General features: G+C 36.5%; 5 protein-coding genes and 1 long non-coding RNA gene across 17 annotated transcripts; 3 read left to right on the top strand and 3 right to left on the bottom strand.

Moving 5' to 3' along the window:
• Window positions 1-63,271: 63,271 nt before the first annotated feature.
• On the bottom strand, window positions 63,272-65,084 carry LOC126610143 (uncharacterized). The gene is made up of 2 exons (XM_050278128.1): window positions 64,670-65,084; window positions 63,272-63,976 (listed from the first exon to the last, which is right to left on the bottom strand). The coding sequence occupies exon 2, from the start codon at window positions 63,963-63,965 to the stop codon at window positions 63,471-63,473; it is 495 nt and encodes a 164-aa protein (XP_050134085.1). The 5' UTR covers window positions 63,966-63,976; window positions 64,670-65,084; the 3' UTR covers window positions 63,272-63,470.
• An 8,112-nt stretch (window positions 65,085-73,196) lies between these two features.
• On the top strand, window positions 73,197-80,958 carry LOC126610144 (uncharacterized). 10 transcript variants are annotated; one of them, XR_007618394.1, is made up of 10 exons: window positions 73,198-73,587; window positions 73,774-74,091; window positions 74,401-74,469; window positions 74,623-74,709; window positions 75,145-75,218; window positions 75,447-75,633; window positions 75,744-76,736; window positions 77,229-77,254; window positions 77,691-77,829; window positions 78,868-79,059. It is a non-coding gene; the product is annotated as an uncharacterized LOC126610144 (long non-coding RNA). The 10 variants fall into 10 exon arrangements; XR_007618392.1 differs by having other exon boundaries at window positions 73,706-74,091; XR_007618393.1 differs by having other exon boundaries at window positions 73,198-73,602.
• A 4,870-nt stretch (window positions 80,959-85,828) lies between these two features.
• Window positions 85,829-95,688, bottom strand: LOC126610140 (uncharacterized). 2 transcript variants are annotated; one of them, XR_007618384.1, is made up of 9 exons: window positions 95,510-95,688; window positions 94,846-95,161; window positions 94,018-94,215; window positions 93,604-93,876; window positions 93,004-93,106; window positions 88,311-88,429; window positions 87,481-87,657; window positions 86,199-87,252; window positions 85,829-86,065 (listed from the first exon to the last, which is right to left on the bottom strand). XR_007618384.1 is itself a non-coding variant. In XM_050278126.1 (8 exons), exons 2-8 carry the CDS (start codon window positions 95,146-95,148, stop codon window positions 86,428-86,430), a joined length of 1,998 nt encoding a protein of 665 aa, XP_050134083.1. In that variant the 5' UTR covers window positions 95,149-95,161; window positions 95,510-95,688; the 3' UTR covers window positions 85,829-86,427. The 2 variants fall into 2 exon arrangements, 1 of the variants encoding a protein (XP_050134083.1); XM_050278126.1 differs by having other exon boundaries at window positions 85,829-87,252.
• A 9,053-nt stretch (window positions 95,689-104,741) lies between these two features.
• On the bottom strand, window positions 104,742-108,871 carry LOC126610142 (proteasome subunit alpha type-6-like). Its single transcript, XM_050278127.1, has 9 exons — window positions 108,649-108,871; window positions 108,142-108,236; window positions 107,969-108,050; window positions 107,743-107,839; window positions 106,746-106,804; window positions 106,487-106,569; window positions 106,003-106,098; window positions 105,730-105,789; window positions 104,742-105,064 (listed from the first exon to the last, which is right to left on the bottom strand). Exons 1-9 carry the CDS (start codon window positions 108,722-108,724, stop codon window positions 104,972-104,974), a joined length of 741 nt encoding a protein of 246 aa, XP_050134084.1. The 5' UTR covers window positions 108,725-108,871; the 3' UTR covers window positions 104,742-104,971.
• A 6,730-nt stretch (window positions 108,872-115,601) lies between these two features.
• On the top strand, window positions 115,602-120,474 carry LOC126612621 (uncharacterized). The gene is made up of 12 exons (XM_050281086.1): window positions 115,602-116,141; window positions 116,504-116,863; window positions 116,949-117,038; window positions 117,179-117,295; window positions 117,490-117,759; window positions 117,905-118,058; window positions 118,199-118,276; window positions 118,547-118,647; window positions 118,830-119,000; window positions 119,157-119,231; window positions 119,510-119,617; window positions 120,032-120,474. Exons 1-12 carry the CDS (start codon window positions 115,764-115,766, stop codon window positions 120,365-120,367), a joined length of 2,238 nt encoding a protein of 745 aa, XP_050137043.1. The 5' UTR covers window positions 115,602-115,763; the 3' UTR covers window positions 120,368-120,474.
• Window positions 120,475-121,061: 587 nt separating this feature from the next.
• Window positions 121,062-123,851, top strand: LOC126612603 (probable nucleoside diphosphate kinase 5). Of its 2 annotated transcripts, none has more exons than XM_050281066.1 (5): window positions 121,062-121,410; window positions 121,650-121,856; window positions 122,622-122,729; window positions 122,854-122,963; window positions 123,190-123,851. In XM_050281066.1, the coding sequence occupies exons 1-5, from the start codon at window positions 121,334-121,336 to the stop codon at window positions 123,219-123,221; spliced, it is 534 nt and encodes a 177-aa protein (XP_050137023.1). In that variant the 5' UTR covers window positions 121,062-121,333; the 3' UTR covers window positions 123,222-123,851. The 2 variants fall into 2 exon arrangements, with proteins under 2 accessions (XP_050137023.1, XP_050137022.1); XM_050281065.1 differs by having other exon boundaries at window positions 121,076-121,410; window positions 121,650-121,868.
• The last annotated feature ends 3,014 nt before the right edge of the window (window positions 123,852-126,865 follow it).

Here is a 126,865-nt window from a genome sequence, read left to right as displayed (position 1 = left end):
CGGTACGATTCATCTCTTCCGGTCGTTTGCACTCAGGCAGGTCAATCATATTTTTGTCCAACAGGTCGTCCAGCATGGCAACCACATCAGAGTCTGGGAATGGATAAGTCTTATCCTCAAGCTTTTTCAAAGTGCGTCTATGCCTCTCTTAATCATGAAAAGCTTCGGTTTGAATCGCCTTGCCTCGTGTAGAGACTTTGACGGGAGCTGTGTTGACCGTCATTGTTTCCTTGGTGGGTTTCCACGTAGTCTTCTCCACCTTTGGCCCAACAACTTTGTCAGTCTTGTAGTCAAAGATCGGTTCCTTCTTCCTATGATGAGCGATGCTTAACTCCATGTTATGGGCGCGGGTGGCTAGCTCTTCGAAGGTCTGTGGTTTGATGCCTTGAAGGATGTATTGCAAACCCCATTGCATGCCTTGGACGCACATCTCGATTGAAGAGGTCTCCGAGAGCCTGTCTTTGCGGTGGAGGCTTAGAGTGCACCATCTATTGATGTAGTCAATGACTAGCTCGTCCCTCCATTGCTTTGTGCTCATTAGCTCTAGCATGCTCACAGTGCGGTGGGTGTTGTAGAAGCGATTGAGGAATTCCCGCTCCAATTACTCCCAGCTGTTGATGGATTCGAGCTCGAGGTCGGTGTACCAGTCGAAGGTGTTTCCTTTCAATGAGCGCACAAACTGCTTGGCGAGGTAGTCCCTTTCGGTCCCTGCATTGTTGCAAGTTTCAACGAAATGGGTAACATGCTGCTTCGAGTTTCCCTTTCCATCAAACTGCATGAATTTTGGTGGTTGATATCCCCTCGGCATCTTCAGGGCATCAATCTTCTTTGAATAAGGCTTCAAGTACAACCCGGAGGTATTTGACCGCCCTTCGTACTGTGCCTTGACGGTGCTAGCGATCATCTCTTGCAACTGCTTGATGGAGAGAGATCCCATAAGCGTCGCTGCTTGGTCTGGTTCTGGCCTTTCTTCAACCTTCTCTACTAGAGGCTCTTCTTCTTCATCGCCACCTTTCTTGGAGTCAGAACCGAATCCTTCATCGTGCCGTGCCCCTAACTTGTTGACGAGTGCGGCAATTTGCAAGTCTTTCTCTTCCGCGGTCTTTGTGAGCTTTGTAATTGCTTCACTCATTTGAGCCAGCTGTTCTTCAAGGTAACGCCGATGGTCATGACTTGTGCAACCATCATACGCGACTCTTCAGGCATCCATGGTGCTGATGAAGGACCCCATTGGCCGCTTTGGAATGTCATCTGATGTGCCTCAACGGCATGCTTCGATGCCCCCAACCAGGTTAGGTTGATGACGGGCTTGCGTCTTTGATGCTCCACTTGCTCCCTCAGCGGCACCGACTTTGAAGTGGTTTGTTGAAGAGTAGTTGTGGCGCCAATGGATGCTCCGTTCATGGCGGAAGTGCTCAGGCTTCTTCCCTTTGTGAGAACGGCTTGTCCTTTGCTTGATGCCATTGATTTTGGAGGTGTGCTTGAATTTCTTGAACGGAGAACGAGATGAGAGGTAAAGATGGTCCCACTGGGCATGCCAAATTTGTAAACACGAAATTTTCCTGAAACAAATGAGACAAGAACACGTGTACAAAATAATATTTTGTATTAATGATTTAGGGGTTACAATCTCTCTCAAATTTGATCCTCTGATTCGATCTCTGTAAGGTGTTGATTTGTGGATTGTGATGCTAATCCAAGGGCCATCAAGGCTTGATCTCGGATGAATGGTTGGAAGTTTCTTTAAGAGGGCCTTTTGGGCTTGATCTTGAAAGTTGATGGATGAACGGATCTTCAAGGGCTTTTGGGCTTGATCTTGAAGAACTGTTGATGAACGGATCTTCAGAGGGCCCTTTGAGGCTTGATCTTGATGAACAGTTGATGGATGGATCTTTAAGGGCTTTTGGGCTTGATCTTGAAGAACTGTTGATGAACGGATCTTCAAGGGCCTTTGGGGCTTGATCTTGATGAACAGTTGATGAATGGATCTTCAAGGGCTTTTAGGCTTTATCTTGAAGAACGGTTGGATGTGTGGATTTGTTGATGCTGATGATCCAAAGGGCCGTTGGGGCTTGATCTTAGGATGAACGGATGATGAACGGATGAACACTTTCTTCAAGGGCCGTCGGGGCTTGATCTTGAATTGGTGGAAGTTCCTTCAAAGGGCCGTTGGGGCTTGATCTTGAAGGTTGGGTTGATGAAGAATGAAGAGAGCTTTCTTGATCCTTCGAGATTTGTTTGGGAGCTTTGGAGTTTCAAAGCTTCAAGGTTTTAGTGTGAGGTGAATTGGTTATGAATCGGTTCCCTCAAATGAATGCCTTGGCTTCCTATTTATAGAATTCCAAAACTTGATTTTTGGGTTTAAATAATCAGATGAAATAAATCATTTATGCCAATCGTTGACACGTGTCATGTTTGATGACTTTTCTGATGATTCTCGATTTTTTGTTGAGTCACATGCTATGTGTAAAATTTATGTAACACGTGAACGTTGAAATTCTAATTATTGATCAACATTCATTTCACCGAAATTTCGATGTCTACAATCCCCTGCCTTCACATCCAGAACCCAAACCCGAGCTCGACAAGCCCACTTACAAGCAACCTACCGTGCTGTCGACTCTACTCAAGCTGCCATCGCTGCCTCTCTCGACCCATCATTCAGTATCACTATCGAATCCAAAAAAGTACTGATCTTCCCTCCTTAATTGACCCAAATAAGCTTTCTTTTTACTATTTAATTTCTGGGTTTTTTGAATTTTTGTTGAAATTTGGGGTTTTGCCGCGGCTGCAGGTGCTTTCGGCGACGGACCCACTTGCCTAATGGTGGAAGGGAGTCGGAGCTGGTGCTGAAAATAGAGATTCTGGTGCTGGGTTGTTGGCAAGTTCGATCACCGCTGCCACCAGTTCACGCAGACCTCATATCTAAGCTTTGTGATATGTAGAATGCTACAACTGCAGAGGTAAGCTCTGTGATAAATCTTCTAATTCAGTCTATTTTTTTTCATCTGGGCAATTAACTAATTTCAAGCCAGGTACAAACGCCGAAGCGGCCTCGCGCCGTTTTCTAAAATTCTCTTCACTTAGGTAAGCAATTCAGACTTTTGTTTCCGTTTTCATAATGCCCAATTTTGTATTTAAACCTATTTTTTTTTTTTTAAACTGATTTGGGGTTATTGAAATAGGCATGCTCGATGAGTGCTGCAGCACTGCCATCCCTGAATCAGAAGATACTCGGAAGGAGGAAGAAGATGAATAAGACAGTTGAGGAATATCAAAAGCTTTTAGCTTTGCGAAGGTATGCTTTTTCCAACTCACATAGATTACAATTTCACATATGGAATTATTAATGACAATTATATGATAGAAGAATTGGGATTGGAAGAAGAAATTGAGTTGTTGATTTGAGGGGATTAGAAAATGATTATCATACGAGTGTGAAAGTTTTGAGCTTTAAAGAAGCAGAGGGGGAGAGTTGTTAACCAAGCAGCATTATCCGTATATTAGGATGTTGACGGTACGCAGGAAAAATCCTTTTTTGACGCGATAGCCAGAGGAGCATAACGACAGGCCTGTATTTTTTCAGCAAGGACCAAAACAACTAGAAGTGAAGGCTTAACTGTTTGGGTATTTATCCTAAACCTAATTATTCTTATTTAAATGGAGTTTACTTTAACAGATATGAATTTGTATTCTGTTATTCAACTGTCTGTGGAAGTCTTTTAATGCAAGCAATTAGATTTTCTTTTTCAATCACTAAGTTCTTTTATTGTCATGTAAACATATTGCTGTAACATGTCCTTCAAATTATTCCCCATTTCTTCATCATAAACCCTAATTTCCAAATTATTCTCTGATTTCAAATTTTTAATTATGTACATGCGACTTATATCTCTATAAGGTCGTCAAGGTGTACGCGCAGCTATGGAAATTTCAACACGGTACTGATATCTTAGGTCTTTCTTACTCTTGAGGTACCTACCGTTGGATTCCGTTAGTTGTCTGAATTTTTTTATTTTTTATTTGAGTTTGTTGGGATTTATTTGATTCAATTGGATCAGGTTTTTTAGTTGTTTGGATTTTCACTTGGTCTTTTCTTTTTATTAATTTGTGGACCAATTTTTTGTAAAGGTTAATTTGCCAGTTTGCTTTGTTGTCAAATAGAGAACAAAATGGGATGCTTGGGTTTTTGCTGCTTCTTCCCTCACTCCTCTCGACTCATCTGTAGAAGTTCATCCCACCTTTTCTTTTGTTTCACGCTCACCGCTTCATCTTGCATATCCCTTATGTCGCTCGCAATCACCGCTTCATTGTTTTGCCCACATTATCATACTCCCCGTCTTCCCTTCTCGACTCATCTCTGCCAAAATCTCTTCAATTTCAACATCAGCGATCACCACTCTTCCCCAAACGTAAATTTCTCTTCTCTTTCTTGCATTCAGAATCTTCAAAACCCTCATCTACATCGTTTGATTTCTGCAATTTTGATTCAACAACATGGACTTGCTTTGTTCTCTCTGCAGCACTCCCCATTTTCCACCAAAATCACATCTCAAACTCTTCCAATTTCGAACCCGACATGCCTGGCGAAGTTCAGTACCCTCACTCATACCCAATTTACCCAAAGATAATTTTAATATCAGTGATGGGTTTTTAACAGGGGCTTCAATTGAGTTAGGGTTTTGTTCAGTTAAATTTCATTAGTTTGTTTCTAATTCAATAAATTGGAGTTAGGGTTTTGTTAATTCAATTTCATTAGTTTGATTCTAATTCGGTGAATAAATTTTCTTTCATAGTTCAGTCAATTTGTTTTATTTTCTTATTTGGATTTTGAAAGTGAGTAAATTTTGTATTTGTTTGCTCGCTACAATTATTCAACTTATGCCTCTACAATATTTGTTTCCTTCTGTTTTGTCTTTTGCATTATGTCTATGTAGGACTACCAATTGGATCCTGTGAATGACAACTTTCATGTATGTTTTTGTAGCATCTACACATGATTAGGACGTCTTCAGCTTCTATGAGGACAAGCAGCATAGTAATGGTTTCGAGGAAGTATTGACTTGCAGTTGCTGCTGCCTCTAGCCATTATAAGGGTTAATTTGTATCTTTTTTGTTCCTTATTGTAGGACCTACATCTTTGCACCAACTATTGAGATGACCATGACAATAGGCGAGCTAAAAAAAGGAACGAGATGATCAAAAGCAAAAATCTGCTGCACCTTACTTTGTTAAAAATATTGAACTGATCCTAGGTGAGAAGAAGCATTGTTACGTGATAATTTAGTTCCTGAGAAAGTAGTGTTGAATTTCCTCTTAATATATTTTCAATTCATAATCTAATCTTAATTTGTCTTCAATTTCTTTTAGAAATAAGAATTTCATTTCAATTTTATTTTGAGAATTCACATACTTACCTTTCTTTTACAGATTCATGAAGCTCATGATAAGCCTTCCTCTTTAGATATGGATATATCTTCATTTAATGCACTTAGATGCTTTAATTTTTTATGAACAATTTGTATGTGCAGAGTAATGAACTCTATCATTGGCATCAATGGCATTCAAATACATCTATCTAATGAATGACTGAAAGCATGGATATAATATGCATTTTCTTTGTCATTTCAATGCAGTGATAAGCTAGGTTTAAGTGTTGAATTGAGTTACTTTAATTATGTCATCTACTGATCTCATAATATTCTCACCTACAATGAAGCAACGAAGAAATATCATGTACGAGTATTTTGTTGTATTTTTTACCAATATGCATGTTTAGCAAAAGTCCCAGCACAGTAATGAGTATATCTAATCATTTATTTTTAAATACAACTGTCTTATCTTAAAGTGCCAATTGCTAAAATATAGGAATCCAATCCATTTTTAAAATAATTGCAAAGCATGCTCTAAGACAATTTGGTTCTTCACTTCACCATCTTCTAGGACATCGTAGACCCTAACGGATGCATCTTTGAATCAATGCTTCATCTTTTGGATTCTCTTTTTTTGTTTGTTTTGTTCGATACTTTTCCTCTTAGTTGGGCTGACTATTTTCTTTTGGGTTTTTATTTGTGGATTATTGTCGCCTCTTCAACTATCGAGGCCACCATTTTTGAGGTATTTTTCTACTCTCATTTGTTTATCCAATTCTACTTTTGGATTTGAATCTTGACTGACAGGATGTTGTGATGATGTGTAATAATGTTTAGTATTCTGTAATTTTTTTTTTTAATTTAGGAAATCAAATTATCCAATGGAAATAAACTGTTACTTTACAGTATGCCATCAAGTTTAGAACGATAACTATGAATGCCCAAGTCATGATTAATGCCTCTATTAGTTCACTCGCATTTGATGTTCTCTCATATGGTCAAGAAGTATATACAATTGTCTTTATACTTAAGAGAAATTAAGTACGTTGGACAACATCATTCGCCCTCTTTGTATTTGATAGAGCAGATGAAAAACGGATTATATATGCTCCTTCATTATTATAAAAAAAAAAAACTCCATCTTACCTTTGGTTGTGTGTCCCCTATTTGTTTACTTATATGTTCTACTGTTTCTTCGGCAAATTAATCACAGCAGATTATTACATCATCGTCGTAACGATTATATACCTTCTTTACTATTTTAATTTCTACATATACATTTGTTTTTTACTATTTTTGTTGCTATAAGTGATTTATTTGAACTTCCCGGCTCTGTCTAATTAGTATCGCTAAGATTTATTTGATATATGACTGAAGTTCGAAAATGGGTTTGTTTGAATGCACTCATTTTAGTTTTATTGCATCTGATAGAACATATGAAAATAGAGGGAAACAAAAATTTCATTTGCATCTTCAGGATCACAAATGAACTTTATCTTAGTTTTACTTATATGTCCCCTTTTTGTTTTCTTATATGTCCACCCTAACGGCTCTTTTTTTTTTTTTGGTCAAAATTTGCAGGAACTAGCTGAAACCGTAAACCACAACATCATGAAGGTGAAGATGAGTCGGAAACAGTGAAGTAGGAAAATCTAGATTCTGCAACATGTTCATAGTCTATCTAAATATTTCGGATAATGAGCATTTTATCTTTTGATCACTGTAATGTGTTGCTCATTTAACTTCTCAAACATCATACATGTAAATATTGATTTATAAAACTTATTTATATATTAATAGTACTGTATTAAATGGTATTCTTAAAACCCCCAGCAAAGCGCGTGTAAAAAATGTTTGTTCTATTCTAAATGAAGAACGGTAATACGCATGATAAAAAAAAAAAAAAATTCTATTCTAAATGTTGGAAAAAGGGAACGAGAAGGTTACATTTGGCTGGATTCATAATTGCCTTATAAGGGGAGTTGGTATCATGAGACATTATCTGATAATTGAAAATTTTCAAGAAATTGACAGATGTAATCATGAACTTACAGTTTTAAAAATGTAATAGTAACATTCAAGGCTTGAAAATAAAAAGGAATTACTCTAAGTTGAATAGAGAGGAATCAACATTTAGAGATATGAAAAGGTTGAGTTTTTTTACCTGCTAGTCTAGTAATATCAAGCAAGGCTACAACTTCTATTCAAGGGTCAATTCTTTTTCTAATAGAAAACTGTATATTGCACAAATTCAGTGAAATAGAATCAAACTAATGAGAATAAAGTGAAAATTTAAAACTAATGCACAAAATGGATTTGTGACGTCCCATTCCGAATTTAATATTATTTTATTTCTTAACCTTGGTAAAATTATGAATATGTCATTGACAAGTGGGCAAGTTGACATGTCCCAACCCAGATATTATGACACGTGCTAATCGACACTTGAGAGTCGATGACTTATTTGTTGGGTTCGTTAAACAGGTGGGCAAGTTGACATGCCCCAACCCAGATATGATAGCACGTGCTAGTCGACACTCGAGAGTGACGAAAGCCATAAATATGTGGATATACAAGAACATAAGGAAAAATGTAATCCAAAAGTCACACGACAAACAACATCATAAGGAATATACAAAAGCTAAAGAAATAATAATAATAATCCGAGTTAATCATAAATTAAACAGGATGTCCAACAGTCACAAATCTGAAAGAAAAGATGCACGAATATGTCTAGAGCATACCACTAAGCAGAAGTACTAGTGAAATGAAAGACATTGAGTTACAATTATTCATAAAGAAGCCATACGCTAGTGGAAGAACGCAAGTTCACTGGTAAGGAAATGACTTGAAGCTCTGGTCGTATTCCTCATCACTAGGTCCTGAAGGGGGCTCAAAAACAAAAGGTGAGTAGACCATAGTTTATTTGAATTGTAACAATATGAAAACCGATTTCTTTCTGAACATACTAACCCCTTATTTTAAAAGCACATATAATACTATATCATAGGTTTTTCTAAAGACTCTAACATGCCAAAAATGTTCATAAACCATAAAATCATCTCTAAGTGATAGCGAAGTGACTGAAGGAAAAATTCAAAGAGTCTTGGAAATCAAAATAATGAGGTATCATAGTCGCCTGAAGGCATAACCATCACCCAAAGGTGAAGCTGTACAACACTGGGTTACGCCAGTGAAGAAATAAGGTAGGTCCAATCACTCGAAGGTGAAGTTGTATGACTCTGGGTTACGCCAGAGAAGAAATATATCTACATAACACACCAACACTAGCCGTGGCTAGTAAAGCTGTCCGACACTGGTTTCGCCAGCGAAGCTGGGAGTGTGTCATGATACCTTATCGCTCCCTCTATTGTGTCCTATGGCCATAGACGTATACATACTCAGGTTGTATGTATGTGTTGTATGAATACCCACTAATTAAGTACAAAAAACGTAACCCAAAATCTCATGCCAAGTTTAGAATACCAAAACCTCATCATTTGAAATCATAAGAAATTCCATAAACATGATTTCTATAAACATGACATTTTATAAACCTTAAATAGATAAATAAAAAATATTTCATAAAGCAAATTAAATAAATCATGAATTCTCCGAAATTAAAAATATAGAAATATGTAAAACATAATATAAAACATAATCAATTCATGAAATATGAAATGCATGCAAGCCTAATATTTTATAAAAACATGCAATTTGAGAAGAGATCTACTCACAAATATTCCGTTACTAGGGAGCCGATCGAACTAGGGTGGACAGAATCACTTCCAACCAATGCACCCAAACACAAATAAGGACTATTTATTAAAACTCTACTAAAATGATTGAATTTGGAAAAATGGACGGCGGATTTGGACTCAGCATGTCGAAAAACCTAAGGAAGGACCTCGGGTTCCCCCACGCGCCGCCATGGGGCTGTGGCCCAGGTCACCACACGCCGAGATAGGTCGCAGGAAAAGTCGCTGGAAAATTTGCCGACGCCCCAATGGACGGTGGCAGAGCACAATGCCTTAGGCAGAGGCACGTGCGCTTCATGCGCCCAGCTATGACAGCCTCCCACTTGTGTACAAAAGTACTTGCCTTCTTCGAAATTCTAAAATTTTTCCAGATTTTTCCACCAACTTCAAGAGCTCATTCTGAGCTCGATACAAGTCCAACTCGAGTGATTCAAAAGCCAACATGTATTTAGGAATGTGGAGAAGAGATTCATGCCCTTAGAAAGCCAACAGAGATCAGATTTGTCTGGAAAAATGGCTGGAAGGTGGCCAAACGACCACGGTTTCGAGTTTTCTAGAAATGAACAGTGATTTCTCTTACGTTTTCTGAGTTCCTACACCATCAAAACCACCCAAAAACTTACTAATCATGAACCTAGACACGATCTACAATGATATGGACCAATGTCAAGGCTTACTTTTGCTGGAAATGGCGAGAATTCGCCAAAGAAGTTCCTTGCATAGTAACCGCACTGTGCAGCTCGAGGAGGGAGTTTTCAACAGGTTTTCCTCCCAAATTTTGGTTCAAGGCCTCACCATAGTGGAAAAGAAGGGTGGAAGGTTGGTGTTGTTGATTGTTTGTTGGTGTAGGTTGGTGGTGTTGTTTGTTTGTTAGTGTGTGTGTGTGTGTGTGTGTGGCCAAGAGAGGGAGAGAAGGAGTGAGAGGAAGAAGAAAATGGAGAAAAATAAAAGAGACAAAGGACTTGTGACAAAAAGGAACACCCCAGAAAATAGGGGTAATTTACCACGTGTCAGCCAATGTGAAGTTACAAAAATACCCTTGACGTTAAAAGATTTGTAGAAACTTTGTTTTAGCTCCAAAATCAAATCCACTGGCACCTACATGTTCGTATTGACGAGTGCTACGTGAATAAATTAAAAGAAAAATTCCTGCATTCATAAAACGAGAGTCAACATAAGTTAACTCTTTCGTCGTTAAGGGTATTTTCATAAATTTAAATAATTAAAACGTAAAATTTAAGACGGGTTGTTACACAAGTAGGGTTGTTTACGTGAGTATTTTATTAATTAAGTCTTGTACCTAATTAATTATTATTAGGGCTTGACCCAAAGTCACACACACACACATATTCTCAGAGTACTCGACGATATAAACGCGTGGGCAAGCAGAACTGAATTCAGAGTTACGATGAAGATTTTACGAATTTTGGAGTGTGAAGGGTGTTTTGGTAATTTCACATTTACGAGAGATATTTTTCTGCTTCGTCTTTTTATGGATTGGGTTGAGTGCTAAGTGGGGTTTACACCCCACTTCTCTCCCTTTTTCCTGTGTCTCCCATTTTCTGTGCTCTCACTCTCTTAACTTTCTCATTTCACACTATCCCTCTATTTCCTCAAACTCTCTCAAACTCTCTCTTCCTCTGTGCTAACCAAGACACCGCTAACTATGTACAACCATCACCACTCCGACGAGTCCGCATGCCACCACACCACCATGCCTCTTTCTCGCTTTTATGTTTTCTCTAGCTACCTTGAGAACCCAACTGCTGCCGTCGAGCCAAGAAGCTCCTACCAGTAGCTATGGTTTCCCGATGAGGATCTCGTCGATTCCAGTGAAGGTAAGGTTTAAATGGTGTTTTAATTAGGAATTGTCTTGTCATTTAGTAACAGTCGTTTACTGTGCTATATTGGGCTAGCAACTTGTGTTTGTAGTTCTTATGGTTGCTGGCTAAGCTCCCTAAATACTCGAACTATCTAGTCCGAAAGGAATACCAAAAGAACTGAAGGAAAAAGAAGAAAACAAGAAGGTAGAAACAAAAAAGGCAATCTTGTTTATTGATTCTTAAAATTATAGTGAGAAAAAAGTCTAGGGATGTTACATACCAGATGCCGCGAGTAGTCACCGAGTAGGATGGTGTAGAAAGATTGTTTCTTTTATGAATGCTTCACTAGTTTCCTTGCCATTCCGACTTTTGGTATTCCTTTTGGACTAGATGGTTCGAGTATTTAGAGAGCCTAGCCAACAACCATAAGAACTACAAACACAAGTTGTTGGCTCAATATAGCACAGTAAACGACAATTACTAAATGACAACACAATTCCTAATTAAATGACTATCACCTAGTCGTCAGTTGAAGATGGCGAAGGTTACTCGCGTGACCAACATATGTATCATGATCGAGATACGAAGACCGGCATCGGGCTGAACCAACACCAAAGCAGCATAGCACATTGGCCCACGACATTGGTGACGTCGTTCAGACCTATTACCCTATGCAATGGAAGTCTTGGAAGATGATGCCAGACAAGGTGAGGACGAATGTGTGCGCTTATTTGTTGGTAAGTATTCTACCTTTTTATTGCTTTTCCTTTAAATTTTATATATTTATATTACTTAATGTATGTAATTAATTTGTTACATTGCAGACGAGCTACAATTTCGACGACATCAACGATAATATGTTGGAGTACATCAACAGGCTCTTCCCTGAATGATACAAGCAGTGGAAAAGTGACCTACACCAATATTTTTAGACATTTGATGATCCGCAGGTCGATCTTGAGGAGGGTTGCCCGAAAGAGTTTGAGGACAGGGAAGAAAATTAGGTATGGCTCTGCAGTCATTTTCAGGAGCCCGTCTATGTGGTACGTTTTTTATATTAAGTCTAAAAGTATTATACGTTTCTTACTAATATTTATTGATTTTTTTGTATTTCATTTAAATTAGAACTAATACGTTTATTTTTTGTATAATAGAAGGCGGCGAAAGCCAACAAGATCAATCGGGAGAAGAACATTCAAGTTTGAGGCCCTTCTTATATAGGATGGAGGCGCGGAGGTAGGTAATAATAAAGCTTTTCATATTCAATTTTTAATATGTTAGTAATATTAATTTTTTTTTCATACTAACATTTTTCTTGTTCTATTCAGGGGGGTTCAAAATTCCCGGAGATCGATGTCTTTGCGGACGTTTATGTTCGACCTGGGAATGAGTTGGCCAAGTCCCTTCATGTAAGTATTCTTCAATTGTAATTACTATTTTACTCATTCAAGTATCATGTTTATTATTTGAATGTTATTATTAATATTTCATGTTATATTACACAGGCGGTGATGATGGAGAAAAGGCAGTTGGTTCTTCAGGAGTTCACCTCCCAGCTTCTACCCGAGACACTGCTCGAGTATGTGGATCCCCTTGAGGATGCGGGGTTTTAGATCCTTACAGACACCTTGGATCAAACTCTCGGGTGGAGGCTAGGGACGTATTGTAAGGGGATGGGGAATGCCTGCGGCGGGAACCTAGAGCCTCTTCATCCTTGCAGTCGAAGGGCGAGGTGACAGCTCTGACAATAGTCGCCGACCTTAGGACTGAGTTCGCCTCGTATAATAGCCATATGTCATTTACTGTACAAGCCTTCAATCGGTCCGGCTTTCGTCTCCCGGATATTTGTCCTCTATCGACATCAGAGCTCTTCCAACTCGAGCATGCCCAAAACTTTGCCCATTCGACCTCTGAGCTTGTCCTCAACCTGAGCCTTTCTTGCCCCAATCTTTCTAGCCGCATGCAAACGACGACCCCATAGATTATTCCACCTTTTTTTTCTTAGTTGTTTAGTCCCTTACTTTTAAAACTTTTTCCTTGTACATACATTTTATTTTTATTTTAAATAAATTATTTTTCTCTTCATTACATTTTTTATTTCAATTTTATTTTATTATTTTATTACAAAATTAAACCCAAAAAAAAATATAATTTAAAAAATTTTTTTTTTTTTTTTTTGCGCAACGAATAACTTCATCGTGCATACTTTTTTGCAATAACTCACTTTCATTGCACAAGAACAACATGTTGTCGCGCAAAGTCTTTAGAGACGAATATAAGTCGTCTCAGGTTTGTATCCTGACATTTTTTTGCGACAAACATATTTGTTCCTATAAATTTGGTGCGACGAATGAAGAACCGTCACACCTTACTTTCCATGACCAATGCTTTTGTTTGTCATGCAAAGTCTTTCTTCACGATCTTTGCGCGACGAAGTTTTAGTCGCACATACGTTTGTGCAACGCTAGTAAGCTTTGCGCGACCGATTTTTGTTTATCGCGCTAAAATGTGGTAGTGATCTCTTTTTTTCACCGATATCACCATTCCCTTTTTTCCTTTGCTTAGCCACAATTTCTATCCAAATATGCAGATTGAACAACTTGCACACACCCGAGCCTTCCAGAACACGGTGGGCATGTCGACTTATCAATCGAAGGCACCTCCGATGTTTGTAACGGCGCGGCGAGACGAAGATAGGGGTTTGGGCGGTCAAAGGAGAATCGTACGGAATGGGTGGACGGGGTGACATTGAGGCGTCGGGAGGGGGAGCGACGATGGAATCCAGCCGCTTAAGCTGTTCGTGGCGAAGTTTGAAGATTGAAGGCGTGATTTGATATCGAATTGATCACCTGCAAAAAAAATTTCTGGTTTTTTTTTCTTTGAAAATTTTTGTTAGGGAGAAAGGAGGATAGTGGAGCACTACTCGTGTGGGGGAGTGGTTGTACTTTTGGTGGTGAAGGGAGTGGGGACGGCCGGAGGGCTGAAGGAGGGTGAGGATGAATCGACCCTAAGAACTCACTGTCGCCTTTTTTATTATGGTTTTTTTTTTCTTTCAAAGTTTTTTTTTCCTGGGGAGAGAGTAGGAGAATGGAGAACTAGGGGAAGTAGGTTGTAGTTTTGGTGGTGAAGGGAGGGGAGGACAAACGAAGGGCGGAATGAGGGAGAGGATGAATGGCAGAAATTGCTCAAGAACACAGATGAAGTCCTGCGTTTTAGTTTTTTTTTTTTTTATAAGTTCTAAAATAAAATTATTTTTAATGACACTTTTTTTAATGGAATTTTTTACAACTTTTTTTTTTACTTTTATCTACGTGGCACATTAATTATGGGGCCTGTAACTGCCATGTCAACATTTAACAGAAAAACTAACAGAAAAGTTGATGGAGATTTGACGTTGCAAATTAACTATAAGTTGATGCATGACATCGCAATGTTTAAAAAATGAGGTATGAAATTATGGTGCGATCCATAATTGAGGTAGTTTTCTATAATTTACCGAAAAAATAATAACACCATTTTCTCACCCACCATAATACTAAAAATAGATGTAACTCAATTTTTAATTCTTTACCCAGCCGCACAACCGTGAAACACTCCTCAAAACTCAATCGCCAAAAGAGGATCCCCAATGAGGGGTTCTATATGAAGCTGGAAAAATAATGGATATAGCTTATTTTAGAGCTCCAAGAAATCTTTGAGGCTTTATAAAATAATATCTCTCAATGAGAGACTATTTCTTTCGGGCTCTATATGGGGTTATATATATTTATTTATGTAAGAATTTGATTATACAATAATTTTTTTTGTGTTAACTTTTTTTAAGTTCACTTTTAGACGTGTTATCTTTATTTTTTTATTTTTTTTATGAAGCTTTAAACCTAAAAAAGTTAAAATTTTGACTAAGTTAGATTTCATCACTTATGAATTGTTTGTTGAATTAGATTCTCTTATCTCAATCTCATCTGTTGAAAGATAAAAACGCCCAATCTGCCTTTGAAATAATTCAATTTTCACGTACAACACAACAATTTACCTAGCACCAATTTGTAAATTAGTATCATAAGATTTTGAAAAAAAAAAATTATTTGAAAATTTCACCCAGCAATGCCCATGAACATTAAATCAATTTGAAATTTCAATGCTTATGGAATTTTTTTTTTTTTAGAATGCTTATGGAATTTAAAACAATCATTAATTAGCCAAATTGCAATAATTACCAACAAACAGAACCAAATGTTTCCTCACATAATAAGGGGCATTTTAGGATTATAAAATTTTATCGGAGTTATAAAGCAAATTTAATGAAACTTTTTCTGTTCAAACCCGATAAACGGGTTTAAGTCGGGGAAAAATATATATGATGTGTTAAAGGCAAAGAAATATGAGTCTTAAGGGGGAAATCTAAATTTTTAGATTAATAAACGTGATCCTTTTTAGTAGAATAGCTTATATCATTTTATGTCTTAAGCATTAAACGTACAAACAAAATGTAGGAGGATATTTGGAACAAAAATATGTAAGGAAAAAAAATATATAAAAAAAGAATTAAAGGAGAGTATAAGTGTATTCGCAAGTGGAGGAAGAGTGATAGAATTTGACTCACATGAGTTTCTACTTTTCTCGTAGGACCCAATGTTTTTTGGGGCTATGTGTAGCCCAATTTTATACTTCCCAGGAAAGGAAGTTGCTAGCCCAAATAGTGGATCTAGCCAAATTTTTTGGCTCATTGGTGATGAAATTTCTCACTGTGGGTTAAAGGTGAAAGTAGAAGCTAAGAGAAAGAGAGAGGGATGGAGAGAAGAGAAGAGACTAAAAGAGAGTGACAGAGGAGGTGGAGCCACCAGTATCAAGGTTGGCATGAGGGATGCGTGTGGATTGTCGGGATTCTAATGCTCTTATTTTTTTGGATTAATCTCAGTTTACTATCCTGAAGTTTCTTGGTTTTCAACATTTCATACACAATGTTTTTTTTTTTTTTTTTTTTTTTTGTCTTAGTTTGGTTCCTAAAGTCATAGTTTTGGCACATTTTCATACATTCGTTAAGTTTTTCGTTAGAACCTCCGTTAACTGATAACGTGGTGCCCACGTGAACAATGGTTGGGCGGCACCCACATGGTGTTAGAAAATTAAAAAATTTTAAAAAAGTAAAAAAATCAAAATCAAAATCAAAATAAAACCTGTCTCATCCCCTCCTCTTCTCTTCCTCGATCCCTCCCACTCCTCCCTCTCCTCCACCCTCTTCACCTCCCTAACCCACCTCATCCCTCTCATCCACCTTCTTCACCTCCCTTCTGATAGGATTAAAAGCACACCACAAAGTAGCACACAAATGTCCTACTGATTTTCCTTATTAACACTAGGATTTGTCAATTGTAGCATATGAAAATAAGGGTCTTTCCCACAAAAGATTGTTTTATCTAACTACTTAAAATATCACAAAAACTAGGTTGCTGCTCCTATTAACCAGCCATCAAAAAATAATTATTAGACTGACTTACACTTATCTAAATTCAACGAAATTTTATATGCAGACACTAGATGCACAGAGATACACTCACACAAATTTTTGGGAGTTTTGCAGTCAATTTTCTATTTTAATTAAATTCAACAAAAACATGACAGAAACAAAAATGTAATAATAAAAAAAGATTATAGCTCACAATTTACCAAAACAAGTTAGGGGAATTGTTATCCACCACCAAATAATCATTCAAATATGTTATGTTTCATTAAAATTCCTTTTATTTTTGGATGAAGATACTTAAGTCGGCTCACTATTAGAACTCAACTTATTACTCTTACGTAGTGTGTTAAGAGAATGATGTTTTCAACTTAACTTAGTCCCTAGCATGCAATCTAAAATGGCGTGTTCATAGATTTAACAAGTAGAAATCATTAAGAACAAAAAGAGTTTGAGTCATCACAAGGCATCGTAAGTACTAGCATTGTCTTACTTATCCTAGAAATTGGTTCACATGTTAATCGCAGTTAACAAGTACTACGCTAGAACACATGTAGATTCTCATTCGATAAGGCTAGGCACACACATATTCATAGCATTAGAATCCTAAATATGCTTACAAAGTATGCATCCATAGAAAACACATAAAGAATTCATCACTGACATAGGTAGTGAACCAATTTTCATACTCTCATAAAAGAAATTGAAACAGAATGTCATAATAAACTTGCAATCATTATTGGGGCTTCCAAATAGTTCGTTACTTCTGGAAATTTAGCTACACATAATCCTTAAATTAAACCAAAAGAAAGATAGGAGTTTGAGAAGAAAAAACCAAAAGAATAGAATGCTATCCATGTTGCCTTTTTCCTTCATCTCCCAACGCTGCTTGCTGCCTATCCTTTCCTCCACACATTGCCAGTCATCTTTCTCCCATTTTCATAACCTTCAAAAGGTGTTATGGTTTCCACATAATGAAAATTCAATCCCAATTAAAGCCAATTAGTAGTGAGACTTGTGGTTTTCTTGGCTGCATCAGTCTTGGCTGCATCAGTCTTGGCTGCTATGATTTATTTTGTTTATTGCTTTCATTTGCTTTCTTGTCAATTACAAACTGCTCATCATTTTGGGAACCTTTTAGTGTGAAAACAGGCATAACTTCTTCTAGAAAATTGATATTAATAAGCCGCAATATGCTCCAGAAAATAGACATTCGTAGCTGTCATGATAATGACTGTATGTGCTTAAAAATATGGACTGAGATTCTGAGCTGCAACAAGCAGCCATAAAATTAGCTTTTTCAATCCTCGGGTATCTTGTTTCCGTATTTAGAAGAGCTTTAGAATTGTAGAATACTGGTAGTTGGGCCCCTAACTCTTCTAGTATGATAGTAGAGCTTATGGCTACTTCTGAGACTTCCAAGTAGATGTATAAGTCCTCAGTTACTTTCAGCTTGGATAGTAGCAGAGGTGATGTCAGGTATCTCTTCAAGTCTTGAAATACTTCTTCACACTCTTCATTCCACTTGTCTTTATGTGCCTTCTTAATGGCCTTGAAAAAAAGGCTTGCATCGGTCAGTTGAGCACGGATAGGCTCAGTTGTGAGTCGATTCTAGCCATCTTCTCTAGCTGCTTAGAATCAAGAATGATGTATTTGATGTTTTCTTCTTGCTTCCATCATTTTTCTTTTGTCGGCATGTCGTCTTGAACGCCATCATCTTGATCCACCAGCTGTGGTTGCTAGTTGGTAGCTGGCTTATTCTTCTGAACCTTAATAGCCTCCATGGGGGTGAAGGACTTCTTCTTTGACTCCTTCAACATTTGCATTGTGCATTGTCGGGATGCATAATCAAATTTTCTAGTACTCAACGGAGGTTATGGTATCCAGTTTCACTAGCTAAGGCCTTCCCAAAATACCATTATAGGGAGACGGGTCGCTAGCTATTATGAACGTCTTATTTGAGATTACTGATGCTATTCTTACATCAAGTGTTATATTGCCAATAGCAGTTTAGGTGTGTTCGTTGAATCCGGTGAGTACCTCTGTTCGATACATTATAGTGCTTTCCAGGCCCATCTACTGAATGATAGATAGCTAAAGTAGATTTATTGTACTGTCGTTGTCCACCATCACTATATTGATTATAACGTGTGTATGTTGAATGGACACTACCAGAGCATTGTGGTGCAGGAAATCAACTCCCTCAGCATCTTACTCGGTGAAACCAACAATGGGCCCAAGTTTGGCATCAACTGCCTGAACCTAGAAGATCGTTATAACCTAATATTCCTCTTTTTGGAGTTATTTATGGCCCCCAAGTATTCAGACTCGGCGATGATGCCGTTGATTCTAATGGTCTTGTCCAAGTATCTGTCGCGTTTGTTGTCCTTCACAAGCTTCTCTAGGTAGCCCTCAAGGTATAGTAATTGTCGATCGTGTGATCGAGACCTCGGTGGAATGCGTAATACTTGGTGTAAGCTGTCTCGAACTCTACGGTTAGTCCCCTACCTGCTTTTGTCGTTAGACTTCTTCTTGTCCATCTTATTTTGAGATGTCTCAAACTCCTTATAAGGCTTCTCAAGGGCCTTGTTTGCTTGTCGGGCCTCATCCCAAAGTGCATGCTTCTCTGCTTACCGCTGCTGGCATAACCATAGTACCTCGTGGAGGCAAATAAGCGGTCCTTGCCGTGGTAAGCCTTAAAAAGCAACGATGTAGAGCCATGTCATGGTCTTCATCATTTGGTCCATGTCTTTCAACATAGGGGTTCCCATTGGTTGTAATTTCTAAATTCGTTGCCATTGTAGTTGTGAATCTACGAGCGAAATAAGTTGAAAGCGAGAGTCTTCTTCAAGTCTTTGAATCAAAGCTCCCAATGAAAACACTAATTTATTGACGCAAAATTTTGCCTTCCTTTGATTGACTAATCTCACCTGCAAAACAATTAAGACCTTTGGTCAAAGACCAAAAGCCTCATGCACTCACGATGAGTTGAAGGGGGGTTTTGGTCAAATGACCTCCAATGCTTAAGTCAAAAACTTTGAGAGAATAAGTGTTTGGCTTTTCTATATGGTAAAAGGCTTACTAAATTTTGGAGATAAAGTGTGTATTTATAGGAAAGGAGGAGGAAGAGGGTTGGCCCTGTAGGTTTTGGGGGTGGCGGGCCTTACGGTGGTATTTTAGTGGAAATATTCCATGATATTTGTGTAAATAAATATCTTGGATTAAATAGGTAAATATCCTAAATAAATAGAATTAGTATTAATTACTTGAAAGAAGTCTTCTCTAATTAAGAATGTATTTATGATAAAAATAAGGAATTATGGGGTACCTTGAGCAGTCGTTGATCTCTGCCTGCTCTACCTCAGCTATGCGTGGTGAATGAGAATGTTCCCTGCTCATTTAATAGGGGCAATCTTTCTTGGAAAATAATCCACATGTCAGCTCCATGATTTTTAGGATTAGTTTTGGCTCCTTAAAAAGCTTGTCTCTGTGGGAGAAGGAATGGAAGGTGATAAGCTTATATATATATACACACATCAAATTTACTTGTCTTTTCTTAGTTAGTTCCTTATATTTTTGAACTATTTATCTTATAAGCAAAGAAGAGAAAATAGCACAAGTGGGTATCCCTTACAATCTATCCTACATGGTCTAGATGCTTCTCAACGAGTGATAAAGTAGGCATTGGAACTCTGCCAATACGACTTGGTTTACCTACCCCGCACGGTGATAAAATCTTAGGCCTTGGCATACTTCATAGCAGAGTTCATTCCTAACCTATAAGACGCAACAACACAGCCTAAAGGCGCTTCCGAAGCAGTCGAGCACCTAGCTGCACTAACCCTTCCTTACAAGGACTTTTGGAGTTTGCATGTCGACAGTTCATCTAACTACAAAGGTTCTGGAGCAGGCTTGGTTCTTACCACGCCATATGGCTCGATGCTTAAGCAAGCAATCACTCTAGGCTTTAAGGCATCAAACAACGAAGCAGAGTATGAAAGTCACTGATCTCCTGGTTAGTGGTCTCAAGCCACAGAGCAGTAGGAGGCAGAGACATTAGATTCTTTCAAAAAGGCAAGTTCAGACTCCAACTTTTTAACACCTGAGTAAGTTTCTGCTACCATGGCTGCCGTTATCTCCCAAGCAGCCTTGGCATCATCTGTTCCACACGCGTGTACTTGACTGTCAGGGATCACATATTTCTGCATCATAACGAGTAAGTAACCCTTCCATGAATAAGCATGACGCCTAATGAAGAAATTGGAGTCGATAACCTTACTTACGCCATCAACAAACATGGCACATGCTTTCATGTCCTCAAGCATACCAGGCTTCAACAACGTATGGATCTCGGAGAACTCCTCTAAAGCTGGCTTGGTAGGCTATTCACGGCTGCTCATGCTAGTAGGCGCTTCATTCTCAACAAAAGAGGTCGAACCTAGTGCCGCCTTGGAAATGGAATCACCATCCTCGCCCTTTGTCACTACACGCTTTTCTAGAATCAAATCAGACTTAGACATTGAAGACTGTCTCGAAATAAACCCAAGCATAGGGGCACAACATAACTCCTCTACTGCGTAATCCTATCAGCAACTATTCTAGTAACCCTCGGAGCAACAGGCTTCACAAGCTCAGATCCAACAGCCTATTTCTTCCCCTTAGAAGAAGTTAGTAAATCACGACCCTCCCAGTAGTGGACGGACCTTCGCAAGCAATAGAGAAAGTCTTCGGCTTCTTCTTCACTGATAACTTTCAAGCAAGCGACGAATAGACTCCACGATAACAATCGAATGAGAAAACTCATCACCCTTAATCGTCCTAATATCCTCATTTGGGGGCAGCCCACCTTTCTTCCAATGAAAAGGACTGAGCAACTAGCACCACTTGCGATATTCAATAGAGATCCCCAAGGCGATATTCATCATCTTTATGTCTGAAGAAGTCTTGCTAATTAAGCCAAATTCCAAATCTACTTAAACAAATGAGTATAAATCAGAAAGCAGCTCAATGAAAAAGTATAGAGCAGCTTAAAGACTAAGCAGCCCACTTACCTATGATGAAAACAATCAGAACGCACAACTTAGGCGAGGTGTCAAATTCCCACTATCCACTGATTTCTAGGGTCTCTCTAGCCCAGTCATGATCCCCTTTTCTCGAGTAATCGAAAAGCCTATAGCAGGTCCTTAGCTGCCAAACACCACTAATGTGGCCTAGGTCAAAGAAGTACCAAAAAGTCATTGGCAGTCAAGTTCAATTCAAAGAACCTGCTCAAGTTGTGGAACCACACCATCACGCGGACCATGTTCGGAGAGCATTGAGCAAGAGCATACTTCATGGAACAAATCACTTCCAGGAAAGGTATAGAAAAGGTGAACCCCAACCCAAAATAGTAAGGATAAAACTTGATAGTTTTCCTAGACTCACATGGTTCACGACCGCTACCCTTCTTGGCCCGTTTCACGCGAACCCCAGACTAAATTGTGTGCTTAAACATCTCGAGAAAGTCTCTGAACTACTCATTGAAACCTATCTTTACATGAACAGCCCTGAAGTAGTCTAGCTTACTTGAGGATTTGCCCTAGCGATATAACGGCTTCATCATTCTTGTGGCTCGAGGAAGACATGTTCGAAAAAATCCTACAACATCGTAAAGAAAAATTGTCAGAAGGCTGCTCAAAGAAGAAACAAAAAAATAAAATAAAAAAAGGTCGTAGAACCCAGCGCCAAGCCATACGGACCAGCCCACACGGTGCAGCAGTAGGGAGCCTAGCCCGTGCTAGCTCTCCCTGTTCTCTCTCGGCCCACCAGCCCCTTGCAGCTTAAATTAACTGGAGCGGTTAAACGCCCTCGCGCCTCCATTTCTCTATCGCGTCTTTCCCTTGCTGCACGAGCCCGAGCCCAACAGCCCAAGACCCCGGTCCATGTGCCCTAACGCTGACCACCTCGGCCCAAGCAGCCGAGCCGTGCCACGCGACAGCCAAGCTGCCAAGACAGCAACAGTACAGTAGCCCATGGCTTCCCTTTTTTTTTTGTCACGTCTTTGATCCTCATCGAGCCAAAAATTCAAGCCCCGAGGCTCCGAAAAATCAAGAAGAAAGAGAAAATTAATTTTTTTTTACCTTACAGAAGAAGAATCAAGCGGAACACAATTCTTTGCACGAGCAAGCAAAGAAGATTGCTAGGGGAAAGGGAACAAATATCCTATGGCTTTTTTTCTTTCTTGTAGGAATTTTAATTTTATCTCCAAGTTTATTTAATACCCAGCTAAAGGCAAACTTAAATAGATTTTGGTGGTGATTAAAATCCCTTTCCTAGAAGAATTTAAATTCCAAGTCAAAGTGGGAATCTACATCAAATTGGGACACAAACTCCATGTCTCCTTATACAACTTTGGATTCTTACACCTTATGCCCTTTCCTGCGAGCAGCCCAGCAAGCGTGGGGGCATTTATGGAGCCAAAAATAATCCCAAAAATCATGGACCTAACACGTGGATCATTTCCCAAGAAGGACAAGACTGCCTTTATGAAATGAGCAGGGAGCATTCTCATTCACCATACGCAGCTAAGGTAGAGCAGGCATAGATCAATGACTGCTCAAGGCACCCCTGCCAAGGTATTTATGAAAGAATAATTCCTTATTCTTATCATAAATACATTCCTAATCAGAAAAGACTTCTTTCAAATAAGTAATCTTAATTACTCCAAGACATTTATTCACACAAATATCTTGGAATATTCCCACAAAAATACCACCATAGGGCCGGCCACCCCTAAACCCTAGAGGGTCGGCCCACTTCCTCCTCCTCTCCTATAAATACACATTTTATCTCCAAAATTCAGTAAACCTTTCGCCATATAGAAAAGCCAAACACTCATTCTCTAAAAGTTTCTGACTTAAGCATCAGAGGTCATTTGACCAACCCCCCAACTCATCTTAGGCGTGTGAGGCTTTGGCCTTTGACCAAAGGTGTTAATTGTTTTGCAAGTGCAGATTCATCAATTAAAGGAAGGAGGAAATTTGCATCGATACTTCTAGTTCTTTCTCCTCCTCTATCTCTCATATTTGGGTTTTCTGGGGTTGCTTACAATTGGGAATTAGGGATTTTCTTTTATAATGTGGTGCTCCCCAGCTCTTACTCTTATAAATCTTCTGCTTTGTGTTTTTAGCACAGAAGCCTCAGTCACAAGTGCACCCTAGACAGATTCGCCACCAAAGGTAACGCCTTTGTCATATAGTGGCAGTGAGGGAATCTGTGTTTTTTAGCACGGAAGCCTCAGTCTGTGAGTATGCCATAGAGAGATTTGCTATCAAAGGCAGCGACATCGTCTTCCACGACTGTAGCGAGGGAATCTGCACATTTACAAAGGTCGAAATAGTTAGGTTTGGGTGCGACAATAGATAGTGGGGGTTGGGTGCACTACAGAAGGAGTAGTGGGAGGGATTGTGAAAAAGAAGAGGGAGGGGAAGAGAAAAGTTCTATTTATTTTTTTAAAAAAAAATATTTTTAATTTTTTAGTAACCACGCGGCCTCTATTGACATGTGGCGCCTAGTCATTGTCCATGTGAGTGCCACATCATCAGTTAACGAAGATTTTGACGGAAAATTTAACAGATTTATGAAACTTTCCTACAATTATGACTTTATGTATCAGATGAGGATGAAAAAAACTTCATGTATGAAATGTTGAAAACCAAGAAACTTCATAGTAGTAAGCTGAGATTAACCATAAAGTCATAACATCTTGACATTTAGAAAGAACTTGTCGCTTGAGTTAGTAAAACCATATGTTGGATTCAAATTTGCGTACCTCCGTGAGCGATGGTTAAGCACAAATCCGAGTAACATGCAAAACAGTGAAACAACCGTGAACAAGCCCAAAGCCAGATGTGGTTTGCCAGCCTGAGCAAAGGCTAGTCACCCATGAGAGGGCATTCATAAGGGCATTTTCGTAAATGTATGTTGCTTTAGTTGATACTTTTTACTCATAGGCGCTACGCGCCTTTAAGAGTTTTTTTAATGGGAATTGTTATTAGCACTCCAAAAATCTCATTCTACACTCCTTTCAAGTGTCTTTTTCTTTCTAATAATGGAGTGCCAAATGAAATTTGTTGAGTGCTAATAACAATTCCATTTTTAATTTGTAATACTTGATAATAAACTGTGATACATACCAAACTTTTATTTTTATTTTTTATGGATACTAAACTTCTTGATTATCAATGTTTTTGTAACATGTCTTCTAAATAAAAGAAAGTGGATGATGATAAAAGTTATGAATTTGTCACCTTATTTGCTTGGGATATATTGTTCAATATTATCTAATTGTAATGCAAGCTTGTATAAACATGATTTTAATAACAAATTCAAGCTACAATGAATAATTTTAATCATTAAACAGTCTAGAAATATAAATTTATTTTCAAAAGAAGATAATGAAATATAAGATTCACTCTTTTCCTAGGAATACATTGAAGAGATACATAAATTTAAACATACTTTCAATGGACTCATGAATTTGCATCTTCATACAAACTACAAAGCCTTTTTTAAAAATAAAAAAAAGATATTAAAATTTCTTGTATTGGCTTTCTCTTGTCCACGAACCAATGAAGTAAAACATTGTTTTTATCTATTTTGAAATTTATTGATCTGCAATTGCAATATATGAAGAACCAATTTCATCAAAATCATGTTATTGCATAACTTAATAGAAAAACCAACACAAAGTACAGGGATTCCAAGGGGAAAAAGAATGTATCAACCAAGCTAAGTTGGAGCATGTCGTTACAGCCACAATCATCTAACTCGTCGATCAGAAAGCATATATCAGTACTCTCGCATCCCAAACCCAATTAAATAAGCCATAAAAAGCAAACCTAATACTCTCCCATAAAAATTGAAATGAGAAGACAAACAGAAATGAAAAAATAAGAGACGTTGGGACTGAACCCCACACACACCTTGTGCAACTATTACAGATAAAGGACTATGATTTGAAGAAGTATGGTTCTTTCTCAAATTGTTCAAGAGCCTCATGTGATCCTTCATCGCCTCAATCCTTCTTTGTAAATATGGGAAGAAAAAAAAGAATAAGCCGCATAACCATATTATTGAACACTAATTGCACTGTATGGGTCTAAAATGGTGTTCTTTGCTATATTTACAAATTGAATGAACTCACGCAGGTTCTGCACCAACAAAGGAGAGAGAAATCAGAACCTTATAATTATATTGTGACTTTTATTGTGATGGAAGGGATCATCACAATAGCAAATCCGTTGGGATTATATATATAGATGGTATTAACATAGAAAGGAAAATATCGCAGTTCCTACCAAATTAAAGAAAAGAACTAAACTAATGATAATAAAAATCGATTAAAACATAAATCGGAAACAACTTTTTCGTTCAATGTGATAGTATTGATGCAATACAAAAAGGTTGGAAATTAAATGATTAAGGTTGTCAAAATAAATAACACAAATAAGTAGAGTGAAATGAAGCCAATGAACAACGTTATGAAGAAGGGGCATTTTAAAGGTTGATTGGCTAATTAGGGTTGTTTTAACTCTCTTCAAGAGGTTTCAACCTGAACTTGCTTTGCGAAGGCGAGATGCATGATCCATTAATCCACACAGAGATTGGCAATTAAATGTGGCTTTATTATTTGGTCATTGTGAACACGGAAAATTCCTGAAAGGAAAGAGACAAGAACAACGTGTACAAAGAAAGATTTTGGTGTTAATGGGTTTGTAGGGTTACAATCTTTTTATCTTGATCCTCTGATTCGATCTCCGTAAGATGTTGATTTGTGGATGTTTCGTTGATCCAAGGGCCGTTGAGGCTTGATCTTGGATGAACTGTTGGAAGTTTCTTCAAGGGGCCGTGGGCTTGATCTTTGAAGGTAGATTTGAGCGGATCTTCAAGGAGCCATTGGGGCTTGATCTTGAGGATGAATGTTTCTTCAAGGGCCGTTAAAGCTTGATCTTGAATAACGGTGATGAAGGGATCTTCAAGGGCTTTTAGGCTTGATCTTGAAGAACAGTGATGAACGGATCTTCAAGGGCTTTTGGGCTTAATCTTGAAGAACGGTTGGATGTGTGGATTTGTCAACGTTGTTGATCCAAAGGGCCGTTGGGGCTTGATCTTGAGTTGGTGATTGTTGATCCAAAGGGCCGTCGGGGCTTGATCTTGGAAGAACGATGAACGAGGAACGAAGAACACTTTCTTCAAGGGCCGTCGGGGCTTGATCTTGGAAGAACGATGAACGAAGAACGAAGAAGACTTTCTTGATTCTTCGGGAACCTGGATACTTGAGAGCTTCGGAGTTTCAGAGCTTCAGAGCTTGAAGGTGTAATATGAATTGGTTCCCCCCCAAATGAATGAAATTGGCTTCTATTTATAGAATTTTCCAAGGCCTAATTTTGAATATAATATTCCAGATGAAATAAGTCGTTTCTGCCAGGTGTTGACATGTGTCCTGTTTGATGACTTTCCAACTTATTTCGATTTTTTGTTTAGACACACGCTACGTGTAAAATTTATGTAATACATGTGCGTTGAAACTTTGATTTATCGATCAACATTTATTTACCGAAATTTCGATGTCTACAGTCATCATCTCCACTTTTTCTTGAGGACTGCTTTTGCTACTTCTTTAACTCCTGTCAACAAAATTAAAGCAGAACTTATAGAAGTTGGGAAGAGAATACTTACACGGTTAAAGCAGAACTTATAGAACTTTAAGAACTATCGGGAGGAAAGTCTGAGACATACCTGTAGGAATTACCCACCCATAGAAGGATTGCAATTCGTTTAGTTTCATTTTCCCTCGCGAACTGCTCGTTTCTTTTATGATGTTGTGTTTGAGAATAGCATGAATGGGAAGAGTAACAATTTTTCAGTTCTCCATTGAAAATGTGTTTCATATTTCTGACAGTGGGAGAGTGGGAGAGTGAGAATGTACGTGGATAATTGCCCTGCGGTCTCATACTCCTGTAAACTGCACCTAGTTGTGTTAATTTTTTTCTTTCTATTTTTAATTGATTTGTTTTTATTAAAGTGCTGATTTTTGTTTTTATTAAAATGTTTTATTTTAGGGCCTTAAAAGAAAATGAGGAATTGGACGCACATTTTTCTATGTTTTACTTTTTAAATCGCAAAATTGCTAAATTTTAGAGGATAACGATAATGCTTTTGTTTTTTTAAGAGTAATGTTATTCTTACCATATTTTTATACCACATTTTTTTACCATCTTAGGTGGCAGATGAGTTGGACAAGCTACATCATTTAATTTCAATTTTCTTATTAATTAAAACACTTAAATAAGGAAAATTGCAAACTTCAAGATCTCCCTCTAGTGTTAGTAACTTAATTGGGTATGAACCCTAATCCGATAGACAAATTTGATTTTGGCTCCTAATTCGCATGAAAATTAATAGGCATTACTTAATGAAATAATTAGATGAAATCCTTTATTTAAACCATAAAAAAATAAAATCACGAGGTGCACAACCATGGAATACCAATGAAGATTGGAGACAGAAATACTTGAAGGGGAATGACAATTAAGGCTACGGGGCATGAGTCTTGAGATAGAAATCAATGGTGATTGCAGTATACAAGTCAATTCTATAAAGTTTGACCATAATCATGAAAATCAACAGAAATCAATAAAAAAAATTGGCATGAAAAAAGAAAGGGGAAGGAAGAAGAAGCAAAATGGAAAGGAGAAGGAAGAAGGAGACTCCTCATATACCACAATCATCATTTAATTAACAATATTTTTACTAATTATTGATTAACATTTTGAAATTAAATGCTAATTAATTTAGATGATTTGGTTGTCCACATCAGATGCCACCTAATGTGGTATACAATTGTGGTACAAAAACATGGTTAGAATAGCATCATTATTTTTTAAAATTTATTCTTTTCCAATACAGTTTTTTTTTTTTCGGTTATGGGTTTTTTTTTTACCAATTTGTCCTAGTTTTTTGAACTTTTGAAGGTTTGATTGTGTAGAAAACAAGGGGACTTTCTTCGTATTTTGAAATGCTTCAGTTATTTAGTCTTCTCCCTATATATATATATATTCTATTAAGAAAACCCTCATTGTCAATTTTTTACCCTTTTTTCCATTTTTGCCCTCATTTTTTAATACACAATGTTGACATGAGGAGGACAAAATAATAATTTTGTACCTTTTGACAAAATGACAATCATATCCCCTATTTTTCCTATTTTACCCTCACTTTTGATACACAATATTTACATAAGGAGGGCAAAATGGTAATTTTGTATCAAAATATTTACATAAGATAAAAATATGCACTTATTAAGAGAAATTGTCCCACCATCATTTTTTCATCCAGGTAAGTGAAATTATGTTGTTTTTTGGATAGTTTGAATTAACTGAAACGGTTGCAATTGAGGAAAACGTGAAAGGAGGTGAAGCGGTTACATAAGATAAAAATATTCACACTCAAAGTGTGATCTCTGCTAGTATATATAGATAATAACATAAAACACTAAAAAAAAAATAAAAAGTGGCGTCAAAACTGAAGCCATGCAACACAAAAAAACTGAAATCTACCGCATGAGAGGGGAGGATGAAAACGCACGACGCGATCGTGCATTTCCATAGCAAAAAATAATAATTGATCGTGCTGCTCCAGACCTACAATCCACATACTGGTATTTAAAAGATCGGTTTGCTGTACATGCCCCGTTTTGAAGATAGTAACTAATTACTCCATCAATTTTCTTGGTATTTCTTCATTCAATTTTTTTTTGCCACTTAACTAATCACCCCATCAAAATCATATTTTATTACTGTATGTAAGTGTTTGTATATTTATTTAATTTTTATGTAATTTAATTTTGATCTTAGCATAAAAAAGAGGCTGTGACAAAAGGACTCATAAAATCTCTCCGTTGAATTTGCTATTGTATCTTACACAATCAAGCTCCAAAATCATGATTAATTAACTCTTTAATCATGTACACCAAATTAAACAACGCATTGTTAGTATTTCATTCAATTTAATTTTCTTGATAATTCTCAATACTTATAATATAGTGGTGTTTTTGGTTGAAAGCTTGCGAGTATCTCTAAAACTGATTCAGTTGGTTTCTCTTGGACCGCAATGCAAGACTTCTCTTCACCTTTTTTCATGTAGAATTTCGTTTCTCATCAAATCAACGTTTGATTTGATAGCAGGTGGGATCTTAGATAGGATAAATGTCAAAGCAGTGTGGACGAAGATGACACATTAATTCAAAAGTTTTTTGTATCTCTTTAAATTAATAAGAGGTATTCTTTACTATGTAAATGTAACATCCCACATCAACCAACGGAGTATGGGTGATGTGCCTTATATGTACATGCCTACCTTCATTAGCACGAGGTCTTTTGGGAGCTCACTGGCTTCGGGTTTTGTCAGAACTCTGAAGTTAAGCGAGTTTGCGCGAGAGCAATCCCATGATGGGTGACCCACTAGAAAGTTCTCGTGTGATTTCTCAAAAATAAAACCGTGAAGCGTGGTTGAGGCCCAAAGCGGACAATATCGTGCTACAGTTGAGTGGAGCCCGGGATGTGATGGATTGTAAGATCCCACATCACCTAGAGGTGAGGATCCTATAAGCCTTATATATATATTCCCATCGCTACCTAGCACGAGGCCTTTTGGGAGCTCACTGGCTTCAAGTTCCATCGAAACTCCGAAGTTAAGCGAGTTTGTGCGAGAGCAATCCCATGATGGGTGACCCACTGGGAAGTTCTCGTGTGAGTTCTCAGAAACAAAACTATGATGGCGTGGTTAGGGCCCAAAGCGGACAATATCATGCTATGGCGAAGTCGAGTCCAGGATGTGGTGGGGGCCCGGGTCGGGATATGACAATTTGGTATCAGAGCCAATCCCTGGCCAGAAGTGTGCCAACGAGGACAACATGCCCTTAAGGAAGGGTAGATTGTAAGATCCCACATCGTCCAGGAATGAGGATCATGTAAGCCTTATATGTATATTCTCATCTCTACCTAGCACGAGCCCTTTTGGGAGCTCACTGCTTCGAGATCCATCGGAACTCCGAAGTTAAGTGAGTTCGCGAGAGAGCAATCCCATAATGGGTGACCCACTGGGAAGTTCTTATGTGAGTTCCCAGAAACAAAACTGTAAAGGCATGGTCAGGGCCCAAAGCGGACAAATATCGTGCTACGACGAAGTAGAGCCCAGGATATAATGGGGGCCTGGGCCGGGATGTGACTGCAACAATGGCTTCCTGGGCTTGGATTTCCATCTGGGCCACTGCGGCAGCAGCCGTTATGGTCCATAGTGGTGGCAAGGGTACTCCAGTCACCGTGTTGAACCGCAAGTAGCAGTGGCAGAGAGTCACATCGTGGTCTCCATCCTTTGGTCTGTATCCTTGAACGTTGGGTGTTCAGTTTGTCATGGTTCTCGAATTTTTCACCATCGTATCATTTCTCTAGGACTAATCAAAGAACTTTAAAAACGTTCAATGGCTAGGAACGTGTGAGAAATTTTACGTAACAGAAAATTCTGAAAGTAATTACAATAACCTTCTTTGAGAATTAAACCGGGCTCTAAATCAAAGCACCAATTTTTGCTAGCAAATTTTTGCCTTCTTCAATCTTGAATAAATTGTACCTACAAAACAAATAAACACATTTGATCAACGACAAAAGCCACACACGCCCACAAAGTCAAGGGTTGGTGTGGCCAATAGTTCTCCGATGCTTAAGTCAGTTTCTCTAAGAATAGAGAGTTTAGGTCTTACTAGTGGAGCAAAAGCTTACCAAAATTTGGTGGAGAATGAGGTATTTATAGGAGTTAGGCTGGCCACATGTGTGGGGTTCTCCTTGACATGTGTTGGCTTTTGATTGGTCAAGGTGTGTCATCTATAGGATGAACAAGGAAAGAATTATCTCAAATATATTATTTAATGAATAGTATCCTACGATTATCTTGTCATATCCTTGACGTAATATTATTGTCATTCCTTGCATGATAGAGTTGACATTCAATTAGAAAGTATAAAGATAAGATTTAGTAATTAATCATATATTTAATATCTTTGACTTTTCTCCTTGCCATGGGCATGAGAGCTTGATGAGGTTGTAGTTAGCTGCTCAGACCTTTAAGGATGCTGAACTGCATATGGATTAGAGTGTTTATGGATTTTTCAAATTATTTTGAGCTCCATAATTAGCACTTTAAAATCTACACTCCTCCTTCTTCTTGTTTTTTTTTTTTCTTTTTTAATCTTCAATATATACTATTATTTGTATAATGGAGCTCCCAAAATATATATTTTTTACGACAATATAGAGAGAAATAGAAGATTACGCGGGTAGAACTACACGCTAACCAATTCACTCAATTACGAAAACATCATATCATTGTTTTACTCAAAACGATGTGGGTGAACGTAGTCCTCAACATAAACTAGCATGTCTCTCGATGGCACCCCACGAAAATTTTATCAATCTTGGTGGCGTTCATTTTTGGTGGTCCATGGAGGATGTTGCGGCCTATTTCATCCTCAATTTTGGGATTCTAGATGGTGTGATGACAGGCGCTAGTGGTGGGCGACGGCTTGTGAACTTCGATACGGGGAGTCTCGGCAGCGGGGGAGTAGCTACAATTGTCATAGATGCTTAAGGTTTTTTTTCCTATTTTGTGTTTTGTGTGGGCCAGGGCCCAAAGTTGTTTTGTGTGTTTTTGGGGTCTATGTTGTCCTTTGCACTTAGTGACTTAGTGTGTTTCTGAGCCTCTTTATTTGTACCATTCTTTTGTTGACAATAGACTTTACCCTTTCACCCAAAAGAAAAGTAGGATGAAAGAGCCATGAAGCCGAACCTCATGAAAGAGAGATTTTTAGCTGTGACTGTCACACAGATGGTACACCACATGTTTTTATGTAAGTGATGGAAAATTTTAATTTTTAAGTTATTAACCTTTTAACACACATAACTGATCATTTATATAAGGACACGTGGTGTACCACCTTGTGTGACAGTCACACTAAAAAATCTCTCCTCATGAAAAGAGTTTCTTGGACCTACAAATAGTTGTCTTTTGGATTAAAATAGCTAAGCAATTGCATACGAACAGTCTTTTAGAGATGCACTTAATAACTGGGCTTCACTCAAGTTCTGTATGGGCTGGCCCTATTAGTCTTGCTAGAGGGCCTTTTTATTCCGTAAATTTTTCAATTAAATGTTACTCTAAGTTCGAATCTGACCTCCATTAGATTTGAAAATGAGTCGTGTTCATTTTGTTTTTCTGTCATAGTCGTTATCTTAAAGGGTCAAACTTGTTTTCTTAACAGATTCTAAATAGGTGAGCAGATAACGGTCATATTCGTTAACAGTCGTGTTGTTCCTGTCAAGTTAACTAGCTATGCAAGAAATTGTCATAGTTAATGTCTTATCTAGCAAACGATATCTTATCGGGTTATTAATAAGTGACCCGATAATGATCTGACTTGTTAACAAATTGACTTGAAATCTAGTATTTTCGTATCGTTTCGTGTCAGATTAACGGATTATTCAAAAGATTGCCAGGCCTATCCTCTATTAGTGATTAAAAAAAAACTAATTATCGTCCGTCTTATCCAAAGAAACAACTAAATATTGTAGGCTTAGCGCATAGTCTTGCAATGCTTTCGGAGCAAAACATTCTTTCACTTTCTGCTCAAGTCATATTAATTTCCAGGCAAGAGGGGCATGGCCTGTGGAGCAAGGCACAAGAAATAAATAACATAATGGTGAACATTAATCTTTTTGACGTGCTTCCCAGAAAACTAATTATTTTTATTGATACGCAGACAAGAAAGAATGAATCATGTGAGCATTAATTATAATGCCATATAAATTTAGAGGTCAATGATTAAGTGAAATGTATTATCTTATTGTTAGATTAGGTAAGTGAGATTAAAATAATTGAGGAATAATTGATTAAGAGTAAGAGATCAAAAGTGTAGATATCCCAGCCCACTCGGAGTATAGGACTAGGGTGGTCTCCACTGTTGGTGTTCTTTCTAAGAAGTTAGTCACCATTGCAAAGGAAAAAGACACTTAAATTTCCCCTTATTATATGTTTTTGTCAGTCTAGTTGGTAAGTTTATCTAATTTTGACCTCTTAAATTCAAATTTAATGAGTAATTTGGATATGCTAATTTTGACCTCTAAAATTCAAATTTGATGTTATTATGTTGGTGAACGTGAATGACTGCTAGTTATTGATGAATGTAAGTCTATTTCAATCAACGGCTGATATTCAATTATGCAAATGAGTTCCTATCCATTCCTAACGACCCATAAACTTTTAGAATGGCCAAAGCCTAGGAAACAAAAATTCTTGAGTATTGTCTTTTGACCCCCTGAACTATTATTCTAGTTGAAACTGACCTCCTAAACTATTTTTTTTGGTAAATTAACCCCATGAACTATTTGAAATAAGCCAATTAACCCATTGTCGTTAGATACCATCCACAATTCTATCAAATTCAAGGGCAAATTAGTCTTTTCATCATCAATTCTTACATGTCACTTATAACCACCAATAAATTATGACATGTGGGCACATAATAATGTGTAATAACAATGTAAAATGGTCTGTTATGCAAACATTTGGTTTCTTTATGTTTCTTATTATTCTATAAGTTTTTGAATTATTCCGTGTCCACGTACTATCATTTTAGTGGTGGTTATAACTGACAAGTAAAAATTGATGATAAAAAAATTAATTTGCCCTTGAATTTGACAGAATAGTGGACGAAATCTAACGACAAGGGGTTAATTGGCTTATTTTAAATATTTCAAGGGGTTAATTTACCAAAAAAATAGTTCAAAAGGTCAATTTCAATTAGGATAATAGTTTAGGGGGTCAAACCGTAGTTTACCTGTATACCAAGTTGCAATATTGCATTGCATGTTTGAATCAAATTTACAAACTAAATGATATGATCATTCATGATTGGATTATTACTTAAGCATTGATTGAAGTACTTATTTTCTATTGATGACACATCATTTGGTTTGCAAATTTGGTTTAAAATTTTGGTCTTCCTAACATTACCCAATAAGTAAAAATCTGCTGGTAATGAATGAATTTGAGTTAGAGATACTGAAGAATATATCAACAGCCATAAAACGTGGTGTGGGTCCAAATCTGATGAGCAAACTAGTAGATACTAGTTAGTAGTGCCCACACGATGCTGCGGGTTTGAAATTGTATGAAACGCTGTGTTCAAAACATGTAGAGATGGTGGTTTAAAGCATGAACATTGTTTATAACACAGATTTTAAAAATAAAAATAAAAATTGCAGCCTAAAGATTTAGCTGTTGCAATGTATAATCAAAAGAGAGGCATTGTTGTTTATCCACATGTAAAATAGAACATAGTCATGCATTCTATTGTAACAGTTATACATAATTTTTCATCAGCAGTAACATATGTACATAAAAGGTTATCAAATGTCAGTACATCTGCAGACCAAAAATATTACAGCCATCCATTATATTCTAGGAGTTCTATGTAATTCTTGGTGAGCAGCAGTGCTTAAAAAGCTTTACAAAATGCTGGTGTATGCACATGCAAAAAATAACATACAGCCTTCATCTCCAAGTACTATTTACATCCCAAAAAAATATTAGAAGCATTGTCTGATGTGAATTAGGAGTTAGAAATTTTTTCACCTAGAGTAGTCAGAGTTGTGGCAGGGCATTCTTCGCGACGGGCAAGCCAACCTAGACAAAAGGAAAAGAAGCCGAAACATTTAGATAGGCATTAAATTTATGCTTCAATAAATTTAGATTAGAAGAAAAAGTGATGGTAAAGTATTGACACCTATAATTTTTTTGGAGGTGTCAAATCTACATTTGGAGGAGTCGGGGTGATTTTTTTTTAACAGCTTGATGGGAACTTGAACAAAGTCTTTTTCACCTAGTCCTGATATTTCTTTTACATCACTGTTTTAAATAAATGAAAAATGTTAGAAAAAATGAGTAGACAACAGTTTAAAACCTGTACAAGGGAAAGATAGGAAACAAACCTTTGTTCATTGCCAATAAACCTTTGTTCGCTTGTGTGATTCTGTAATTGTGTCTGGTGTTGACATAGAAGATGAAACCACAGTTAAGGACATACTAATTTCCCTTACTAATGTCTGTGGAGTTGTTGGCTCAATACTTGTAGCATCAGAGGCATCGTAAATAAGAACATCACTTGAATTAAAGTTGTTTCTTCTATTGCCAAAACATAGATGATAATTTTTTTTTTTTTTGCCCTATCAATCTGAGAAACTCATTGCGTAATTGTTATTGATCCACCAATCTTTGATTTAGGACCAAATCTTTGCAAGGCGTTACAAAAAGCTTTTCGCCAGATTTACCAATTACTAAGCGATGATTTCATTGGTGTGGTACTCAAGAATCAAATTTACTTTGTACCTATATTAAAAAACTGGGGTGATATACATTTGACACAATCAATCATTCAAATAAGAAATAATTTGTTTTTTGTACCAATGCATTAAATGTGAAATAGTATTTATGTTAAGTGAGGAAGAGCATAAATGATTAATTATATATAAATCGTAGGAAAAACGGTGATAGGTTGTATTTAATTTTGCTAGACAGAAAATTGAAACACAGAATGTTACATATTACCAATGCATTGGAATTTGATTGGGGTGTTTGTGGCAAACCAGATGTCCACTCGCTGGATCGTTATGCATCTACTTTACACAATTTGAGCAAGCACTGTACCACTAGTCAAATTGTGTGTCAAAACACTTGACAGATGTTTTGCACAAAAATGTGTCGTCCTGTAAAATGGTTTTACAAATATTTGTATAAGGAGGAGTCAGCGTGTATATAATTTTGAGTAGATTTGTAAAAATTTTAGTTATCAAATTTATATAAAAAAAATTAAAAAAAAAGTTTTATTGAAGTTTTATTACCTTATATAAATCTAGATCGAGGAAAGCTAATTCATCGATCGTCACTCTCTTGGCAGTTTGTAAAATTTGAGCTTCATTTGCCTGCTGTGAAGGGGTGGCAGTGTTTTCACAACCTCTATGCAATCAGAAAACCTGGAGGTTTTAAAAGATGATGTGACTTGAGTAAGTTTGTAAAAATAACATATATTTTGTTGTAAAAATAATAGGTATATTTTTATTCTCTCTGAAGAAGCATAAATTCGTAAATAAAAATGACAAAAGCCTATTTCATTATTGATAATTAATTACATAAAAAAAAATGAGAGACAATAAATGTTTTGAAGTTGTGTTCTACGAGATGATCAACACAATTTACAGCATATGATATTTAAAAACAGGACAATAAAGATATGTAATAGGCTTAATCGAATTAAATACCTCGGTATAACTTTATTTTCAAACTCGTGAAAACTATAACAATTGGTACAGACAATGCTCCCATTGATAATGAACAAAAACTCTCTGCAACATCTCCCCATAACGTAATGCTCAGTTCTTCTTTTCTGTTGCAGAAGCAAATTGAAAATTGATTTTCATACAGCAAGAAAGAAGGCATTTAATTATTAGAGTAAATTGTACAAATGGTCCCTCAACTTTAATCAAATTGGAGCAATGGTCCCTCAACTAAAAATCCATTACCATTGGTCCCTCAACTTATCAAAATGTGTAGCTATAGTCCTTTTCATCAATTTTGTCAAAATTTTGTCAAAATAAGCTATGTTGGAATGACTATTTATATAATTAGGGTCCCTTAACTCATCAAAGTGTATAATTATGGTTCTTTTCGTCAACTATGTCAAAAAATTTGTTAAAACGAGTTATATTGGAAGGACCATTGCTACAATTGGGTTAAAGTTACAGGACCATTTCTCCACTTGAATTAAAGTTCAGGGACCAATGGTAATGGATTTTTAGTTGAGGGACCATAGCTGCACGTTTTGATAAGTTGAGGGACCAAAGGTAATGGATTTTTAGTTGAGGGACCATTGCTCCAATTTGATTAAAGTTGAGGGACCATTTGTACAATTTACTCTAATTATTATATCAAAAAAGTAGACAGTCAATATCATAAGTATTATATAATTGCCTAACAACATACAATTTGGTAGATAAAATTTTAAAACTGTTGTAACACAAATGTAATAGATATAAAAAATAATTTAAAATTACAGTAAGTAGAGGGAAAAAAAACCTAATATTTTGAATAACCACACCACATTTTTGAGCAACTCTGATTAATTTGTTTTGGCTACAAATGTTGTACACTTTTTACTAATTGTATCACTTTTTACTAATCAGGTGGTCAAAAGGAACAAATTGGTATGTACATTATCATAAGAAATCATGATTATCACACCAAATCATAAATGTATCACTTTTTACTAATGAGGTGGTCAAAAGGAACAAAATTGCACCCCTAACTGACAAAGAAAATTATAAAGATAAGGAAATCACAGAACGTCAAATGACAGCTGATTGAGTTAGAGACAAAGCAAGAGGATCCAATATCGACAAAGTGTAGTATATAATCATTTGTGTAAACGTATATACATGTATGTGTATATATATACACACACATACATAATGCAGCAGAAAAGTCAAGGCAAAAAATATAGGGAGTTTTAACGAAAAGTGTTTAACACTATTCATTCTTAATCAAAATGACATTTTGTGTATGAAAAATCCATAATGGATCAAAGTGTTTTCTTTATTTACTTTTATGCCATTGTTATTATTATAGCGGGGTTCATAATGATGTTAACATTTCTGTCTAGAAATACATTATTTTACATGATGTTATTTAACTTATGCTATTTTGCTACCAGCTCCTCATGCTTCAATCATGTTGTCAATGTTATGCAACTCTTCTTCTGTCAAATTGTTCCAGTACTGTTCGTCTCATTCTACCAGCTCTGCATCTCTTTCTCATCTTCTTTCACTTTATAATACATTTCTGCTGTTTCTTCTTTGAAATTTTGAGACTTCCAATAGGGCTGATGGTTAATAATATCGTATCATATCTAAAGTCTTCAAACTCATCTAAGACAAACATTTGGATCCCTCAAAATTTTTGAATATTTTTGTATGGAGTCCACTTGTGTGGAGAGATAGTGGATAGTCTAAATGACTCTTCATTAATCATGGCTATATGCCTAGCTTTCTCCCTATGTATATGTACATACCAATATGGAGGACTACTAATTAAACTTATGCAAATTTCTTTCCACTTTTCTAGATAATCTTCTGGGAAATGATTCTAATTGGAAAATATGGTTAATGAATATTTTATCAAGATAGCCAAACTCTAATAGTAAGGCAGGGGTAACTTCTACCACATTATGCTTTTTCTGATGCTCATAACTAAAATGTCATAGTCTAAAATCTCTCATGTTAATCCTAGCCACATCTATGTTAACATCTGATTTACAAATACAATTCTATATACTATCACAAAAACATGGTGGATACATCTTTGTAATAATATCCATCCCTGGTTTTGGATCAAAGATGGACTAATACAAAGCACATTGCAATTGTAATTGTAACTCTTTCATGGACTGTGATGCTCTGCTCAGGATCTCATTTTGCATATCTGGTGGCATTATTCTCAATTTTGCTTTTGAAATTTCTTCTAATAAAATATCATCTAATATTAAGTCTGAAGATATATTCCTAAGAACACTTTCATATTTTTCTTGTTTTTCTTTGTCACTCAGAATCTGATGCTGCTCATTATTTTGATGTTGCTTCATTTCAATGTCATCTTGTAAGAGCTCAATCTTAATTCTTCTATGGGCTTATTAGCCTCTTGTTCTATGGGTTCAATAACCTCTTTTCCTTTATTTTTATGCTGATCAATTTCTAAACCTATCTTCAATTTTCTTTTTAAGGGGTCACTTGCCTTTTGCTGCATTCTAAGAGATTGGAGTTCTTGCTTTATTTTGGTAAATTAACCAAGTAATGACTCATGGTCCCTAGGGATGACTTGAATTGTGCTCAAGAGAATGAATATGCTGCTTGTTTTGGTGGAAATTAAAATTAAAGTTATCAAACTCTTGTTGCAATGCTCTAATTAATTTTTCATGGCCTAACCTTATACTTGATTGATTGATTTGCATATTCCAAAAATTATCTAAGAGAACATACTGCCTATCAGAAAGCCCTGATACCCTTGACCTATATTTCAGAGTTGGATTTCTGATTCCTTCAACAATATTGCCATTAAAGTTGAAAGTAGTTACTAGTGGTGATGCTGGTCTACTTATGTTATTTTGGAATCCAATGAATGGCAGACGTTTATGGTGCATCATTATGCTACTGAAAGGCGCTCTTCTGCCTTGTAGTCTTGTGCTATTTAAGGATGATGGTCCACGATGTTTCATACCTATTCAACAAATTAATCTTGATAAGATATCGGTTAATGTATGTATTGTCATTACCTTTTATATGTTCAAAAATTGGTTTAAAACCATTTATTGTAATTGAATCAACAAAATTAACCCATCTTCGGGCTGCCTGTTTATTAGCATGTATCTTGTTATAATGATAAACTATATTTTGACAATCTGTTCTAATCGTAAATACTTCATTATGTAAAAATAAAGAAAATGCTTCAAGTGAATTAATTATCCCTAAAATTTCTAAATCTGTTGATGGTAATCTTGACTGTACATCACTACATTTTCCTAATGAATATCTACAAACTTGTTCGTCAGATTTTGGAGACTCCTTATGCTTTTTCTGGTATTGTATACATGTCCATCATAATGATGAAACATCTGTTTCAACTATCTTGTAACTATCATCTAATGGTAATGTTAATGACTTAAGTTTAGTAATTTCTTCTTTTATATTTTGAACCAATTTAATATCTTCACTATTAAAATATTTTTGTCCTGTTTTGCTAGTTTTACTATGTAATACTGCTATTTTTCTTCCTATATCAGAGATAATTTTTTTTGCATAATTTAACAATCCTAAAAATGCTTGTAGTTGTTTTTTATCTTCTAATTTATCTAGAAATTCTAAAACCTTTTTAGCTATATGATCTTGTAATTGTATTGTACCTGACTTGATATACATTCCTAAAAAATCTATATCTTACTTTTCTAATACTATTTTATTTTTGCTACTGACAATTCCATTATTGATAAATTCTTGTAAAACTATCTCTAAGTGCTTCCTATGTTCATTTCTATTTTTACTATGTACTAAAATATTATCTACATAAACACTACAAAAATTATCATATTTCTTGAAAAATTGATCCATCTTTCTTTGAAAGATCGAAAGAGCATTTTTAAGTTCAAATGGCATAACAAGCTACTCAAAATGTCCTTCTGGACAAGTAAAAGATATCCACTCAATTGATACTTCTGCTAATCGTATTTCCCAAAATCCCGATTTACAATTAAATTTGCTAAAATATTTACTCTTTTGAATTTTATTTATAAGTTCATCCTTATTTAGTAACTTATAACTATTTAATCTTTTGTAATTATAAACTATTTTAGCCTTACCTCTCTTTAATTCTGAATGTTTTCTCCCAATAAATGTTGCTGATCTATGTCTAGACTTAGAGGGTCTAATTACTTTTAAATTTAACAACTCTTTTATTTGCTGCTCAAACTCTTGTTTATCTATTAAACTACAATGCATATCAGCCGTCTTAATGGTTAAATATGGATTAATTATATCTAATTTTGCTAGTATTTTATTTTTACTCCAATGTAATTGTGGGTCTTCTCCTATAATTCTAGTTTGTTTTGCTAATTGTAATAATTCTTCTAAACTCATTGGTTTACTTAACTGTAATATTTCTATACAATTTCCTTCTTCTAAAATCGGATATTCATGTTCAAATATGTCTTCATCAAACTCTTCTACGTTATTATGCTCATCATTTTCTTTCGAGTTTTCTAAATGATAACTATCTTGGCCACTAGACTCTTCTATACTTATGTTTTTGTATGCTTCTACAGCATTACTTTGGTTAGTTATTGTAATGCCTCTTTTAAAAAATGTTATGTTAGGGTTCATAGATAAAAAACCTTGTAAACTTTTCAAAAAGTTTAAACCTAAAATGAATCGATATGATCCTACTGGTGAAACAAATGTTAATGGTAAATTAAATTGTTATTTTTCTACTTTAATAAACTCATTATTTATACAATGTGTTAAGTAAACTGGTCTCTCATCAAATTGTGTTATTTTCACTGGTTTTGCTAATTTTTGTCTATATTTTTCTGGTACTAACTCTTCTCTTATAATACTCTTTATACTCCATGTATCTATCATAGCTGTTGTTTGTATCTTATGTTCTTTTGCTAATTCTATTTCACAATTTATGGTAATTAAAGAACTATTTTTTGGTTTTCTATACTATGAACCTAATATTTCAGTATTTTCTTGTGATTCTGCTGAATTAACTTCTAATAACCTATTATAATAACACTTTTCAAATAATATTGAATACTTATTATAATATTTATTTGCAACTAATTTACTACACTTACGACATTTTTCTGGTCAACCTAAATTAATGTATTTATATTCTTCTTCATGTTGTTCTTCTATGAATGCACACATATACTCTTCTAGATCACTATTTATGCTACTGGAATCTTCCGAGTCTGAATCTATCATGTTAATACTCTATACTATAAATACTTTCATTATCAGTTAAATCATCTAAACTGTATATTGACTGAATATCATCATCTTCTTCTAACTTATACAACTCCATCAATTGTACTTTTTCTTTCGACTGTTTACCTAATTTTGGACATTTAAGTCTAATATGTCTAGCTTCTCCACATGAATAATATTTACAACTACTCTTATCTTTTGGCGCTTTATATTTTCTAATCCAAGGTCTGCAACTTCTTTTTCTAAATTGTTTTGGAATATGTTCTCTCTTCCTATGTTTTTTAAGGTCTTATACTAAAATTCGTATGTTTGTAGGGTTTATATGACCTATATTTCTTTTTGTATATTTTCTTATGCTTATTTTTCTTATGGCAACCATACTGTTGTGGTAAATCTATATTTTTACAATTCATGTAAAATTGTTTCCTAATTTGTCTCTTAGCTTTTATTTGACTACACTCTTATCTAAGTGTATCATATACATGTTGAATTTCAGGTCCTATTGCAAAATCATTCTTCTTTGGATGTTTTTGTCATTCATTACAAATCTTTTCACCTATTGGTCCTTTTATTTTTGTCATATAAGTATTTAATAAATTAATATCACTAATTCTACATGTTCTTTCTAAATATTTAAAGAAATATGTAGTATACTCAGTTATATACTGTAAATCACAAATTTGTAATTGTTCTAAATTTCTAATTGCTCTTATTTGTTCTTGTTCGTTTCTGTCATCTAACCTATTATGATCTAAAAACTCTTGTTTAATCAAAGTACCAAAACCATCAATATTAAAATGTGTTTTACCTGCCTGATGCTGTTCTGGATTTTAGACTTTCCATGACTGGAAATAATTAAAAACTAAACCATCCAAAAGTATGCTCAAAGTAATCTAACATATTTTATGAGTTACTAAAATCTAACATTAATACTACATGTACGCAGCCTTTTTCCCATATTTCAATCTTTTTTTCCCAATCTTGTGGATCTACATTATCTAAATTTAATATATTACCAGCTATATTAATTTGTTCCAACCCTCTCAAATATGGAATCCTATTTTTTCTAGGTTTTATCATACTTTCTTCTATATAATCTACTTATGCGTTTTCATTATATTGTTTATTTGTTGGTCTTAAAAATTGTTGATCAGTTCTACTTGTGTGTCCTGGATTTTCTACTCCTGATGTACTACTTTCTTCTGCTGGATTACATTCTTCTTTCAATTCTAATAAATTATTATATTCTTTTTATCCTAAAATATGTTCTACTCCTATTTCTAAGATTAATTTTTTCATCTCTTCGTCTGAAATTCTATGTAGTCCTAAATCATATATCTTATATTTTTCCAAATATTGTTCTTCATCTAAATGATCAATATCTTCTATAAGCTTATCTTCAACATAATCAAAGTTTTTCTCAACTAAATTAATATCTAGATTATCAAAAGCCATATGTATACTCACATTTTCGATTTCACTTTTGTCTTCTTCTATTTTTTCTAGTTGCTTATAATTATTAAACCTAATTGTTGCTTGACTTGTACTAGTTTTATATATTTGTACTTTATCTGGTTGTCTATTTGTTGCTCCTTGCAAATTAGGTAATGTCCACTGAGTTCCTTCTAAAAAACTATTATCTACGGATTTTGCTTCTATCATATTTACATGTTTACTACCAAATGTTTGAACTAAATTTTGAAACTCTAGATTAAAGTTATGATTATATCTATCAGACACTTTACCTATATAAATTAAGCTAATACACAAATTTTTATACTCTTCTTTCATATTATAATTTTTTGTTCTTATGCTTACTTTAATATATTTACTAAATTCATTAATCATCATAACATAATTTGGAATATAACCTATGACTGCTAAGTTTGAACTTAAGTCTATTTTAGTTGTTATTGCTGCTTGTTGGTGATTATCTCATCTATCATCATATATGTATACTAATGTTTTTGTGCCTACTTGTGCTCTGGTTAATCCTGCTATTCTAATTAATATTGTTCCTATATGAATCTGACTAAAATGTGATTTTCTCAAATGAGTAACTGCTTCTTTACTAATTAGATTAAGTGTGACTTCTTTATCAATACAGCTAACTTCATGTTGATTGATGCTACTTACAATTCTACTTCTGTTTTCAAATAAACCTAATTGATACAAGTTATATTTATTTTTCTGTGTTCTCTCAAAACCTCTTCGAATAAATTCTTGTGCTTCTTCTTCATTTGGATCAATATCTTCAGCTCTAACTACTTCTTTTCCTTTTTTCCTAAAGAGTTTCATTTTCTATTATTAAAAAGATTTAGCTTAGGTCTTCTAATATTATTATTTTCACTTAAAGTTAAATTTTCTAATTTATCTAGCAAAGTGTGTCACAACCTGTCCCGGAAATGTACATTATTTTATTATCATGGATGTGAAAAGACAAAAATGCCCTTGAGCGTTGTGACATTGTGGGGCTATGTGTGGTTAAGGGCCAATGTGTTAAGCCCCTATTATTTTGGACCCAATTGGAAGTAAGAAAATTATTAGTTGTGATGGGTGACTTTAGGACCACACACACACCCATAACCTTCTCTCTCTCTATCTCTCAAACTCCCTCTCTCTCTTATCTCCCGTACGGACTCAAACCCAAAACCCGTTGAATCATGACGGATCGAGGATTCCAAGACCACCATTGTGTTCGTGAGGAGCATACGAGTCTTGGGCTACACATTTCAGGTGACAACTCCATCGTTTTCATGTCGAAACCATAACCCCGATTTGAGATACTATTCATGCTCACGTAAAATGTTGATTTTTATGGAATTTCAAAACCATAGGAAGCTTAAGGAGGTTCTAAGGAGGCTCGGAGTGCTTCTTTGGAAGGATTTAGACGTCAGGATCGTGTGGACGAAGTTTGGCCGATTTTCTTGGAATTCTCCAGTGACATTCCATGACTTTAAAACTTTAAATTAGTGTATTCGTGTTCTTCATGTTGTTAGCTTTCCAATGGTTCAAATTTCACGAAAAATGGTGCAAAAATGAGTAAGAAATAGGCAGTTGCAGGTCTGCCTAGAATTCGGCGCCGGTGACACAGTTTCGACGTCTGGAGGTTGAAGGTGATGCGCGTGTGGGCACGTGAGGCCGTGCCCTCACCGGCGCGTGGGGGTGCGTGAGCCAATGAAAAATTTATCTAAAAATATCACAATGTTTGTGAGGTTGTGTAGATCACGTTGGTATATTCAAATATCAAAATTGAGCAATGTATGAAAAGTTATTAGCTAGTTTTGTCTATGTGCTTTAAAATAACATTTTTTATAGTTAATTCGCATATAGGTGAGACTTATCCCGATGACGAGCGTATCCACGGGCAACTCGGGGGCTACGACCCTTCGACATACCAGTGAGTGGGCTTTTGTTTTCAGTATATATTTATATACTTGATCTATTTTCCAGAAATGCATTTTAAAGAAAGTATGCTTTGAAATAATATGCCAAATGCTTTTATATTTTGAATATGCATTTCATAGTAGCATATATATATGTATATATGTATATATAGATATATCTATAGATATCTATATATAGATATATATATATCTATATATATAGATATATCTATATATAGATATCTATATATATATCTATATATATATATAGTGTTGTGGAGACACAGGTAAGTTCAGGTAAATTACGTTTGGTTATGTGAATCATCGATGATGTGATATGTGATTGGGTAATGTTGAGCTCATAAAACTACACCTAGGGTGATTGTGATTTAGCCAGAAATATGAAGTACATGCCTATTTATTTACGTCACCTCTCGCACTATATGCTTATATTGGATCCAACTTAAGTGCATAGTCTTGTCGTACAGACCTTATTTATGGTTCCGACTCGTATGTAACTAGCGATTTATAGCCCGGCTATTATGAGATAATAGAGTTGAGCATGATTATATTTCACCCAATCTTGTCGTACAGACCCTTTTTAGTGGTTCCGACTTATGTGCACTATATTGCCGTATAGGTCATTGTAGTGACTCCGGCTAGTTTAACCTTTAAGCTATGAATTCAGCCGTACAGACTACCGTAGGAGTTCCGGCTAACATATCATATTTTTATGAAATCATTCTTACTTTGATTGTTTACTTTGTTATATTTTGGCATGGCATACATATGAATATGATTGTGTGAAGCATGAATTGAATTGTGATGATTTTAGATATATATATATATATATGCTTACATCCTGATTCTGGGAAAACTATACATGTTTTATAGCGAGGGGTTAGTTATGTTGATAAATAAAATGATTTTGTAAAACATTTGTTTTTGCCCACTCACGTTTTCTGTTTTGCGCCTCTCCAGGTTCTAAGTAAGCTTGTTGTTGGTGGCTCAGGATCGTCGGCAGTTCTGACCTATTTGATTAATAGTAGGACATTCCTGGTACTGTGCAACTAGTATTTGTCTTACTGGACTAAACCTAGACTTATTATGCTCTGATTATGAGTGTTTAAGATTGTAACTAACTCCTATCACTTCCTGTTAGTAGTGCACTCAAGTAATGTAATTTTTAATTATTCGTATATTTGCTATCTTTATTGCTTCCGCACTGTGCACATGGCTACGTCACTCTCACGTGACGGCCAGCATGCCTTGACCTTGGTCAGGGTGTGTCAGTTTGGTATCAAAGCCTAGGTTTAGCAGTCCTATATAATTCTTGAATGTTCTAATCCTTGTGATGTCTTATGTCAGAACTATGCCGCCTCGTAGAGAGTCCCGTTAACCAGCTAAATCTAGTTTCCCTGATATTGCTCAATTAGGGGAAGCTATAGTTTCTGCCATTTAGACAGCATTTCGTACTCCTTAGATGACACCTCTTGAGACAGTTCATAATCTGAAGTTGACTCACTTCATGGGAAATGAAGGTCATGAGGGGGCAGAAAAATGGCTGAATCATGTGGAAAAGACCTTCCAGGTGATGCAGAGTCAAGGGAATCTTCCTCTTGATAGGTGGGTCGAGACGACTACCTGGTTTTTGGGAGAACAACTTGCATCCTAGTGGAGACAAGAGTCTTACGAGATGACCCCAGAAGAGATTGTGGACTTGGGAGTGTTTAAGAAGCGGTTTCGGAAAATGTTCATTCCTCCTACGTATATCGATCTTAAGAAACAGAAGTTTACTCATCTGAGGCAAGGAAAGATGTCCGCTAATAAGTATTAGAGGATGTTTACTGATCTGTCGAGATATGATCCGGAGATTGCTGCTAATCCGGTAGAGATGCTTCGCCGTTTCAATTTGGGTACTAAGAAGAAATGACGTTCTATAGCGACATCTACTCATTGTGCCTCTTACCACGAGTTCTATAAGGTTCTACTGAGGATTGAGGCCTCAGAGAACATGCCTAGTGAAAGTGAGGATGAGAGAGGAAAGAATGGGGGCCAGAGACAAGATGACAAAGGAAAAGGGCAAGCATTTCAAGGACCCCACAAGACCTAGAACTTTAAGAGGAGTGGTGGCAGTTTCAGCTCTTCTAGTGGAGGATTGAGTACTAATATGCAGATGAGATGTGGTAGATTCACTGTTGGTCTGAGGTTCCAGAGACAGAGATTTTGGTGATTCAGGTGGATCTGGTGCTCCCTTATGCCGCAGGTGTAATAATCGGCATTGTGGGGAGTGTAGGAAAGGCAGCAATTGATGTTTTACTTGTGGACAGATGGTTCATAAGGCTGCCCAATGCCCTCAAAATCAGCATAGACCCCAGCAACCTTCCTTCCCACCACCTGCACCGACCCAACAAGCTTCAGGATTTGGTGGTTACACTCAGACTGGACGAGGAGGTGCCTACCACTATCAGGGCGACGCCGCTCCCTACACCTCAGGATAGCAGCAATACTCTCAGGACCCGCAGTATCAAAATGGGTATCCTCAGTATCAGGGAGAATCTATGTCTTATCAGCCACATTCAGCCGGTGGATCTTAGTGGTACCAAGAGGGATAGCCCCAACAAGGAGAGATTGCTGCTAGTACTGCAGGATCTTCGAGGCAGTCGGGTCAGCAGAGGCAGAGACGTGGTATTCATACCAACAGAGGTCGCGGTGGACGACAGCAGAATCAGAGTCGTATCCACAACATGTCACTGCAAGATGCCCAAAATAATCCAGATTTAAACATGAGTACATTAAATATTCTTGCTCACTTTGCTAGAGTGTTGATTGATTGTGGTGCTACACATTCTACTATTTCTCATACATTTGCTCAAGTGACACAACCTCATCCTACACCTCTAGGATATAATTTAGAATTTTCCATACCTATAGGGGATAGCTGTTTTGTGGATCGGGTATATCCAGGATGTCCAGTGATAGTAGAGGATATTATTATGCCGGCTAATCTTATGCCGTTGGATATTATGAATTTTGATGTGATTTTGGGCACTGATTGGTTGCACTATAATCGTGCCAAGATAGATTGTGGGAAGACAGTCACATTTGATTGTCCTGGATTACCTGAAGTTATGTTTGTAAGAGAGCCTAGTGGGGTGAGGCATGGTATTATTTCAGCCATGAAAGCAAAGAGATTGTTGTCAAAAGGTTGTCAAGGATATTTGGCTCATGTGGTGTTGAATGATGATGCTCCTAGTAGTATGGAGGATGTTCGTGTGGTCAGACATTTTCCAGATGTATTTCCTGAGGATTTGCCTGGATTGCCGCCAGATAGAGAGGTGGAGTTTGTTATTGATCTGCTTCCAGGTACAAATCTTATATCTTTGACTCTTTACAAAATGGCTCCTGCTGAATTAAGAGAATTGAAAGTCCAATTGCAAGAGTTAGTGGATAAAGGTTTTATTCAGCCGAGTAATTCACCTTGTGGAGCTCCAATGTTATTTGTAAGGAAGAAAGATAGAACTTTGAGGTTATGCATTGATTACAGGCAATTGAATCGGGTAACCATTAAAAATCGTTATCCATTGCCTCGTATAGATGATTTATTTGATCAACTCAGAGGTGCCTATGTATTTTCTAAAATTGACTTGAGGTCGGGCTACTACCAGTTGAAGATTAAAAATGAAGATGTCCTTAAAACCGCATTCAGGACTCGATATGGTCATTATAAGTTTTTTGTGATGTCATTCGGGTTAACTAATGCACCAGTAGCTTTTATGGATTTGATGAATCGAGTATTCCAGCCATATTTGGACAGGTTCATTATTGTTTTCATTGACAATATCCTAGTATACTCTAAGTCTAAGGCTGAGCATGCTAAACATCTGAAGTTGGTATTGAGCAGTTTGAGGGAACACCAACTATATGCTAAGTTTAGCAAATGTGAATTCTGGTTGAATCAAGTGGCATTTTTGGGACATGTCATTTCTGCTCAAGGCATTCAAATGGATTCTCAGAAAGTAGCAGCCGTGGAGAATTGGGAGCAACCTCGAACCGTCACCGAGGTACGGAGTTTTCTTGGCTTAGCAGGCTATTATAGACGGTTCGTTAAGGATTTTTCAATGATTGCTTTGTCATTGACGAGGTTGACGCGAAAGGATGTTAAGTTTGAGTGGGATAATAAATGTGAGCAAATTTTTCAGCAATTAAAGTATTATCTCACTCATGAACCTATTCTAGCACTTCCAGATGATGGCGGTAATTATGAGGTTTCTAGTGATGCTTCTCTGAATGGTTTGGGTTGTGTATCGATACAACATGGTAGGGTAATTGCTTATACTTCGAGACAGTTGAAACCTCATGAGAAGAATTACCTTACACATGATTTGGAGTTAGCAGCTATCATCTTTGCTTTGAAGATTTAGAGACATTATCTTTATGGTGAAAAATGTAAGATCTTCACAGATCATAAGAGTCTTCAATATCTGTTTAGTCAGAGAGATCTTAATCTTCGATAGCGGATGTGGATTGAGTTACTTAGTGACTATGATTGCACGATTGAGTATCACCCTAGTCGTGCAAATGAAGTTGCGAACGCACTTAGTAGAAAGACTCCAGCCATACTTAATGCCATCTATGATTGTCATGTTCCTTTCTTAGTAGATTTGAGATCCACTGAAGTGGAGCTAGGAGTGAAAGATCAAGAAGAAGCCCTGCTTGCTAATTTTCAGGGTAGGCTAGTTTTAATTGATCGTGTGCTTGAGGCTCAAATGATTGATGAGGAGACCCAGGAAATAATTCAAGCAAGGAACCGAGGCAAAAAGAAAGATTTTGAGATTCAAGAAATTGATGGCATTCTTATGCAGGAAAACAGGATGTATGTGCCGAATAATGCAGAGTTAAAGAAAGAAATTTTGGATGAAGCACATATTTCGGCATATGCAATGCATCCAAGCGGCACTAAGATGTATCATACCATTAGACCATTTTATTGTTAGCCAGGTATGAAAAGAGAAATTGCCGAATATGTGAGTAGGTGTGCCATTTGCCAACAGGTTAAAGCTGAAAGAAAGAAGCTGTTTGGGTTGATGCAACCACTTCCCGTTCCACAGTGGAAATGGGAAAATAGTACTATGGATTTTGTGTACAAACTTCCTCGCACACAGAATGGTTATGACAGCATTTGGGTGGTAGTTGATCGGCTTACGAAGTCAGCGCATTTTATTCCAGTGAGGGAGAAGTATTCGTTAAGCCGATTAGCTAAGTTATTTATATCACCGATTGTGAAGTATCATGGTGTGCCAGTTAATATTATCTCAGATTGGGATCCCAGATTTACTTCCAAGTTCTGGATAGCATTCCATGAAGCTCTTGGTACGAGATTGCTTTATAGTACGGCATATCATCCTCAAACAGATGGACAATATGAGAGGACCATTCAGACATTAAAGGATATGTTGAGATCTTATGGCACCATTTGAGGCACTTTATGGGAAATCTTGTTGTACGTTTCTATGTTGGTCAGAGGTTGGTTAAAAAGTTTTAGTGGGGTCTTGAGATTATGGATGTGACTACTCAAAATGTTCAGGTAATTAAGTCTAACCTGAAAACGGCCCAAGATCGACAAAAAAGCTTAGCAGACAAACATGCCACTAATCGGAAGTATGATGTAAGCGATTGGGTATTTCTAAAGCTATCACCTTGAAAAGGTGTTGTATGATTTGGAAAGAAAGGAAAGTTGAGTCCTAGGTACATTGGACCATATATGATCACCGAGCGAGTCGATGAGATGGCTTACAGGCTTGAGTTGCCTCCAGAGTTATCCAAAATGCATGATGTATTCCATGTTTCGATGCTTCGACATTATGTTTCAGATCATTCACATGTGATTCCTCATCAACCTTTGGAAATTAATTCGGATTTAACTTATGATGAGGAACCAATGACTCTATTGGATTGGAAAGATAAGGAACTGAGGAACAAGATCGTGCGCCTGGTGAAAGTATTATGGAGAAATCATTCAATGGAAAAAGCTACTTGGAAGACAGCATCGAATGAGAGAGATGAATCCACGCTTGTTTTATGATTATTAGTGGATGTATGGTTGTATGTAATTTCGAGGACGAAATTTTATAAGTTGGGGAGATTGTCACAGCACGTCCCGGAAATATACATTATTTTGTTATTATGGGTGTGAAAAGACAAAAATACCCTTGAGCGTTGTGACATCGTGGGGCTATGTGTGGTTGATGGCCAATGTGTTAAGCCCTTATTATTTTGGACCCAATTGGAAGTAATAAAATTATTAGTTGTGATGGGTGACTTTAGGACCACACACACACCCATAACCTTCTCTCTCTTCCCTCCCGTGTTCTCTCTCTATCTCTCAGACTCCCTCTTTCTCTTATCTCCCGTACGGACTCAAACCCAAAACCTGTTGAATTGTGACGGATCGAGGATTCTAAGATCACCATTTTGTTCGTGAGGAGCATACGAGTCTTGGGCTACACATTTCAGGTGACAACTCCATCGTTTTCACGTCGAAACCATAACCCTGATTTGAGGTACTATTCATGCTCACGTAAAATGTTGATTTTTAAGGAATTTCAAGACCATAGTAAGCTTAAAGAGGTTCTAAGGAGGCTCGGAGTGCTTCATTGGAAGGATTTAGACGTCGGGATCGTGTGGACGAAGTTTGGCCGGTTTTCTTAGAATTCTCCGGTGAGATTCCGTGACTTTTAGAATTTTAAATTAGTATGTTCGTGTTCTTCATGTTGTTAGCTTTCTGATGGTTCAAATTTCATGAAAATTGGTGCAAAAATGAGCGAGAAATAGACAGTTGCAGGTTTGCCCAGAATCCGGCGCCGGTGACACAGTTTCAACGTCTGGAGGTTGAAGGTGATGCGCATGTGGGCGCGTGAGGCCGTGCCCTCCCAGGCGCGTAGGGGTGCGTGAGCCACAAAAAAATTTATCTAAAAATATCACAATGTTCGTGAGGTTATGTAGATCACGTTGGTATATTCAAATACCAAAATTGAGCAATGTATGAGAAGTTATTAGCTAGTTTTGTCTATGTGTTTTAAAATAACGTTTTTATAGTTAATTCGCATATAGGTGAGACTTATCCCGAGGACGAGCGTATCCACGGGCGACTCGGGGGCTACGACCCTTCGACATAAATGTGGTGCTGTGGAGGCACAGGTAAGTTCAGGTAAGTTACGTTTGGTTATGTGAATCATCGATGATATGATATATGATTGGGTAATGTTGAGCTCATAAAACTACACCTAGGGTGATTGTGATTTAGCCAGAGATATGAAGTACATGCCTGTTTATTTACGTCACTTCTCACACTATATGCTCATATTGGATCCAAGTTAAGTGCACAGTCGTGTCGTACATACCTTATTTATGGTTCCGACTCGTATGTAACTACCGATTTATCGCCCGGCTATTATGAGATAATAGAGTTGAGCATGATTATATTTCACCCAATCTTGTTGTACAGACCCTTTTTAGTGGTTCCGACTTATGTGCACTATATTGCTGTATAGGTCATTGTAGTGACTCCGGCTAGTTTGACCTTTAAGCTATGAATTCAGCCGTACAGACTACCGCAGGGGTTCCGGCTAACATATCATATTTTTATGAAATCATTCTTACTTTGATTGTTTACTTTGTTATATTTTGGCATGGCATACATATGAATATGATTGTGTGAAGCATGAATTGAATTGTGATGATTTCAGATATATATATATATATATGTATGTATGTATGTATATGCTTACATCCTGATTCTGGGAAGACTATACATGTTTTACAGCGAGGGATTAGTTATGTTGATAAATGAAATGATTTTGTAAAACATTTGTTTTTGCCCACTCACATTTTCTATTTTGTGCCCCTCCAGGTTCTAAGTAAGCTTGATGTTGGTGGCTTGGGATCGTCGGCAGTTCTGACATATTTGATTAATAGTAGGACATTCCTAGTACTGTGTAACTAGTACTTATCCTACTAGACTGAACCTAGACTTATTATGCTCTGATTAGGAGTGTTTACGGTTGTAACTAACTCCTATCACTTCCTGTTAGTATTGCACTCTAGTAATGTGGTTTTTAATTATTCGTATATTTGCTATCTTTATCGCTTCCGCACTATGCACATGGCTACGTCACTCTCACGTGACGGGCAACATGCCTTAACCTCGGTTGAGGTGTGTCATGGTAGAAGTGATGAAGATGCATTATGTAAAACTTAGTTTATTTCTGCTATTTGTTCTTCAACTTGATTTAATTTTTCAGCCAAACTTAAAACTAATTAAATAATCAAATTATTTTGCCTAATGGGAATATTACTACTGGATACTTGTGTTGAGAAATCTGTTAAACCTACTGGTTCTTTATCTAACTTACTAATTTCTTTCAAAGCTTGGATATATTTTCTGCTAGTTCTAGAATCAGTCATTAAACTAATAATTTATCTATTTTATTATGTAAGTTATCTACTTGTTCACTTAACTCTTTTTGTACTAATTGAATTTTTTGAACTTCTAATTTTAGCTACTCAACTATTTCTAATGATCTAATATCTACTTGCTTCGGCTTATTATCTATAAGATCAACAAGCTATTTTATCTCTCTTTTGCTATGAAACATTTGAATATTTTTATTATTATCTTCTAACTAAGATGTAATATAGTCTAAATTTTGTCTAATTGTTTTTAAGGAATTTTTCTGAAAATGCTCTAACAACTGGTTTGACAAATGATTATGCTTATTATTTTCTAATTTTATATTTTCTGCTTGACTAATAATAAGATCTACAATACTATTGGCTTGTGGATTTTCTTCACTATACGAAATATGATTATGCTTTTTTAATGGAAAATAACAAACTAAACTATTTTGGTCTAAGGTTATTTTTCTTTTTTGTGGTTCACTAATTTCTAAATTAAAACTATCTTTCTCTAAAGTTACAGCTAATTGGTTTCTTAGAAACTCTCAGAGTCTCTAAAACTTGATCTGTTACTCTTTTTGCTTCTAAAACTTTATGTTGAACTTTTGTATTATTATATTTACGAATAAATGAAGGATATTCAAGATAGCCAAGATAAAACTTCTGCTTCTTCAAAGTACTGGTAATTCTTTCGGATATATATACTAATCTTCTCTTTATGTTTTTTATAGTTGGATGTCTGGAATAATAAATATCTGGTGGTTGTGGCTAACAAGGTCTACAAGGACAATAATATATGTTCATACAAAATAAGCAAGTGTGATATCAGTTGTGTTAATGATTTACGTCCTCAATGTACTTTACTATTATAATTATACTATTAAAATGCTAAACATGGCTCTGATACCAAATTCGCAATACAGGCCCGATTAAATAGTCGGATGGCCATTATAACAACTAGACATAAAACCTTGCACATGGAACTCGACATGTTTCAACATAACGGTCACTCACAGTATAGGTATAAGACCTTAAAGGATGAACTCAGAGGTACAAAGAACTCAGAGGTACCCTGGTTAATGTCCAGTTATTTGTATGGAAAACATTCAACTATAATAAAGTGCTAGAACAAAGTATGATCGTAGTTTAGCAGGTTAATAATAAAACTACAATAATGTTTCCCTGTTTTGGACTAGAAGTCTAATTTAACAAACACACTAAAGAAAGTAAAGAAAGCTTACTTAAGACTTGGAGATTGCTTGAATATGTACACTTGAACTTTTTTTGATATATGGAATGTTTACAAAGATAGTTGTTTACAAGAAAGTGTTTACATGGATGCTATAAAGACTACGGATGCTTTAAAGTATGAAGATGGTGTGAGTATGAGAGTAGGGTATTCAAATGTTGAGTGGTTGAGCTAGTGGTGTGTTGTGTGTTGTGATGTTGAGGTGTTTTTTTACAATGAATGGAACTCCACTTATATATACTGAATGAGGATACAACGGTATAAAATTTTCAAATGGGTGGTATGGACATCTCCTTGGTACTTGTCACTTTGCTTCTACCATTGCTGAAAATATCAGCACTGTTTCATAAACGTGTCTGACTCTTGTTTTGTTTGATAAATGCATGTGAATTTGCTTGTCTTCTTTTGCTTTGCATGTGAACCTGCTGCATAGTTTTTTCTCCTGAAGTTTTTATATTTGCTTTGATGAAGAACATGTGACTTCTGATGGATGTTGGAGATTGGGATACTTTTGGTTTTTTCTGTCAAAAGGTTTTCAAGAGCAACATTGCCATTTTTGAAATTATTTGTACTTAAGGTTAAATGAAAGTTTTCTAGGGTGTTTCCATTAGTTTTCCCTATTATATTCTTAAATACACAAAAACAGACGGATAAAAAGTAAATAAATCCGAGCACATTCAACTTTCACACAAAAAAAACAAAAAGCAGCAAACTAATATACATACATATGTCCGTTAAAATATCATCATAAACTATGTCCAGTTAAGCTAAAAAAAGAACCCCAAACTATATACCTGAAACAGAAGCAGATTGAAAACAACAACACGGTAGCCTGGAAAAACCAACAGGGTCGTTTCCTGAAAATAGACAAGGCACCAAATCATATACCCATAAACACCACTTAATTATATCGACCCACATTAACACAGACACATTAAAAAACACAGCATGATAATACATATTTTCAAATTGATTCATCTGTTGGCCACAATTTTTTTTTTTGGCAAACCATCTGTTGACCACAATTTCCATGGACATTTGATACATGATGAACCAAATCCAATTTTTCAATGTATTTGATATTGTATAAAATTTTATTTGGCAACTATTATCACCAAGAAGGTCAGATTCAAACTATTGTTTGAATCTTTTTATTCTTCTTTCCAAAATCCATAATTTAATCAGTATATTTTGCATTTGAATTCCATTTGAATTGCAGCCGTATGGATTGCCATTAACTATGAAGACCTGTCTATTTGTTACATCGTCTAAACTTTGTATTTACATGCGATTAATTTGAACAAACATTTAACATACTATTGTTAATCAATCCGCTGCTAATCAATTTTGTACTAACACATGAACTGTAAGAAACCCTTCTCTTTAGTTCTTTATTTATTATTCCCTAATTTATCCACTCTAATTTAAACACCAGATTCATCCAAGAACAAATTTTTTTTTAATCATTATTCCTTATTTTCTGCACTCTAAGTTAAACACCAAATTCATCCCAGAACAGAAAATAAATAAAAATAAGTGGAAAAAAAAAAAGAAACACCCAAGAAAATACACAACCAACCACAAAACGGGAAGACTTAAGAGGCGAAGAAGTCGGCGGCCGAAAGAGAAGTTGAAGACAGAAAACTGAAAACGAAGGAGTGAAGTGGGAAAGAAAGAAGCAAAAAAAGCGAAGGAAGAAGTGAAGAAACAAATAGTTGAAAATGAAAGGAAAAGGGAGAAACCCCCCCCCCCCGGGGGTCCGATGATCAACTAGTGGAAGACAAAAAGTAGAGGCAAACCAAAAAATAAAATAATCAGAGTCAAGGCAATGGGAGACATGTTGGGCACAAAGGTCAAAATGGCCATTTCACTGGCGAAACAGAGAGAAAAAAAAAAGAATACCATTTTGGTTCACACACTGCTCGTGAACAGTGCATCCGAGTTTGAGTTTTAGTATAGGTATAATGTATTATGGAAATTCATGCAGTGCACCAGATCTGATTTCCATATCATAATTCCCTTCTTGTATCCAGCAAAGAGTCACTGAAATAATGTCTGTCGGCTCTAATTCTGATGTTATTTTCTTAGTTGTCACTGCATTTCCGTATTGTGTTTGTGCGAGGCATTATGATTTAGAGCAACTCAACCGGGACAATTAGCCTGATGGATTGGCGACTAAACCAACCCAATAGCTAAAGCTGCAAGCTCCAGCCCAAAGGGTGATTGGGCAGGCCGGGGGGGACCAAGTGAGAGGCTTGGCGCGTGCGAATTGGTGGCCCGAGAGTCCGAGGGCCAGCTGACACAACGCTGACGTCAGGGCAACGTCAACCACTATTTAATTATTTTTACGTTAGGCGCGTGCATAACACGCGCACGTGGGGGCTTGTCCCTAACAACATTTCAGGCGCTGGGGCCCGTGGTGCAAACGGCAGAAATGTTACCGTTTGTGGCCACATGGCTTTGTCTCATCCGTTAGATTTCAACGGTTACTTTTTCTAGATCGTTGGATTTCCAACGGTCAAAAAAAAAATTGAAACCTTTTGTATATCAACCGTTGGATTTGAGATCAACAGTCCACATTATTCGCCTTTATAAATTAAAAAAAAATTCACATTAATAAATTCTGAAATGTTACTGTTGTACCATGTGGCACAATTTGGAATGTTGGATTTCAAATTTTTTTTAATCCAACGGCAGAGATTAATTAAGTTAATAAAAATGTTAAAAATTAATAAAAAAATCTGAAAAAAAAATTAAAAAATTAAAAAAAAAATTGATTTTACTTTTCTATAAATACATTTTCATTATCTTCTACCTTACACCACAATTTCATATTTTGTCAAATACTTTCAACCACATTTCAATCTTTCTCTCAAAGTTTCAATCCAATTGGTTTCCAACAAAATAACTAATGATGCAGGTATGAATTGGACACTTATTGAAGATGTTACGTTGTGTTCTAACTGGGTTGAAGTTACTCATGATCCAATTATGGGTAATGAGATGCAGTTGCGAGAAATGTGGAGTTTTATTCATACCAATTATCTTGAGAAAATTGGTGGGAAAAGAACCAAAGAATCGATGTCCAGTCGTTGGAGAATACTCAACCAATTGTTTAGTCTTTGGAGAGACGCCTTGGCACAAGCTAGTGTTAATCTTCGAAGTGGGCAAAATTTAGAGGATCAGGTAACAATATATTATTTATTTGCTTGTACTATACACAAATTTACATTATAATTATTTGTTTGTATTATTTATTTGTTAGCTACTTTGATTATAATTATTTCTTCTCCCGCATTGTGTAGATACTTCAAGCACAAGCTTGGTATAATGCCAAAATTAAAAAAAATTAAAAAAATTAAAAAATCATTCACCCAATGGGAATGTTGGAATATTGTCAAAGTTTGTCCTAAATTCAGAATTGTGCCAGTCGGTCCAGAAGTTGTCATGAACAACACCCCTCTACACTCTACGCCCGTTCATGACTCACATATTCATGACTCGCATGTTCATGAAACCAAAACAGAAGAAGTGCCAGAAACGCCCCCTAAACAAGTGTCGGGGTCAACCCGATATCCAATTAGGCCTCCAGGTAAGAAGGCTTCAAAGAGAAAAGGAAGTGTTTCCAAGAATGATTATGGAACATGTATGGAAGAACTTGCTCGCCAAGGTAAATTGACTTTGGTGCAGGAAATAGTTAAATTTGAGGCTGATAAGGCTAGAGATGAGGCAAAAGCTGCAGCTGCTGAGAGATTATTTCAAGCTAATGAGAGAGAAAGATAGCTACTTAGGCAAGAAAGGGAAGAGTTTAAAGAAGAAAGAATGGCTCAACAAGACATTATGAAGGAGCCTGTAGAGGGGAAGTCACCGAATTCTAAATATTTTTGGAATTCGGAGAAAGTGGATGTGGTGCGAAGAAGACGTGCAAGGGAAGCGAGAGCAAAAGGAGATGGTCCTAGCACCACAAGAGGAGATGATTCTAGCACCACAAATTGGTTAAGTGATGATTTTCCATTCATGAGGGATTAGGAAATTTGTTTTTAATCTGAGCCCATAATTTTCCAATCACGTTGGGTTGTAATTTCTTATTTATTGAATAGAGTACTTTATGTTGTTTCCAATTTATTGAATTTAGTACTTTATTTAAACTTATATTTATTTAATTTGGTAATTTATTTAAACTAAGAGAATCTTTATTCAAAAGACATAAACACACCAAATAAAATTACATAAATATACCAAATAAAATTACAAACATACCAAATAAAAAAAACTCACTAAATGAACTTCAAAAACACACCAAATAAAATTAAATAAACACACCAAATAAAAACAAACACACTAAATGAACTTAAGTTTCTTGAGCTTGTTTCAATTCCCATTGGTGCTCTATCAAGTCAATTTGTTGGGCATTGTGCATATATGGGTCCTGAAATGTAGTATATCGTTGAAAGAGCCTTTCATTATAACGTCCATCCCTTTGTAATGGCTCGTGTTGCACGGGTTCTTCGGTGGCATCATGAGCACAATATATTTGTGTTCTAGAATTGTTCATCGTGTCTGGCTCATATTCATCAATGGCATCATAATCGTATTCATTTTCCACAATCATATTGTGAAGAATGATGCACATCATCATGATGGATCGAAGCGACTCTAAATCAAACATTCTAGCAGCACCCCTGACAATCCCCAAACGAGCTTGGAGGATACCAAAACAACGCTCCACATCCTTCTTATACCCCTCTTAACAGCTTGCAAAGTGTTTTTCCTTTGCACTTCGTGGACGTGGCACTCTTTTGACAAACGATGACCACCTTGGGTAAATGCCGTATGCTAGGTAGTATGGCCCGTTGTACTTATGTCCGTTGACCTAGTTAGAGACTCTTGGGGCTTTTCCTTGCAGGACATCATTAAACACTAGGAATTGGGCAAAGACATTGAGGTCATTTTGAGCCCCCGGAACACCCAAAAAGCGTGCCAAATTCATGTATCAAATGATGCCACCGCCTCCAAAATGATACTTTTTGCTCATTTTTTGTCCACATAAGCTCCTTGCCATGCACTTAGATAGTTTTTCCAGATCCAGTGCATACAGTCAATGCTTCCAATCATCCCAGGAAAACCTCGCATCTCGCCCTTCTTCAGAAGCCTTTGCAAGTCCATCTCAGTAGGTCTCTGGAGGTACTATGTGGTGTAAATAGATTCGATTGTGGAGCAAAACCTCATCAGGGACTCAAGAATGGTTCATTTCTCCATCCTCGCTATCTCATCCACTTGGTTTGCAGATGCTCCATATGCAAGCATCGGTAAGGCGGCAATAATTTTTTGCTCAGGAAGGAGACCCATAACACCAAAAGCATCATTCTTTTGCCCAAAGTAAGAATCATTGTTGCAAACAACAATCATGATTTTGTTGAACAAATGTCGTTCCATTCTAAAATGACGTCTAAAGTACGTATAAGGAAATGCACTGTTACGAACAAAATAGTTGTCCAACAGATTCATACCTCGTCGTTGCCTGCTTCTTTCAATGTTTACGGAACGGCTGGGCCTGGAGATTTGAGCCACAACTTGTATGACTCGACAGGAATGTGAGGCTCTTTGGCTTCTTGCTTCATCATTTCTCCTTCTACTCTCCTCATCATCTTCCTCTTCCATCTCATTTTCGCCCACCTGGAGATTGAACATTTCTTCCCCTTACTTAAACAATTATTTCTCTTGCTCATCGATTTCCCAAAACATCATTAAAGAAGATATTGTAAGAATGAAGCAGAAACTATGAATAATTATAGAGATTTTGATTTTGGTGTGTGATTTCTTAAGATGGATGGTGGGTTATATGGAGGAAAAAGAAAGGATTAGGTTGTAGATAATGCCACGTGGCATGTCGTCATTTGTTAAAAATCTGATCAAAATCTATCCTCAAAGATTGTAAACAGATTGTGACACGTGGTGCGATGTGATTGGTTAAAAATCTTATCGGAAATCTATCCTCAATGATTCTGAAAAGGTAACGACACGTGACACGACGGCATTGGATAAACATCTTATCGAAATCTATCACCAAAAAATTATCTTTTTAGATAATGACACATGACGCAATGAAAACGATTAAAAATCTTATTCGAAATTACAAATAAAATTATTGTATTATTTTATAAAATAAAAAATACTAATATTTTATTGCCTATTGCCATGACTATTTAGTTTAGGGGTGGAGATGCAAAATGCAGTTACTGTTCATTAAAGACAGTTACTATTCACTGGAGGCTATTCAATAGTGAGTTTCCCTAGGGGGCTTTGCAACGCTGGAGTTGCTCTTATGGGAATATTTTTGCCAAGCATTCTTAAGTAATGGAGATATTCACAACTTTATTAATTTGAAAACCGTTATTAGCATTTTAAAAATTACATCATACACTCGTCGAAAGTATATAAATATAGAATATTTGTAATGCAAAATGAGAATTTTAGAGTACCAATAAAATTCCTTTTAACGTTCCTAGTTATCTTGTGTTTCAATTCTTCCCATTTTAGGGAGAATTGATAGAACTTTCATTGTCACTTAGTCACATAAAAATCAACATTATGCTTGTTTGTTTTAAACAATTTTAGTAACATCTTTACAATCAAATAGAGCATGCAAATTGTACTTGAACCTAACTCATTATAATTATTGGCATGCTTGTTATGTGTTTTTTTACCACTGGATGACACAATACCCAAACGTTAGAATGATGTGTTTAAGTTTGTGGTTTTGGATGCAATTCTTGAACCTAACTCGTTAAAGGGAAGGAATCTAAAGGTTCTTTTTAGCTAAACTGGTCTCTGTGATTGTCATAACTTTTTACTTTGATCTCTGTGATTTAAAATCGATGGAAATGGTTCCTGAGATTGTCCACCGTCATTCATTTTAGTCATTCTGTGAAAAATCTCCTTAAATTGAAGTCACCAATTTAAGTGGAGTGGTTGATTTGACAAAGATACCCTCAATTTAATGGAGATTTTTCACAAAATGATCAAAATGATTTACGGTGGACAATCTCATAAACCACTTCTATCGATTTTAAATCTCAATGATCAAAATGAGAAGTTATGACAATCTCAGAAACTATTTTGGTTAAAAAGCCGAATCTAAGGTGCTTATTAAATGTCAAAAATAAACATAGGCCACCAACCTTAAGTGATGATGTAAATACCGTTAATTGATAATGTCCTTAATGTTGACGTGGACAAATATTGAAACTTAATTTCAGTAGCACATCATTTTTGGAGTTTTGAAACCCCAACGGATCCCTATTAGCCAAGACAAATACTAACTCGTCTAGTTAAAAGGGGTTGGTTTAGGGATCTAGAGTTCTATAGATGACATAAGAATGAAATTGGCTTCAATACTTGTCCAGGTCATCACTTAATGTTGGAGACCTAATGGATGTTCAATTTGCAAAAGGTTAGGTGGTTATGTGGAATGTTTTAAAAGGTTGAGACCAATTGAATTACTCCTTAAGATTTGGTAGTTATGCGTACTTAACCCATAAAAATAAGACGGACAATTTAAGTTCAAATTTCATAAACAACTTTTAAATAAATTAAAAGCTGAAAGAAGAATGGGGTTTCAGTCGTGAAAAGAAAAAGAAAACAAGAAACTTGTTTCTTTTAAATCCAATCGAATGTTACTTTCCATGCAATAGAAAAAAAGTTGTAGATCAGTGGGAATGATTCTCATCACAAATCCTTATTAGAAATTCGATTCCTGATCTTACTTGCAGGCCATGTATAGGTTTCACATTTCTCTTGATTCCTTTGCAGAATAATCCTTCCATTCTCATAAACTCCTGTTTTTATATCATGTAGAGAAGTTCATGCCAAACAAGTTCACCTTCAAGTTTTATGAATATTTACCATGTTCGGTGGGATTCCTAAACTGGGACTGGTCACAATCTGGGCCTTGGCAGCTATGACCTGTACAACTTTAATTTTTCAATCAGAATGCATTACATTATATGATTCATGACAGATATAAAAACTTAATGAACGAAAGAGAAATTAAAATTCTAGCAACATAACAAAAAAAGTAAGAAAATGAAAGAAAAAAAGGTTCTGTATTAGTTCGATACTAATTAAATTACATCTAAATTAAACATCTAAACCCTTAACAATTAAACTCCTTGCTTTTCCTTTCTGTGTTTTTCTTTTCAGCAAATAAAATTGCAAATTTGCCGAACTTTTTCCCAACTTTTGATCATTATTCCCAATATATATTCTCCATTAATCAAATATCCTCAACCAGTCAGAGTTGGAAAGCAACTCTCAGACCTCTTGAGCCCTTTCCCTGCATTAATTTTTGTAGGACTACTTGGAGTTGATCTCAAACCCCCCCTCGGAGAATCCAAACTGCGCCGGAGAATCTGCCTCATGGCGGATATCAAGTGAATGGTAGGGTTTGGAGGAGGCCCTGAGGCCTTGAACTTTTTGCAGAAGTTCATGTGTGTGGTCATGGCTTCTTCCGTGCTCATCAGCCTCTTCTGTGACCTAACAATCTCATCTTTTACAGCTTCTGCACACAACCCGCAAATCCAATGGCCCTGATATCTCTCCCTCACGTGCTCAATGTACGCCGGCGTGCACTCTTCTGTTAATCCACAGCAGTCACATTTTACGAACTCGATTTCGATTTGGGAAACGAGTTTTGTTGTGGCTTGTGTTGGCTGAGTTTCGGTGGCGGCCGCCGGTAGAACAATCGGGTCGCTGCTGATGATAGTTGCAGACATTGCCATTATTAGTAACCCTGCAAACAATGCAAGCAATGCAAATATGATTTCTAAATTCATGAGCAACATGAAACGTGTGATGGGAGTTATGGGAAATTATGTGCTTTTTTATGCATGTTTTGTTGGGTGAGGAAAAACAGAAGCTTATATACTTGCCTGTCACAAAACTGAATTTCCAAAATTATTTATGTTTCTTAATGTTGGCAACGACAAAGGAAGGATGAAAGGGTTTTTTATTTTTGCACTTTCCGAAAAGAAAAACAGAATTTGGCTTTGGATAACAAAAGGTTGAGCTTCTTAGAAAAACAGAAACAAGGTGTGAGCTGGAAGTCCCAACTATGCTCTTGAAATAGCTTTGTTAGTTTCTTTATTCCTCAAAAGATTGAAAAATAAAGTCATGGGTTTTGCAGATTAATTCCAATCCTATAAGAATCAAAAGAAAAGAAGAAATCTTGCTCCATTTTTGTTCTAAAAATAAAAATCATATTTGCAAATGGCTTGTAAATTGGTTAATATCGTTTCCTTTGAACTCAACGTAGCACGAGTTCAGTTCCCCTTCCAATATCGCTTGTATATTATATATAAAAAAAAAATTGAAAAACATGTTTTTGGAAATGAGTTTCTTAGAGAAAAGTGAAAACAACAAAAAATATATAGTTGCAACTCAAATGAAAAAAAACACATGAAGTTAAAAATAAGTAAATAATTACCGGCGGAAACTGCAGAGGCAGATCAAAAACTAAACCAAATATTTCCTTTTTTGGTTATTTTCTTTTTCTGAACTTCTGCGCTAATTTGGGTTTGTTTGTTGTATTTATCCTCTATCGCTCCTTCTCCCAAGCTCCTTCTTCAACCTTCTCTTCCGCAGCAAAGAAAATGTCAAACATGAAAACCATTTCCTTCAAACCTCAACTATCCAATCCAAACAGGGCCTTAATTTTCAGTTTTCTAAAACTTTGCTAGCTGAATTATCTCTTCCTCTTCCTGATGTTCGAGACTCAAACCTTCATCTTTTTTCTGTGTTTTTGGAAGGAAAAAAAAACCCAACTCTTAATATTATGAGCAAACAAGGAGATTGCTTTTTGTTTCTCCTCCACAAAATCTTCTACTCAACAATATATGAATAGTAGAGAAGTAGACATATAAAGAGGAAAATACAACACACTTTCTAGAGAGAGAGAGAGAGAAGACCCAATGATTGAAGGCTTAAGGGCTGGACCACTTCTACAAGTATATTCCACATCAGCAACTTTTGCTGTCAGGGAACTCTGACCGTTGATTTATTTCATTGCCAGCTCAGCATTATCATGTTTTCAGACTTTACTTACCCAACATGTGCTGTTTGGGGAGGTTTTTCCAAATTTTTTTGTTATTTTAATCCAATGAGTGGCGTCCACGTGTAGATCAAAAACGTGTAAGCTACAGGTTTGATTGTTTGCTTTCCTTCCACGGGTCTTTTCTTTTACTAGACTTCCAGAGAAAACAAAAAACCAAGAGATTTCCAGAAGTCTTTATTTGTCCCAATAAAATTACTCCCAGACAAGCCTAATTAGGTCTTCCCCAAACTCGTTATATATGGTAATCTATCTCCATTACTTTTTGCCATTTCACATCGGAGCTGTCAAACAATTTCAGAGCCACAAAATCAGTTCTGTTTGCATTACATGGCAGTGTGCACTGTAGAGGCTCTTTCAAAATGGAATTTTTCATAGACTTTTCGTCATATTATTTTTGACAGAATGATTTATAATAGGTGTGTGATATTAACACACCCCTTTTTACTTCTCACACATTCTTTTAATTCTCGACCGTCAGATCGGATGAATTAAAGAAGATCAAATGACAGAAATCAAAAGGAATGTGTGAAAAAGTAAAAAATGATGTATGAATATCATTTATCTTATGGAAATAGAATGATAATTAATGCAATTTAGTTGGAGTTTATGTCAACGTATGATCTGAATTATCATTTCCTATAGTTGGAGTTTGTATCACATGCAACAGTGGTATACATTCCCTAGTCCCTTCTCTTTCTCTTTCCTGCGAGCAGATTGGTGTCAAGCTGTTAGCTTCTCTGATATTAATTACCATACAGATTGGTGAAGTCATGAGATGATACTAGTTGTATACAACTTAAAATATTCTTCTCGTTATTTAAAAAAGAAGGATGGTAATCTAACTCTTGATATTTACGGGTGATCAATAAAATTGCTTTGCTTGAAGCATAAAATCCTTCAAATTTTGTTTCAAATTAATTATGTATATAGTAACAAGTAGTATTATAATATTAGATGTCTACAAAAAATCCTATATAAAATTAGAGAGTAAATATAAAATCGATTGTTTAGTTTTATTAAAAGGAAAAACCTTCAACTAGAGTATGATATTTACTTTGTGAACTATAATTTATAATTTAGTGTGTTGAAATGAAAAAATTTAGGGTTCATTCTATTTCTTTTTTAGTATTTAGCTCTCTTTTTTTTTTTTTTTTTTTTTTTTTTTGAGCTGGCTAGAGAGTAATGATTTAAGATAAATGGGTAATGAAGAATGATGGGAGGAAAGACGGTGGAAAAAAAAATTACATAAAAGAATGGAGAAGCACACGAATGAAAATTAAAAATCAAAACCTAAATAGTTTTAATTTATTTTCACTACCTCTCTTCATATACATTACTCGTTTCTGACATTTACTCGTTTCTGACATGCATGTTCTCCTCTATCTCTAGCTAGCACAAAAATAACTTGAATAAAAATGAAATTTATCAAACAAACTAGCTAACTAGCTCTTATATTTTATTCTACGTTGATGGCCTTTTGATCTAATGAGCATAAAATAATAAGGAAATACTAAGATCATGGTGATTCCTCTTTGTATCATTGATCAACTTCAAAGCAATGCAAAAAGGAAATGTATATGCAATGTTGAACCGTAGAGATTTGTTTGGGGTGGACTGCAATGATTGTTCATTGTTCAACCATAAGAATTACCGTGTGATTTAGATACATTTTTAATTGACAATCGTTCAAGTGCGCATCTATTTATTAATCCATTCACTCGCGCGCAAGCATTCACATGTGTAAACGGTTAATGAATAAAGAATTAAAAGGGTGGGACTTCTGAATATGATATGTGCATACAGTGATTTGATAACGCCTTTAATAATTGAAGTTTCACATAAGACCACAAGTGCATCTTACGCAACCCTCTTTAGTCCCCACTACATTAATTTTTGAGGCACGAGGAGATGCCAATTACCTGGTTGGCCATTAATCCTCATGATCAATTCCACAATTTGGTTGTTTTGGTAATCAATACCTAACCAATCGCAATCAAAATTTCATAAATATATACTTTTGCTTTAACTAAAAATGAATGGAACAAGCTTCGCCAAACCCTAAAATAAATTAAACAAGGCTGAAATTATTGCTGATATCGATCAAGAAAATGACCTTTTTTTCTTCTTCTATTTTTTCATATGATTATTACGAAAGAGACTAGCACTAGGACACACAGCTTGCGAAAATAGATAGGCAACCCCCCTAAGCAATTGTTCCTATCACAAAAACAAGGACCAAATTTGTTGCGCCTTTTAATGCCTCATTTGAAGTACTGAATTGGAACCATGCATGCCCATAAGTTCACATGGGCAGAGATACATCCAAATGATCATGATCACGCTTGTATATGCTTAACTTTCTTATGGACAAGGTTCTAAAAGACGCTAGGCATTAGTTGGGCGGTGGGTTGGGGCCTAGCGCCTAGGCGCCTAGGCAGGCATCTAGGCGGATTTAAGCAAATCTATTATACTTCGTATAAATAAGTGTTTGTTTATACTTAAAATATATGTAATTTCATCATAAATTACAAAATAGAATGACACATATATTATGAAGTATTGGAACATAATGAAAACATGGGGAACAAGCACACAGTTTGTGTTCATTTAAGTATTCAACAAATCTCTTATAATTTATTAAAAAAATAAAATACAAAATGAAAGTCATCTATTTTCTGTCTAAGTGAGTCGCAACTTAGGCGGGTGCCTAGGCAGGCACCTCAGCAGGTTTAGGGGTCATTTCTTAATTTTCAAACGCCTAGGCATTAATCGGGATGGTGACCAGTAGCCTAGTGCCTAGGCGGCGCTAGGCGGAGATTTTTAGAACAGTGCTTATTGGTAATACTAGAGAGACCAAATTTATAAACCAAATTTGCAAATCAAATGATGTGTCAACAATAAGAAACAAACACGTTAATTGACACTTCATTAATAAGCCAATCATCTGCAATGACATCATTTAATTTGCAAATTTAGTTTAAAAATTTTGATCTCTCTAGTATTACCGCTTAGTTATATGCATGCGTGTTTCACATGCAACCTAGCTATGGGTTTATGCAAAGTAGGGATGGTATCTAGCTAGCTATAAGTTACAAGAGATTTGGAATGGAAATAGTGGCTGATTAAAGTGGTTGTTTGGTTCAAATTTTCTGAAGTAGTTCAATCAATATTATAAACATATGCACGTGATTTTGTTGTCTTCTGACATTCAATCTTTACTTTGTTGGAGAAAGTTCGAAATTCAAATTTGTTGGGTGACAACGGCTGATGAAAAGAAAAAAATGTGAATTAAGTTAATTAAAGTGTCGTCGTAAAACAAATTGACAAAATGAAAAGTAATCCAACTTTTTATAATAGCATCATGCAAGATCTCTTATCTTTTCGATATCGGACAACATAAAATATATCCTCACAAGCTATATAACCTAGTATAATTTTATGTTCATTTGATCCTAATTTGTAAAAAGATAAGGGTTTATTTATTTGATTTATTTCTTAAAGAATGCTAACGTTATCATCAGCAATGCTGAATAGGACATATGCTTGTGTTTCTTTGGGTTTTGTTGAATGGACACGCTTTGTTCAATTGGGTCAACCAAAAGCCAACTGGCACCCCTACTTCCTGTGGATGACGTGGTGACTACTGGATTCACTTTGCGGAAATTTTAGGAATATTCACATTTTAACTGTTCATCGTATATCGTGAGATTAGTTTTTGTCAGATACTATTTGTGTTTAATTTTAAATAAAAAAATTAAATAATTTCTGACCGTACGATACATGATAAATGTATAAGATGTGAAGATCCTCAAGATCCTCACAATGTAGATCCGGATGGAATCCAACTCCGTGACTACTTAATATGAAATCGTGACATGGCATCATAGTCACCACTTACGTGTTGCACACTAATCATGTTGGTAAGTTATCCGAGTGGGTCATAGTTATCATTTTAATTGCCATATTTTTTTTTATCGATTGCTCATGGTCATCGTTTTACCATTAATATATATATATATTGAAGTTTCATCACAAAATTAATCCGTGATCAACAAATTTTTTGAAACTGAGGGAAAAATGGAGAGTATGACAACTTACTTATAAACTCATATAAGGTTCATCTTCCCATCAATGTAGAATTCATTCTCAACACGTCCCCTCACGTGTGACAAATTTTCAAGTCTAATATGTGGACAACACGCCACTTAATACTATGGTCTAGTGGTATTCTTCTTCACTTGTAAGTGAGAGGTTTTAGGTTCGATTCTCGCCAAATGCAAATTTGAACCACACTATTGCAAGTTCATTGTGAGGCTAAGCTCACCTCCTCCCCCTTAGTGTAGATAATACCGTTTGTTCATAAAAAAATGTGGACAACACCGACAGAGTGGCATGGAGCACGTCGTTGCGCTTCACATGGGAAACAACCTTGATATAATAACCAATAAAATATATTTACTATGCAATATATACACTATGACTATTGTATTTTATAGTAAGTTTTTTTAGTAGTTTAATTTTAAAATCATCAAAAATAATTTTTTTTCTAAACTAATAAAAAAGGGTTACACACCGGTCCATGTGTAAACCCTTCTTAACGGGTGACCCAATAATGACCCAATTAGTTATCATGTCGACCCGAAACTTGTTTTTATGTCGTTTTCGTGCAGGTATAGTGTAAGAAATTGTCAGATCTATATGGCATGGATTTACAAAATGTGTTTTCTAATAAAGATTGCTTTTAAATTCAGCCATCGATCTATTTTATAAAATTTGGTTGTTATGCATATTTGAAATGTTTGTGAAACTAGAGGGATAGTCGAGGACCGTTAACTCATTATTATGGGGAGTTGTGACATCAAACTTGTATCATGTCTAGTTCCATTGAGTAATACCAAACTAGGTTCCTAGAATTCTGTTCAATTCTGTTGAGTAGCCTGAAACCGTGCTCTGTTAGGGTTCCGTGAGTTGATCTGGAACCCCGACTCCGATGGATTCTGTTCAGTGCCCCGGAGCCTTTTTCCCTATTAGTTCCGTTGAGTAGTCTGGAATCTCTTTTCCTATCTGTTCCAATGAGTGGTCCATAACGCTATCTTCATTGAATTCCATTGAGTGGTCCGGAGTCCATTTTCCTATCAGTTCCATTGAGTGGTCTGGAACCCTATCTTCGATTGGATTCCGTTGAGTTGGTTGGAATCCCATATCATGTCTGGTTTCGTTGAGTTGGTCAAAATCCCATCTCCTGTCTGGTTCCATTGAGTTGGTCTGAAACTCTAGATTCTTATTAGTAGAAGTTGCTCAAGGTTACACTTGTATTTGTAACTTAGGTTTACAATGTTGTTACTTTGAAATTCTGGTAGAGAATTGCAGCAAGCCTTACAGAGGATGGCTTTGTTACGATTCGTGGTGATTGATCTCCATGCTAATGGTTATCCCCAAGGTTTGAAGTGATGTTTGATCTTATTTTTGGATTAATGTGGTTAAACGTTAAATTTTGTGGATTGTTGATCCACTAAAATGTCGTTGATTGTGGTTTTGTTATTGAAAATCATTGTGAGGTATATAAAAGATTGAATGCCATGGGAAATGTCAGAGTTTAATTAAAGTGTGAACTACAAATGGCTTGACCCCATCTTAGGGTACGTAGGCAATCTAACACAGTGGTTAGATGCACCCATGAAATAAAAGGAAAAGTTTTTACGCTTGTGAATTGATGGGTTCTTTTGGTCATGCCTCGGAAGCGAGGCATGATAGTTGAACAGGTACTTCAAATGTCATATGTCGATCATGGACATAGCTTAGGACTAGAACATGACAAACCTACTCTAATACCATAAAGAAAGTTGAGATTCCACCATAAAACTAATTGGTAATATGAAAAGTAGCCCAACTTACTTATAAGTCATTGGAATACACTTTCAACATATATATATATATATGTATGTATATATATATATATATGTATATGTATATATATATGTATATGTATATATATATATACATATACATATATATGTATGTATATGTATGTATATATATATATGTATATATATATATGTATGTATATATATATATATATATGTGTGTGTGTATATATATTTCTTTTGATTGAAATATCTGTTGCAGTAATAATATTTGTGTGAGAGAGAGAGAAAGAGAGAAGAGAGAGGGACAGCATGCGGATGGAGAAAAGGGGTTTAGCTTCTAGCTTGATTTGTTTTCCAAGGAATACAAATCATACAAGGAATTATTTGTTTTCAAGGAATTGATCTTCTAGATCCTATAGAATTCCTACTTTTAATCTACACTTTCACATTTCTAAAATAATACAAGTCCAACAATATCATCATTTTACCATTTTAGTAATGTTATTGCATGATCTTGTTTATAATTTTTGAGGTTTATGATTGTCTTCCATATGTCAAAAGAGTGCCTCTTTAGTTGATCAATACCGTTTGAAAATCATTACTCTCGTGAAATTTCTTTTCTTCATGATCTTTTGCTTTTCTTTCGGTGTTTAAAACTTTTTTATTGGATTTCTGTAGCCTAATTGTGGTGGATTTAAAGGAAAGCAAAAGTGTGTACATATTAGCTAGGGTAATATGCATGCAGAAATAGGAACCAGAATGATAGCCATCAAATTGTTTTATGTTGAATTGACTCAGAATTTGTGGTCGATAACCCTTCAAAAACTCAACAGAGAGACATCGCCATCTATCCTTTGACAAACGAAATCCAAGGACATGATTTTTCAATTTCTCTATGCTTTATTGTTTTCTTTTGCTCATAAGTATTTGATCCTTAAAAATTAATAAATAAGGAACTGCATCTCAAGTGGATAAATGCGTTTATTCATGCAATTAAAGCTCTGTGTTTGGCTTTTTCCCTCAAATAGTATTGGCGTATTGAAAGATGGGTAAGTATTTGGTTGTTTAGCCATTTTTTAACCATGAATAAAAGGTTTGAGTCAATTTAGGTAACTAAATGCAAGTGGCATTTTACCACAGTGATGGAATTGTGTTGAACTTGAGCCCTTGTATGACGGTATGGGTATAAACTCCGTTAAAGGCTAATCTAACAAAATCTATCATTTGATAAAAAAAAAATTAAGATAACTAAATTAAATATTAGTATAGGCTAGCTCGTAAAACAGATAAAACTCCCACAATGTGGTTGCATGCATCATACCACAAAACCATTGGCTTTCATGATTTCGGCTTATTTTATTTTATTTCAGGGGCTAGAAGACCCTTTCTTTCTTGCTTTTGCAAAGTGCTTTTAACTAATCGATCTTGACAAAGAAATCAAAAGCATGATCGTGTATAATTTACATCCCTTAATATAGAGTAATAATAAAAATCCAAAGATTACTTGTGCTAATTAAGTTCAGTTGACCCTCTGTTCGATGTTTAACTCTTATGCATTAATAAATGAAGAAAAATCTTTACGCAAGTCTTCAGAGACGATCAAATAATGTGAGCTTGGGCAATGACTCATCATATATTAAAATTAAAAATCAAACAGAATCTCGATTGAGAATACATATAAGTCTGCATTCATTTTGGGAAATGATGATCATACATACTCTTCTTTATTTTTAGTCATTGAATTGAAGAAATCAAACGAAAACAAATTGTAAGATTAAACATGAGTGTGTACTCAAAAGAAGAAGAAGAATGATGTGCCATATCCGTTCATTTTATTTGTTGATCAATATCTACTGCTCGTCTGATAACTTTTATGTTTAAATTTAAAATTCAATCTATACTAAAAGAGAAAAACGCCTGAATCACTGTTCATAAGCACAGTGGATTTCCGATTTTGCCCCCGCCTATTTTGTTGTTATTTCGATTTTGCCGGTTTGCTTTGTTGTCAAACGGAGAACAAAATGGAACACGTGGGTTTTCGCTACTTCTTCCCTCTCTCTCCTCAACTCATTGTTCATCCTTTCCACCGCTTCAATCTTGGTCTCATGTTTTATTCCCTTTTAATTTTCTTCTCTCGCGGTTTTGTTGCTTCCTTTCCACCGCTTCAATCTTTCTCCAACTGGCTACAGACTCCATCAAACCCTAGAACGAGAAATCTTAAATCCACAACCCAAAATTCAGTCATATTTACCCAACGAAGGTAGATTAATAGAAGAAAGATTGCTCCATCAGAGCGGGCAAGATGGCTAGATGAGTATAATCCATTTAACTTGGTCAGACGACACTGCTGTGAGAAACACCTGTTTGTGGATGAGATAGTCTACCAAAAGAGGAGGGAAGGCAACCCAGAAGGATGAATTAGAGGTAAATTGTACTAAAGTAGGTTACCCTCTTCATCTCCTCAAATAAATTTGACTATCTATCAATTTCCTTGAAATTATTTTTGGTTTCAAATTTATATCGATTGCTATGGTTTTGGAAGGGTGTATGGATTTGGGTAATTTTCATATTATTTTGGGAGTTTGCCCACTTGAGGTAGAGCTTTTGTAGACAGATTTGGGCTTTAGGCCAGAGTGTTGGCTAATCTGAATTGTTGAAGAGGATTTGGGGATTGATATCTGAAAGGGATGAATCTCTTAATTTTCCATTGCTCTCAACCTCCGACTGCAAAAAGAGCTCAAGTTCCTCCTCACCGACCCTCCACCTACCTCCATTGCTGCAAGCAAAGACTGTAACAAAAATCATTGACGCATAAGACGAAGAGAGAGAGCGAAAGCATGTCTAAACGTCATGCCGACCTTGATCTCCGTCTTTCTTTTCAAGACGGGGTTTTGGAAACCCCTCTTGGTTATCCTTCCCATTCGCCAGGTATATATAAACCTCCCTAATTATTTAGGTTGCTCATTTTCTCTATCAATCTTGAAAAATCGACATGGGTATCTCTCAAGTCGAAAAGTTAATGGGTATCTCCCAAATCGTTGAAATGTTTGTTTAATGGGTATCTCTCAATTTCAGACTCACTGGGATAGTTTAGTTCTTGAGTTCATGACTTTCTACATGATTTAGATATCTTCTAATTTCTTAGTTTTGAAGTAAATATACGTTCTTAAGTATATTTAAGTTACATGTTGCTAACCCAGTTAATTTTTAATGCTCTATTTGCCTTCTCTATAACAGGTCTTGGAAATTGATAAAGAACAAATGGTTGATTTACTGAGAAAAATAATAAATGAACAAAAACTAAAGGTATGAACCTCAAAGTGTTGTTTTTGGTAATTAGTTCTTGAATAATATGTAGTAACAATCTTAGTCGTTGAGTTGTATGTATGCAAATTTAGCCCTTTGTTTGAAATTTGGATTGTATGATTCAAATTTTATTGTATTTTGTTCAATTTCCAGCTTCGAACTCAGAGAAAGAGGTGGCTGTCATCATTCAAATTCAATTTGAAATCGTATTTCTGAGCATGTTGTTTTATCATTGATCAGGTAAGGCTCAATTCTTTCGAATTTGTCTTAATTATGGATTGCATCTGTTGAAGAATATTTGAGGCTAAGCCTAATACTAATCAATGTAGCTTCAAATTATTTTATTTTTAGTCTTCAAATTAAGACTAAAGAATTAACATCCTGCAAGGTTCTTTGAATCATGTTGGTATTGGTTTTTGGCATTGAATTTTGGTTTTGAATGTGACTTTTTTTAAAGAGAATAAAACTAGCCATTCCATCATTAATAATTTGTATCAAACTCGCTATTTCATAAGACTCGAACCTCATAACTATATGAAAAAGAATAAAACTATACCATACCATTTTATTTATGTTTGATTACATCGGTTATTATTACTAATAGTTACAATTTGTCCATATTGTATCTTTCATTTTAACTTCCCTAAACTTTCTTCTACTTTCCCTTTCTTACAGGGTTTTATTTAAGGCAAACTTATACATCCCAATGCAAAGGGAGAGAGGAGGCAAAGGTTGGCATTGTTGATAACGTAAGTGAGTTTGAAAATAGAATTTCTAATAGTTTGCTAGCTGTAAAGTTATTTCTTTGTCTCCCATAAGGTTCAACTTTTTATATACACATTCACGCTTTCTCCATTTCTCTTTTCAACCACTGAAGCAAAGAGATATTTTATGTCTACCAAATTCATAAAATCAATATTGTTTTACGCAATTCTTTCAAACGGTTAATTGTTGTGCTATATCTCCCATTTGCCCAGTTTGTAATGAATGTGTGGAGACCATGGAGCATATTCTCCTTCTGTGTCCTTGGGTGTCTAGAGTATGGTTTGGGGGTCCGTTGAATGCTCAGATCAATCAAAGCTCAATTACTACTTTGGTTGAATGAGTGTATGGGGCGATAAATCAAAATATGGGTTGTCAGGAGGATCTCCCTCGGTCTATGAGGTACCTGATTTTTACATGTTGGTTTATTTGGAGAGCCTGATGTGATGTTGTTTTCAACGGTGTTAAGCCCTCACCTCTTCCATCTATTCTAACTATCATTACTGCTTTAGAGTCTTTTATGCAAGCCTCCGCTCCCCTGCTGTTATCATCCACAATCCAAACTAGTCGTCCTTGAGGTACGCGCCTTCTCACTCTTTGGTCTCCTCCCCCAGTCAATAAGATTAAGGTGAATGTTGATGCGTGTTGGAGGAGGGACTCCTGTTGTGGTAAGATTGGGACTGTGGCCCGTGATTGGTTGTCAGGTTGCAGGGCGGTTAAAAGTGTATGGATGCATTCATGTTTGGTTAGGATGGCTGAAGCTCTTGCAATTCTGGAAGGGTGCTTGTTGGCTAAGTGTTTGCAAGTGCAGGAGGTGGTAATTGAGTCGGACGCACAAGGGGTTATTCGGTCCCTCAATTCCCCTCATTTGAGCTGTGATGGGGACCTTCTCCCAATTCTTAGCCGTATCTTGGATGTTGGGAGGAGTTTTCATTCATGCTCCTGGTCGTGGATTCCACGATCGGCAAATATGGCGGCGGATTTTGTCGCAATGAGCATTTCACCGGAGATGTGCAGCTTTGGCTGGGTTGTTCAACCTCCATCTTCGTTAGTTGGCATTTTGAACAAAGATGGTCTTCCATGTCCTCCTTTGTAATTGGGGATGGGTTGCACTGGTAATAGGGCGACACTGGTACCTATTGTGGTGGTGTCTTTCTTGATCCTATTTATCTGTGTCTGTATCTTCTGGGGTTGCGGAGGTTGTTTCTCTGCGTGTGTTTGGCCTTGTGCCTCTCTGTTCTTTGAATCTATCCTTTTACCAAAAAAAAAAAATTAGTCGGAGAGTTGAAGATAGAAAATTTAATCATGTCAGTAATTCATCGTGTTCAATTTTCATGCTTTGCCATTCTTATCCACTTTATTACTTCTTTTGATGTAATCTGAATTATATTTTTTTTTTCATCTTCATCAGGCACTTCTCTTTGGAAAGAAGCATGTTTGGTATTCAATCCACCATTTAAATGGGAAAGAGGAAGTTCCCTCGTCACATGGTTAAAGCCGTAGAGGTAAATGATTCTTTTTTCTTGGATCAAGTTTTTGGTACTTTACCTTATGTCTAATGGCTTTTGTTGCTGTTTGTTTGCGTTAACTAATATTTTTGAATCCCTAGTAGTATTTTTATATTCTTTTGGAAAGAGATAATGTTATTGCATCCTGTGTTTTTTTTTTTCTCAAATAAATCCATGCTTTGTTAATTGTTAGCTTTTCTTTGGTCACTAAAATATAGCACCTTAATTAATTAAGGTCTATTGCTGCTGTTTTTGTGATAATATTACCATCTTTATTTCATCTTCTTTTTTTTTCATTACACTTTGACTTCATGTTACTTTTTACAATTGGTCCTTACTTGACTGAGCCATAGTAAATTGTCCATAATTCACCTATATACACTCTCGATACACTCTCGACTTTGATGATTACTCAAATGAAATTTGTGATTAATTTTATTGAATTGTTTTTATTTAATTTAATATGTAATTTTTTTTTTAAATATGCAGGCGGAGTTGAAAGTCAAGAGGAGGGGGTAAGCACATATTAAGTTTCTGATCGTTTGATTTCAAATGCTGATTGTCTTTCTCTTTTCCTTTTCCTTTTGTTTATAAAGAATCAAACTGTTTCAGTTGCCAACAGTGTGGATCAAGTTGTGGTAAAAGGGTCCTCTGCTTATATCATGATTTAATATATGAACAATTTAGATCTTCCGTTAATTGACATTTCAATTGAATTTTACTTTCATATAATTTGCTTCACATAATGTAAAAACTATTTTAATGGTTTCAATAGGATGATATAGAACAACTATAATCATTTTCTTGATTTTTTTTATTTTTTTGCAGCTCATGAAATACTTTTCTTGAGCCTTGAACCAATAAGAAAGTGAAACACAGAAGTTCTATATTACATGTTAGTTTTAATCCATTACTAATTAAAAATCTTTTTTTTTTTAAATTTTTTTTCAGGAAATAAACTTTATTAAGATAAAGAGGACTGGACAATAACATGAAAAGCTGAGAATGAACAGTCGAATACTGAGTTGAATCCACTGCTACCACCCAACAAATCCAAGTGCTGAAATTTCAATTATTGTTCTTCGAGGAGGTAAAGCTGTTGTCCTTCTATATAATATGTTGGATTTTTTATTTGCAGTATTTTTTTTTTCTCTGTTGGAAACATTGGTATTTCTGTTAGTTGTTGGTGGGTAGCTTGAATTTTGTTCAAGTCGTAGTAATTTCTGTACAAGTTTACATTTTTGTGTGGAATTGGTGCTACTTTTGGTGTTTGTGTGGTGTTATTTTGATTGGTTCTTGGCTGAAACTTGGTTCCTTTGATTTTGTTATGGTGAAATTGTTTCCCTCTCTTTGCTTAATAAAATCATGTATTTTGGATTATGGTGCTTATTTTGGTTCTTATCTATGACTGTTGGTGATATAACATTATAAGCTTTAGGTAGGAGGTTATGTATTCTTAAAGATAACCGAGTACATCATAATAGCTGCATCCCTTGGTTTATGATTTTGTTGCTCGATTATTGAGGTTTATTTTTCGGTGCTCTTTGCTTGGTTCTCACATTGGAATCATCTCACCAAATCATTATATAGATTTCCGCTTGAAATTTTAGCTTTGGAATAGGTAGGTAGCGATCTCTGCTTGACTTTGCCAATTGAGTCACATCACCTAATCATTGGAGATTTCTTTTCCTTTGATCGGAAAAATCATTGGACAGTAGTATTTCCTATTGAAATTAACTTTGGAATGTAGTGCTGCTCTGCATTTGTAATAGGTGAAAACTGACGAGTGCCAAGTATGATTGTGTAAACTTGGATAAGTTTTAGAGTTATGTCATACCACATATCAAATGAGTAGTATGTGCTGGCGAATTTATTAAGTTAAAAAAGATTAAAATTTTCCATTCTAGCCTAATTGAATTTTCTTCTATTTTGAATTCAATATAAATGCTTAAGACCACTCCAGTTTCATGTGTTTCATCTAAATTATGATTATTATTATGACTTTCTACATGATTTAGCTATCTTCTAATTTCTTGCTTTTAAATTTATTATACTTTCTTAACTAAATTTAAGTTACGTGTTGGTAGCCCCATTGACATTTATACTCCATTTGCCTTCTCCATAACAGGCCTTGGACATTAGTAAAGAACAAATGGTTGATTTGCTGAGGAAGTATGAATCACTAGAACTAAAGACATGAGCCTTAGAGTCTTGTAATATATTGTACAAACATGTATCTTTTGTTTTTTTATTGATTATAAAGATATAAATATGTTTTGATATAGAAGTAAATATATTTTAATATATTTTATACGTTTAACATGGTTTTAGACCCGCGGCATCGCGCGGGCTAAGTTGCTTGTTGTTTACTACAAGTGGTAAATCTAGTTGCGTGATATATCATCAAGGTCGTCCTGGTTTAAATATCACCAAAAGCTAACAAAGCTAGTAAATTAATTAAGAAAAATACTAGAGAGATTGTGTTCTTTGATCATATTTTATAGGGCACTAATGTAGAAAAGTTGATGGTTGGATCTCTTCTTTAATGTCTTAACTAAGGAGTTCAACTGTCAACTAACATATTATGGGGTTTACAAAATATGATTAATTAGATAGTGTCTTTAGAACCCATTAATTAATTAAATTTCTGATCCAAGTTGGCACAATATTTGTACTGCAAAGAGTTGCATTCGATGTGGAACTCCAATTCCACATAGCTCGATAATTTTACTTTACAACAAGGGCGAAGTTAGGATTTTTTTTACTTGGATGAGCTACTTGGAATTAGTATCATAAAATCATATTTTTATTATTTTGCTTATATAAAATTATATAACAATCAATATAAAAGAACAACAATAGATTATAAACTATTCTCAAAACTATAACCCTAACCGATAAATTCAAGGACTATATAACTAATTAACCTACTAATTAAATCAAGAATAAGTAAATAAAGAGATTAAGAATGTACCAAAGGTGACATTCATTGGAAAATTGTAACGGAAAGTAATGAACTTTGGAGATAGGGATTTAATTGTGGATTTAAAACAGTTATTTTTCTTTTCTTGAGTAAGAAGCACATAGGCTGAATCACATAGGGTAAATGGTCTTTTTCTTTAACGAATAGGATAAAAGGGGGAAAAGAGATAGAACTAATTTATAATTTTTAGCATAAACGTATTATTTACTACCTATCCTCTACTACATATACACTAAAGAATAACCTGTATTGAAATTGTGTGGGCTATAAGCATGAGTTTGCAAAAGAATAGTGTTATTTACACACCTATTTACCTCCAACACACCCTTATTAATTTTTTATCGTTGATCATCTTCAATTCATGCGATCCGAGAACCGGAAATTGAGAGGAGTGTATAAGAAGTAAAAATGAGTGCATGGATAGCACTACCCTTACAGAAAACCTCCGTAGACTACAATCCACCTTAGCCTTATGGGTGGCCCTGCCATTGCTTTACCAGTGGAATTCCTTTCCAGGATTCTGGTCTCTACGATTAATTTAAGCTTCGATATTAATCAAACAAACAAAAATAACTATTGTTCGATTAGTTACAAAGTAACTAATCTATATTCTGAGTTCTATGTGTTTAAATAAATAGCAACTGTAAATGTTTTATGGGTTTAGCTTCTAGCTTGATTTGATTTCCAAGGAATACAAATCATATACAAGGAAATGATCTTCTAGATCTTATGGGATTCTTACTTTTAATTTACACAATCACATTTCTAAAACAATACTAAGTCCAACAATATCATGATTTTACCATTTTAGTATTGTTACTGCATGATTTTGTTTATAATGTTTGAGGTTTGTTCGGGGCAGGAATTTCCGTAGGGGACGTTTCCTGGCCAACGAGCACACAGCTCCCCTGGAGGTTCGGCGCCGGTTGAGGGCTGCTGTCGGGCTTCTGCTTTCCTGTCGGGCTTTGTCGGGCAAGTCTCGTCGGGCAAGTCTCTTCGGGCAAGGCTGAAAGAGAAGGACATCGTTAACTTTGAGAGGTGCCTTTGTGGGGCCTTAGGTGTAGGCCTTAAGGCTCACAATCAAGGTTAACATTGTAGTGCTCAAGCGTGCCACTGCCATCTTTAGCATGGCAGATGTCGAATGGATGTCAAGTTTTAGTTGTGAATATGCATATGCCCGAGGAACCGTGTTAGATATAACAGGCGCCTTTGTGAGGCCTTAGGTGTAGGCCTTGAGGCTTCCTGTCAAACTAAATCAGCACTTGAGCATATTATATTCGATCTTTATGGTTGTCGGGGTCTGATAACTATTATATTTCTGATTATCCGAGTCTGCGAGGTAGAGCAAACCCAAATAGGTGCCTCTGTGGGGCCTTAGGTGTAGGCCTTGAGGCTTCCTATTAGAGTCCGTTCTTATACTCAAACCATTTAGATCGCAGAATAGAATGAATCCAGATAAGTGCCTTTGTGGGGCCTTAGGCGTAGGCATTGAGGCTTCCTATCAGAATCCATTCCATACTTAAGCGTTCTATAATAATCATGATATAATAGAAATAAAACCAGGAGGTAGGTCGATTACTTGCGCCCCAAGTAACTTCGGACTTCTCGTTTATCAAGGATTGTCGTGGATGGGTTAAGTCCACATAAAGTTCTTTTTTATGCCTTGAGGCCAAGGACTTTTAAACTAATCAGATTTACATGCCTGCGGGCTTAGGACTTGGATCTGATTTAAACACTGAAGATATATTTAAATCGGATCCAAGTACTGAGAAAGCTTTGTCATCATGATTTTGCTAGAAACAACTTGCATATAACTAGAAATATACAACATATTGCTAGACTTTAAAGAAAGAGAAGACAAAGACAGAACAAAGCAGGTCGGGCAAGATTAAACCTTATCAATTAAGGTCGATCGTCTTGCAGGTCCCTATCTTTGTAGTTCTGTCAAGGGTCTGAAAACTTAAAGGGGGAGAGGGGAAGGGAGAATACAAAAGGTGAATCGATACTACAACAAGTTTGAACAAGGTAGCAGAGCTATTACAAAGGTTAGGAGAAAAGACTATCCCGCGGGGGATGAAGGCTTGAGCTGACTACAGCTTTGTTTTGAAAGGCAAATCTGGCTTTTTGAGCAGAGTTTGTGCTTTTGTTTGTTTGATTGAGTGTCTTTGTCTTTGTCTTCTCTTCCTCTTTTTATAGACGACTTGGTTTGGCTCCTGTAGCAACAGCTTTGCCCGAATGCGGTCTGAGGGTGATGACTCATCAGTTTTATTACATGTAATGCCCCCATAAAGTACTTCATGGGCTGTGCAGTCTGATCAGTCTACACCACTTGGTCCTTGGGTAGGTAGGCAAGTGGCCTTTGTGAATTGTATCAAGTCAGAAAAGGCCCTTTCCTGCTTTCCCAAGTTTCGGCCGGGCTTTGATCTTCTATTCCTCCAGGCCTCCTTTTGGGCCGACTCCATCCTTGGGCCAAAAATCAAGTTTTGATCCAAACAAGGTTTATGATTGTCTTCCATATGTCAAAAGAGTGCCTCTTTAGTTTCAGTACTGTTTGTCGTGAAATTTCTTTTCTTCATGATCTTTTCCTTTTCTTTTGGTGTTTAAAACTTTTTTATTGGATTTCTATAACCTAATCGTGGTGGATTATAAACGAAAGCAAAAGTGTGTATATATTAGCTAGCTAGGGTAATATGCATGCAGAAATGTATAGCAACCAGAATGATAGCTATCAAACTGTTTTATGTTGAATTGATTTAGAATTTGTGGTCGATAACCCTTCAAAAACTCAGCAGAGAGACATGCATGGCCGTCTATCCTTTCACAAACGAACCAAGCCAAGGACATGATTTATTTCAATTTCTCTATGCCTTATTTTTTTTTTCCTTTTGGTCATAAGTATTTGTTCTTTAAAAATAAATGCATAAAGAGCAGCATCTCAAGTGTATAAAAGCGTTTATTCATGCAATTAAAACTCTGTGCTTGGTTTTTTTCCCTCTAATAGTATGTGTATTAAAAGACAGGTAAGTATTTGGTTGGTTAACCATTTTTTAATTATGAATAAAAGGTTCTAGTCAATAGGATAACTAAATTAAATATTAGTACCCAACCAAAAACACAATGTCTTAGCTCGTAAAACAGATAAAACTCCCACAATGTGGTTGCATGCATCATACCACAAAACCATTGGCTTTCATGATTTCGGCTTATTTTGTTTCATTTCATGGGCTAGAAGACCTTTTCTTTCTTGCTTTTGCAAAGTGCTTTTAACTTAATCGATCTCGACAATGAAATCAAAAGCATGGTCGTGTATAATTTACATCCCTTAATATAAAAGTAAAAAATAAACTCAAAGATTACTTGTGCTAATTAAGTTCAGTTGACCATCTGTTCAGTGTTTAACTCTTATGCATTAATAAATAAAGAAGAATCTTTCTGCAAGTCTTTAGAGAGATGTGAGCTTGGACAGTGACTTATCAAATATTAAAATTAAAAATCAAACGGAGTGTCGATTGAGAATGCATGAGTCTGCATTCAGTTTGTGAGATAATAAACACACATTATTTGTCTCTTTATACACACTTCTTTATTTTTAGCAATTAAATTGAAGAAATTAAACGAAAACAAATTATAAGATTAAACGTGATTGTGTACATAAGAGAAGAAGAATGATGTGTAGTTGTCATATCCATTCATTTTATTTGTTGATCAATATCTACGGCTCGTCTGACAACCCTTTTGTTTAAACTTCATTTGTTGTGATTAAGATAGAGAGCATATAAAGAAAAGAGAGATGAAGAGCATCCATGTACATTTAAATTAATTTACTACTAGGAGTTATAGTACAAGTTCAGAATCATGGTAGTGTTATAAGTTACTTGGACAACTAGTAATCTAGTTGCGGTATACATCACCAAGGTTGGCCTAGTGTACATTAATATATGAACCTGTAGATATCACCAAAAGCAAACAAAGATAGTAAATTAATTAAGAAAAATGCTAGAGAGACCGTGTATTTTGATCATATTTTATAAGGCACGTAATATGTAAAGTTGATGATTGGACCTCTTCTTTAATGTTTTAATCAAGGAATTTAACTCTCAACTGACATGTTATGTAGTTTACAAAATATGATTTTTCATGATTTACAAAATATGATTCAATTTGATAGTCTCTTTAGAATCACCCATTAATTAATTAAATTTCTGATGCAAGTTGGCATGATATTTGTACCACAAAGAGTTGCATTTGATGTGGAACTCCAATTCCGCATAGCTCGATAGTTTTCCTTTACAAGTGGAATTCCTTTGCAGGATTCTGGTCTCTATGATTAATTTAAGCTTCGATTTTAATCAAACAAACAAAAATAACTATTGTTCGATTAGTGGCAAAAGTAACTAATCTATAATCATTCGAGTTTTATGTGTTTAAATAAATAGCAACGGTAAATGTTTAAAGGGAACATTTAATAAAAGGGTGGTTTTATTCGCACTTCATATTTTGTTGACCTGTCCTAACATACTTAATACACCGCCATCTATGTTTTAAATCAAAATTTATTTTAACACACCTCACATTACTACCCTCACACCCTACACTCTTTACGTACATGTCACACTCACTTAAACCTCACATCAAACTCTTCGTTTGTTTAAAAATAATAATAACTTGTGTGTTCGTTTTCTCGACCACAAACAAAATCCGCAATATAAAAACCTAAACCAGATACGAACTCAATTTTTAGGGTAAACTACAAATTTAGTCCCTTAATTATCACCTGAGTGAAAATTAGGTCCCTAAACTATTTTTTTTTCTTCAGAAAAATCAATTCTTGAATTATAAAAGTTTGCCAATTACATTCCTAATATTATATTCGAAGTTACTATATTCAATTTTCCGTCAATCTAAGTCATGTTACTTGTATGTGATACAAATTGGAGGATAGATAGGTAATTTTACATAAAGAAATAGTGTATGGAGTTAACTTTAGAGGGTAATTCAATAATAATAAAAATAAAAAATAAACTTTAAAGGGTAAATTAGATGTTAGATTTGCAATCTATGTGAAATGTTAATGTCTTATAGGCGAGAAAAGAATGGTATTACACTTTAAAGTGTGTCAAATGACTAAAGTTGACGAAAAATTGGATAAAATAGCTTTGAAGATTATAGTAGTGATGAAAATAGCAATTTTTAATTAATTTAGGGACTTATTTTGCGCAAAAAAAATTAATTTAAGTATCTAATTTTCACTGAGATGATAATTCAGCGACTAAATCAGTGCTTCACCCCAATTTTTATAACAAAGAGTGAACACATCTATTCTACATTTCGATTTGACCAGGTAATATCTTAGATTAAAAAAAAAGGACAACTGGTGGCAAGTCATGATTATCCACTTATTCTGAGGGACAGAAAGACTCACAGAAGCATTTTAGCCTCCACCTGGCTACAAGTCTGGCTTCCACACCAGCAACGGGATTCGAACCCCAAACCTCCAATTTTTTGTTTAAGGGAAGCCTTGAAATTTGTCATGTACATATCTTTAGATGATTCCGGGGAAATTGCTAACAACACATTAAACCAATCATGGAAGGAAACTCTAATTTTAAAGTAATTAGCTACTTGATTGTCTACCAATAACTTGAAGATACTTTTAAATGACTCATTGTCATCTTTATCTTTTGAATTTTTTTCATCGAAATTACCTCATTGTCGAGTGTGAATATCAGTCATTTTTTCCGAACGTTATGCTTGTTACAGCTTTTGCAGTAGGTTGGGAGTAAAACATTCAAATTGGTAAACCGCCTCATGTTTTTTTTTTTTTTTTTTGTCAAACAATAAATTTTGTTAGATTAACCACCAATAAAATTTGAATCCACGCAATTATGCAAAAGCTTAATACCTTTCTACCATTATGGTAAATAACCACTTGCCTCGTGTTATGATTTGGGGTGCATTAAAAAATATTTAAAAAAAAAAGACATTTCATTTCCTTAAGGGCCTAAATAGTCATTTAATATTGTAGGGTATATAAATCAATTTATAAAAAAGTTGTGAATTTATTCAGCAATACAATACGTGAAGTGCTAATAGAAAATCTGCAAAATTTAGCAAAACAATTAATATTTACATTGCCATATTTGCCTGCTTATGATATCTCAAGGAAGATGTTTAAAGTCTCTGTAACAAAATTAATATGGCAAACTCCTACCGCATCCCTTATAGCTAGAGAGCAATTTCCATGGCACGTATACCCCCGTTGCGTCCCATGCAAATCCCACAAATTCATATGAAGAAAAACTTACACATAGCCTTCCCTGCCACGGAAGCCTTTCTCCTGCAACTGAAGAAACTAATGTCGATCAGGGCGCAGAGAGCCCATAGTAGAACCCACAAGTTCAACATAAAAATTACTAAAAGTAGCCTACCACCTAAATTTGAAGAGGAAAAGAAAACAAATAAATCAACAGTAGCACCTCAACTAATTTACAGATGACGAAGATTTTCGGAACTGCATGCTGCTTTATCCATGGTTCTTCGATTTGAAAGTTGCAGCATCAAGCTATCGCCGTTCTTCCTACATTGCAGCAACGCAAATGAAGGACGATTTCTGTCTCTATGCAGCTCAGATTCAAAATTTATAGGGGCAAAAATCCACGTCCGGTGCAGAGGGTATAGACGAATTGTTATTCCAATGTTCCTTTCCTATAATACCACTTCTCCGATGGAAGCTGTTTCTTCCTCGAGTTCTTTAATTAACTTTTCAATCTGTCTTCTATATACCGGCATGAAGTGATCACTAATCATGGTTTGTGACAACCTCAGCTTACTGTACAGAGATCTTGGAGTGAGGAAAATACCAACCCTAGTCTCTTCTGGCTGCTCATTGCCCGAGTGGCTCGATTCACTATCAGCACCACCATGGTAAACGGTAACAATATGCATGATTTTCCCTGCAGGAAAAAATCTATGCGCTTCCTTCATGTCAGGAGCAGAGCGCTCGGGCTGACCATCGCTTGCCTCCGCTATTGCAGCTTCTTCTTCTTCCCGTATTTCATTTTCTGCATTCCTTATTTCATTTGCCACATCGGCATCCTCACCTTCTGTTCTATCATAAAGCTCAAGCTCAAGTTGTTGCCACAATTCAACCTCTGTCATACGGTCTTCATGTCTATCATGGTCTGTGAGCCCCTCACGCTCATCACTGACTTCACCATCAGTGTCTTGACGCATTCTATCAGAATAAGAATAATCAATCCCTGAAGTCCAGTCCATTCCTACAGATGAAGATACAGGAAGGTCGATGGTTTCAATGGCAGCTGAGCTTGTGATTCTCTTGGGGGGTGTAAGAAGAGGGTCAGAAGTCTCTGTGCTGCCACCGGAGGATCCGGCAGAACTTCCTTCATCATTTGAGTTTGAATGAGCAACCGAGGCTCGGTGACGAGGAGCCATGCATGACCATGATGACAAGCCAAGGGAAGGACGAGTCCATGCTGCCTGAGCCATGCTCTGGGCTCTTCTCATAACGACCTGTGAAATCAGAAAGTTTCACAAGCCAATCAAATGATTAAGTAGAAGAGGAGCACAGATTCAAAGTTCCAATCACCAAATTACAAGGTTGAAAGCTTCTATAACAAGAATGTCACCAGACATATGTCACGAGACATGACACATATCAAAAGTATTTAGTTGATTACAAGATTGTGAAAGGAAAAAATATGGTGTGCGACAAAACTACATTAAAAGAAAACAGGTTACCTGTGTACCATTGGAAACAGGGCGTAGAATTGCCCCTGCCCCGGCAACTTTTGCTTTAGCACTGGCAATGGAGGGAAGCCGTGAACCCAAAGCTGAGGCAGATCGATAGACAGTGCTAAGAATTCTTGTCTGCTCAATCTGATTTCTCAAGTCATTTATCCAAGCAGATGCCGTAACCTGTAAAAAGATAACAATATTTTATAAAACAATACGTTAGAACTTAGAAAGAAATATACAGTAGATCAATAAAAGGAATATCATAAGCATTTGGAATGCTTCAATAAAACTACAGAAAGCATGCAAGTTTTTCAAGTACCAACAAGCCAGAGAACCAGCACTGAATGGATGCATAGAGAAAAAAATTTAGGAGCTAACAAGGTATCATGAAAAAAAATATTGGGCAAACTCAACTAATATCATTAATTCTTGCCGAAAGCCCATTTATTCCAGTAAATATCACAATAACTCAAAGAGAAATGAGAAAAGAGCATGCAGAGATGGTACTAGAGTAAAGAGCATTTCCGTAATTGGACTAAAATCACCGGTAAGAACACAAACTATTTAGAAGAACCAAAAATGTACAGAGAAAAGCTTTATCAGCAGCAACAAATAAAAGTCTTGAGTACTATAAACTTTGTCCAAGTCAATTTATAGGGACTATATAGTAGTTTTGACCCTATTCAAGAAGTGCCGTCCCTCATCAAAATCAGCATATTTAGTCAACAAGATAACCATCATTCACCCCACAACAAAGATAGCAATCTCCCAAGGACCTCTAATCCAATAAGGTAGTCAATCAAGCACTCAATCACAGAGTTTAAGAACATAACCTCAGCACGCAAATCATCCACTGACGCAGCAGAGAACGTGGGCACTAGGTCAGCTCCATTGATAACAGAAGTAATGAAACCAGCTCCTGATTCTGCCAATTCCCACGTCATGCAGGCAGCTGCATTGTTATAAATGGTTACTAGTTAGAGCTAATAGAAATACTCACAACAACAACAACAACAACAACAACAACAACAAAACCTTTTCCCACTAAGTGGGGTCGGCTATATGAATCCTAGAACGCCATTGTGCTCGGTTTTGTGTCATGTCCTCCGTTAGATCCAAGTACTCAAGTCTTTTCCTAGGGTCTATTCCAAAGTTTTCCTAGGTCTTCCTCTACCCCTTCGGCCCTGAACCTCTGTCCCATAGTCACATTTTCGAACCGGAGCGTCAGTAGGCCTTCTTTGCACATGTCCAAACCACCGGAACCGATTTTCTCTCATATTTCCTTCAATTTTGGCTACTCCTACTTTACCTCGGATATCCTCATTCTCAATCTTATCCTTTCTCGTGTGCCCATACCTCCCACGAAGCATCCTCATCTCCGCTACACCCATTTTGTGTACGTGTTGATGCTTCACCACCCAACATTCTGTGCCATACAACATCGCGGCCTTATTGCCGTCCTATAAAATTTTCCCTTGAGCTTCAGTGGCCTACGACGGTCACACAAACACGCCGGATGCACTCTTACACTTCAACCATCCAGCTTGTATTCTATGGTTGAGATCTCCATCTAAGTCTCCGTTCTCTTGCAAGATAGATCCTAGGTAGCGAAAACGGTCACTTTTTGTGATCTTCGCTAGATTGCTCCGGTCATTAGTGTGGATAAGTATATAAATGAATAGAGATAGGAAAGCAAACACAAGATGTACGTGGTTCACCCAGATTGGCTACGTCCACGGAATAGATGAGTTCTCATTAATTGTGAAGGGTTTACACAAGTACATAGGTTCAAGCTCTCCTTTAGTGAGTACAAGTGAATGATTTAGTACAAATGACATTAGGAAATATTGTGGGAGAATGATCTCAAGTCATGTTGGGAGTCTGGCTCTCGAGATTCGGAGGGCGGTGCCTCTTCGATTTTGGAGCAAGCAATCTTGTTGGGAGTGTTTTCTCGAATGTGAGTAAAGGTTGGGCATGTTTGCTAGTCTACCTTGCCACGAAGCACAGAGGTTGACACACCGGGACTTTCCAATTATCCATCAGTGGTACTGTTCCTTTACCCTTGTGGGTAATAATATGGTAGCTAGACCTTCAAAATTTATGTGTCTAAACTTTGTTAGTGTTGTTTCTTTGCTATTCTTTTACCCTTCTTGGTCAGAGCGATGTAGTGGGAGCTGCAAGCTTCACGTGTCTCAACTTTGTCAGAGAACTTTGGCAAAGTTATCTGTGGTACCCATGAGCTACTGTTGCGTGTGGGAAGTGGGTGATTGAACAGTACGATTCATGTGCTTTCTACTTCGCCAGAAATCTTCGACAGAATGCCCATAATTTCCGCAAAGTTGAGTGTGCGTGTGACAGGTGCTGAAAAGGTAGGTGCCTCTTCGATTTCTGAGATTGACCCTCGTGGTCTCTGAGCAGCCCAGCTTTTGAGAAAGCAAGCCTCTTCGATTTCTGAGATCGGCCTTCGTGGTCTTTGAGCAGCCTAGCTTTTGAGAAAGCAAACGCCTCTTCGATTTCTGAGATCGACCCTCGTGATCTCTAAGCAGCCCAGCTTTTGAGAAAGCAAACGCCTCTTCGATTTCTGAGCAGGCGCCTCTTCGATTTCTGAAGCTTCGTCGAGTGCAAATTTTTATAGGGGCTGACATTAAGTTCCAAAGCACACTTGAATATCCACCAGTAGAAGCTCCATTCTTGCACTTCTAAGATCTTGATTTGTCCGACCTCTTCTCTCTTCAACACCTTTGAAAATGTCTGACCCCTCCGACCGTCGTTTTGACTTGAACCTTGTTGAAGAGGCAGCCTCGCCTTCTCCAGACAACATATGGCGCCCATCCTTCGTCTCCCCTACTGGTCCTCTTACCATTGGGGATTCCGTGATGAAGAATGATATGACCGCTGCGGTAGTGGCCAGGAACCTTCTCACTCCCAAAGATAACAGACTACTTTCCAAACGGTCTGATGAGTTGGCTGTTAAGGATTCTCTGGCTCTCAGTGTTCAGTGTGCAGGTTCTGTGTCTAATATGGCCCAACGCCTATTTGCTCGAACCCGCCAAGTTGAATCATTGGCGGCTGAAGTGATGAATCTCAAACAGGAGACTAGAGGGCTCAAGCATGAGAATAAACAGTTGCACCGGCTCACACATGACTGCTACAAACATGAAGAGGAAGCTTGACCAGATGAAGGAATCTGATGATCAGGTTTTACTTGATCATCAGAGATTTGTGGGTTTGTTCCAAAGGCATTTATTGCCTTCGTCTTCTGGGGCTGTACCGCTTAATGAAGCTCCAAATGATCAACCTCTGATGCCTCCTCCTTCTAGGGTTCTGTCCAGTACTGAGGCTCCGAATGATCCCCCTCCGGTGCCTTCTCTTTCTGGGGCTCTACCGACTGCTGAGACTTCTCCTAAGCAACCTTTGTGAAGGCTCCCTCTTGTTTGTTTATTTTGACTCAAGTATATGTACATATTTGTAACTTATCGGGGCTATCAATAAATAAGCTTTCCTTCATTTCCACGTATTGTGTTAAATACACCAAAGCCTTCTTCGCTAAGTTCTTTGAATTTTCTTTTGTTGAAGCTTGTATGTTGAAGCTTTGTGAGTTGAGCATGTAGGTTGAGGTAGTGTTCCCTTAATTTCCTGAGTGAGGAAAACTTCTCGGTTGGAGACTTGGAAAATCCAAGTCACTGAGTGGGATCGGCTATATGAATCTTAGAACGCCATTGTGTTCTGTCCTGTGTCATGTCCTCCGTTAGATCCAAGTACTCTAAGTCTTTTCTTAGGGTCTCTTCCAAAGTTTTCCTAGGTCTTCCTCTACCCCTTCGGCCCTAAACCTCTGTCCCATAGTCGCATCTTCTAATCGGAGCGTCAGTAGGCCTTCTTTGCACATGTCCAAACCACCGTAACCGATTTTCTCTCATCTTTCCTTCAATTTCGGCTACTCCTACTTTACCCCAGATATCCTCATTCCTAATCTTATCATTTCTCGTGTGCCCACACATCCAACGAAGCATCCTCATCTCCGCTACACCCATTTTGTGTACGTGTTGATGCTTCACCGCCCAACATTCTGTACCATACAGCATCGCCAGCCTTATTGCCGTCCTATAAAATTTTCCCTTGAGCTTTAGTGGCATACGGCGGTCACACAACACGCCTGATGCACTCTTCCACTTCATCCATCCAGCTTGTATTCTATGGTTGAGATCTCCATCTAATTCTCCGTTCTTTTGCAAGATAGATCCTAGATAACGAAAACGGTCGCTCTTTGTTATTTCTTGATCTCCGATCCTCACCCCTAACTCGTTTTGGCCTCCATTTGCACTGAACTTGCACTCCATATATTCTGTCTTTGATCGGCTTAGGCGAAGACCTTTAGATTCCAACACTTCTCTCCAAAGGTTAAGCTTTGCATTTACCCCTTCCTGAGTTTCATCTATCAACACTATATCGTCTGCGAAAAGCATACACCAAGGAATATCATCTTGAATATGTCCTGTTAACTCATCCATTACCAACGCAAAAAGGTAAGGACTTAAGGATGAACCTTGATGTAATCCTACAGTTATGGGAAAGCTTTCGGTTTGTCCTTCATGAGTTCTTGCGGCAGTCTTTGCTCCTTCATACATATCCTGTATAGCTTGGATATATGCTACTCGTACTCCTTTCTTCTCTAAAATCCTCCAAAGAATGTCTCTTGGGACCCTATCATACGCTTTTTCCAAATCTATAAAGACCATGTGTAAATCCTTTTTCCCATCTCTATATCTTTCCATCAATCTTCGTAAGAGATAGATTGCCTCCATGGTTGAGCGCCCTGGCATGAACCCGAATTGGTTATCCGAAACCCGTGTCTCTTGCCTCAATCTATGCTCAATGACTCTCTACCAGAGCTTCATTGTATGACTCATTAGCTTAATACCCCTATAGTTCATGCAATTTTGTATATCGCCCTTATTCTTGTAGATAGGCACCAAAGTGCTCGTTCGCCACTCATTTGGCATCTTCTTCGTTTTCAGAATCCTATTGAAAAGGTCAGTGAGCCATGTTATACCTGTCTCTCCCAAAACTTTCCACACTTCGATTGGTATATCGTCTGGGCCTACTGCTTTTCTATGCTTCATCTTCTTCAAAGCTACAACCACTTCTTCCTTCCGAATTCTACGATAAAAAGAGTAGTTTCTACACTCTTCTGAGTTACTCAACTCCCCTAAAGAAGCACTCATTTCATGTCCTTCATTGAAAAGATTATAAAAATAACATTTCCATCTGTCTTTAACCGCGTTCTCTGTAGCAAGAACCTTTCCATCCTCATCCTTGATGCACCTCACTTGGTTTAGGTCCCTTGTCTTCTTTTCCCTTGCTCTAGCTAGTTTATAGATATCCAACTAAACAAGCATCCAAATTCAGAACAAAATAATACAACTAAGAAAATTTTGGTGTTCAGAATACAAAAAATAAAAAAAGGAACCCAATTTGATGCGCAGCACTGAAATTAATATTAGCCCATGACATTTAACGAACACAAACCTGGAGCAAACGTCACACAGGTGGTTGTTGAAAGTTCTTTCTGCTCCCGCAATATATATGTTAGAAGTGCGGCAGTGCCTCCACCCAAAGAATGCCCTACAATCTGTCAGAAACAATTATTTGTTATACATATTTTGATCTTGTGGACCATAATATTGTTCGAAGCTATCAAATGGGTTAAGAAGAAACATTTGAACAATATGTTTACATGAATCTACTCAAAATATTGTTAGTTTGATCAAGTTCCAAGAAGAAACTTCTGCTAGCCATATGGTCTGTGTAATTGATAATACAGTTAACACGAGAAGACTGCTGAAATAACTAATCAGCTAATCAATAAATCCCCACCCATCACCTGCAGTAGCAAAGCTGCTTCAGGGACATAGTTTTACAGATGCAAAAATATATATATATATATATATATATATATATCAACAAAAATGATACTGAAAGGTATCAGAGCCAAGATGTCTCATGAAAATGTTTACTTTCTAGGAACTAAAACATCAGAGTCGTTTAATTTAACAACATAACAATATCTACTAATTGACTAATTAAGATGAGTAGTAAAATAGAGAACATCCACACTTATGCCATTACCTTAAGTTCATAGTCAGGATATTCTTCAAGTGCTTTTAGTACGCAAGGTTTTGCAAGCTTTGCAATCCATCGAGCAGCTGCAACCATTCCACAATGTGCATAACCCAAAACTAAATTACTGACTCCTCCCTCATGTACAACACTGTGATGGAATGGTACAACAGCTCCCGTTGCAACCGTCAGAGTGTCCTTAATACTATGGGTTCCACGAATCAGCAAGAGAAAACACTTCTTATTATGATCAACAAGAATTGTAAAAGCAGGCTTCAAGATCTGCAGAACACAGTAAATACAGAATTTGATATTAACAGATAGTGCTAAATTAATTTTTTATGCCATTGAGAGTAAAATAGTGCATAAAGACACTGACCAACGATCAGTACAACAGTAACAATATCTAATAAAATAACCTACTCCTGCTTTGGGTTCCTGGAGAAGAACATTTTCTTTTGAATAGCCTGTCTCCTCTAAAAACAATGGAAAAGGTTTCTTCGAAAAATGCCAACACAATGTCAGTAAGTTTAAGAGGTATTTGAGTTCAGCAATTGTTTGAGATCCTTTTAGCTGTTGACTGTCTATTCCACCAAATACACCATGAACATGTAAGTTTCCCTGCACCATACAGACGAGTTATTATCAAATATCACTCTTCCAACCAGACAATAGAAGAAAAATGACTACTTGGTATATACCAGATAGGAGCTCATATAAACAAACAATAAATACAAGAAGGATAGCATGTCATGTAACATTTTTTTTCTTTTCTTGCGAGTCTATTTATCTCCAGAATGACAAACACTTCTGAATAATTCCTTTCTTGGTTCTGTTAGTATCGTAAAGAAGTGCTAATCATAGGTAAACTTCCAAAAAAATTTGCGAAAGCTGCAGAGTATAGTGTCACATTTTTCACCAATTCTGTTTTTAACACTCAGTTAGAAGAATGCTTTCCATAATTCAACCACCCTTTTTTCCATCTCTAGATTGAGTATTATATTCAGATAAAAAAAATACTAATGATTTGTGTAAAATCAACATCCGTCTATCATGAATCTTAAAACTAAAATCTCGCCATATTGAAAGCAACCATCTAAGCAACACAAACCCCGCATGCCACAATTATAAAATCTACGTATGTAACCACTATTTTCAGCACATAACGCAAAACCCATGCAATAATAACGAAATCGATATAAACACTGAAATCGGCACAGTAAAGAAACCATGTCCATGAAAACATTTTACCTGCCTCTTTAGGAGAAAGCTAATCCCAAATGCCAAATCCCCTATAGGCCACTTCCCCAAAGTCTCGGAGTAAGTGAACCTAAGCGTCTCCGACAAAGTCGAAATGGTCTCCAGCCATGTAGCCGGGGCTTGAATTAACCTATGCGAAACGCGTTCAATTCCCAAAGGAGCATGTTTGGGCACATCACCACGCCCATCTTCGACATCATCGCCACCCGACAGGGGGGACTGTAACTTACGATTCAATGTATAATACAAAAGAGCAGCTGCACCGGCTGCGGTGGCCATAGTTGCAGTTGCCATTAGCTTACTATCCCTACAAAAATACAAATTTAACAAGAATATGATCAAAATTCAACTTTAACTAAACCCCTCAATCCAAAATCCCCAAATAAAATAAATATTAATCGAATTTTCCCGCTTAATCACCGCTAGAATTAAATAAAATTAAAACCAAACCAATCAAAAAGCAATCTTTTTTGGGGTTTTTTTTCGGCAGAAAAAGTGAATAAAATCGAAAACCCAATAAGGTCAGGACAAAAATTCGGAAAAAGCTGATTGAAATCAGAAATTGTTTGAACATCAAAACCCCAAAAATCCGAAATCCGAGAGACATTTGGTGGAATTTGATACAATAATATCCAAAGGCAAAGAGAAAGCGCACCTGAAGAGATCGATTGTGGCGTGAATTAAATGGAATTGATTGAGATTATCTTCGAGCGTAAGGCATTAAAAATAGAAAGGATTTGATTCTTCGACGAGAACGAGAGAGCCTCTAAATTCTGCGTTTCTTCGTTTTTTCGGCACGGAGAGTTTGAGAACTTTCGCGCAGCTTTGAAGCAAAACGGCAGGCGGGGGCGTAGTTTTGTTTCAGGACACGTGGCGGGCGTGGGAAGACGGTGAGTGGGGAAGGATGTGGCAATTAGAAACCGACCTTACTGGGATATGTAGGGGTGGGTTCGGTTTCATTCAAATTTTTTTTTTTTTTTTTTTTGCCAAAGCAGAAATAGAATCAAATTTTCGGTTCAGTTTGATTTTCTTTCGATTTTTTTTTCTGTTTGGTTTTATTCAATTCCCTTTTTTTTTTTGTTCGCTTTCGGTTTTTTTAGTTTATAAAACACAAATTTTTTTTTTAATATGGAATTTAGAAAAAGGCTTGCATTGGTAGACTAATAATAAGAGAATGAGGAAAGTAGGAAGGTAGTTATACATATCAAGATTAGATAAACCAATATTATTCTATTAACAACCTCGAAAGCAAACAAATAGAGAAGCTCTTTCAAGTTCCAAAACAGACTCAAGCACATCATTTGCATACTCAATATAAATTGGCTTCTTGGAAGCCGCCTTCCAACTTTCCTCTATAATCAATGGAATAACCTCCCTAATTGAACCAACTATACCCCTTGAAAAAGCCCTAGACTTCGTTTCATACTTGGCAACAAAGTTTCACAAAAGAAACATCATAGCATACATTCATAAAGTGTAAAGAGACTCGGTTATGTTCTGTTCGGTTCGGTTTTTGTTTGGTTTTCGATTTTTCAATTTAGGTTAGGTGTTCGGTCCCCTTTTTTTGGGTTTTCGATTTTTTTAACCCACCCCTAATTCGTACACCAAAAACTTTATTGCTATATTTTATTATGTTTTTTATATTTGATGAATTCAGGTTTTTATGTAAAAAAGAACATCTTACCCATAACTGTCTTCAACACCAAGCATATTGTGCCAAAATTCTTTTGTCTCATCAACAACAATAACATCAGAAAATTGAAGTCAAGCAAATCCATTCCTAAGACAACTTGGCCGATCTCTTCATAAGTCATTACCGAAGTTTACTTTCCAGAAGCTTGTTCGGGGAATTGATATGCATAAACTTTCTGAGTTATAACAATGTTAGTCCTCTTTGGAATTATGTCAAACTCAAAGGGATTATCCTGAAGTATACTCACTTGACCTTAAAATACTATTTTCCTTATGATTAGAAGCATTTGTTCCTTTGGGCTTTTGCTGCATGACTAGGTTTTAACAAGGAACCTATTCTGGGATGGTCATACCCTTGTGTACGTCCAGTAGACGTTTAAACTGACTTTGCATTCAACTCATCATTTACCTTGGACTATGGACTTTTGTACCATATTGGATTTTACCATAACTGAGTTTTGTGAGACTTATTTCCACATGCAAGTTCTTTTGTTTGAGACTAGTATGTTCCTTAATCAGTGCCAACAAGACGACTTCATCAAACTTTGCTACATTTGATGTGATATTTACTAAGTATTAACATACTCAAGGGAGTGTTGTGAACATTATTAGCACATGTGTGACTGTGTAAATCCTAATTAGATTGAGTTTAAGACTACTTAATATTCTAGTGATTCTTTCCTTTTAGACTTTGTACTTACTTGGATGAAAAGTTACTCTTCCCTCTTGGTTCATCAGAAATAAGGCCACAAATATAAGGAGATGTTGCGAAATCAACGATATGTGTGCAGTGGAATAAAATAAATAAGCCACAATATTTACGAGGTTCGGCAAGTATGCTTAAGTCATTGGTGTAGCAGTAGTAATCTCTCTTATTATTAAATGAAAACTACAAATGGAAACAAGAGAATGTATGTTTTCTTTTGTTGTAACATTTGTGAGCTAATAGGCCTTTATATAGAAAAACATATCATTCCCTGCTAAGTCCAAGAAATGTGAAAGTAGGCAGCACACCTTCAACATTTGTAGGCTGACAAGATCTTCAACTTTGGTTGGCTGAAAAGAAACAATAGGCGATGTTTATTTCCTCATGTGGTCATCCATCTTTATAACACTTCCCCTTGGATGACTACAGGTCATTTATTCACTGTCTTTAAAATTTCTGTAATGATAACCAACATGAGATGAATGGATGGTCTAAATGAGACAAAAATATTTTGCTCATGTAGCATACACTTCGATGCTTCCCCTAATGATATCTCCCCCTGATTAGAATAAGTTTACATTAACTAACTTGTTATTATGCCAATGTGTGTTGGTGCAGTTCTTAAGCTTCTGAAGTGAAAACTTTTGGCAGATAGTTGGTGAGGTAGTGTATCATATTAGCTTTGAATGTGTTTCTCCAATTTCCATTACTTAATTATGTCTATGAGCCATCTTTATGCAAACAAGAGAGATACTCATATTTTGCTTGCCCAGTAAGACCATGGCTGTTAGTGAGTTCATTTGAATAGAACAAGCACATGTCTATAATTTCCAAGAGTTATCAATATATAAACATTATTTCATTCTAAAACTCATTAAGGAAATGTTTCATCTGATTCAATGTATTGTGCTAAATACAATAAGGCATATACTTTGTTGATGCACAAAACCGGAGGGGTCTTGGAACAACGTAAATCCGACTGTGAATCTGCAAGAAATGTAAATAACACAAGATGTATCGTGGTTCACCCCAATGTTTGGGCTACGTCCACACTGATATTGTATTTCTCTGAGAGGATTGTGAGGGAGATAGCCTCTGTATGTGAGGATGAGAGCTCTTCCCATGGCCTAAGAAATGGCCTCTGAATTGGCCTCTCCTAATGAGGAGAGTGAGGGGTCCTTTTATAGAATAAGGGCTCCTCACTTACTACATATTTGCCCCTTCATTTATTACATAATTACATTTGAGTCCCTCAAGTATTTATACGAGATCTAAATATGGAGGCCCTAAGTATGGTACAAACATACTTCACTAAGATGTGGTTCTTCTGGACCAAATATCAATTCATGTTTTCCCTCACGAGGAATGATCTTTCTTAGTGTCTAAATATCGATTAATCAGTTGAGTGTTCAACTCATGATCTTCAATCCATATGATTCTTTAATACATAAACATTTTGATGGATAAGATTCACGTTGACATATTGTTCGATCTGCAGTTCAAGATAATATTTCTTTCAATACTTTATAATCTTTCTACACTCTTTAGGAGTCCCAATCTAATATTAACTCTTGCAAAAGATTTAGTAGGTTGCAACAATATCATAACGATAGTACTCACTAAGACAATTTATACAATCCATCGGTATTGCGTACATAATTTATGCTTTACCCTTCCAGGGCTTTTTTTCAAGCAATTTGAATTCTTCAGGAATTTTCTACACTTCATAACACATTCTCTTTTGGAATTTATACAGAGCAACTTGCTTCCATGTATACTTAAGGGATTTACTTATAGAGATATGCTTCAGAAATTTCATAAGCCTTTGTATAATATGTATAATTCTCCATTGAAATGAACAAGTTTCACAATAGGAAATCAAGTTTATAAGAGTGTATTAAAATTTCAGGTTTCAACTAGGAACCTTGTGTCATACCATGTGAGTGTAGTTCATTGTATTACAAATGCCCATATATAACTTCTTGGGTTCAACATCATTTGGCAATTTGTAGAACAGGTCCATTTCTATGTGTTCTTACTAAATTTTAATAGAATTGCCCTTCTCCAATTTGACTAATAACTTTTCTTTTCATCGACGAACAAAAGAACATGGTTCAACACAGCTCATTGATGAATTTAGTAGCTATTGTAAAACCAAAATTAGCATTAGTAATCATCAATTCATGATCCCATCATTCTCATGTGCATGCACATGCATATTTATGAGCATTTCATTACTTTGGATATCCTTGCCTCTTCATGGGCTTTATATTGTCTCTTCTAGGACAATCATATCTTATTAGATGAATTATTTAGAGAATTTGGATCATAACCTCTTCTAGAGCATTATAGAACTTGGATTTTTAATCTCTACTTCTGGGGAGTTGAATCATTGGAACCTATACATTCATCATACTTCAGGCATGAGATATATTAAAATTCCCATCTCCATGGATTGTCTTTTGGAACTTGAATCCATACGGCAACTGTCATATTGTGGGCATGTAACAGTTCAGTAATGCCAAGTCTATGGATAGTCTTATTAAGACTTCAATCCGTGTGGCATCTTTGTAACTTGTAATTAATTAGTAATTTTCAAATTTTGGATTACCTTTTTGTACATCATGTGAATGATATAAAATGCTAGAGTTTGCTGGGGTTGTGAGTAGGATTCCCATCATCGAACTTTGGTATTCCATTCACTTAGTCAACCACTTATTTTCTCCCTTTGAACTTTTATAGGTTCATCATTGGTCCTTCAGTTTCAACCTCCTGCATAACTGAAGTGGTGTGCAACTTGTGCCTTTGAATGGTCATTCAAAGCATCACCTTTTGGTGACTCATCCATACTTGGCAGCCTCAGTGTAAAGAGCCAATAGCGTACCAACTATTATGTGATGTTGGTGACTTGAAACCCGATTCCAACAATAGTTGAAGATGACTACTTGAGAGCAATGCAAGGCAAGAGATCAAGCAAAGGTTATGGGCAATATAGACCAGAAGTTTGATTTCAAGTTCCGACTGGTTGCTTCTTTTTTTTTCTCTTGTCTTGTAGGCAAAAGCAAGGGTAAAGGAAAAGACAGGGAAAAAAACATAATATGAGATACTCTTGCTCTCGACCTTGACGATATGAGATACTTTTACTCTTTAAGAAAATAGTAGAAGACTTTGATGCTGATGTAAAACTTCGCGATGAAAAATATTTTCTTGCTGAGGAAATGAGTTAGGCATTTTGAGAGACTTGGTTAAAGATGCATTCTCGACAAGGAAGAAGAGTTAGACATTTTTTGGAGCTCTGCCTTACCATGGAGGACGAGAGTCAACATATATAGGAATTTCCCTACAGCAGGTGGTGATGTTGTTAGGACCATCTTCTTCACACTTGTCGACAACAGTGGTGTAGTTGAAACGGTAAAATTCACGCGTCCAAACTTTGTCAAAGATATTTTGATAGAGTTATCCTTGATATCCAGAAAGATGAGAATGCGTCTGAGAAGTGCCAATGAACTTAATTTAGGAAAATTCGGCTTTTGAAATTCAGAGAATGATGTCTCTTTGATTTTTGAACAAGTGGTCGTGTTGCCTCTCATTTTATAGAGGCATCGATTGTATAAAAAAAAGCACGTTCGAAAAGTTGCCCGCTTATGGAAATTGCTTCTCTTGTATTTTTGAGATTTCACTTTATATGATTTCCTTTTCTTTCATCTTTTTTGAAAATGGCTTGTCCATCTGACCATCATTTCAATTTGAATGTTGTGGAAGATGCAAACGTGCCTCTTTAAGACAACATATTGCGCCCATCCTTCTTATCCTCTAATGGTCTTCTTAAGGTTGGGGACTCTGTGATGAAGAATAATATAACTGTCACAGTAGTAGCTAGGAATCTTCTCACTCCTAAGGATAAAATAATACTTTCGAAAAGGTCTGATGAATTGGTTGTTTAAGACTCTTTGGCTTTTAGTGTTCAATGTGCGAGCTCTGTATCCAATATGGGTCAACATCTACTTGCTCGATCCCGCCAAGTTGAATCACTAATGGCTGAGGTGGCAAGCCTTAGACAAGAAATTAGAGAGCTCAAGCACGAGAATAAAGAGTTGCACATTCATGCAAATAATTACTCGATCAGTTGCAGGAATCTGAAAGTCGGATTCAAAGTGACAATCAGAGGTTCGTGGCTCTATTCCAAAGGCATCCATTGCCTCCACCATCTGGAAGTACTATGGCTTCAAATGATCAACCTCTGGTGCCTCATTCTTCTGAAAATCCACCAAGTATTGAGGCTTCACATGATCCATCTCTAGTGCCTCCCCCTTTTGGGGTACTGCAGGCTTCACATGAGCAACTTTTGTGAAGGCTCCCTATGTTTGTTTATTTTTTTAGTTGTAACTCATGTGTATGCACGTGTATATATATAGAAAAGTTCCCTTTATTCTAGTTTTATACATGCATGAAACTTCTGGTCCAGCTTGTTAGATATAGGAATCTATGAAAATTTTTGGTTCCATTAATATGTCGATGATAATCAAATTGAGTTTTACTATGTCCATTTTCTTGTTCCAAAAGGAAGAAATTCAAGTACAACGGAACTTGCGATAATTAATTCATACCATATAAACAAATGCCTACACAAAATGTTATCAAGTTCTTAACATTATTCATAATGTACTCGAAATTTATTCTCGATATCGGCATCATTGGAACCTTTAGGTTCATAGTTTTGGAATTCATGCCCATATTTAATTTGTGCACGGATTAAGGAACTTATGGTCCTCATTTACATGGCTATCAGATTTTCTGCCAATAATTATAATAATAATAGTTATATAACCAATGTATATTTACTTTAAGAAAATTAGTCATACAAAGATATGAAGATGAAATGAAAGGATTTTCTTGTATGTGAAGTTCCAGCCAACATAGGTGATAGATAAGTAGTGCTTCATCGGATTTATAGTGTTATGCTTTCTACTGACACGAGAGCTTCTTGTACTAATAGCGTGTTGTGAAATAGACGATATGTGTGCTGTAGAATAAAGTAAATAAGACACAATATTTTTTAGGTTTGGTAAGTGTGCCTACGTCCTTCGGGCAATAGTAGTAATCTCTCTTATTATCAAATGAAAACAAGAGATTGTGTTTTCTTCTGTTGTAACATATATCGTTCCCTGTTAAGGCCAAAAAATGTAAACGTAGGCAGCACACCTTCAACATTTGTAGGGTAACAAGATCTTTAATTTTGATTGGCTGAAAAGAAACGATGAACCATGCTTATTTTCTCATGTGAATCATCTATCTTTATAAAATGAGAATCACAATCTCTATACATTTTACAATTTCTCAACATTCTCTCTTGCCGCAGCCTCTCTCTCATTGGAAAATTGGCCATAACTTGGATTCTTTTTTTGCGAGTCTTGACGATCGCATGGAGAAAAAGAAGAAGCCAGCTTTCTCTGCCTAATGAATACTTTTTCTACTTAAGTAGCCGAATATTTGTCTTTAGGAACAAAAAGAATATCCAATTGAATCCAATTTTACGCGAAAATAATTTAAGTTAGCACTACAAGTGTTTTGACAACAAAATGGAATACCCAAATCAACCATTAATCAGTTCCAGTGTAGCTGAAGAAGAAAGGGAGCATTTTTGCTCACCAGAGTTGATGCACATCTCCTTTTAATAGTTTGCCCGAACAAGCTACCCAACCCTAAAACCCTAAGATTTGAGAAATGCATTCCTCCCTTTCCTCTCCCTTCCACCTAACAGCCACAGCCACCACCCAACCCCGGCCTTCGACCCAACAGCCACCACCACCCCATCACCCAACCCTAGCAACAAAGACTAACATCCACCCACTTGCTAGCCCCGTCGCCGCTACCACCCTCCTTACCTTCTTTGTCCATCATTGTCGCTATCATCTTCCTCCACTAAGATTCACCGTCGTCTTCCTCTGACAAGATTCGCATCGTCTTGGGTGGGTGTTTGTTGGAGTTGGTTTGGGTGGGGGGGGGTCCTTTAAACGTTGTTGGGTGGGTGGTCGTCCCCCAATGTTACAATACTTCCCTACTGAAAGTTACTAACTGTTTGGACCCGATTTTACAATATCGGCCCGAGCAATTGAGGCCGTTGAGTGAGCATGGTTCTAGACCATCGGATAAGAAAGTTAAGATAATTTTGTTGTTGTTAAGAGATAATATTATGGCTTTAATCATAATAATTATCTTTTAATAAATTATCTTGATTTTCTCGTACAAGATAAATGGAATACAAAACAAGTCTACAAGAGATTCACATTCATGTGTGATAAGGATGTGGATATTTTAAATTAAACATGGTTTTATTTGGCTGTATAATTGCATGATAACCTCATGCAATTATATGGGTTTTGATCCCGTCAAACATGGATGATTTTTCGTGGACATTTTAAATAGGTACTCATCCAATTTGAGATGAGGGCTGCTGGAAGATTAATCGGCGCATGCAAACCACATCAAAGATCAAATATAATCATTCGAAGATCAAGCCACGTCAAACACATGGGAGATTGAAATTGGACTCTACTCAAGGATCAAGCCATGTCAAGCATGCATGTCTCTATAAATAGGAGTGGTTGTGCAACAACAAAAACACCTCCAATTGAACACACAACTGCCTTGCGCAAACTCTCTCAACAACTTGAGATTTTTTATTTTCTCTTTTCGCTGACACATCTTCCGTTGGCATCAACAGCACTGTGAAAGCAACCGGTGATATCTTCAGTCGGCATAGATAGCTCTGTTGCCGTAGAATCAACCAATCTCGCAACATTTTCCGTTGGCATCAACAGCACTGCGGCGAGGACGGTTGGTTACCTATCCAAGTCTCAGTCGAGAAGGGTTTCCGAATCCTTATTGATTGAGGTCATCTCATTAGCCTTCTTAGCGAAGTGAGGTGTTACAGCTTACTGAGCTCGGCGCATTGCACACTGAGTTATTTTATGATTGGATACTCTCAAGTAGGATTTAGAGTTCGACATTTAGACGGCCGAACCACGTTCACTATTAAGACTCATATCTGCTTTGAGTATTTGTGCCCTTACACTTTGGTGTCGATTCGGCATGAGTTTACTCTGACGAATACCATCACTGTGACCGAATTCGATGACGACGATTCGTGAACTTCGTAAGAATAGTAGCCTTGTCTTCAGGTTCGAGGACCTAAGAGGCCGATACGTGTTCCTTCCTCGACCGCAATCGCAAGATGCAGAAGTCAACCGCGCACCCAACACAACATCAACAAATTTTACTCCTCGACCAAGCTCGACCGACGAGTTGGCACACCCCGCATTCACCGAAGGACGTAATTAGCTTATAGATTACTCGGCCTGCGCGCCACGTAGGCTTGGTAGTTTTTAGGGTCAACACTAACATAACTATATGGGTAATTGTATAGTTGTAATTTTCTTCTTTTCCATTTCCTAGTCATAGGATAGTTTAGAAAGATCTTGGACAGAGGTTAAGTTCAACTCAACTAGTAATTCTGGAAAAAGACTACAAATCATGAAGACAGTGAATTTTGACAATCTTACAACAGTAATTCAACTAACGAAAAGTTACACGAGTAAACATCCTGTCCAAATCGCTTATAGTTTTAGGTGAACATTATATTCTAAATGGGATACGTAAATGTCCAGCAAACTTTCGAATATGAGCATCTCCGGACAGTATTGCCTTTTAGCCTAGGACTTAGTCTCGCTCACTTATAGCAGTCAAGTGCTCATCAATCTCTTCGGTAGACAACACTCTGAAGACAGGGTTCTCCTTTACCACCACCCCAACCTGAATATTGTCAATGGAAAATTAACATACATTTTATTCGATAAATTTACTGCTGCTGCAATGCATTGTCGCACCGTCAACATATGGCTAAAATTTAATGCATGTCATGTACGGCCAAGAAATTGACGGAAATTATATATACGTAAACATGCAAAATAGGATATGGAAAGTAACTTTGCAAAGCAGCGATCAAGAGAGATCTCATAAAAACCCAGTATTACCCTATCAATGTAATTAACAGATTGTTAGATAGACAGAACAGAGTCCTGAGTAGTAGATAGTACACTTAAAAAGGTATATGATAGCGAACTGGAAGCAGGTTGCTACAGACGATGCAAAACAAGATTATTTTCAGACCCTATTAGGCTCCTACGGAAAATGGAAGAGTGAAGGCAAACAATTGACTTGGCTCTTCAGAGGCCTTTGGAGTAGCACATATGATCCCAATGCAACAAACTAAATTGCCTTCGTAAATGTTATTTGATCTACTGTTAGCTCTCAACAGAGTGCCATGTCAAGACAAGTTAAAACCTATGTGAAAATTATACCGTCACACCATACAAGCAATGAAAAGTTTATTACCGATATGCCAACAAGAACGCATTTAAGGTTCTCATAAGAGAGCAGTAAAAAATTTCGAACACTAAAATGGGGGTTTCAAATACCTCAATTTCGGTGGCCTTGAAATCCTCTTGGAGAACTGATTGCAGGGCAGAAATACAAGTCTACAAATAAACAAATATGGGAAGTTAGAGAAGGAACCCAAAATAGTATTCTTATTATTTATTATTATCATTATTCTCATTCCTACTTTTGTTATAGTTAACATAATCATAGTTCAATAGCTAAAAACCATCAAAATCTCCAGAAATAGATTTTATCTAATAGGTAAAATATCTTATGCACCCTGTTCAATATACCATGACAACAACGTCTACCTGCACAGTCTCGTCGTAAGAGAATGAAGGCTCATTCTTCATTTTCTTCTCCAAGAAATTGATGGCCTCTTGCTCTTTCAATCCAGCACTTGTAGCCTAAGATGCTTAATTAGAGATCAGTTGAGAACTAGAACCATAGATCGATGCTCTAAAACAAAGATATAACTATGGCAGAGTAGAACTAATAGTGATGTCTCAAGATGATTATATTTTTCTCTTTGATCTTTGTCGAAACGATCTACATATTGTAGGGATGCAAGTTAATCTTAAGTGCTTTCTATAAATGTAAAAGCATGTACTAAAGAGAAAGGAGAGAACCTTGCAAGAAGGTATCTGTTTAATGAGTAAACCAAAATAGGGTTGATGCAAAATTGAAACTTGTGAGAAGTGAGGGTGGTTCTCACAGAAAATTCCATTATGCTGCATACATACTTTAGAGTTCTTTACATTAAGTTACATGAAAAGAAATATTCTTGGCACTTACCTTGTGACCAAAGTAATGGCCAGCTGGGTCACACTTGTAGAGTTGAGGTCCGAGCTCTTCATCAATGCCCAAAACCATAGCCACTTTGAAAGCAAACATAAATTGTAGATAATGATAACATCAGTGAAAATGCAAAAGACAAACCAGGTTATATAGGGGGGAGGGAGGAAGAGAAACAATCAGTATGCATCATTGCATGATGTAGTTCTTTGCTAGTAGAAAAGATTATCCACTGCTATAGAACGGATTAGAAACAAACCTACTCCAAGTGGCCTCATGTAAGCATGTTGAGTATAGATTTGTGATTTGTCTGCAATCCTGTCATACAAATCTTATCAATAAAAGATAATGAGATGACTTTGCAATTATATACAGTAGTCTGTACTGTTCTGACTGTAATACTAGAAACTTGGAATTGGTATGGATGGAAAATAAGAGGCAGTATTTAAAGTATAGTCAATTATCTAGTGGCTCTCTAGGAAATAGAGGTTATCTGAATCCCAATACCCATTCATTGAATACAAATTTGAAGTGGGGTAATTTCATATGCTGAATGCTCGCTCTGGAACAACCATTACAGAAACTAATGGCTTAAGTTTGCCGATCCTTTCCCCATCCAGGGAAAAAAAAGCTTTGCTTGGGGCATTTCATCTAAACATCCTTTCCTTGAAATAACAAATGAGAAGATACAAGAGGGATCACCTAGACAATGCAACCAAAACCTCTAACCTAGAGAAATGATCCCCTGATCTTTTGACTGGAAGATCCAAATCCCTTGAATTCTAAGGTTAAGCAGAAAAGTCCATGCACACTTGCATTACAATATTTACTTTATCCAAAGGACAAAATTAAATTATTTCTTTTACATAAACCTAGTCAGGGAGGGAGAGAGGGGAAGAGAGAGAGAGGAGAGATAGAGAGAGCGGCTGTACATAATTTCAGAAGGGGGGGGGGGGGGGGGAATAACCCCGACAATAAACCCCATAACTAAAGGACCATGGCATCCCATTATGGTGTCCATCATTCTACATATCCAATTAAGAGGAAGGGGTGAACAAATCTTACTTGAACTGTTAAATTCAACAAGACTGGCCCAAACAAAAACAGCCAAAACAAGTGAAAAACATACAATGGATACAATTAAACAACTCTAACTTAAAATATAACTCAAGATAGGAATACTGAAAAACTGCATGCTAAAAGTTCAGTTGTAATATAGCCTAACATAGTATTGTATAAACACTTAAAGTGATTACCATTTAGCCAACACATCCACGGGCATCTCATATCCATATTTGAAACGAAACTCAGCTGCTTCATTCCTTGCTTGCGAAACTAGGGTCCTCGCATCAGCTACAAAATTACATGTCAAGAGGATGAACCAATGTGAGCTGTTGAACTACAAAAGAACTAAACATTGCCGAAAGCACAAATGTTCGAGTTAAAGCTTCCAACAAAAGTTAACGGAGAAGAAAAAGAAACCTGTCATTCCAGTGGCCAGCAACCCTACGAACTTAGTGATGGGGAAAAGATGTGTGACACTTGTCTGATCCAAAAGCTTGTCCTGCATTAATATCATGACGTATTTACAACCCGCACTAATTCACAGCATGGTATGAGAATAAAGACTCAGTTATACCACCAACAATACTCACCGGGACTTTCTTCTGGGTCACAACACATACTGAATCCTTTCCCCGGACACCAATGGAGGTGATCCCAGCAGCTTTAACAGCCTTAAAAGCATACTCTATCCAATCATAAGAAGAAGAAAAAACCAACTCAGAAAACAATATCCCTTACAGGGATCAAGTTCAGCATCCAATAAACCGAAATTTAAGTCGACTGTCTTTTAGTGCCGACAAGAAACCGAAAACCCATACAAATTAAGCTACTTAATTTGACTGATGTATAATTGATCTAGCAAATGACACACCAACCAGAACCCAATACAAACAAACTACACATTCGCTTCTATAATCTTGAATTTCTCCCCAGATTTCAGCATTAAAACAAAATGATAAAACAATTATATGGGTTTTGATCTCGGTGACCCGTAAAACCCTAAAAAACCAAAAACCCACAAATCTGCCCTCGCTGAAGGATCATCCGAGATTCAAATCGGAGAAATCGCACAGAATGTATTGGAGATTATCACATACCGACTTGGAAGAGACGACCTTCGGGTGAGAAAATCGTGATGTGACGATCGTATCCGCCTCCGCTTCCTCGACTCATGATTTGATTGCTTCAATTTCTGAGCTTCTTCTTCTTCTTATCTGGTTTTTAGGGTTCCTTCGAGTTGGCGTATCGGACTGTAATGGCTACTAGTGGGAGGGATTTTAATTAGAAGAGGAAACACACGAAAGCTTTTTTCCCAAGTTAGCTGAATATGTTCAAGGTTGAAACAATGTCGCATGTATTGCATTTTGTTTGGGGAGCCCAAAATATGGAGATGGGCCAAAACTTTGGAGAGCAAGCATGAGAGAATATTTGAAACAAAAGCCCAAATAACCATCCAAATTTGTTTTACCCAATGACACTTTAGTGCTAGAGTAAACTACATATTTGGCTCTGAACTTAGGTGGGTCTTGTCCAACTAGGAATTGATAGGATTTTAGTAGACTTTAAAATGAGGGTGTAGTCAATTAGGATTTAAAAAAAAGATTTTAAAGACTTTAAAATCATGGTCTAGTCAAATTAGGATAGAAAGGATTTAAAGAATACATCCAAATCCAAGGTAGTCGATTAAATGAGGTGTAGTCAAATTAGGATTTAAGAGAATTTTAATAAAGTCGATTAAATGAGGTGTACACAACAGCCACTAAGGTAGGAAAGTTTACGGCTCAAAAGAAATAAACTTAAAGGTGCAGTGAGACAAAGGTTCGATAAACATCCCAGCAAAATGCAGTCATGCCAATTCCAAGTAAGCTTCAGTTTATACCTTCTTGATTACGGATTTTAGCCAAATCAGTACTAGAGTCTGCCCCTGAAATTTATAAAATCAAATGGAAACAAAACAAATAGGTGAGCTTTTTAAGCTCAGTAAGTAGGGAGTAAACTTGCTGATAGGATTTTTACCACACGGGCAAAAGAGTTCAAAACTCCTATAATACTTGTAAGACGTTATTATAGTTGTTTAGGCCCAAAATGTTGGTTTGGACCGAGTTCTATTCTCGACCCAGAAGGTCTTACGAAAAGGTTATCTTGGATCGTCTAGTTCATGGGCTTCCTAGCCTAGGTCGGCCAAGTCTTGCTGCGAGAACGGGGAATTGAATCCTAGCCCAATAAGGAGTTTCGGCAAGATAAAGATATTGATAACCCGGAAGTGAATGCAGCTTGATAAAGGACTGGGTTCAAAGTCGTAGTGAAAATAGGACTGGTCGAGATAGTGTTTGACCAGGATAAGAAGTCCTAATCCGAGTAGGGTTTTAACTTGATCCAGAGAAGACTTGTTGCTATAAATAGGGAGGGAAGACATCGAAACAGCCCTCTCCAATTCAACACACAACTACCCTGCGCAAATTCTCTTAACAACCTTGAGATTTTTTCTTTTCTCCTTTCGTCGACACACCTTCAATTTGGATAAACAGCACTGTGAAGGCAACCGGTGATATCTTTAGTTGGCATAAACAGCACTGTCGCCATAGAATAAGCCGATGTCGCTTAAACTATCGATCATAAGATGGTGTGAAGAGTACGAATTAGAGAGGGAGAATGAAATTGAATTATCCTAACAAAAAGAAATTTGGTGAATATATAGAGATGAAATACCTTTTCTAGAGGAGTTATATTCTTCAAAGAAAAGTTACATTTCCCGTTGAAATACAACTGTTCATATTCTTTATAATTAATTAATTAAATAAAAAACAATTATATTATTTTCTTTCTTAATTAATTGACTTATTTCACTACAATTATATTTATATTAGTACACCAATGTTTTGGTGTACCTTCACACTTCAAATTTCCATCTTCATCAATATAATCACATATCTGAGCATTAAAACTAGCAGGTGGAATTTGCTGGGTTGCTACGTCCACCAATTGGCCTTCACCAACCCACCAATCAAGCCGGAATTTTGCTCTTTGCCCATTCCAAATTACCCAATGACTTCCCATTTTTAGAATGTCCTTCCCCCTGAGAATGTTTCTCCTGGTATAGGTATAGGATGACTTAGAATTTGATTCACAATTGAAGAAAGAGGAGTTGTTCAGATACTTAGGAATGCAAGAAAATGAACTACTTCATGGGGCAAGGTCCGCTATTGTCCCTCACTTAGGGTTGTGAATCAGGGCATAGCTTAAGAGAGAGAGGTGTAACTAGTGCTGCTGCCGTCAGTCAACCTAGTAACAAATCAATGAGAAAAGAAAAGTTTTTATCTCCTTAAACTACAACATAAGAACGAGTGAAGCAAGATGAAGAATCCCCTTCATTCTATGAACTTCTTTATTGTTTATTGAATTGAATGTTTGGTGTCAAAGCTTGTGAACGGCCCGTAAACCATCATGACACAAAGGAATGGATAGTGCACGATTACACAAATTGTGAAAACCATGGTATCATAATTATATTTCAACATCATGAATTTTAAAATCTTAGGCCATGTTTGGTACTCTACTTGAATTTAACTTTTTAAACTAAAAAATAATTTTCAAGTTTTAGGCCTTAAAAACTTGTTTGGTAGGATTATTTTCGAAAACTGAACTCAAGCCTAACTAAAAAATACAGTCTATTCTCTAAAAACATAAAAAGTGAGTTTTTAAACTTAAGCTCACTCATTTCTTTTCTCTCCCTCCTCCCCTCTCACTCCAAATCAATCTCTCTCTTTCCTCTTTTTTTTACCTTTTTCGTCTCTTCTCCAATCCGCTCTCTTTTTTCTCTCGGTTCTTTCTCTCACTTCTCTTCCTCTCTATCTCGTCTGATCCCCTCTCTTTTTACTATTTCCTTCAATCATCTCTTACTTTCTTTTCTCATCTCTTCTCTTTATCCCTCTTTTTAGATCCATTTGTCTAGTTTAAGATGTAAGATTTAAAAATTTTAAATCGCAAACCAATCAAGTTTTTGAGTCTTAAAAAAATTGTTCTAAAAAAATGTTCTTAATAAATGTTTTGAGAAATGATAAAAGATTTCAAATAAGATACCAAAAAGGCCCTTATATTTTCCTTTTTGTCGATCTTAGAGTAACACATTAAACATGAGAAATAATCATATATATTAGTCTATTGCAAAAGAAGCTTTTGACAAAGTTGAAGTCAAGTTGTTGGGTTAAAGAAATTATTAGCTTAATCCCACTGACAAACCATCATCCTATTCTCTTAGTTATTTCAGTAGATTAATGAAAATGTTATTGGTTTGGTGTAGGGCTGGAAAAAAATCCCAAAAATCCCAAACCAAACCAAAAAAATCCCGATCCCAAACCAAAAAAATCCCAAACCAAAATTCCCGAAATTTTCGGGACGTAATCCCAAACCAAACCGAAAGTTTCGGTATGGGATTCGGTATTGCATTTCATTTTTTCGGTATTCCCATACCGAACCGAAAAAAAAAATATATATATATATATATATATATAATTTTTTAATTATAAGAGAATTATTTCAACCGTTGATTATTTTGGATTTAATCTATGCCGTTGATTTGTTTTTAGGTCAGATCACATTTCAGTTCCTCCGTTCATTCGATCCCTCAAGAATCCAATCCTACGACCAATCCTATTCCTACCAGGCCTATTATCCCTACAATCACCCCCAACAATCCGACCACCAACAACAATACCAACAATACTACAATCCCACCACCACCACCCAGGATTACGCCACCGCCCACCACCACCAATACCATTAAGAACCCATTTCGATTCATCCTCCCGGGGTCCCACTTCCGCCCCAACAGCCACAAACGGCGGATCCTGACCCGACCCATTTGCAGAATGCGTATTACCCACATGGGGTTGCGGAGGATCAGAAGCAGCAGGTGGATTCGAGCTCGGGCTATGGTGGGTTGAATCCAGCGGCCGTGGCAGCGCTTTCGCAGCTCTCGCAGCTTACTAGGAACATCGAGGCGGCCCAGCGGACTGCTCAACCCCCGGTAAGTGGTTGGTTTTCTTATTTCTGGTTTCAATTTAGCATTTTTTGTTATTAGGCACTGGGAATTCTTGTTCTTATAATAATGCGATGCCTTTTCTCTTTATCAGTCCAGTCTTATGAATTTGATGTGTATAATCTACTTGTAGTTCGGGGCATGTTTTCGCATTTAATTTGATTTGTAGAGTGTGAACTTTGTTTTAAAACATGTTATATATTTTCTCGAATGTCTTCTTTCATTTGGTGAAATTCGGGTGGGGGTGAATTTATGGAACTTTTGGCTTTCGATATGAAGGTTATATCTTGACAAAATTCGTGCTATTTAGTTTTGACTGTAACTAGATAAGCAAAAGGAGTGGAACTTGAGTCACAGAAACTGAAGGTCATGTCTTCTTGACAAAATTCGTGCTATTTAGTTTTGGCTTTCGATATGAAGGTCATGTCTTCTTATTTGATTGAATCAAGTAAAGCCCATATGGGGCTGTTACATTCAGTGGGCACGGCCCAATATTAGGCCAATTGGACCAATATTAGCTTTTTTTGTCCAAAAGCCCAAAAGCCCAAAATTATTTCGGGATTCCCGATTTGTCCCGAAATCCCGAAATTATTTCGGGATTCCCGAAAATTGGGATTCCCGAAAATTTGATTTGGGATCGGTATTGAAATTGAGATTCCCGAAAATTTCGGTATGGGAATCGGGACAAGAGTTTCGGTATGGGATCCCATACCGAACCACCCCTAGTTTGGTGTATACACTTTTAATTATTTTGGTCAATTAATTAGAAACACATATTTCATTTTATATAAACTATTAAATGTTGTAATAAAAATTATAGCATGTGTCTGATTGCGTAAATCTTAGTAAATTGTATTTAAGATTCTTATGTGATCTAGAATATCTTAGGCTTTTGTACTTGAAGGACAAGTAAACATGTTAGTTTACTATAAATAAAATCACCAAGCTGAGGAAAAGACACACACAGAACTTCCCTATACCTCTCTTTTCTCTCTTTTCTACTACTGCATCCTCTGTCTATCCTTCGGTTAAATTCAAGGCACAATAGTAAAACAATTATCTTCAGTTTATCAATGTTTTTGGCAACGAGTGCAAAGAAATCCCAAATAGGGATGGGCAAAATACCCGCGGTTAACCGCGGTTACCTGCCATATAAACCTCACGGTTACGGTTATGGGTAACCGTTTAGATAAATAAACGGTTATGGGTATAACTGTTTACCCGTGAAATTTAAATGAGTGGTTATGGGTATTAACCGCAGTTATAAACGAGTAACCGTTTACTCATTTATTTTATATATGTAAAATTAACACAAACCATGTTCTATAGGGGTGGGAAAAAATACTGAAAATTCCAAACTGAACCGAAAAAATTCCGAAACCAAACTGAAAAAATCTCAAATCTCAAATCCTGAAAATTTCGATACCTAATCCCGAACCAATCTCGAAATTTCAGTACGGGTCTCACATTTTCATTCGTTCGATAATTCCAAACCGAACCGAAAAAATATATATTATTTAATTTTAATTATATATTTGGAATTGTAACAACTATCGGATTTGGTTGAGATTTAATCTCAACCGTTGAATTCAAATAAAACCCTCACTCAGCCATCCTTAGATCAATGTCTGCACCTAAGACTATTAAATCCAACATATTGAACACTTAGAGTTGCGGGAAGTTCTCCAAAGTTGAAAGATGTAGAGATTGCATCTGCTTACACGTTTTTATCCTTTGAAATATATAGGATATTTTGGGAGCACCATGGAGCACCCCAAAGTATGTTTCGTAGTCTTTTGTGATCGTTTTATCATTAACTGGCTTCATCTTCTACTTTCAAGATCTGACTTCTAGCAAAGATTGTGGGGAACTGGGGATTCCGATTTGAAGAACAATTCATAATTTCATATTTTAATTTGGGGTTTTCGATTTGTCCCAAAATCCCATAAATATTTGAGATTCCCGAAAATTTGGTTTGGGATTGGTAAAAAAAAAACATTTAGATGGGTGAAAAATGGGTAATGGTAAAAAAAAAAGATAAATGGGTTAAAAAGGTAAATGGGTAAACATGTATTAAACGGTTACAGTTAAATGAGTATGGTTAACCATTTATAAACGGTTACGTGTATGAGTATAATCGTTTAGGCAATTACCCAACAGGTAAATAGTTATGCGGGTATGAGTATAAACGCTTATGGGTAAATAACTACGGTTACCCACCCGCTATAACCGTTACCCATCCCTAATCCCAAACTATGAAACCAAGACATCAAAAGCGAGGTATCCCCCCCTTACCAATACCAACTAAGACATTAAACTCCAATTCAAACATTCTTCCCTTCCCATTAAGGCAAAGAAGCTTAATGGCTCCATCTCAGGGTTTCTTAATTGGATAATCACCTTACTCAACTTTAGAATTCTTGTCAAATGCCAAGTTATTCTCTTAAAAATCAATCATTTCGCATCTTTTGATTGAACCACATCACAACAATAGTATATGAAAATTGCTTCGCACCATCCTAATTTTTACTAGGACATACTAAAAAATCATTTATAATAATATAATATAGGACTATAAAAAATTGCTTTTGTAACGCATAAACATTTTTACTTTTATGTAAAAAAAAATTTGGATATCTCAATGTTTTTAGCCATTACCAAAATGATTTGAACTGTAGTGTCTAACAAAGTTACTGATTTGTCCAATAGGAAAAAATTCGTTAATCAAAATTTAATTAACAATAGCATATAATTTATTCTTTCTGCAGTGGTCGTTTGGTTGCTTCTCCGTAGAGAATTTACAGACGTGGCAGGGTCCCAGTGGCGGGCACACGATCTCAGCATCCACCTGGAGACACAATATCTATCCCTCAACGTAGATGACTTGTGCCCCACCGATTTGTCTTTTTGTCGTGAAAAGTTCAAAACCCACCACTGACAGAAACATGTCTGACATTAATTGGCACTTTTACCATTAAATACTCATTAAACCCACAATTAATTAAAAAATTAATCTTCCCTCCACCAGACCGTTCGTCCCCTCTCTCTTTAACTGCCTTTCAAAAGCCGAAAGCCGAAAGCCGAAAGCTTACCTTCGCAAACCTCACACCTTCTCCTTCCAAACCATCTCACCACCTCTCTCTTCAGCTCTCAAAACCCTAAGTTTCCGGCGAAATGGCTACCGAGTTCACCAGCTGCGTCGAGTACGGCCTCGGCCTCTCCAAGCGGGTGTTCTACGGCAAGGAGTCGGTCCCCAATCCGTCGGAGATGAAGAGGTCATCGAAGTCTTATTTTCCGGAGGCTCCGATGGTGTACGCGGTGGTTTCCGACCCGGAAATCGTCGATAATCCGGACATTCCGAGCTACCAGCCGTACGTCCACGGCCTGTGTCAACCGCCCGCGTTGATACCTCTGCATATGCACGGGATAGGTATGGAGATCGAGGTTTACCTGGACACTGCGTTTGTTACCGTGAGCGGCACGTGGCGCGTTCATTGTGTTTCCGCCGCGAAAAGGTGCGAGTGTCGCGTGGCCGTGCCGATGGGCGAGCAGGTAGTGGGACTTCTGACTTATGTGGAGCATTGGAAGCTTTTAATCTTTTGAAATTTGTGTATTTTTTTTATTCAATAAAAAATAAGGGAAGAAATTTGTGCTACTAATTAATCTAGATTAAGTTAATGTAATTTGCTTATTTTTTCTGATCCAGTAAAAAAAAAGAAAAGAAATTTGTATTAGTGATTAATGTGAATTAAGTTAACTGAAGGGTTGAAATTGGAAATGGAAGGACTTAAATAATATATATATATATATATTTTTTTTTTTAAATATTTTGGTACCTAATTATTTGTAATATGAAGTTTTATAGGCTATATTTTTAATAAATTCTCAAGAAAAAAACATGATTTGGCTAACAGGGTTCACTTCTAGGTGTTGAGTCTGAAGCCGGCGGAAGATCATATCGGACTCAGCTGATCGCGGCGGAGGACCCAAGAAATGTGGAGAAAGTAGGCCAAGATGGTTACTTTCTGAAACGCCAGGCATACACTTTGAAGGTCCCACAGGTTGATGGAGGCTCATTACTTTCGTTCAAGATCAGATGGTCTCAGAAATTGTTGTATCATGATGGCCACTTCTCCCTCAGTGTACCTTTTCGTTTTCCGGCATATGTCAATCCCGTTGGGAGGAAAATTTCAAAGCGGGAAAAGATTTTGTTGAATGTGAATGTCGGTACTAACATAGACCTTTCATGGAAAAGTACCAGCCACCCTCTTAAGGTAAATCATTTTCGTAAGTTCCATATAGTCCTTGGATGTATGTGAAGTGATACTGATTACTGACTACTGACTAATGATTTTGTAGGAGGTGAGGCGCCAAAGCGGTAGATTGAGTTTTTCATATGAAGCAGAGGTACAATCATGGTCAAGTGCGGCCTTTAGTTTTTCATACACTGTAAGGCTTTGAATCAATGCTTGTGTTATTAATGAATTTTGTGATATGCATCACTTTGTGAGAAGTTTTTTAAGAAAATGATGGTCACAGAGCAATCATGATATGTGTTTTTTCATCTTGAATGGAAACTGTATTTACAGGTTCATACAAATGACTTGTATGGTGGTGTGTTCTTGCAATCTCCAACGCTTCGTGATTTTGATGATAGGGAGATGTTCTACTTCTATCTGATGCCCCGGAATACCCAGATTAGAAGGGTTCGTTTAGCCCTAACACCTATTTCATTCTAACTTTATATAATGTTGCATTGAGGTTGTAATGGGATAATCATTCGTATTAGATGGTGAATTTTCCAGTTCCATGTCCCAAATAATTTTTTTTTTTTTTTTTTAAACGGACTTTTACGGCCTTTTGCCATGGTAATTCTAACTTTATATTGCTGAATTTATAGGTTTTTAAAAGGCAAGTTATATTCATTGTTGATATGAGTCGAAGCATGCTGGGAGACCCTCTTGAAAATGCAAAGAATGCACTGTTGGCATCACTTTCTAATCTCAACCGAGAAGATACTTTCAACATAATAGCTTTCAATGAAGGGGTTCACTTATTCTCATCATCAATGGAGTTGGCAACAAATGAGGCAATGCTAAAAGCTAAGAACTGGGTTGATGCCAATCTTAATGCGAATGGTGGTACAAATATCTTGCTTCCCCTCAGAGAGGTATCCCAAATGTTGAACATGCCCTCCTAGTGACCACTGTGCATTCATGCATATTTCGAAATGATTTCTGTCTAATCGATTTCAACAACATGCACGCTCTTTGAAGAGCATCTGATTTTGTATCCTGTGGTCTGATTTGTTTTAGGCTATGATATTGTTGGCCAAGACGGTTGATTCACTTCCCTTCATCTTTCTCGTAACTGATGGGGCAGTTGAAAATGAGAGGGAGATTTGCACTTTTATGAAAGGTTATGCTAGTGCAGGTTCAGTTTGTCCTCGCATATCTACTCTTGGCATAGGTAAGGGTATTGTTCCTTTACTTGTTGGATTTTTCTTTTGGATCAAGATCATTTAGTTTGACGACTATTAAAATATTGATGATCGTATTACTCTTCCTTTCTAGAATTTGTGACTTAGTTTTCCTGAAATATCTTGACAGGTTTATATTGTAACCATTACTTTCTGCAAATGCTAGCCCAAATTGGGAAGGGCTACTATGATGCTGCTTATGATTCAGGTCAGTTCCTTCCCCCTTTCTTTTAACTGTAATTTCATCATTGTTCACCAAAATAATAAGTTGTCAATACGAAATACGATAATTATGTGTTTTATTAGTAATGATGCTAATCTTGTGTTTAATGATTCTAATCTTGTGTGATGGTCTCAAACTAAGGAATTTTCTCTCTCTCTCTCTCTCTCTCTCTCTCTCTCTCCCTCTCTCTCTTCCTACATGTATTAAGCTATTAACATAGAGTATTATATACTTCAATATATTCTTTCGTTGCAGAGTCAATTGACTATAAAATGCAAAGGTTATTCACAAGTGCGTCGTCAGTGATTCTTGCCAATATAACCGTGGATGCTTTAGACTCTCTTGATTCACTTGAGGTATGCTAGTATTGGGCTTTTGGCTGAAATTTGTGTCCCATTTTGTATCTTGAGGTTTAATGATATTAGAGTCTATTTTGCTAGGAGGACTTTAAATATTACTACTTTTTCATCTAACAATGTTTCCATTCCAATTTCTAACTGCATAGTGGCATGTTGTACTTTTCTGTTGCTCCTTGCAGCGGTATCCATCTCATATTCCAGACCTTTCATCTGGAAGTCCATTGATCATGTCAGGCAGATACGAGGGAAGCTTTCCCGATTCCATTAAAGTTCGTGGTACCTTGGCTGATATGAGCAATTTTGTAATAGACTTGAAAGTGCAAAGATCTAAGGATATTCCACTTGATCAGGTAAGAAATTGAAAATGTTACGTAGAATCACAGTAAGCAATGATCTGCCTGCCCTCTTTACTTCCATGCAAGTACTCTTGGTATTGATGAACTTATGCCTTCTTTTCTCTTCAAATCAAAGAAATGGACTCATTTACCTGCTTTTTTCTGGAACAGGTGCTTGCAAGAAGGCACATTGACATGCTTACAGCTCATGCATGGTTATTGGGAAGTGAAGAGCTAGAAGAGAAGGTTTTTTCTTCTTTCTTTTTTTCGTTGGAGTTTGATGAATTCTTCTGTCATTGAATTATAGATAAGCAAGATTGGCTGGATGCTCTTCTGCAACTGCACCGATTCCCTATCTCTACCTTATCTAACCATAACCCTCACTATATTTTCAAATTTCATGCTAATTATGATTCAGAGTTTATAGAAAAATGAAGATTTTCTTAATTATTTTGTTGGTAGAAGTTCGGATTTATGTACCCTTTTGACATCCACTACAATTGTTCAACCTGCTTTGCTTCTAGGTTTCTAAATTGAGCAAACAAACAGGGGTTCCATCTGAGTACACTTGCATGATACTATTGCTGACTAATGAGGGAAAGAAAGCACCGGAATCAGTTATGATCCAAGAGGTATGCATCTTTAGCTCTTCCTGTGTTTCTTATATGATGTTTGCTAGACATACCTACCTTGTTCTTTTCTAGGTAGATAAAGGGTTCTCCTGAGTTCCTTGTCAGTGATCTGCAGAGAAAGTGTTCTGTCATGAATTCGTTTAGGCTGTGAAGATATGCATATTACGTGTTACCCTTCTAAGATAAAGTTATTTAAGTTACTTTATTCCACCCTATCTAAATCCACCTCCTACCGGAGTTTGCCATTATATGAAGCTTGAATTCATTATTCTCTCTCTAATAATCTCAAAATAAGTAACTGAGTTCCTGGATGATGCTTTTGAGTTTATAACCAGTTAACGCTCGCATTGAAGTACTCTTATTGCTTAGCAATAAATAATAGAAGTAATCTAATTGCTTCCAACTTCCAAGTAGGTCTACAACAAAATTACTCAGCGGAAGAAGCCAGAGTCGAATAACCAGAAGGTGATAATCCTCGGAAACCTGGGTTTTGGCTTTGGTAACTTGACTGCAACGGTCCAGAACAAAGCACCAGGAAGCGAAGAAGAAAAGCCGGCTGATGCCACAGAAATGTTGGTGAACGCGGCTTCCAACTGCTGCAGCCGAGTACTGGACCGCGTCTGTTGCATGTGTTTCATTAGGACTTGTTCGCACATGAACAACCAGTGCGCGATTGTTCTCACACAAGTCTGCACTGCCCTTGCCTGCATTGAGTGCCTGAATTGTTGCTATGAACTATTCGCAGGATGATGTAACGATAGAGTATATCAAGGAATTGAAGAGCAAAGCAGAAGAATCTTATGTTTGTATATAACATCTGTTGTGTTTTTAATATATGATGAAATTTCTTCTTCTAATCGAAGTTTCTCTATCATATATGTTGTATTTTCTTTTGGGCTCGTTTGGTGCGTATGACTGCATTTATTAGACTCAGAGACATGTTGAAGTAGGAACAGATGGCGACTTTCAAATATTGTTGAAGTTGAAGATTAATCATGAATTAAACATATCCCTTTCTTAAAAACTGACGTCCATTTCTGGCTTCAAGATATATTAAATCTAATGAGTTATCTAGCTTAATGCAAGAGACGAGAGACCAAACATTTCAAAGGTATTGTTAGCACTTCAAAATAATCATCTTTTATCGTCATTTTAAATACTATTTTAAAGGAGTTGCGATAATTGCCTGATTTCCATGATAATGAAAGTTGAAATACAAAAAATCACTCGTGTATTTATTTTATACTATAATGATATATTTATATTAAAGACAGATGATTTGAGCTAGGTTTCAAAATGTATACGTCATAATAATTTAATTTTAAAATCATCGTCTATATAAGTCAAAATATGAACTCAGCGAGAAGGTAATTGGGAGTCAAATAATTTCAAGTCCGGTTCGGAGTTTACGGTGTTTCGACAGTTGTCATTTGCCAGCCCAAACTCCAAGCCTCCCAATTTTCTGGTTTGTCCCTTTTTTTCCCTTTCCCGCCCCCACCCCACCCTTTTCCTTTTCTTTCTAGTCCATACCGACCTTCTGTTTGGATGCCGAGAAAATTAAATCTCTCTCCCTCTGAGATCGAAAAGCATCAATCTTCACTGAATTTTTTTGTCGGCAACCAAACAGCCGATTATCTGATTCTGTTTATTATGTCATTGTGCAGCAACTAATTCGATTGCTATTACAGTGAATCCACTGCTGGTTTCGATCACAAGATGCTCCCCAGAGTGGTTTCGATCGTCTCTAACTTTCTCTTGATCGGCTTTGTGGTCTCTCTGTCTCTCCCTTGCAGGTAACCCCGAATCTAAAGTTTTCAACTTTCCGTTTTGATTACTAATAACGCCATGTTTGGAGGCTGAGATTACACTGAAAGTGCTTTTCCAGGAAGCACTTCAGTTTTCTATACAAATTTCGACATGCTTCTAATAAAAGCACTTATAGCAAAAACGCTCGTGAGCAGAACTGCTTGCTATATGTATTTGAGTAGTATTTCCTAACGGGTCTTTGATTTAATGTTTTGTAAAAGTGTAGGTCTGATGCAACTGCAGAGAAGGAGATGACATTAGCAATAATAAAGCCAGATGGGTTGTATGATAACTACACTGATAAGATAAAGAATGCTATTTCGGATTCTGGGTTTAGAATCCTCAACGAAAGGCTCGTCCAACTTGACGAGGACGCTGCAATGAGCTTCTATGCCGAGCATTCTTCGAGGAGCTTCTTTTCTGACCTAGTCAGGTACATGACAAGGTATCTGCTGAACTCATGGAAATTATTCTTAGTTTTCTTGGCTAATTGCTAGATCAATATGTTTGGATGTTTAATCTTCGCAAGCTTCATATCAGTTGTTTCTTGTGATGCATAGCTGATTGACTTAAACGTCTTTGATGGTTTTGCTTTGTTTATGTTTCCGTCTCGCTTTCACATCTTTCTTATTCTATGATAGTAATTTACATGTCAACATGTATCTTTCTTGTTTTTGCTGGTATCTACTCGAAACACACATATATGCATTCATTGCCCGTGAACACATGCCAATGAACAGTAGCAAACAAAATTGCTTAACTTATGTATAAGCATAGATATGCAACTTATTCACTTCGTAATAACTGATCGAAAGAAGGCATCATTGTTCACTCAGTGCCTTACCATGGCAATCTGAATTCATCTCACACATGAGCTATTTATACGTACGAGAATGATCGGAAGCTTATTAGAGCTAGTTTTGTGGGATGTTGAGGTTCTTCCCAAGTTTTCAATTATGAGAAGTCTTTATTGCAAGGCCTACCCCTCCTATTCTAGAGCTTTTGCAATACAACATAGTTCTGTTCTAGCAAATATTTCCTTGTTTTAATCAGAAGACCGAAATATTATGAGTGTGGTGTTCTTCCTTGAATAAACTTTCAATTCACTGCTTATTTTGGGGTAGTTTCTGTGATGTTTTGTTGTTGCTGCATTACGATGTTGTCTTCTCTCTCCTCCTCCCACTCAATACTTTATCAGTGGACCAGTATTGATTATGGTTTTGGAGAAGGAAAACGCTGTTGCAGATTGGCGCACTTTAATTGGCCCAACTGATGCAAGTAAAGCAAAGATTACTCATCCCAACAGGTATTTTATGTTATTGTTTAATCGTCTTTATACTTGTTAACTCTTTCTTAAATTTCATAGTACAACTTCACCGTGTATCCATTTCCGTGCTGGATGTCCTGATTAGTTCCTTTTTTTTCCCCAGCATAAGAGCAATGTGCGGGAAGGATTTACAAAGAAACTGTGTTCATGGGTCGGATTCTCTTCAATCAGCTCAACGAGAGATCTCATTTTTCTTCAAAGAAAAGTCTCCAGGTAAAATCTTTCTCCATTTTGATGGTAGTTTTGGATTTCAGCATACCTACAAACATTTTTCCATAGAAGACAATGATCTAACAACTCGAGCACAAACTCGAAAGTGTTGTTTCACCATGCTAAAAAAAATTCTGAACTGAGTTCTGAAGTAAAAAAGAAAAGTTTCTCTTGTTTATTACCAACCTCAAGTGTCTCATAAGTGCATGCTGCGTCTTTCTTTTGACAGGCAGCGGAAGCATGGGGCATGACGAATTGTAGTCAATGAAAGCTCAAAGCAGGACTACCTGTCTTCGAAAGGGCTGTTTACATTCAATTGTTCCACACAATGTCTGGAAGGACAAGAACAACTCCTGTGCCAATTCGTTATGACAGTTTGGCCCTCTGTTACCAATTGCTACATCGTACAAATCTCTTCAATCTCGGGTTCGATCAACTCTGCTCTTTTCTCGTGACTTACATATGATCTTATCTATTTAAGTTGTCAAGTATCACAGGCCGGATATCACATGGAGCTTCCTAAGCGATGTTTTTTTTATTGTTATTCACCTAAGTTGTGTTGAAAACATCAGTTTTCTTCCCCATATCTCAATCCAGTTTCACCTTCGGGACACAGTTCGTCAGGTGATAATTTGCATCCATTGTTGTATACATGTACACGAGGGGAATGTGCTCATGTTAAACCGTCTGATATGTTAATGTTGGACTTCGATATAGACAGTTTGTTTACATGGATTCATATTGGAATGTGTGATCCAGATTGACAGACTTCTTTTTTTGGAAATCGCTGTATTTGCTGATTGCCTCCTCCTCCTGGAACTTGTAAAGAGGCTGCCAGTTTTCCCATGAACTTTTATTTTAATCAATTTCCCAATGAACTTTTATTTTTCAGTACTGATCGCAACATATTAAAAGTGGGAGGTTAAAGCCGGTAAATTACTGTGGTGTCGGAAGGCTGGATTGAATATTTTTCAGTACTGACCACTACTGAAGTTATTATTCAAAACCTGTGGCAAAAGTTGTACAATCTATCACTTCTATCTCCGTATCTGTTTTCCAAATTTTTTATTACACCAAGAAGATTTTCAGTGGATTGGATATATGTATCAAATAATATTATAAGTAATTGAATTATTTTCTATATTGTTAATTGATTTTATGATGGAATTTATTTTTTTTCATGATATTTGAGCAAGTTGTCCCGTACGTGAAGCTCAATGACCACATGTGTTTCACATCACTCCGTTTGTATTGTTCATATGTTAGACTTGAAAAGACACCACACGTAAATTGCCATACATAAGGGATCATGTTGAAAGAGTGAATCCCATTTTGGGGAGACAAGGGACATTCCATGTGCTTATAGTGATTGGGTCACTATTCATATTCTCAATTAATTGTATTGTGAAACCTTAACTTTCTTTATCTTAGGAGTGTTGGGGTGTTCTGTATTGCCAAAGTACATTTTTGTAAACTTCAAAATGTTACTAAGGAAATGGCAAGGGACTTTCACATGGGATTAGAGAAGCTGAGGGCATGTTTTGTTAAGGTTTTGCAAAATAGTTGTTCGTTTTACATATACTTGTCTCTTGCACCTGCTTGCGCGAGTGGTAATTGATTCCCTTGTAATTTAATTTAATTTATTTTTTTTAAAAATTGATTTTATAATTTGTTTAATTTAAACGAATTAAATTTTTTTAAGAGTTAAAAGAAGCAAACCACACACAACTAGAGGTGGAAAAAAAACCCAAGAAAACTGAAATCGAACCAGAACCGAAAAAACCGAAACATTCGATACATGAAACCGAACCATAACGGAAACATTTGGTACGAGAATCAGTATGAAATTTTGGTTATTTTGGTAGGATCAAACTGAACCAAATATTATATATGTATATAATTTAATTTAAATATGTAATATAATATAGGATTTTTATCCAAAATGGTCATTGAGATTTGCATAACACATCACTTTGGTCCCTAAGATTGAAAATCAATAGAAATGGTCCATGAGATTGTCCACCATCCATTATTTTGGTCATTCCATTAAAAACTCCGTTAAGTGTTCCGGAGCTATTGGTCGGAAGTTTGGGCAATTTTTAAAGCTTTGTAACTCAATTGTTTCTTAACCAAATTTGGCCCATAATATATTAAAATGAAGATAGGAAAGTGTAGAACAAGATTATGACATTTGTAAGCCCAATGGTTTCAGGAGATGGCCGAAAAATAGTCTGAAATGTGACTGGTCCGCAGGAAAACTAGAAAACTCGCTGGAAACTGGGTAAACTTTAAACATTCATAACTTCTTCAATACTCAACGAAATCGAGTGATTCAAAAACAAAAATCATACTTCTCGACGAGAAAAGAGAATGGTACCTTTCTCAAAGGCTAAAGCGCTGTGGTTTGGCCAAAAAACGGCTCGAAAGTGGCTATCTTGGTCATCGAGTTAGCCACTTTTGAGTCGTTTTCCGGTCAAAACATGGTTAGTTAGCCATCAAGAAAGGTATCATTATCTTTGTCTTGTTGAGAAGTATGATTTTCATTTTTGAATGTTTAAAGTTTACCCAGTTTCTGGCGAGTTTTCCAGTTTTCCCCCGGACCGGTCACCTTTCAGGCTATTTTCCGGCCATCTTTGGCAACCATTGGGCTTCCAAATAGGTATAATCTTATTCTACACTTTTCTATCTTCATTTTGATATATTATGGGTTGAATTTGGTTAAGAAACGATTGAGTTACGAAACTTTGAAAATTGCCCAAACTTCCGGCCAAGAGCTCCGGGACACTTAACGGAGTTTTTAACGAAAGGACCAAAAGAATGGATGGTGGACAATCTCATGGACCATTTCTATTAATTTGCAACCTCAGGGACCAAAGTGATGTGTTATACAAATCTCAAAGACTATTTTGGCTAAAAGGCCTATAATATATAAGATTCTAAATTATTACAACTGTCGAATTGGTTGAGATTTAATCTCAACTATAACAACCCGTTCCTAATTTTACGGTTCTTATAATTTTAAAGGAGTGATTTTACCAAATGCCCCTAGGAGCAAAACTCTTCTAATTTCATTTTCTTCTCTCCCTCGCTCATCTCTCTTACTCTTCTTTCCCTCATTTGTCGTTGCACACACACACCCACACACCTAAAACAACAACAAGACAGCACCACCACCGTCCCTTGTACTCCCTGTTAGTCCTTGAACGAGGAAATAAGAGGAAAAACCCTTGAAAGTCCCCTCCCTACATTGCACAGTGCGGTTATTGTGCAAGAATTTCTCTAGCAAATTCTCGTCGTTTTCGATGAAGGTAAGCCTTGAACTTGGTCCATATCATTGTAGATCGTGTCTAGGTTTACTATTAGTAATTTTTTGGGTGGTTTTGGTGATCTAGGAACACGGAAAGCACTAGGGAAGTTATTGTGCAATTTCTAGAAAAACTCAAATCGTGGCCATTTGGCCACTTTCAAGTTACTTTTCCAGCCAGCTTTGACCTCTGTTGGATCTTGAAAGGGTATAGATCTCTTCTCCACATTTCTAGCTTTATGTAGGATCTTTAATCACTTGATTTTGACTTGTATCGAGCTCTTGAAGTTGGAGGAAAAATTTCCAGAATCGTGAAGAAGGCGAGGCGGCGTATACGCGGGTGCGTGGTGCTCCAGTGCTTGGTGCGTGGAGCACAAGCGCCTCCATCGGAGGATGGCGGCGTTGATGACTTTTTTGACTGACTTTCCGGTGACTCAACTCGGCGAGTGCGGTGGTGCATGCCTTCTTGGGCCGTTGTCTCGTGACAGCACGTGGCGGCACATGCGGCGGCACATAAGGGAACCTAAGGTTCCTCTTTAGGTTTTTTGGCATCCCGAATCCGAATTCGATGTTAGTTTTCTCAAATTCAATGGTCTTATTA

Source organism: Malus sylvestris, chromosome 17 (genome assembly GCF_916048215.2).
Source record: "Malus sylvestris chromosome 17, drMalSylv7.2, whole genome shotgun sequence".
Taxonomy (NCBI): Eukaryota; Viridiplantae; Streptophyta; class Magnoliopsida; order Rosales; family Rosaceae; genus Malus; species Malus sylvestris.
This window is presented reverse-complemented; position numbering and strand designations above follow the sequence as displayed.

Bases quoted from the DNA above. Each gene is read 5' to 3' on its own strand.
- LOC126610143 (XM_050278128.1), bottom strand. From the start codon at position 63,965: ATGGCAATGTCTGCAACTATCATCAGCAGCGACCCGATTGTTCTACCG.
- LOC126610140 (XM_050278126.1), bottom strand. From the start codon at position 95,148: ATGGCAACTGCAACTATGGCCACCGCAGCCGGTGCAGCTGCTCTTTTG. The intron at 93,877-94,017 runs GTAGGTTATTTT...TGTGTTCTGCAG, and splicing joins TCCAGGAACCCAAAGCAGGA to ATCTTGAAGCCTGCTTTTAC. The intron at 87,658-88,310 runs GTTATGTTCTTA...ATCTTTTTACAG, and splicing joins TGGATGATTTGCGTGCTGAG to GTTACGGCATCTGCTTGGAT.
- LOC126610142 (XM_050278127.1), bottom strand. From the start codon at position 108,724: ATGAGTCGAGGAAGCGGAGGCGGATACGATCGTCACATCACGATTTTC. The intron at 108,237-108,648 runs GTATGTGATAAT...ATGATTGGATAG, and splicing joins AGGTCGTCTCTTCCAAGTCG to AGTATGCTTTTAAGGCTGTT. The intron at 105,790-106,002 runs GTAGACGTTGTT...GTTTATTTGTAG, and splicing joins CTTACGACGAGACTGTGCAG to ACTTGTATTTCTGCCCTGCA.
- LOC126612621 (XM_050281086.1), top strand. From the start codon at position 115,764: ATGGCTACCGAGTTCACCAGCTGCGTCGAGTACGGCCTCGGCCTCTCC. The intron at 118,059-118,198 runs GTAAGGGTATTG...ATATCTTGACAG, and splicing joins CATATCTACTCTTGGCATAG to GTTTATATTGTAACCATTAC. The intron at 119,232-119,509 runs GTTTTTTCTTCT...CTTTGCTTCTAG, and splicing joins GTGAAGAGCTAGAAGAGAAG to GTTTCTAAATTGAGCAAACA.
- LOC126612603 (XM_050281065.1), top strand. From the start codon at position 121,334: ATGCTCCCCAGAGTGGTTTCGATCGTCTCTAACTTTCTCTTGATCGGC. The intron at 121,869-122,621 runs GTATCTGCTGAA...ATACTTTATCAG, and splicing joins CTAGTCAGGTACATGACAAG to TGGACCAGTATTGATTATGG. The intron at 122,730-122,853 runs GTATTTTATGTT...TTTTTTCCCCAG, and splicing joins AAGATTACTCATCCCAACAG to CATAAGAGCAATGTGCGGGA.